Genomic DNA, 121,896 nt, shown 5'->3' on the forward strand with positions numbered 1-121,896 from the left:
CCCAGTGATACAATCACATCACACCGAGTTCAGATATCTCTACTAATGTCAGTGACTGCCCAGTGATACATCACATCCAACCGAGTTCACATATCTCTACCAGTGACTACCCAGTGGTACAATCACATCACACTGAGTTCAGATATCTCTACTAATGTCATTGACTGCCCAGTGATACAATCACAGCACACCGAGTTCAGATATCTCTTCTAATGTCATTGACTGCCCAGTGATACAATCACATCACACCCAGTTCAGATATCTCTACTAATGTCAGTGACTGCCCAGTGATACATCACATCCAACCGAGTTCAGATATCTCTACCAGTGACTACCCAGTGGCACAATCACATCACAACGAGTTCAGATATCTCTACTAATGTCAGTGACTGCCCAGTGATACAATCACATCACACCGAGTTCAGATATCTCTACTAATGCCAGTGACTGCCCAGTGATACAATCACATCACTCCGAGTTCAGATATCTCTACCAGTGACTACCCAGTGGTACAATCACATAACACCGAGTTCAGATATCTCTTCTAATGTCAGTGACTGCCCAGTGATACAATCACATCACACCAAGGTTCAGATATCTCTACTAATGTCAGTGACTGCCCAGTGACATATACGATCACATCACACCGAGTTCAGATATCTCTAATAATGTCAGTGACTGCCCAGTGATACAATCACATCACACTGGGTCTTAATTACAACTTGTTGAAGTCTACTCACCGGGTCGCCCATCATGCCTGACATTCCTGTTCTTCCTGGAGGTCCAGTGGAACCCTAAAAGAAGAAAGATTAAAGCCTCTATTCGAAACCTCTTTTAGAATCACAGAGCACTTATCCGTTAGCTATTAACAAGATTTACCGAAGGAAGCTGATGGAGCAAAGTACACGGATTGATTTAATAACACTTCTTTCTTAGACTGGATATCAAAAGACAGCAGAAATTGTAATTTAAAACAAGGTGGAAGTTGCAATCAATAGAGCTATAACATTGCAAGGAATATGCAAATAAAAACATTTATTATTATTATAATTATTACTATTATTATTAATATTATCAAATTCAAGTAACATGAGCACATCATCGACTTTAACAGGGAGCTAATAATAACTCATTGCTAGCTTTTAGAGTATCACAACAAACAGCAGGCATAAAACAAATTTAAGATTGCCAAACTTCCTCAACTGTTTCCAAACTATCTTTATGTTTTCATTTAATGATTTACTTAAACTTTACAACAATTACAAAAAGTACCGATCACTGTGCTGTTTCCTTTACTCTAAAGGTTATCCTTCTAACAAGTTTCAGAGTCGTATTTCCAGCAGATTCCGAAAGTGGTTATCTTAAAAACATATTCTAACTGTTCTGATTGGTTATACTCTGACATTTTATGTGTGTGTGTGTGGGGGGGGGGGGGAAGGTGCGCTTTCCAACAATAAAACTGAGCAAATAATTATGCAAATAAGTAAAACACTCACAGTTGATCCTTTAGTACCATTAATCCCACCAAATCCCTGCAGTCCATTAAATCCTGGAGCCCCTCTTACTCCAGGAATACCAGGTAAGCCAGGGTAACCGGCCAATCCAGGTTCACCTTTAAGTCCTGCTATTCCAGGAATACCAGGTTCACCCTGTTTAAATATTAAAAAAAGTTGGCAATCCATGGAGTTGCAGATCTCATCTCTTCTATGATGGAATGGATCTACATTGAACTTTGACCTTGACCCTCAACAACTACATCAGTACTATTTTAAAAAATTTCCAATTATTCTCTACATATTTTGTGGTTTAATGACTTTTTCTAAATACTGACAAGCAGAGCATGGGCTAAAACTTTTTCTTGGGTGTTTGAACTTTGACCTATGATGTCACTTATCACCCAGGCATGAGTTTACCGTACATGGTCAGGAACCTACCCACCAAGTTTGAACGTGATCGGACTTACGATCTCGGAGGTGTTCATGACATACTTTTTGCACCATTTACACAAGTTTTACCCTTTATCTAACTTTACCTTTGACCCTGACCCTAAATCTGTCTTATTTCAAAATCTGCCTCATCATTCTCTACATATCATGTGGTTTAATGCCTTTTTCCAACATGTTGGCATTCAGAAACTGCCTTAAAACCAATTGTTAGATATCTCGACCTTTGACCCTCTGACATACAAAATTATCAAAACCCCAGGCACAAATTCACATGGTCAAGCACCTACCCACCAAGTTTGAACTTGATTGGATTTACGGTCTAGGAGGAGCTCAAGACAACTTAAGCAAATTTTACCTTTGAACTCAATTGACCTTTGACCTCAACCCTAAACATTCCTACATCTGTCCTATTTAAAATATGTCTCATCACTTCTACACATCGTGTGGGTTAAATGATTTTTTCCCCTACATGTTGACAAGCAGAGAATGACTTAAAAACCAACATTTAGGTTTCTTGACCTTTGACCTCTGATCTATGACATCATCAATTATGCAGACACAAGTTTAGATGGTCAGGAATCTACCCAAGAAGTTTGAATAAAATAGAGTATAGGAGGAGGCTGCGACACCCTTTATTTGCTCACTCAAACACACACTCACTCACAAACTGACTCACTCACACACTTCCTCACATTCCTGATGTGGGTGAAATACAATAACTCATCTCCCTATACATTACATGAATGGAGATGAGATAGCAAATGAAATTAAGCAATATTACACAAAGTCAGCAAAACAGGAAGTATTTTAAATATAAAATATCTTTTAGATATATGTATCATATGAAAATGTTATTTCAGTCATCTGCTGACTATTTTGAAAAAATTTTCATCAACCCTCACATACTAATACTTAACACTCAAAGATCACTAAACATTAACATAAACCATATTTTCCCGTAACTCATTTTTTTGTCCAGATACTTTAGAACTGTGTTCTAGGTCCCTGCATGGTATTTAAAACATTTTGCTAGGTGACCCCAGTTTTTCTTCGCAATTCTCCAATGGCAGATGTTTGTATGATTAAGGGTGCTTAGTTGCAAAAAGGATGTTTTGAAGTTTAGAAAATAATTAATGCTCAGGATTTTGTTCAACTTTTCCCACAAATATCGGCAAATTTGTTTGTCCTTCCAAACCGTTGGCGACCTTCCAAAAGTTTTTGGCAACCCTAAACAGGGTTGCGACCCCCACTTGAAACACCACGGTTCCAGGGAATACAAATTAAAAGGTAATTATAAACTCCCACTCTATGCTCTGTTGGTGGTTGGAACACACTGTTGAATATCTAAGCCCTGTCTCAAAAACATGACCTTGAATTTTTGGGAAGAATGACCAGTCAGAAAAACGAACTCAATTGTTTTTTTTTCATGTTCACAAGGTTTCCACATTTCCAGCTCTGGCGATATCAGATGACCTTTGACCTGTATGAAAGACAGTACTGTTCTCTGTACTCACTGAGATGAATCCATATCCCAAGTATTTAAAGTTATGAGTTATAAAATGGTGTTTACATTTCCAGAGGTGTCACAGGTTTGCACACAGGCACACACACCATCCCCATGATCGCCTAGATTCCTTTTTTTGGGCAAAGAATGAAGAATTACTATTTGTATGAACCATTTTTTAAATAAATGGCTATAAATACAACTATTGGTTTAACATAATGATTCTTTTAGCAGATAGAATATCACTGCTACATTTTGTTCACATACTTCTCTGAATGACCCAATAGAAGCTTTGAAAAGCGGTAACTCACCTTTATTGATAAACCAGATCTGCCTGGAGCACCAGTAAAGCCTGCATATCCCTTGAAAAAAATAATGAAAAAAAAAAACAAATGAAAAATGTCTCTACATAACTTTTTCCCTACAGCAAACAGGTGTTGCTAAGAGACATTTTTTTTTTCAAAATGGACGTCATGTTAAAATGAAACAGGTGCATACTAATATTCCTTAATTTGTCCATTACCATGGTTCTGTATTAGTGGAGTGTTAGTATGTATGCATAAGTGGAGTGTTAGCTCAGTGGTTAACGCCGGTGCCTTTCAATCATTTATGTCCCGAGTTCGAGTCACTCCAAGATTAATGTATGTCTTCCAGTTACAGAGTTGTTGACAATTGACAATTCATAATCATAGATGTTAAATATGAATCTAAGAGACTGACTTCGATCAGCTTGCGGCTTTGATAGGCCAATGATGGCTTCTTCGCGAGTTCCTGCTTGCAGGAGGATCTAAATTACATACAATACCATACATTAAACAGAAAAAACAGACATACAGGTAGATACATCACACTGGCGATGGCTCCATTGGGTTGGAGATCAAAAAGATCTACATGAAGTAAGTCTAAAATGTTTTCCTTTTATTATTTTTTTTTATATGGCATTAGGAGAGAAGAGTATAACAAATTTAAGACTTTTTAGTAGATTGGTAAAAGCCTCAAGTGCAGCTTTAATGCCATTCATTAATTAAATGCAAGATATTGATTGATTTTAAGAAAGCAATGAAGCCCATGAATTTTTAGTATTACTCACTGGTAGGCCAGGTAGTCCTGCAGAACCATTAGCTCCGGGCACTCCCCTGTCTCCAACAATGCCGGGCTTACCACGAAACCCTCTCCCTCCTCGATTACCCTCAAAAAGTAAAAAATGCACAAAAGACATTAATGATCCAAATATAATTTTTCTAGGATATATTGAAATAAAAAGCATTAAGTTAGGGACTTGAGCTAGATACTAATTTATGTTAAAGGAGTAGCTCAGGTTTTTCATAATAATAATAATCATAATACTAGGTGATCCTACAAAAGCAACACTTCATCAAAGCATATACTTCTGACAAAATGAACTAACCACAAGTCCTCCAAAGTTTAAACAGTACAAAACATGGCTGTGACCCCTGGAATGGGGAAATGGGGGGGGGGGGAGAGAGATTTGATGTTAGTTTTCAAAGGTAATTTTCTCTAAACTTGTAACTCATCTTAGAATATGCTTCAGAGAAGGTTGTTTTACAGATTCCTTGTTGGACAAGAATAATTATCTACCAATGTGTCCATATATTCCACACATTTTACGAGGTATAATCATACCATTAAATAACAATCGCCTTCTGGCAGAACTTACCCGTTCCCCCTGTGGCCCACTTTCTCCTCTGGGTCCACGTTCACCTTCTTTACCCTGCAACAGACAAGAATAGCAACATCGATTGTAATACTCGATTGACATAACCTGGAGTGTTAGCTCAGTGGTTAACGCCGGTGCCAATCATAAGGTCCCGAGTTCGAGTCACTCCAAAATTAATGTATGTCGTCCAGTTACCGAGTTGTTGACAATTGACAATTCATAACCATGGACGTTAAATATGAATCTAAGAGACTGACTTCGGTCAGCTTGCGGCTTTGATAAGCCAATGATGGCTTCTTCGCGAGTTCCTGCTTGCAGGAGGATCTAAAATACAGTAAAATACATACATACATTTGCAATGATATCAATTACACTGTTTGTGACCAAAACCAAGCGAGAGACATAGAAAGCCTGTACCACCTGCATTATTTCTTGAGTCACACACCCACTTTCTGATACTCTTGCCATTAACAGCACAGTCCTCTTGCAAGTTATGGAACAAGATTTATCACACCTCAAGGGGGCGGGCCTGCCTCATTTCTCAACGAAATCTTATTTCACCCAGCTGTTCAGATTGTCTGCCATCCAGCAAGATAAGCAAACACCTTCCATTTCCTGTGATCCACAGATAAATTAATTAATTGCTCAGACACAAACTTCGCACGTGTCTGTTTCCATTGTTGATTATACGTCTCTTTTCGAACAGGACATACCCCTTTAACACTTGCTATAAGTAGATGGAAATTGCCAAATCATGATTGTAAGAAATTTTTAAAAATTGTGTTGTTGTTGGGAAAAGGTCATCGACTGCATACACCCTTAAATTACCTTTGCTAAAAAAGGGGGGAGGGGGTTAAAAAGCGAGTAGAGGCCCAATTGTATGGAAATATTTATTTTTTCGTTTACCTGACGACCCCTGCGACCCATACTTCCTGGTTGACCTCGGTCACCTTCGTCTCCCTTCTCACCGGTCTCACCTCTATCACCAGCTGAACCTGAATTTCCGGTCATACCCTGCAAAATTAATTAAGCTTGATCAATGCCTCACTGCTATGACTGTTCTAATTTTCTAATGTTATGTAGTGAATCACTTGATTGGTAGAGGACACCAGATTGGTTATTAATACAGATCAAAGAAAACAATTATGCTAATATGTTCTAGACAAAATGTTAAGTAACCTGTAACGAATAGCATGCTAAAAGGATGGACGTTAGTTACAACATGTCAATGGATAACAAGGTGCCACCCAGATCATGTATATTCAACATATACATTTGTCCTTATTTCGACTTTACCTAACAATTATTACCAATGGGTGATCAATTTCGTTTGAACGCAAAGCTTAAGTTATTAAATCTGTTATAATCGTCTCTTATGCTAATACTTACAGCGAGCCCAATGATTCCTACCACGCCCTTTATACCCTTCTCACCATGAACACCTTCTTCACCTTTCTCTCCCTTTGGTCCAATAATGCCATTCCTACCCTGAGAAAGAGACAAAATGAATGAATGACATACAGCTATACAGTTAAACATTAGCTATACAGTTAAACATTAGTCAAGAGAAGCTTATACCACAACAAATCAATTGAATGTGTGGCATACAGCTGTACAGTTAAAGGGAGTGAAGACTTGCGCACAAAGAAACATCTGATGCCGGTAATCTGACCTAGTTTCGAATGAGGTGTAACAGAAGTGTTAGACACCACCATAGACCCCAGAAAATACACACACAGCTAGCTATCGTCGGTAATTAGACACAAGTGTAGTCAATACATACAGCTGCGGTCAATACCCACAACACAGTGAACATAGCAGCAGTGGACATCCCAGCTGGGGGTTGTTATGCAACTCCCTGATATCAGTTCCAGATAACAAGGTATCATGTTTCATTACTGTCTGCATTTTGTAGCGACAAGAAGAAAACTTTACTTGCAAGCAACGGAAAGTTACCCTTTTCAGAGGGAGACAGATGGTTTGGGGCGAGTCTTCAATACCTTTATAATTAGTCACGTGAAGCCTCCATCAGCAGTATTCTTGTAATCAACAGGAGTATTTAATCTAAAGTGTGCAATTCAACTAAGCTACAAATATTGAACTATTGTACTTACAAGCTTTCTTGGAATCTTGCCAACACTTTTTGCAAATCCTGACAAAGATTATCCAAATGAACCTACAAGTCTTGTATTGTGGTTACTGTAATTTTTTGCCAAATTATGAACAAAGGCTTCGCAATAAATTGTCACCTCTAAAAGGATTACATTAACAAGGTTATAACAAGTCAGTTTGCTGAACTATTCATGCTATTTTGAAATGTACCCATTTTGCTTTCTGCATTTAATTCATTATCAATTTTTCCATCTATATTTACATCATTCATGCTAATCTGTCGGGACAAGCCATTATTGGGCAGAGCAAATCATATTCTTGGACATGGTTGTCATGGGATCAAGCTAGGAACTTCTCAAATAATACCAATTATACACTGCTCTGATGCCATGAAACTGAGGATGTTAATCTTTAATATTAAGCATGATAAAACATTGTTGTTCCTTTTCTTAGTTTCACATGAACAAAAAGAGCATATGTATTAAAGAGAGTCACATATTAACAATGTTGATGTATTTCATTTCACTGTACATAGATTATTACCTAGTAGCCAACCAACAGCAAGGCCAATAAGTCGATTGAAAATTATTGGGCTCTGCTTGTCTATAGATACCTGTTCTTCCCTTAAGTCAAGCCCTAATGAAGTTTACATTTGTACTGTAAAATTTGCATCCAGTAGGAATCTCCAGAACAATTAAGAACACAAATCACTGACAAATATTATCTTTTGTAAACTTTTCAGATGAAAGACAAGGCTACTGAAGTTAAGATGGACTGGGTTGTTGTTATACACTGACCGGTGCACCAGGCGGACCTTCTACGCCTATTTCACCACGTTCTCCTTGTAGTCCTCGTTCTCCTGGGTCACCTTGGTTACCATCAGTTCCATTCCTCCCCTGAAAACAAGCAAGGACACATACACCATTAGAAACGAAATGAGTCATTTACATTTGGCATCTTGAGTCACGCAGGCACACATTTCAAAGTCCTGCACCATCTTGAGACAATAAAGCAAGGAGGTAATCCATCGAGTTGCAATTCTGCTCGAGTTTGTTGTAATAATATGGATTTGGAACCTGTACAACATCATCAACATCATCATCATGAACAATATCACCTGCGCATTATGTTTACAAGTGTTTCACAGTCTTTCACCAGTTAAGGGATTACACTTTTTCTCAAAAGATTTTGTAACATAGAATCATATTTTATCACTGACTTTGTGCTGTAATTGATTTCCTCTCAATCATTGAGATACAACACCACAAAACCCAGAATGCCAAAAATGGCATTGTGTAACACAAACAATCAGGTATTGCTTCACACATTTCAAAATAACTTTAATTATGATCATGGGTAGTATCCTAAAAATACTTTAATTAATTTTTATGTGTCACTGGGTTAAGAAATTTAAGCTGAATAATTGCTACCGGTCGCTTAAATACCTAAAACTGGGCTATCACTCTTACTTAACAAAGAGATTTGTTTTACACTTACAGGAAATCCTGGAAATCCAGGAGGACCAACTGCTCCTTGATCTCCTGGCTCTCCCTGAATATGAAATAGATAATTAATATTAGTCATGAACAATCAACTTCTAGACGATGAACATAAGTCACAGACAATCATCTTCTGGACAATGAACATAAGTCACACACAATCATCTTCTTGGCAATGAACATAAGTCACACACAATCATCTTCAAGAGAGTGAAAGTAAGTCACAAACAATCATCTTCTTGGCAATGAACATAAGTCACACACAATCATCTTCTTGGCAATGAACATAAGTCACACACAATCATCTTCTTGGCAATGAACATAAGTCACACACAATCATCTTCTTGGCAATGAACATAAGTCACACACAATCATCTTCTTGGCAATGAACATAAGTCACAAACAATCATCTTCTTGGCAATGAACATAAGTCACACACAATCATCTTCTTGGCAATGAACATAAGTCGCACACAATCATCATCTTGGCAATGAACATAAGTCACACACATTCATCTTCTTGGCAATGAACATAAGTTACAAACAATCATCTTCTTGACAATGAACATAAGTTACAAACAATCATCTTCAAGACAGTGAATGTAAGTCACAAACAATCATCTTCTTGGCAATGAACATAAGTCACACACAATCATCTTCTTGGCAATGAACATAAGTCACACACAATCATCTTCTTGGCCTTGAACTTAAGTCACACACATTCATCTTCTTGGCAATGAACATAAGTCACACACAATCATCTTCTTGGCAATGAACATAAGTCACACACAATCATCTTCTTGGCCTTGAACTTAAGTCACACACAATCATCTTCTTGGCAATGAACATAAGTCACAAACAATCATCTTCTTGGCAATGAACATAAGTCACACACAATCATCTTCTTGGCAATGAACATAAGTCACACACAATCATCATCTTAGCAATGAACATAAGTCACACACAATCATCTTCTTGGCAATGAACATAAGTCACACACAATCATCTTCTTGGCAATGAACATAAGTTACAAACAATCATCTTCTTGGCAATGAACATAAGTTACAAACAATCATCTTCAAGACAGTGAATGTAAGTCACAAACATTCATCTTCTTGGCAATGAACATAAGTCACACACATTCATCTTCTTGACAATGAACATAAGTTACAAACAATCATCTTCAAGACAGTGAATGTAAGTCACAAACAATCATCTTCTTGGCAATGAACATAAGTCACACACAATCATCTTCTTGGCAATGAACATAAGTCACACACAATCATCTTCTTGGCCTTGAACTTAAGTCACACACATTCATCTTCTTGGCAATGAACATAAGTCACACACAATCATCTTCTTGGCAATGAACATAAGTCACACACAATCATCTTCTTGGCCTTGAACTTAAGTCACACACAATCATCTTCTTGGCAATGAACATAAGTCACACACAATCATCTTCTTGGCAATGAACAAAAGTCACACACAATCATCTTCAAGACAATGAACATAAGTCACACACAATCATCTTCTTGGCAATGAACATAAGTCACACACAATCATCTTCTTGGCCTTGAACTTAAGTCACACACATTCATCTTCTTGGCAATGAACATAAGTCACACACAATCATCTTCTTGGCAATGAACATAAGTCACACACAATCATCTTCTTGGCCTTGAACTTAAGTCACACACAATCATCTTCTTGGCAATGAACATAAGTCACACACAATCATCTTCTTGGCAATGAACATAAGTCACACACAATCATCTTCTTGGCAATGAACATAAGTCACACACAATCATCATCTTAGCAATGAACATAAGTCACACACAATCATCTTCTTGGCAATGAACATAAGTCACACACAATCATCTTCTTGGCAATGAACATAAGTTACAAACAATAATCTTCTTGACAATGAACATAAGTTACAAACAATCATCTTCAAGACAGTGAATGTAAGTCACAAACAATCATCTTCTTGGCAATGAACATAAGTCACACACATTCATCTTCTTGGCAATGAACATAAGTCACACACAATCATCTTCTTGGCAATGAACATAAGTCACAAACAATCGTCTTCTTGGCAATGAACATAAGTCACACACAATCATCTTCTTGGCAATGAACATAAGTCACACACAATCATCTTCTTGGCAATGAACATAAGTCACACACAATCATCTTCTTGGCAATGAACATAAGTCACAAACAATCATCTTCTTGGCAATGAACATAAGTCACACACAATCATCTTCTTGACAATGAACATAAGTCACACACAATCATCATCTTGGCAATGAACATAAGTCACACACATTCATCTTCTTGGCAATGAACATAAGTTACAAACAATCATCTTTTTGACAATGAACATAAGTTACAAACAATCATCTTCAAGACAGTGAATGTAAGTCACAAACAATCATCTTCTTGGCAATGAACATAAGTCACACACAATCATCTTCTTGGCAATGAACATAAGTCACACACAATCATCTTCTTGGCAATGAACATAAGTCACAAACAATCATCTTCTTGGCAATGAACATAAGTCACACACAATCATCTTCTTGGCAATGAACAAAAGTCACACACAATCATCTTCAAGACAATGAACATAAGTCACACACAATCATCTTCTTGGCAATGAACATAAGTCACACACAATCATCTTCTTGGCAATGAACATAAGTCACACACAATCATCATCTTGGCAATGAACATAAGTCACACACATTCATCTTCTTGGCAATGAACATAAGTTACAAACAATCATCTTTTTGACAATGAACATAAGTTACAAACAATCATCTTCAAGACAGTGAATGTAAGTCACAAACAATCATCTTCTTGGCAATGAACATAAGTCACACACAATCATCTTCTTGGCAATGAACATAAGTCACACACAATCATCTTCTTGGCAATGAACATAAGTCACACACAATCATCTTCTTGGCAATGAACATAAGTCACACACAATCATCTTCTTGGCAATGAACAAAAGTCACACACAATCATCTTCAAGACAATGAACATAAGTCACACACAATCATCTTCTTGGCAATGAACATAAGTCACACACAATCATCTTCTTGGCAATGAACATAAGTCACACACAATCATCCTTGACAATGAACATAAGTCACACACAATCATCTTCTTGGCAATGAACATAAGTCACACACAATCATCTTCTTGGCAATGGACATAAGTCACAAACAATCATCTTCTTGACAATGAACATAAGTCACACACAATCATCTTCTTGACAATGAACATAAGTCACAAAAAATTGTCTTCTTGACAATAAGAGCCATATGCATGCTACAGTTTGTGTTCATCTTGCAAGCATGCAGCAATGATTCAACACATACAGCAATTAACATTTTCAGAGTTTCAATCCTTTTCTCCCTTTGAAATTGCCACTGTATGATCTCTATGATGTTTGTCCTCAAAAATTAAATTTCTTCTCACATTTTACAGCCACGAATGATTTTTTTCAGAATGTACATTTCACCTAATTCAGATATTGCATTGCTGGTTGACTTACTATACCATATAGTCACCACATTGAATGTGGTCAGGGTGAACTGTTGACCTAAACATGTTAACTGCTTGGCTAAACTAAACCATGTAGTCACCATGCTGACTATGCTTGGGTTCCAGATGAACAGCTCATCAAAATGAAACGTTACATGATGCTGGACTAACAGTCATGAAATTCAACATGGTCGGGATGAAGTTTTTATATAAATGGCACTGCTTGTAACATGGTCGTTATTCAATGTAGGTCCCTGCTAAAGGGCAGAATTAAGAGAGTTATAGGATGGGTCCAGAGAGTAAAATAGACAAACATCAAGATTTGACATGTTGACGGTTTGTTCAGGTAATAAAGTGTAATGCTCTTGAGACTAGACTAACATATTAAAAAGAGACATATTATACAACTAGAAACCATTATATATATATATATATATATTACTATATCAAGTGCATTGTTAACTATATCCTACACTAGGACAGAAGTTACACTCACAAGCGGTCCCCTTAGTCCACGCATCCCCATAAATCCAGACCGACCCCATTCTCCAGGTGGGCCCGGTTCTCCAGGCACTCCTCTTGGTCCTTGAGGACCCTGAAGTCAAATCAAAGAAAATTTCCATCATTGAAAACGGGGAAACATTAGTTCCATTGGAGTTCGAGTCACTCCAAGATTAATGTATGTCGTCCAGTAACAGAGTTGTTGACAATTGACAATTAATAATCATGGACGTTAAATATGAATCTAAGAGACTGACTTCGGTCAGCTTGCGGCTTTGATAAGCCAATGAAGCTTCTTTGCAAATTTCTGCTTGCAGGAGGATCTAAAATTCATACAATACATACATACATACATACATTTATGCCTTACAAGAGAAGTCACATATCAGACAGAAAAACTGCACTAAAATGTGTTGAAACTTGATAATGATTGAAGGATAATAACGGGTCAGCAGAAATTGACTGAACCTATAAATGAATTCTATTTATCCCGAGTCAGAGTGACACGATGACTCAATCAATAATTTGTATACTGTGACATGTGGACGGGAAAGAAACTTAGACAAGTTTTGACAAATCATTCTAAATATTAACGGTCAAAACAATAACCAGTACTATGTTTGAGTGGATAAAGGCAGTGGTATTAGAAGTAATGAAACCTAGCATCTGAGCGGTCGTGGGTTCAAGCCTTGGCCGGCTAAATTGGGATGGTTTATTCATCCACCAGGAGATATCCATGGTTCAGCTCCCAACTATAATGGACTTCCAAACTGCTGTAATGAACTGTCAATTGACTTGGAAGTCTATTCAAGTAATAAGGCACTCCTCTTCTCCTACATGCAGATGTGGCTACTTAAAGTAACCGCCTTCTAGGGCAATAATATTGCTTGACCAAATCTGATCATATTTTCCACAGGGATATAGGTCGCAACAATAACCCAGAAATCTGACAATGTGTGCTATGTGTTATAGGTCACAACAACTAGAATAAATGTTACTATACATTTGAAATGTCATTGCTCAGTCACAACAATATGCTTTGTCATACTTTAAATATTGACATTACAGTTTTAACATTTCATGTCATATACTGAAAAACTCATTTTCACTTACCCGTTCGCCCCGCGGTCCCATAACTCCCAAATTGCCTGGTGGACCCTACACAAATTAAAGTGAAAATTCTCTCATAGGAAAAGCCACTATTAAACGTGACCAATAAACACACACAGCTTTAGCAACACAGACATGTTGATAGGATAAGAGGCCAGCTGATTGGATGATGAAAAACAAGATCTATTGGAATACTGAGGATGCAAAACTCAACAGATCGAAAGTTTTTAATAATAGTCAGAACGGAGTGTAAAGATTTGTTATAGATGATCAGATCATACTTCCTGCCATGTTTACAAGCTTGATATTTTTCATAATTTTTATCAAGACCAGGCACCAAGTTTTACTCTTTCTCTCCCCCACCTCTCTCTCTCTCTCTCTTAGAACAATGCAAATAATCAGAAACCGAGGAATTACATTTCTGACGAAGACATTCATTTTGATGAGTAAATATATTGATTACATTAAATTTCTTTATATTTAGTAACAGCAGTAACCAAACATTAAAAGCACACCAAAAATGTTTAGCATGTTTCCTTCTTTTGACTTCATCATGACTTTGTTTCCATGGGAACTCTCATAGTTTTTATAGTTTAATTCTCATAGGACTGCACATACAACAAATTATACATATTGTGATCTCTCTCATCCTCCCAGAATCCCACATTCTCCTTATTTGTGTAGATTCATTTCTATGGATCCACGATGTCTCAAACTTCCTCCCTGCACAATCTGTGACTGCCTTCTCTATCTTATGACTTTCAGTCTAGGACCCCCGTCACACATACATTTTTTCAGACATAACCATGGTCCGACCATGGTACGGTTTGCGTGTGACGGCTCTCTACTATGGTCTGACGATCGTCCAACCATCGTCCTCTAAAGATGGTAATAAGCATCGTTAGCCCCAAGTTAACCATGGTCCGACCATCGTTAGCAAGAAGAACCATGCGTGTGACCACAATTGCGTTGTCCGACTTTGCATTTTTTTTAGCGTTAAAACTGGCATCATCTACTACTTACAACTAAAAAACCTGCGAAACATCGTCAAAACCGTGAACCTTGACATACCCAATGCAACTGCGCATGATAGCTTTGCAAAAGCATAGTTAACTCACTGATGCATGTGTCCACGAATAACGATCGTCTGAATATAGTACAAAGTCCTGTGACCGCTACCGTAGTTAGTTTGATATGGTCGGACTATAGTTAAGAAACGATGGTCGGAAGATGCAATTTTAAATGTGTGACAATGGTCTAGATTAATTTCCCCTAGTCTAGAAGACACTTGTGTTTTGAGACTTTACTACCACTGTATCTCTACCTGGGGTCCAGGTATGCCAGGGAGGCCCTCTCTTCCTGATGGCCCTCGGACACCCATACGCCCTCGTACATTGCTTGGACGCCCTGGCTGTCCTTTTTCTCCCTGCGAATAAGAGAGAAGACAGTCAGCGTTCAATGTTAGAGAAAGCAAAAAATAAAGACACTATAGAGTTAAAAGGAGAACAATGTAACTATTGGTTATTCTCTAATTTACAATTGCTGGGTGACCACACCTGCTGTTAATTGTCAGTATCAGCATAAGCTGTGTTCACCTTTTTGTTTTAAACTTTCAACAAAACTCCTCTGTGACATTTTATTAAACTTTAGATTTCTTGATGTTGTGCCCAATTTGTCAGGGTCACTGACATCATGTGTATGGGTTGTGCTTATTTAATTAAGTAAATTAAATTGGCAGGCAATTAATTAACTAGAACAAGAATGAAGAACTTACATCTGGTCCTGGTTCTCCGTCATCCCCCACTGGCCCTCTTATTCCACGCTTACCCTGAGGAATAAGAAAGGAACCACACCAAGAAAAATTTGTCGCAGGTAAGAAATACATAATTTGTTAATTTGTTTACTTCGTAATATTAGTACTCATTAAGGGGCATGTATAATTAACCATCTATAAGATTCACCAATGGTATTTATTTAGTAAAAATTTGTTTACAAGTTTCACATTCTGGCAACTGGTCACCTGAAATGACCACTACCAGCAACAGCTGCCTTGACCTCCTACATACCAAGAATGAACTTCAAGCAAGCATGGACATGGTGAGTTACAGTGCGCTTGCCCACCATTAGGATCGCATACACACACATGCACGCACACATACCAATACAAATGCATGGACAGACATACAAATGCACATACCAATACAAATGCATGCATATACCATACAAATGCATGGACAGACATACAAATGCACATACCAATACAAATGCATGCATATACCATACAAATGCATGGACAGACATACAAATGCATGGACAGACATACAAATGCACATACCAATACAAATGCATGCATATACCATACAAATGCATGGACAGACATACAAATGCACATACCAATACAAATGCATGCATATACCATACAAATGCATGGACAGACATACAAATGCACAAACTCATACAAGTGATATCAATGTCTCATCTATCCCCTTTTTGCCCTCAGCAAGGAGTCATACAAAAATACCACAGCACTTATGTTAATCACATATGAGAGAAAGAACGTGATAAACAGTGAGTTAAATTATGCCAAGATGTGCAAGATTTGTCCAGAAAACAATGACTACTTCACTGGCATAATCATTTGATGCATGTCTGACACACATTCATAAAGCGCATCTCATTTGATAGTGCTACAGTCTGCTTTCAAACCCGATTACAGAACAGCTTCTCTGAGAAGCGATACCAGAACATTTTGTTCTAAAAATAACATTGTTTTTATATACATTGATTACTTCCTACTTTCCCATGGTGATCTGATCTTATCAAACAAATTGGAACTTAAGGAGATTATTTTGATAGACCATATGATCTCCGATCCGGGCCGAGAGAAAGTATGAGATTATCCAAAATCGGAGACACTCATTCACGGAATATAATTTCATTATTTGAAGGTCCACTTAACCTTCCGACTCACCCTGTTGCCTTTTTCACCTTTGGTGCCTGGCTTGCCTCTGCCTCCACGTTTGCCCTGCGGACAGAAATATCACCAAAACCGTGGTCTGACAGCCAGCTCGTTATCAAACTTGATAAGGAAGAGACTCTCGGGGCACATTCTTTGTATGTTCAGTTGATGCTTATGTCATGGCTACAACTATCCCCTGAGGTGTTCAAGTTGTGTGCAGGAAAAGAGATAACTTAATTGGTCCAATGTAGAACCACTATACCCCCTGAGGTGCTCAAGCAGCAGTAACTGAAATCACTTAATTGGCCAAGTGAAGACTCACTCCTGCTTGCTAGCTAGCTTATAGCAAGCATCTTGAGAACAAGCACAGGTCCCACAACACTAACACTTAGTCCTGGAGAAGGGGCATAAATTCTTAGCAAGATATTCAAATGTTGTCCCTCCCAGCCTCCAAGTTACCTGCCATATTCTACTGGACTGTACCACTTGAGAATGTACTGTTACATGGAGCCTCACGCAGTTTGCATCAGAATATTCTTTTGCCCATCATTAAGTCTATCTTCTCGAGAGGCTTAATACTGATAAAGTTTGCATTTGGGAATACATTGGTTGTAGTCCAGAAGCACAATATCAACTTGTCCAGCCCATTACACAAGGTAGCAATAATTTATAATGAAGTCTACCTATGTAAAGGTTTCCTCCAAAAACCTATATAAGAAATAGTTATACTAACATGGCATTTCACTATTGTTATACACACATACACACGAATAGCTCTGTGTTTACATTCAGACTGAGGACACCATTTTTTTGTCCATTGTTTAAATCCATGTACCCATAACAATAGAATTCTTGCGAGGACGTGCGGATTCTTTAGAAATCACATCTAAGGACCTGGAATTCATTTGTTCAAGTTGTCAGTCAGAATACAAACAAACGCACACACACAAGAACGAGATTACTGATGCACGAGGAGTAGAATGGTGACCTACCTGTGGACCAGTTGGTCCCCTCAAGCCTCTGATTCCAACTTCTCCTGGTTGACCTGGTATACCTGGAGCACCTGGCTCACCCTTGGGGCCAATGGGGGCCGCTCCCATCTAATTTAAAAAGAAAAGTTCAAAGAATGTGGAAAGTAACTTCACACGAAAATGAACAAGGTAAATATCCACCTCATCCATTTCAAGATACCGGTGCTGTGGCCGAGTGGATAAAGGCGGTAGCATTTGAAGCAATGCGGCTTAGCAAATCTGGAGGTTCCAGGTTCGATACCCGGCCGGGACATAGTAAGGTGGGTGTTTCATCCAAGAGCAATCTACCATTTTTCTCATCTGAAATGACATTCTAAATTGAAAAGATTCAAAATTTGAGTTAAAATGTTGAATTGGGAGCCACCTGACGTTTCAGTCGTAATCCATAAGCTCTCGTGGGTTTCTCCAACATTTGTGGTCGCTTAAGCGTCGTAAGAAAACTGCTAATGACTAAGAAAGACTGGTATTTACTGGTTCTAAGAGCAAGATGTATCCTCTTGTATTAAGTTGATTTCTTGGCCGTCATCCAATAAAACAAGAAAGTAGTTCCTTAAAATGATGGGCACATGACACCACATTTCCTGATTCGATGAATTGGCCAGGTGAGCACTGAAAGATTATTAGGGATGTCTTCATGTATTGGAATCTCTATAAATCCCATATAACCTGTAAATAAAATGTTTATAGACAATACCTCAGGATCATTATCATAATTTTTAAACTCCACTGGCCACTGTGATAAAGGAAACATTTATTTATACATGGATGTAATATCACCAGTAAATACTTACATCACCTTTTCTTCCTTGTTCTCCTTTAGGTCCAGGGGGTCCAGCTGGACCTCTCTCACCGGGTGGTCCTTGTTCTCCGGGCTCTCCGGGGGGTCCAGTGGTAATGTTCTAGGAAAGACAAGACGTCGGCTGAGAATCACCTTATTAACAGGGTCATCGTAACTAGTAGCAACAAAACTACTTCCCAAATTCACATTTGCTGCAGCCGTTTCTAATTTCTTGGCTTCGTAAGGCAATATTCTTTTTGCATATTCTACGAGATTTAGCCACGAAGGTCTGATCTTAGACCAGGGCTTCTCGGTAGGTGGATACCGGGCCATATCCAGCCCCGAGGAAAGCTCAATCCAGTCTACAGAAAGAAAATACTCTTGCACTGAAAGTCACACTAGGCACGCAACCAACTTTATCATCACTTCAGGCTTCAAAGTCACACTACATATAAAGTAAACTGACATACACGTTGAATACGTGCAAACGGATTGGGTTCTAATCTCTGCTTGTGGAAAAACCCTGAAAAGAGGATCTTGGAGGGAAGGGGGGGGGGAGTCGGGAGTGGAGAACCAGGCCGTCTAATTGGCCTCTACCGATACTCACGGCATAAACGCTGTGCATTCCTTGCAGCAGAAAAATGACGGTCTCTTCGTCATCGTTCATCAGGAGAAGCTCGATGAAATCATCCGGTAGTCCAGGAAAACCATGGATGAGGATCGGATGCCTGGTCTGAAACAAGCAGCAATATGAAAGTCATTGAGTGTCTGTGAAGAGTTAAATGTCAGTCAGTCTGATATCTGTGGAAATTCAGTAAATCGCTACAATTCAATACCTGATATTAGGACTTATCTTTTCTATGTTCCTGGAAGCTGCTATCAGAGAGTGTCATGGCTTTGTAAATGTAGGAGAAGGGGGAGGGGAGGGGAGGGGCAATTGTGATGCCAGGAAGTTCGGTAGTGTGGCCAACATGTCAATTAACTATCCAGTGAGCACTTCCGCAAATCTTTAGAAACCACTTTACTTTGTAATTAAATTGTGGATTTCTATGGAGTTTATTACTTCATGTATAAACACATAGATTCAACAGAACATAAATTGTAAATAACATAAATTTTATATACACAAGGTGCAAGGAAGTGCACACAAACCCGACAGGTGCTTGAAGATGTGCACTCCCGTATGCAATACACAAAAACACATCAAGAAATATGAACAACTACGAAGACTAGCAGAAAAGAGACAGCTAGGTTTAAACCACAAAGTAGATCAATTTGGATATGTCTGCTGTGTCTGTTAGGATCATTCATGTCTAATTCCTCATGGTTTTGCTTTCATGGAATCATTCTTGTTTATCCTCATAGTCTCTATGGTAATATTTTCTGGGGTATAATACAGACACACCCAATTACCTCCCGTGTTGTAAAACGTACATGTACCTATAAAATAAAGCCCTGGGAATGTTTCTATCAAAATTAATATAAACCAGTCTTCCCTATTGTGTGCCCCATGTCTATTTAGCCTGACCACCATTTTGTTTTGAAACCTTTTCAATTACAAAACATTTTCCCTGGTCATCATCAAGGTCTTCCAAATTTGTTTACGTAATTGCTAAAGATGTGTCTATAAACAGATATGTTTGTGTTCTGTCAAAACTTAATAAACTTAGATAAGAAAAAGAGGATGGGAGGGAGAATTATTCTACCAGCGAACCGATCTTCACATTTCTCATGAAATAAATTTGCAACACGCTGTCAGATGTGCTGCTACCGAGTTAACCCTGCTAACCCTTCACTTCCAAAGTGTTCAAAAGTACATAATTTACAACCTCACACAGACAGTGGTGGGAACTCACAAAATTCCAACTAGGGGTACAAATATAGCTAATCTGTCACAAACTATCAAACAAGGAAGAATCTGATTAGGGGCAACAGTTGGTAAGGTGTCACGTTGGTAATAACTTTCAGGTTCAAAATTAATGTTTTTCATATCTACAAATTACCCTGAAGGAGACATATATTAGTAGTTAAGGAAATTTGATAGTATCACCCTACAAGTCCTTCTCAATATAGAGAAACTAATTATTAAGACTGTAAAAGCTATTATAAGGCCTTCCATCAATTTTCAGGGTTAATTTCTTCTTCTTTTTTTTTTTTTTTTTGGAGGGGGGGGGGGGGTTGGAGTAGTTGAAAGAATGGTTTAGTTGTTGACTGAGCTTTTGCTTAACAATTACAATTGATGTTGCATCAATATCAAACTTCACATAGGGCAGTGCAAATAGGACCTTCATATCATCAGGCAATATTTTATGATGTATTTACAAACTACATTTAAGCACGTTAGTAACAGTGGACTCGTAATAAAATGTGATAAATTCGATAATCGAAATGTCATCATCATTCTGGAAGAAAATCAGATAAGATCCAGACGTCGTCGTAGTTCTGTAGTTTGTGATTATTGTTCGTGATTATATATTTGTGACCTGCGTGATAGTGACCCATGTGACAGGCTCATTTTTGATGACTTTAGGCAGATTTTGCTGAGCTGATATATGTTATACCTAGCATTTAATATCAAATAGATCCAAATGTTGAAAATATTAGGTTTGCTTTGTTACTGTCACACTGCATTTATTGAGGATTGCCTCATTAATTATTTCCCTCATTTTGGTTTCAATTTACAACCCTGAAAGCAGAAGCTCTAGAGGGTAGAGAAAAGCATTCCATACCGGAGGAGCGTAAGGAGGTACACAGGGGTAGAAGTCATCGCAGTTGATGTCTGACTTATCGCCTGGCACGAAATACATATGCTGAATAAGACCCTATGGAAAAGAAGAGAAAAACACAGTTTCAAAATTGGTAAACATTTTAATGTTCAAACAAAAATAATTGCTAAGTTTTATTATTATTATTATTAGTATATGGGAACTGATGATGGAGGGGTACGCATTTTCTAAATAGCTAGGGTTGAAGCTTGGAAATATAATGAAGGTTGAATAAAATGTCCAGCACAGTAGACCTACTAGTAGTTGGTATGCTAAGGCAAGGAATATAACAAGGGTACGGTGGGGGGGGGGGGGTGGTTCTCCTCCCTAATGAACATTGCTCAGAGCATTTATAGCCAACCACTGCTTTCTGTTGATGAGGTGTTAATTGTTACTCTTAATTAATGTAAGAGCAACAACATGCAACATCATGCTCATAGCATCAATCCTCCAACCTAACTTCTTTCTTTCTTGAAAATAAATTTCATCGTAAAAAAAATGTCTGCTAACATGGAAATTATCACAGGCTCCTTTCTTTACTTTTTACCATCATTGTTATTTAAAAAATCAACAAAGCTTGGGGAAATTTGGTGACAATGTCCTTCACCCCATTTTATATAAAGTATGGTTCAATATATAGTATATAAATGAAAAGAATGCTGCCATAGCAATGTTGAAAAGCATGTATGACATTTGACCAAGAAATTCCAAGACTTACTTTGGTTAAGATATTTATGAGCAACCAACTTACATTATCTCCTGTCTCCTCACAACATATGCACCCTTGTTCTTCCGTGTCTAGAGTGACCTGGTGACCTTTGACCTGGTGACCTTTGATACTGACCCTCCCCCCATTGATGACTGCTCACCTCCAGTCAACCTACCCTCCTCCTCATCCTACCACCCAAATTTGACCCCAAGAGCACTAGACTGTGATGACAATATCGTCTTACATCATAGGGCTCCACGCCCTGCAGACCTTCCATGGGGCCTCCGATCTTCAGATAACCGCTAGATTTTAACTGTAATTTTTTATCGAATGACATGGTGCCGATGTGTTTGCAATCTGAGTACAGAGTGATATGAGATGCGTTGACTGCTACCCTCAATTTGTGCCAGTTATTGTCACCGAATTCTTCGGAATAAAATCTGAAATAGAAACACAGGCGGTTATCACAAGATACTGCGTCTCCGGGGAACGAGACCTGATAATGTTTTGATTGGTAATAACCTGTCTTTTATTACTGGATTAACCTACATGTAACCTAAGATGGCCGTCTACTACATATAGCTCATGGGTTCAAAGGTCATCACTTCTGGACCCAAATATTAGCACGCAATAAAATCTGCTGACTTAAGATTTTACATCCCAAAGTACATTTCTGTGGGTTCTCTCTCTCTCCATATTATTCATAAATATTTAGGGACGTATCTTCACTTAACAAGATTTTGCTGTTACCCAGAGCAATTGCTTTGAGGGTGGGCAGTGAAAACCACATTGAAATTGGAGCAGGAGTGACCCTTGCTTGACATTTTAACATCTCTGTAGGCAAATACTGATGATATTTAAGTGATTCTGGTTTCAATATATCATAACTTAGCTTAATACACCAGTGTTCATATTTTTATAATTTGACACTGGGATGTTGGTTAAAAATATCAAATGTGACAAACAGTACCTGGCATGAAGAACATCACCAGAAATGACAAATGATGTTTGTGATTCCATGCCACCCATCCAAAATGAGAATATTTATTGTAACACTACTGCACAAGATTTTGGAGTGTTTGACCCTAATTTCTGACTTGAAGTGATCAGCAAGTGATCTTGCACTGATGCAGGCCTAAACACACAGAGTTCCTCAGTAACAAAATGGAGACAAGATCAAGACCATGTTTCCACACACACACACACATATGAGCAACCAGGGGCACCGAAAATTCCAATACATATTTTCTAAAACAGCTACTCCTCATTTGTCAATTATGAGTCATATCTTATTTCTCTGCTTTTGTCTATTAATATTTCTTTTGGAGTAAACATGGACTTTCTTTATTATATATTCATATATATACATAATTGAAATCGTGGTGAGTCGGAAAAGCAAGAACAGTGAAAAAACTTCCAGCCTCCACCGGGATTCGAACCCGGCCTCCCGCTTTAGATGCAGACACCCTAACCACTAGGCTATGGATGCTGATTGTATGTCCAGAGCTTTGAAACCGGTAAGGAAGGTCATAATTCCACTGTAGGCGTTTGTCACCTGTATCAAAAAATACTAGTTCTGTTTTGGTGACATATTTGCCTTACTCTAGAGATCAAACATGATGCTAACCAACTCGAAAATCATTTGTGATTCCTAAAGCTGGATCTCGAAAGAGATACTTTGAACAGACTTTGATATGTATATATAGCATTTACTCCCTTGGCTTTAGCCAGTTGAGCCAACAATACTAACTACACAAACAAATCCGATGCCCTGTACAGCTGCCTTTCTGTACCTCCTACCTTGCTTCTCCATCCGGGAGTAGCAACTATACCTTCTCCAATTCCCTGAGCTGCTCTCGATCTGACTCGAAGCTGGGTAAAAGTATCAAAACAAATCGTAGAACATCCGACTCCCTGTTCTTCACGAACACCAACTTATTAAATTACTATCCAACAAAAGCGAGTTAATACGAGCTGAATTTAGTTGCCACCTTCCTAATTTTTTATCATTCAGTTTGGATTCGATAATAAAACCCACTCATTTGACCCTCTCACTTGGGTACAAATATTGTTAGACTAGAAGAGTTGGAGGTATGACGTCCTGCTGAGCTACCATAGTCTCTCAATCAACCGGTAGTAGAAGGTATTAAGTATTGTGGTCATTACGCAGCAATCGGATTCAATCATTCTACGAAGAGATGATGGGAACCACGACTATCCCAGGGTGCAGTTCTGATATATCAGTTTAGAGATGCCAGAGATGGTTTCCCTGGATGCTATAGCGTTACCCTAAAACTCTGGATTTTCTCCAAAATACCAGACTGTGTTTTTTATCTTCCGTGATCATCCAAATTTTGATATCATTCCAACAAATTTAAAATAAATATAGAGGGAAAAGATTTTTTTATTTTATTTATTTTTTAAAATTTTTTTATTGTCGTTCCAGCTACTCCAATTTGACTACAGGAAAAGCAAATTGTCATTTTAAGTAAGTTCTGGTTTAACATTGAGATTTTTTGTATTATTTTTATATATAGGAGTATTTTAACTTCAAAATTGGATATCATTTTGCATGTTTGTACCCCTTCAAATTAGTCAATTTCTCCAACAAAGAGGAGGAAGCCCTCAACAAAGACCCCTTCCCCTAGGTAAAATAAACCACATGGATACTGAGTTTGCAAGTATCCATGCATCAGGTTGGTTTCATACTTTCTGAGGAAGAAAATAAACCGTATGGCCAGTTGGCTCTGTGATTCCTTCCCATACAATGTCCTCAAAATTCAGTATATAAACTACATGGGACTAATGTAGAGCAGGTGAGATAAATTTGTCCAAGAATTAAGTAAGAACCAGAAATGATCAGAGATTTCCAGCTCTTATTTGTATAGCACCCCCTTTGTGGGCATTAACCATTTCATTCCCAGGTAGGATTTGACAGTTACAGAATTTTTACACCAAAAATATTTCAATATCCAGAATAAATAGTCCTTCCTATGTAAAACACATAGATGTGAGACACATAGATGAATGAATAAAGTGACTTTTTTATGTTAATGAATGAGGGTTTAATACATGACATTGTTTAAAACACTGCGAAATATTTTCACAAAGCAAGAGTCATCTAGTATAAATCACAGAGAAATTGGTCAATTTTGAGACCACTTGAGATAGCCTGTTGACCCCTTGAGCCAATGTTCGCACTATTTGAGATAACATGTTGACCCCTTGAATCTCCGAGGGTTAAAACTGATAAGAGTTTGAGAGGGTTTGAGTTCAGTTTAAAGCAAGACCAAAAAACTCTCTAAAGCAGACTAATTTCCTGGACGACTGTATGTTCTGTCGAAGCCTTATAGATCCCATTCAAGAATCTAAACTGTCAAACTGAATTTGACAAAACTATTGTCAACAAAAGAAATTCATAGCATTGGAGAATTCACAGATTAATTGTAGTTTGAATTTTGGAGTTGTCATCAAGTGACAAAGGTTTTCAGACTTTGACACCTGTTGACCTCATGTGACCTTTGACTTATACCAATTTCAAAAGGATTCTTGCACTCACCAAATTGGATCTACATATTATGTATGAAGTTCAAGAAAGATGTACTTCTTTAGTTATCACTTTTACAAGATTTTCTTACTCTGACATAAATGCTGACCGCAAATGACCTTTGACCTCCACCGATTTCAATAGGGTTCTTGCACTAGCTCACCAAACTGGCTCTGCATACCCATGTATGGAGTACAACAAAGTTTACAAAGTTTTCAGACTTTGACCTCTTTTGACCCCAAATAACCTTTCAACTTCACAGAAAACAAATTTTTGTCTTCAATAGGATGGATCCATATACCAAGAATGAAGTTAATCCACAATAAATTGCTTGGAGCTGCGGCATTTACAAGCATGTGTCACATACACACATTACACATACGCACACCAGTGTGTGCAGTAAAATTCAAGTTCAAGTGATGACGAGTGACCATTATTCCTTTCTCTATAATCTTTGGGAACAATACCGATGATGGACCCTCAAGAGCCACGACACATCACATCATAATGTACACTGTACACGACACGTTTAACCCAAGGACCAATGCAGCAGGCATTCATGCCAGCCTGATTGGACTGTTTCCAAGCCCCTTTGGCAAGCATATCTAACAAGCTATTAAACAGAAATAATTGACTTGGAAAAACATCAAAATGAACCCAAAAAGCAGGTAAGTGTGTTAACGTAGCCGGAAGCTGGAATTGTTGTACAATTCCCCATCTACTATACTTTACAAACCTAAAAGTTTTCAGCAGCGTGAAGAGATATATAGGCTGTATTGGATTACAAATAGATTAATGTTGTACAAAATGATATGTAAATTACTAGAACTGACCCATTTTACTGAGAAATTTACTTGCAATTGGGTAAGCTGACTAAAGTTCGCTGAAATGATCCGTCCGAGAAAGCAGCAGCTTTTTTGTTAACTCTTCCTCTAGTCTGCTGTATGAAACATACTGTTTCTCGGCGAGATGAGGATGGGATTGCATCTTGAAATATTTAGGCTGGACAAACAGCCTCTGAGAAGATCATGACCTATCATCCATAAAAGGTGAACCCCTATGGATACTAATTGCAGGAGACCAAGTGAAATTGGATTCACAAATTAAGTTTCCAAATAGTTTTATCTCACGGAAATGGCTAGGAGCACAGTTGTGATGACATAACCCATACGGTTACTGTTATGATATGCTCGAAGACAAATGGTAAAGTGGTTACATGTATATGTACTTCTGCTGATGATGATCTGCACTCTATGACCATAACCTGATTATCCTTTTTAAATAAATTCTGAAACATACTTCAATGTACGGTAAAAAATATTACATGACAAACATGGATATTTTCAGAGTAAGAACAGGCAGTTTTCTTGGATATTTTCAGAGTAAGAACAGGCAGTTTTCTTGCATACGTTCAGCTCTGATTTAAATGGGAATTAGAGGTCAATTGCAAATCTCTTGTAGGTGATCTTGTATGATGACAAAATTTGAACCAATAGGAACAATTTGAATCAAAGAAAAAATTGTAACTAAGAGTGCTGTCACAATAGATCTCGAGCAGGGTAATCTGATCCTTCGCTCGAGATTAACTTCCAAGCGTGACAGCTCTCAGGATCTGAACCCAAGATCTTAATCCTCCTTCTTGGGATGGAGGGAGGGGGAGGGGGGAGGGGGGAGGAGGGGATAGGACCTGGAGCTTAAGACCAAACTCTGTGGATTACAGTGACCCGAGACCATGTGGATGACATTTCACCTTTGACCTTCATAAGAGCTTTCGTTTTGGAGGTATACAGCTTGTTTACGAGGATTTAGGATTGACCTCTCTGGGTATCTAATGACTTTTGACCTGCACTCAATACTCTGGATTCACATACCATTGTTAAGTTCATCTAAACTCTACTTTTGCAGTTATTTATGCTACAAAATTCAGACTCTGACCTCTGTTGACCTCCACTAGGAACTACTCATTCTTTCACTAACCAATTATGGACGTACAAGCTAGGTACAATGTTCATCAAAACTTTACGTATGGAATATCATGTTAACAGCGTTTTTCAGTGTTTTGACCTCTGTTATAGACCAGGTGACCTTTGACCTCCATGAAAACCAATAGGGTTCGTGTCAAAATGGATCTATACACCAAGTATGGAATTAACCCATATCGTAAATTAATCCGTATTGTAACATTTTGAATAATATCATGTTAACACGCCACTCGAGCCATCATATACATGCATACAAACATTCATACACACACATACAGGTGTATAGAATCTATTTATCCTCGGCAAGGAACCAAACCAGCTGGTGAAAAAATGTTCATGATTGGTACAGTGTACCTTTTGCAGATGTAGCAATACTTCAACTGTACTCATATCTTTCAGCTAGTACTCTCCATACATTTACATAGCAATGAATTTCCATTAATATAGATCTAATCAAATGACTTAAGGTCAAGTAGTACCTCAGCCAATAAAATAAAGAAATGCACTTACTTAAATGATTTCAGACCTGATTTTTTGAAGCGAAATTGAGCGTTGAATGAAAATGGACTCAATGTGAATCGTAAACTAGTGCTGTTCTTATTATCCTCTATGGATAATAACTTCATTTCTCCATCGGTTGGAACTCCAGAAGTCTCAGGAAATTGGTATTTAACTTGCATCAAGAAAGTAAAACTTGTTGGAAATCTGCAAGCAAAAAATAGAACAACTTTTTATTGAAGGAATTGTCACAAATGATCTATCCTTGTCATGCCATGTCTCGGATTACTCAGAAAGCCAGTGGGAATCTCGGTGAGACACAGTTAGAACTGCTGTGCTGAAGTACCACTTCCAAACTTCCCTTTTTTTACCCAAATTTTCAAAAATTTCACATAAAGGAATTTTTCTGGTGATAGCCCGTCTCTGCGTTTAACCATCTTCGTGGCATTTAAGTCACCGACTTTTCCACTCCATCAATGTTGCACATTTTTCCCAAGAAAGTTAATTCAGTTCTGCATGTTCAGTACATTAACGCACAGATACCACAATACGTACAATCTGTGATGCTGCTGAGCGATGATCCCCCCCCCCCCTCCCCATCTGTGAGCTTCTCTTGACATTTGTGGTATTTGACATATTTTTCAAGTAATGAAATTGCTCCTCAATTACATATTTTCATCAGATTTGACAGCAGGAGGGGGAATGTTTTGACCAATCACCTGACAATTAAGGCAATGTACATAGCTTTAAGACTCCAAAAGTCCAAAACCAACAGGAATAATTACATGTTCCAAATGGGGACGTGCTGAGCAATTAGCCTTCCAGGCAATTTTGAGACACGAATGGACGGATGGATGGATGGACGGATGGATGGACGGATGGATGGATGGATGGATTCATGGATGGATGGATGGATTCATGGATGGATTCGTGGATGGATGGATGGATTCATGGATGGCTGGATGGATTCATACAAATATGTACAGATGAAGTGCAGTAGTTGGTCATTTTGTCATTGATCCTCACGACACTTAAGTTACTACTTTTCGCTTTCACCCCGACCCTTCCCTTCCCTTCCCCGACCCCTCCCCCACATTTCCAGATAATAATTTGTCCACTTCATAGTGAAATGATACGCAAAATAAGTAAATTGTGATACAAGTGTATTTATCAGTTTTTGTACATGCAGGGATCATAGTATTATACTTGAACCAAATTTCAGAGCTTTCAGACTCACTACAAGTAAGTTGAACACACAATTATCTCTGGCAATGCTCACCCTTTGACCTAACCAAGCAATTATTGAATACCAGCTTTATCATTGCATTGGGGTATATATAGGATAACCTGAGGTTGTATACAGATATACCACTCAACAATGTTACATTTCATCATACCCTAGCACTACTTATACCTCCAACTGTAACAATATCTTATCATCAGTTGCCAATCATGTCATAACAACAATTGTAACTGGACAAGTTGTCCTGACAACCAACCATCAACAAGCTAACTGATCGTGGCTGACAAACTTTTGATACATCTATAGGTGACCTTATACGCAAAGTTTACCACAATTAGAATCCTTGAGTTACTGAGTCCTACCATGGAGGTAAAACAGAGTGACTGCAGACCTGCTGATTCTGACCAGATGGTGCAGAGAACCAAGTTAGTGGCCTGAACTATTAAACCATACCATCTTCAAGACCACACAATTTCTGCAACATTTTGATTCACAGTGGCACACACATTCCTTTCCAGTTGTACACAGTCTATAAAGACCATGACCATCATTAAACAGTTTTTTTTTTTGGGGGGGGGGTGTTACTGAGACGGGGGAAGGAAACTTGGATGAGATGGGAAAGGGAACTTGGATGAGATTGGATAGGCAATGGATGAGATGAGAAAGGGAACTTGGAAGAGATAGGAAGGGAACTTGGATGAGATGGGAAGCATAGGCGTAGGAGGCGGGGGGGGCTGGGGGGGCTGCAGCCCCCCAACCAAATTTTTGGTGAAAATTCGGGCAATATGCTGAGAATTTTTCGGGCACCTACTGAAAGAAGAAGAATTTACAATGTGTTTTTTCAAATTTTTTGGCTGAAAATTCGGCAATATGCTGGGAATTTTTCGGGCACCTACTGAAAGAAGATTAATTTGCAGTGTGTTTTTCAAATTTTTTTGGTGAAAATTCGGCAATATGCTGAGAATGTTTCGGGCACCTACTGAAAGAAAATTAATTTGCAGTGTGTTTTTCAAATTTTTTTGGTGAAAATTCGGCAATATGCTGGGAATTTTTCGGGCACCTACTGAAAGAAGAATAATTTGCAGTGTGTTTTTCAATATTTTTTTGTAAAAATTTGGGCAATACGCTGGGAATTTTTCGGGCACCTACTGAAAGAAGAATAATTTGCAGTGTGTTTTCCATTTTTTTGGTGAAAATTCGGGCAATATGCTGAGAATTTTTTGGGCACCTACTGTAAAATGAATAATTTGCAGTGTGTTTTTCCCTTTTTTTGGTGAAAATTCAGGCAATATTCTGAGAATTTTTCGGGCACCTACTGAAAGAAGAATAATTTGCAATGTGTTTGTCAAAGGTTAAACTTATATTATTATCATCATTATTGTTGTACCGACTTCCCCAATAATTATAACCAATATTGAAGGGTAATAACACAGAATGAATTGAATGTTATTGGCATGTGATGTAATAACCGATGAATGCCTATATGATATGCACATATATTAACATGTTGAACATGCGCGGAGCGCGCCAAAAATTTTGGTTATATTTTTCAGGCAAGTCGTTACAGCCCCCCCAAATCAGATAAGGCTCCTACGCCTATGATGGGAAGGTGCAAAGTGGTAGAGAGAGAAAAAAAACACTCAGCAGTATGTGGCAAGATCAGACATTCACAAGAGGTAGTATTGGCAGAAAAGGTTAGTGTTGAAGGATGGAGGTGGGGGAAGGAAAGGTTGGGGATGTGTAGGGAAAGTATGGGGATGGAGATGGGGAAGGGAAGGAATGGGATGGGATGGGGGAAGGTAAAGGAAGGGATAATGGAACAGAAAAGGAGAAGACAAAGAAGGAACTTGGGATAAGATGGAGGAGCAACTTGGGCTGAGATGGGGAAGGGAACTTGCATGAGAAGGGGAAGGGAACTTGCATGAGGAGGGGGAAGGGAATGAAGGAGATGAGGAAAGGAATGGATGAGATGAGATGGGGAAGTGAACTTGGATGAGATTGGAAAGGAATGTGGATGAGATGAGGACAGAAATTGATGAGAAATGGGAAGGGATGGGTTGGGTGTAGAGTAGTAGAGAGGAGGAAACCTTGACATTTCTTCAAAATCAAATTACTGTACTTTAGAAAGTTTTTTTTCATTTGCCAGTGTTAGCGAAACTCTTGGTGACCGGACAACTCCCCCCTGGACGATTACCCCCCGGACAATTACCCCCCGGACAACTCCCCCCTGGACAATTACCCCCCGGACAATTCCCACCCAGACAATTCCCACCCTGGACAGTTCCCACCCCAGACAATTCCCCCCCGGACAATTCCCATCACGCACGACTTCCCCCCAGACAATTACCCCCGGTCAATAACCCTCCCGGACAATTTCCCCCCGGACTATTCTCCCCCCCCCCGGACAATTTCCCCCTGACAATAGCCCAAAGAAAATTGTCAATCGGGAGCATCCAATTGGGACGATTTTATAACGCTAAGTACCAATAAAAACTGTGCGTGTGAACGATATTATTTTATATTAGCATAACCAATAGGTCCAACTCACTTGAGAAAAAATATTCACAAAGTTTAAGATACGAACAACGCGTATCTTTGTGCGAGATTCTCGTGCATTAGTGATATATTTATATATTTCCGCATTTCTGTGTGTAAACCATGTCTGCCCTGTAGAGACTGACTTTTGCTTAATTTTTTCAACACAAAGGAGTGAGATATGGGTTTACTTTGGTCTACTTACATAGAGAATCTGAATAACCACTTTCGTCCTGTCACGCTACCAATGTAATAATTTTGCAATGTAGAAAACATACGAACACAGTTGAATTGAAAAGCTTAAATAGCAAAACGACTGTAGTTTAGGAGACAAAGTACCAAAACACTTTCTTGTTTCGGGTGCATTGTGTATACTATAGCTTAACTGACACAATGATAATATTTTGGGCGTCAATTTGGTAAATTTTTGGAAAAAGAGATTTGGTGCGCTTCGCGCGCACAAGCTGCATTGATGCTGTGAGAATTAATTACTCCTTGCACATGCATGTTAGCTAGATAACCTTAACATTTTCTGCGCACTTCGCGCGCACTTTAGCTGCATTTGTTTCCGGGTAGAGGCTTTTATTTGAATCTTTTTTATGCCTTGCCAGAGGCAACAGGAATTGTTACGATTGTCATCGAAACCAAAACTGAAATCTCCTGTTGCACACCACCAATTTTACTGGAATAATAGTCTTAACCCCGCCTACATCGGCTGTCAATCAATTGTCGAAATTTCCGAGGAAGGGGATTGTCCGGGGGGGGAAATTGTCCGGGGAGAAATTGTCCGGGGGGCAATTGTCATGGGTGGGAATTGTCCGGAGTGGGAATTGTCCGGGGGGCAATTGTCAGGGTTGGCAATTGTCCGGGTGGGAATTGTCCGGGGGGCAAATGTCAGGGTTGGGAATTGTCCGGGTGGGAATTGTCCGAGGGGGAATCGTCCGGGGGGTAATAGTCAGGGGGAAAATCGTCCAGGGGGGAATTGTCCGGGAACCAAACTCTTGGCACTAGGAAAAGGAAGAACACTCACTCAGAGCCGATGTATTGATCTGCATCAGCAGTGTAGACTCCATTTGAGTGGAACTGATAGAAGGAACATCCATCATTGTCCTCTAAGGCCTCTACATTCGGTGGTATGTCATTGTTCCTCAATGGCTCTATCAAATCAGAGTCTGTGAAAAGAGAAATACTACACTTATATTGGTACCTTCAGGCAATGTGTACATTTTATAGGCATTGAAGACTCGTCCCAAAACGTGCGCCGCGCTCTGAAAAGTTAACTTTCCTTTGCTTGCAAGTGAAGTTTTCTTCTTTTCGCTACAAAGTGCAGACAGTAATGAAACGTGAAACCTTGTTATCTTCTATCTTGACCTGAGATGTCCATCGCTGCTATGTACACTGTGTTGTGGGTTATTGACCGTAGCTGTATGTATTGACTGTACACTAGTGTCTAATTACCGACGGTAGCAAGCTGTGTGTGTATTTTCTAGGATCGATGGTGGTGTCTAACACTTCTGTTACACCTCATTGAAAACTAGGTCAGATTACCGGCATTAGACTTTTCTTTTTGCGCGAGTCTTCACACCCTTTAACTTGGCAACAGTCTGACCAAGCCATGTGATATATCACAATCAGTTATATCTTAAAAATTTTGAAATCCATGAGGTTACAATGATCTTAGTCAATAGGACTGCAGAAGACTGAAATAATAACAAACTGTCTTTTTTTCAATCACGTGTAATAATACCCACCCCTCCATTTGAACGGTGCAAATAAATGGTGCTCTCAGCACCTTCCAATTCTGTAAAGATGCAACCTCATGACAATATGTGTCAAATCGTTTTTAAATACCCCTCCCTGGGTGAATTATGGGAATGTTTGGACAAATGTCATGTAGATCCTAAAGAAATCAACTATAATTATTGTAAAGCAAAACCAGTAGTTGGCTCGCCCAATAATTAGGTCTATATATATTGTTTGGAAAAGCATATAAGTAATGTTGCAATTCTTCTTATGTCAAATTCCTGACATGAATAAAGTGCCAACGACTACTGTAAGGTCTGATTTATAATTACGGATCAGACTCCACGCTAGATATCTGTTCAGCAATAAAACGAGACAAGTTGATTTTAAACTTCCGCACGTTTACATTAGATCCTGAGCTCCGCAACACATCCCCATTCGTAATCGTCAAACAGGGAAGTTGATTTTTTGTTTCCTAGGAAAAAATTCGAAGCCATAGGCTGTGTGAAATACGGCACTGCTGCTAACGCCTACTACTGTATTGTAGATTATGCGCGCAGCAAACAAAAGCCAAAAGTTCATCGATCAGCTTGCTGGTCCCGGGTCAATCCTGATCTGCATTTTCTTCACAGGTTTAACATACTAAGAACTGCATAGGCTCTGATCCTCCCTCAAGTCCTGGTAGCTATCACAGGCTGCCCCCAGACCCCCTCCCCCCCCCCCAACACAAGGCACGACCTCACATGCAAACCATTAAGCTGTATTTGTCGTCCAAAGCATGCAGCCTCCGCAGTTCTTATCCCAATTTCCTCTTGCATAATTTGGAAGCCTGTATACAAAACATTCAATCAATCTTCATCAGAGAAACAAAAAATAAACACACACACAAAGCTTGTCCAGCTTGAGTTCCATTTGCAGTCATTTATTTTCTTTTGTGTACACATTAGCCATAGACATTCTTTGTGGTTACCCTTAATTCATAATAGATACATGTGTCAACAAGGTTACATACTGACCCCATACCCCACTTTCCCAATGTTTAAAGCTACTTTACAGTACCCTGTCTACAAAACCGCAAGTAATTAATCCCACCTGGTGCAACTATGTCCTTCACTGTGGGCTTCATTGATCCATGGTGGTACACTAATAGGGACATCCATTTGGAAAATTCCTTGCACTATGTAAACTGAAATGCAAGCTTGCATTATAGGCCTAAACCATAACAACTCCCTGGTTAAGCTGAATTGCATGAAGTAAATAACCCCAAAGGCATTCTGCCTATCTTTACAGCAAAGGGGGGATTTTTTTGGGGCATTTGTATTTGCACAGAATATCTTCAAAGATGGACTACATGATAAGCTGTTTTAGGAATATTTGGGTTTTAACTTTGTTTTCAACCACGTTTTATATATAACATCAGAACATTTATATAGTTTAAGCTTCATCAAACAATTTTCAACTTCGACTACTGTCGACATGCATTCATGAACAGTAAGGTTCTTGAACTAATTTTGACTATTTTGAATTTTGCATTTTAATATCCCAGTATAAAGTTCATCCAAGCTTTATATATAATTCAAACATGGGACTCCATGACAAGCAGCTTAAGGAATATTTTGTGTTTAACTTCTGCGCATATTTTTAAATAGTTTTGTAGCTTCAAAAGAATATCCCTAAAAGTTTTATTTTAAAGCAACGAGGGAAAGTATGCAAACATATTGATCAATGTTTGCATTTTGACAACTCAGGTGACAGGAATTTTTCCGTTTTTTGAAACACTTAAATGGCCTTGAAGGGCTTTTTCACATCATTGTCATAATGTGTGATTTCATAGATATAAGTTAAAGATTACAATTAATTTTAATTAACAGTGTAATTTTGGCACAGGAGTTTACAAAACCTATGATGAAAAAATAAAGTCACAAAGTGCCTTAAATTAAATTCTAAAGAATAGACAAAATTAGTAAGCTTTAATACAAGAATAACAACTAAAATACTGAGGTTATATACAAAATAATATGCACTTCTAAATACAATACTTACAGTACCATCTACTGTTGACAACTTTGTACCACACTATACAGGACAAACTTTCATGGAACTTTTCAGGTCCTAAAATAAGGTTGTTCCGAGAAAAAAATGGGGGGAGGCATTTATAGAATCATCACATGACCATTGTACCATCAAATAGTACACCTGCATTTGTGTTTTGAACTTTCACTACATTTGTCTTTACAACTAAGTGTCAGACCATCTTTAAAACTTTGCCCTGCTGATAGACTTTAAAAGGTAATCAGTATTATGGCCCCAAATGTTAACATGCTACAGTATATAGAAGTTTTCAACAGTGCACTTTCCTGGTGGTTCTGTATCTTCAAGTTACTTTCAAACATTGAGAAGCCTTAAAATATGACAATTTATTGAATCCTGTCTCAGTGAAGTTCGATACTTTGATGGTGGAAATAAAATGGTTGCTGTGCGCAGTTTGAACATGAGTGTTGACCATTATTGGACTTTCTGGCACACCGTTAAAAAGCACTGATATCAGTGCAGGTTGCATTTCTATAACATTTTCCAAATTTATTTTTCCAAAAAGCACATTATTTAAAACCCATACTACATTGTAACATTCAGATCACAACGACCATATTCTGGTGCGAAAGGATAAAGTGGCAATATTAGGTAATAACATGTGAAACCTCAGGTTACGTGCCATCAAAAGGTGAGACCTGTTGGTGTCATAAAATGCAAAGTGCCTCTTCACTGTGAGCACCTGTGAGCTTAGTTTATAGGCCGGAGGGAAGTGGTACCCCTAAGTGGTACCGTATTACTTAAATCTTACCAACCGCAAACAGAAGCTACAATTTCTGGGACTGCAATCCCTAGGTCTAAGTCATAACATCCTTTTGATTGAACAAAATAATAATGGTGATGACCAAATCATCAGACATTTCCCCAGATAGATTAAAACTCACAGGTGTGTTAGATACCATGAAAACTGCAGCAGAAAATCAGCCACATATATCCTTAACCTACACTTAATAAAAAGTTGAAAACTGTATATATATGCTCTGTGTCCACCTGTTTTGCCATCTCAGGACCAATTTATCTGGCTGCATGATCACTGAAAGGAGATATTCCATCACTGCTTGGCCAAATTGATTCCCCTCGAGAAGGGTTGTGACCCCACTCATTATACTGTGGGTACACTGCTGCCTCTGTGGCATCAGTTTCACCCTGCTGCACTCATGAACTTCTACTTTGAAGAGAACTGCCGCAGTACACTGTATCTGTACAATCTGCAGAGCTCTTACCATTACATTGGGTTAGTCTTTGGGTGGCCCTATGCATCTTCCACAAATTCTTTGATTCTTATTGCTATAATTTTACATTGATCTTTATCGATACTGGCTATACTTTCCCTTTTTTTTTTCTTTTTTTTTCTTTTCTTTTTACTTTTCATTTATTTTTATTTTTTTTCCCTCAAAATTTGCACAACATGCTTACTTGTCCCGACTGTCATCAATTTTTTATTCTCAATCATTATTTAATACGCTCAACGATTTCCCTGCCATTAAACCTGCAGCTGCTGATTGCATACATAACAATTATTGACCTATCAAGCACTGGATCCTCACAAAGGAGGCATGTGACACAATTGAAGAACACAAGTTATATCCAACAAAGTTACCATTTTATAGAAGGGGTCAAATTGCTTACCTACAAGCCTTAGCTACTATACTCTCACACAAATAGGCCCATCCCACGAACGCAGGCTTGCTTTACCCTTGATCGACCTATCGAGGGGAGGGCAAATTGCTCCACTCTTTTTCTGCATGGGAACGGGACTGGCCGAGCTTGATCGAGCCCCTCGTGAGAGGTGGGGTTAGGACAGCTTAGCCCGGGTAAACATTGACAAATTTAAATAAGCAATTACCTTGGGGTGTAATAGATACGATGGATTTTATCAGTTGTAGTTTCCGCTGCTGACATAAACTGTGTTGTATCTTCTAAAATTGGTTGTGTGTACAAAGGACCGACGCAGTTTAAATGAATTACGCAAGACATAGCTGAGTAGTACACAGTGTAGCTGCCCGCATATATCCGCATGCATACAGTATAAAGTTGCAGCTTCTTTCTTGAAGACATCCAGATAATCAGCAAAGCCCATTATTGTTATTAACGAGCAGAGTATGTGGTAGGACAACGAGGTATTTGCATTGCTTGGCATTTGGTGCGACGCAAGTATTATGTCGAAACTTGATGGGACATGCCGCAGGGTTTTCATTTCACATCATTCAGACTCTGGTCCGAAATAAAAAAAAAGACAATTAATTTGCAGTCATGGACAGAAATCGGACGCTATACTGATCACATTGAACACGCCCTTAAAACTATGCCGTTATTATGAACAGAAGAACAGTGTCTATAAAGTGATACTGAGAATATGTTTAGTACAAAATAGCAAAATATTTCCCACGAACATGGTTTGGACATTTCCCAAGGTTTCCCAATCATGCTGCTATGCCTTGAGCTAACTCATTGAAATGCGGGTTCAAATTGCAGGGCTTTTCTGCGGTTTTAATTTTAGCCCTACCTATGCATTCTTGAAGCAAGCCCGCATTCCAGGGAACGGCCTATAAGTTAACAACTATTTAACTACTGAATTATAGATCAATTTACATTCACTCTATCAGCCTAGATCTATGGGAAGTTACTCTATAATTCCATGTTCACGTTTTGCCTTTATATGATATGTGAATGTGGCCAGGATAGGGAAAAACTGTCATCTACCCTATGTCATCACAAAATGGGGTCATAGCAAGGTTACTATGCTGATACATGGCCAAACAGTGGTATATATAAATAGGTACTGAATGCATAGCCAGGTTTACCATTTCTGCTCCCCTGAAAGAGTTCATACACACTGTATGTCAAAGTGTAATTGCTCTACTTGGAATAGCAGAAATATCATGATACATTATTTCGGGCACTGGTATACTGTAGTTAGTGGAAACAGTGAAATGTCTTTTTAGGTCACTGTGTTGCTGCATGTAGGAGGACAATAACCTGTCTGTGCCATAATATCAGGGAGCTGAGATATATATAAACCATTGCAAAGTTCTTCTTGTTATTATGCTGTTGCAGGTAAAAATGTAGATTTACAACACTGGTGTTACCCTCCTCTTTTCATGTAATGAGACCTACAGCATATCACTGCAGTCACGTACCTGCCAGACTATACCACAGTTATCACCATCTCATTAATGATTCCTGCCAAAAAACCTTCTTTTGGGAATGGGTAGCTCCAACAGGGGCACTGCTGGGGTCACCATATAATACATAGAGCTAGGGAAACATTAATGGTTTTTATTACCAGGAAAACGAATTAATAATGGGTTGTTTTTAGCTCACTTGACAGATTCCATAGAGACATCTTTACAAACCAGATACCAGACCTTGATCAAGATTGTGCAATGATCCAGATCGAGAAATGATCACAGACAAGAGACAAGTCACTGATCGCAGCTTGTAAATAAACCAGTCATTTAACTTATTTGTGTTTAATATATTTCTGACAGTCAGTAGAGGAAAAGCCATAAATTGAACAGACAGACAGAATAAGATGGTGGATGAAAGCTTGCTGTTGCCATGGCGTGCATATGTCTTGCTGAAATGAGTTAAATCCAGAAAGGCTTACTGATTCCTTCCCACCTTCTCTTTCAGAACATTATTATTAAAGCTTCATAAAACATTTTGTAAACAACTTGTCAATTTGGAAATGATCAGCAAGGTTCTTGAAACTAATTTTGACCTACATATATCCAGTATGAAATTCATCTAAGATTTTTATATAATTTGGAATTATTTTGTTTACAAGGCTTTCTCTCTTTGAGCAGTCAAGAAAATATCATATCCACAGCACGGCAATAGGGTTCTTCATGGTCTACGGACATTAACAACAACATTGCACCTATTCACTCTAATAGGCATTAGAACTCATGTAACTTCCATCAACTATTGACCAGATTTTGAGAGAGATTATCACACACAACAAATGTACCGAATATGGAGGCATTGAAGATTCACCCAAAACCGCATGCCGCCCTCTGAAAAAGTTAACTTTCTGTTGTTTGCAAGTGAAGTTTTTTTCTTGTCGCTACAAAATGCAGACAGTAGTGAGACGTGATACGTTGTTATCTTATATCTCGACCTGAGATCAGGGAGTTCCATAACAACTCCCAGCTGATATGTCCCTCGCTGCTATGTACACTGTGTTGTGGGTTATTGACTGTAGCTGAATGTATTGACTATACACTAGTGTCTAATTACTGTAGCAAGCTGTGTGTGTATTTTCTGGGATCGATGGTGGTGTCTAACACTTCTGTTACAACTCATTCAAAACTAGTTAAGATTACCGGCATGAGACACTTCTTTGTGCACGAGTCTTCACTCCCTTTAAACTACTTGTATTCTCTAAGGTGGATCGAGCCATAAGCATTAAAGTATGCAGTTCAACAATTAATGCTCTACTCCTGTAGTGAGTTATCACCTAAATTACAATGTATCCAGAGTTCGACCTCTGCGTACTTCAAATGACGTACATCGCTATGTAACTAAAGCATCATCACGAAGACTGTGGAGTCCTCTTTTTATCAAAAGTCACCATCGACACAAAAAATCAAACAATCTGATTAACTCTCAGCCCAGTCCCCTTGCATCAAGACTGGAACCACACTATTACAGAAGTTTGTTCCCAAACAGTCGATAGATCTCTTTCAATGAATTGATTTGCCTAAACAGTCAATAAGTAACTGAGAATTGATGAATCGTGTTGCCTATATCTCGCAAAACAAGTCTATAAATATGGGCCACAGGGGGATGAAACCTTTAATACGTTGCACAGGTGTTGCCTTTCATTTTGGGATCGTTTACCTCCACAAATGTTGGGAGTGCACTTTCTTGTCACTAAAACAAATATCAGTACTAGCTTTTCAAAACATTAAAATGAGCAAAATTCTTGAGTGTTTCTAATTCTTCAAAATGTGTCTGAACTATGAACATGAGCCACCGAATCATGGAATATCAGCTTAAAGTGCTTGCGGTACTGAACTTGATGATTCAGGTCATAATCAGTAGTTGCCAGGATCACTTTGAAGATCTAAAATTGTCCGATCAAAACGAGTCAGATTCAGGTCGTCCATGTAGAGTCAAATAAATTAGAATCCTAACTCATATAAAATACCTGACTGCTAAAGATTCATTATTGTTGTGACATGGATTAATGTTAGAACTGGCCCCATGTGGGATTAGTTCTTGGTTATTCTTGAACAACATCACCGATAGCTTATCGCACCAAATCCTATTTGTTGCTAAAGCTACGGTATGTATTGCAAACAGATCTTTCCAGAAGCAAACATCTGGCATGTTCCCAAACAAGAATGCAGACAGGAAGCATGTATCCTCTCATGATATTTTCTGAAAAATGTCAATGGCAACGGTACGTTGCGTTACAACCACGAATATCAGGTAATTGTATCATAGACACAATTCCGACGGTTGACACCAATACCGTACAAATATTTCATACTTTAGATGTAGAAATTTCCAGAAGAAAACAATCTGACATGGTTCCATGCAAGGAACACAGAAACAGGAAATATATTAAATTTATGACTTTTTCAAGGTAAACCGTCAACTACTACACTCGATGATGACAGCTCCTGTTTGTGTTTTTACCAATTACTTCCCATTCCAGAATGTTCATGATATTAATGATTAAAACATCTTCACATTTACAATATATGTTTATATAAATATATATATATATATATACACTCCCAAAAATTTCATGAATGCCAGGATAATGCTTATTGCAAATAAATAGCACAATGCAAACACATGTACGATGCTAGTTTTTTTTGTCTGGAGGTGCAGAACATGTAGTGAATAATATTAGTTACTAGTCAACTAAATTAAAATCCTAACTCATATAAAATATGCGACTGCTAAAGATTCATTATTGGTGTGACATGGATTAATGTTTAGAACTGGCCCCATGTGGGATTAGTTCTTGGTTATTCTTGAACAACATCACCGACAGCTTATCGCACCAATTCCTATTGTTGCTAAAGCTACGGTATGTATTGCAAACAGATCTTTCCAGAAGCAAACATCTGGCATGTTCCCAACCAAAAATTCAGACAGGAAGCATATATCCTCTCATGATTTCTGAAAAATGCAGTGGCGTAGGAAGGTACTTTTGAGTGGGGGGACTGAAGACTGATGGCCTTTGGGGGGGTCTAAGGGGAGGGGGTGGAAATTTTTTGCATTTCCAGGTGGCCTCAGATGCAATTTGGTGCAATATAGCACACTTCAACCCACCCACTCCATTTTGTATATAACTTTGCATTTTCACCTGGCCTTAGATGCAATTTGGTGCTCCAAATGAGATTTTTTTCTCATTTGGAAATGAAAAAGGGGTTTTCTGACTTGCGAAGAGGGGGGGCTGAATGATACTTCCGCCTCTCCATATTTTTCACTGGGGGGGGCTGGTGCCCCCCACCCCCCCCGATTCCTACGCCCTTGGAAAAATGTCAATGACAACGGTTTGTTACGTTACAACAACGAATATCAGGTAATTGTATCATGGACACAATTGAAAAGGTTGACACCAATTCTGTACAAATATTACATACTATAGTTGTAGAAATTTCCAGAAGAAAACAATTTGACATGGTTCGGTGCAGGGAACACAGAAACAGGAAATCTATTAAATTTATGACTTTTTCAAGGTAGACCATCAACTGCATACTACACTCTACAATGACAACTTCTGTTTGTGTTTTTACCAATTACTTCCCATTCCAGAATTTTCGCGATATTGATGATTAAAACATCTTCACATTTACAATATATATATATGTTTACAGTCCCAAAAATGTCATGAATGCCAGGATAATGCTTATTGCAAATAAATAGCACAATGCAAACATGTGTGATGGCTAGTATTTTTTCTGGAGGTGCAGAACATGGTGAATGATAAATATTAGTAACTATTCCTTAAATGAAAACTTAACAATCTAAACATATGAAGATGGTTGAGGGATGGGTAGGGAAGTTTACCCCTTCCTCCTGCCTATCCCCTCCTCCCCCAACCCCACATCCCAACCCCCCTACAACAACTTTCAGACTGTCCTCCAACAAACTACACCCACTTAAAGAGATCAAAGCAGACTACATATGTATTGAGTAAACTTTTCCACAGAAACCCCTTAAAGAAATGCAGCTTGGTTTGGTATATAGATTAAAAGATAAAGACATTTTGCACAGCATGATCAGCAAATTGGCCTTGGAAATTAATGGGTCACACAAACTCCTGAAAGATAACAGTTTAATATATACTCATTGAGTTCATCCCATTGGTTGCAATTCATTGCATTATCTGAGCCATGTGCGCTATGATTCAGCTCTTTTCAGTCAGAATATGAATAAATTCCTTCGAAATCATCACAATTCTTCCACTGCTTATACAAGGGCTGAACTCTGGGGGAACTGAGCTGTCAGTAAGTACTGAACGAGACTATGTACTTTGACTGTAATGGTCTGTACAGGAATCTCTCGTGCACAAATGTAGATTTAATCAAGACAAGGTGGTGAGTTAATACCCATAAAGTAAAATCAACTCAGTTTAAATGCACTTTGTACAGTATAGTGGTCATCATGTGCCAACCTGAGAGTACACTTCCTCACTATGAATAAATTCAACCGTAAAGTTTGTGACTATAAAATTACATGGTGTGTGGACTTCCAAATCATAATTTGTTTGCCACAACTAGTATGACTCCAAGTAGATATTTCCCAAAGAAGACACCTGGCATGGTTCTATGAAAGAAGTGAGACAGGTAGAATCCTATATGTAAAGCCTTTTTTTACTTTGCCACAAATTTGGCATTAAAAATTTGACGACAATTCATTTTCGTGAGTATGTATACGGAAGCTAAGATATTGAAAATTTTACTTGACATCCAAACTGAATTCATAATATTAATACAAAATTTGGACAAAAACCATACAACTTAGTCTGGGCCAAAGAAACATGAGAATCTTTAACCGCAACGGCTAACAGCTAGCTATGGTCTATTTCTAGTTTCGGTGAGCACAGTCAACATGGCCAGCAGTCCGTCCACTGCTGTAGAAAGCACTGGTTATAACAGATTCAGGTTTTCTTTTTTACCCAATTCTGTTTCTCTCTTCAACCTGAAAGTTCGATAGGTTGTCTTGTGTTTAATTTTCTTGTTTTTTATTCTGGACTGGTTTGCATTTTTATATTTGTAAGTATTCAAGTATCTATGTGTGTATTGTATTGAGATGTATATTTATTTCAACTTTTCTGTGCTCTGTTTTTACTTATTTTTAACCGTATTCTATTTATAACTTTACTATTTGATATTTTATGTGTTTTGCTGCAGGGAGACAAATTTCCATATTCTTTCAGATGAAATAAATCTATCTATCTGGTCCGAGGTTTTTTAATCTTGACATTTGGGTGAATTTTGCCTGTTTTTGTAATTTAATGTGTAAGAAAATTTGGTGTTTGATAAGCTGTTCAAAAGCTTGGATACTAACAAATATATTACATTTTACCTAGAATAATTTGATAATTTCTTAACCCAAAATAATTCCCATGCTCCCCCTCAATACAAAAGAGAATTGCTTAATACTGCCGATTGTGCAATAAAGCCCAAAAATTTGCTGGATGCCGCATTGCTGTGTAAGTGGACTGAATAATGGTCCACTGAACTCTTAACATGTATGTATGATAGTCAGACCAACTCGTTCATGCTTGGGGAAAGTGATTTATCACATGTCAAAACCTTGCCATCCTAATGCTTCTTAAGGAAGGAAGTCAACCATAGCTGGAACCCATTACTTGCCTTTGTGCATTCTTCTTGGACTTGATAATCTTCACGACCATTCTCACTGAATACTTAATAAGCTACCATCGTCCTATGTACGTATACAGTCTTATCTAACCGATCGGAAACGATCGGAGAGTTGGATTGGCCAGTTTAAAGAGTTCCATAACGTTCTTTCCTGAATGTCCTTTGTGAGTAATCTATCTCATTTGTAAAAGGCTGGCAGAAGGGTTCTGTAGATAAACTTGGACGCCAGAAATGTAACCAAACACCAGCCCCCTGACGCTCTTTACTACCCTAGAACAAAGCAAGTCGAACCTATTGCGGGTCCATGGGTGGATCTTATCTATACCAGTTGCTGCATGGACAAGGTTTATTCTGACTAAGAAATTGATACTTTATATAAAGGCATTTGTACACATTTTTCAGTTGAATTTTTTTAAAGTTAAGAACTCTACCAAATCATACCGATTCCTTCTCTTTATTCATCTTTTCATGCAACCACAGCAGAGCATCATGGGTAATATTGACCTGACTCTAGGTGGACTGGTCAGATGATACCATGCATTCGGATACCTCAGGGTTGATTCCACATTTGTTATTTTGTAAATTTATGCATACAGTATAACGCAGGGTTGTCCAACCTTTTGCGGAGGAGGGCCACATGGAATGATTATTATGAAGGAGGGGGCCGCATGAACCCTATGCTCGATTTTTCGATTTTTTGCCCGAAGCCCAAGGCAACAAAGTGTGAGCACTGCGCGCGGAGCGCACTGATTTATTTTCCTTCCTGATAAAACAGATGAATAAAGTTCAGCCGCCCCCCCCCCCCTACGCTGAGAGAGTGTCACACAAACTGACCTGTATGCAATTTTTTGGACCCAGAAGGTTCGAATGATTGATTAAATATAGCTTCAAATTGTTATCAATAAATCTGCTCACTAAAATTTCGCACCGTATAGAGCATCTCTGGCGGGCCGGACGCAACCCTGCGGCGGGCCAGACTGTGGTCCGTGGGCCGTAGGTTGGACAACCCTGGTATAACGCCTATGCTGGTCCTGAGTGCCATAATTAAACAGTTTCAGCACATGTGCACAGTGTTCCCCTATACACTGGTTACCACACATTATTACTATTATCATTATTATCACTTTGAAACCATTTCCAAGTTAGCAATTTTGACCTTCCTTTTTTACACATATGTGCATTAATGATTAAAGATCACAAAAGATTATAAAAACAGCAATTTTTTTAACTTCTAGAGAGATGGACTGCAAAACCAAGACAGGTAGTTTCAGAGAACATATTTAAACCCTCATTATAAACTCATTTAAATGCTTAGAAAATGGATATACATCATCAACCTAAAAATAGCTCAAAACATAAACATAGACAATGTTACCATGGTAATTGGAAATCATCCCTGGGTACCTTCAAATGACTCTTTCAGACAAAAATGTTCTGCTATATATATATAATGGAGATATGACTTGGTTGGGGGTTATTTTTGAAATGACAAGTACAGTCTACAGTTTCTACAATTAAACCAAGTGACTTAGCGCAAGTACACTATAAGCCTCACTTAAATAACACTACCAGCAAAGTTCAACCAAAGTTTGATCTATCTATGTCGACCAGTCTGACACACCATTAAACAGCTATAAATAGCAAACAAAGGCCAAGACTGCAATATTTTTGCCAAAAGATGAAAAATATGTATGTATGTATGTATGTATATGTGATCTTCCCGCAAGCAGGAACTCGCGAAAGAAGCCATGGAGGCTTGTAGACTCGCAAGCTGACCGAAGCCAATCTCTCGGCACACATCCATTTTAACGTCCATGTCGGGAAGTTGTTATTGAACAACACCCTTGCCAGACGACACACATTGCTGTCGGCGGAGATTCGAACCGGGGATCTCATGACTGGGAGACGCCGGCGTTAACCACTAGGCTATACACTCCGCACTGTATATACAAAGTAAGATTTATACAAATATACAAATATACAAATATACAAATTATACAAATATACAAAGTAAGATTTACAAAATATTACTGAGTTAATCAAAATGTAAATTAAATGAAAAAAAAGTTATCATTGAAGGGTTTGGGATTCTTTAACCGTGCTACCAAATGCAGACAGGTTATGGCTCTTGTAGGAATTACTGTTATGAAACTTAAAAGGTACAGTATTATAATTTCTAATCTCAAGATCCTTTCTTTGCAGGATCATTTGTCTTTTGAGGCGTGCGTGTGCGATCACATGTGAGATTTGTCACTCTTGTTGACGATGGAATTTAAAAAAAATTCAGTCAATCTGACCCCATGTTTTAATTCTATGTATGTATTTTTGATCTTCCTGCAAGCAGGAACTCGCGAAGAAGCCTCCTTGGCTTATCAAAGCCACAAGTTGACCGAAGTCAGTCTCTTAGATTCATATTTTAACGTCCATGATTATAAATTGTCAACAACTCTGTAACTGGATGAGTTATTAATCTTGATTGACTCGAACTCGGGACCTTATGATTGAAAGGCACCGGTAAATTAACCACTGAACTAACACAAGTTCCCTAATTGTTGGTATAATCCTTGAAAGACCTGCACCAATGATCCCCCACCCTTAGCACCGGGATCACCTTGGATGCTGTTTCCACAAGGATTCACCTAGAGTTACTATCACATTTGATCCTCTCATAATCTTGTGTCCAAACCAAAAGTATATTTCACTCCACTCACTCAGGCGGAGTGTATAGCCTAGTGGTTAACGCCGGCGTCTCCCAGTCATGAGATCCCCGGTTCGATTCCCCGCCGACAGCAATGTGTGTCGTCTGGCAAGGGTGTTGTTCAATAACAACTACCCGACATGGACGTTAATTGGATGTGTGCCGAGAGATTGGCTTCGGTCAGCTTGCGAGTCTATAAGCCTCCATGGCTTCTTTCGCGAGTTCCTGCTTGCGGGAAGATCACATATACATACATACATACATACATGTGTGATTTACTTTCACACTGGACCCTCTGCGAGCGATCAAAATGCAAGTACGCGATAAAACAATGGGTGATTTAGTTCACCGATCTGAATCCTCTAATAAACAGGAAGAGCTACAAAGAACAGTTAAGATATACTTAAGAAAGTGTAGTCAGATAACAAGGTGCACATGCATGGCAAGGAAACATCATCATGTCATTATGATCTTGGGTCAACATCATCCACCAAGCTTTTACACTTGTTATGTTGCCCCCCCCCCCCCCCCTGGATGGCATAAGATCTCGAGAACTGACCCCAAGTGTGCCAGCTACAGCTTAAACAGTCATTACAAAATTTATCCCGGATCAGAGAATCAGATTCCCAGCTGGAGATATATAGAGAACTAAGAGTCATTGTTGTTCATTTTTTATCTTCTACGACCTTCTGACTATATAGTGAGATCTTTTTTAGGATTCTGTATTGTATGACTCCCTGCATATAATTACACACAATTTACCCTACTTAGGCATTATTCAACATGGGATAATTTTGTCAACCATATATCTTGTGTTACATACTTCGGTCTGACTTTGGTCAGCTGACAACGGTCAGAAACTGACTTCGGTCAGAGACAGACTTACAGTAGGTCAGCTTGTGGCTTTGATAAGCCAATGATGGCTTCTTCGCAAGTTCCTGCTTGCAGGAAGATCAAAAATACATACATAGAATTAAAACATGGGGTCAGATTGACTGAATTTTTTTTAAATTCCATCGTCAACAAGAGTGACAAATCTCACATGTGATCGCACACGCACGCCTCAAAAGACAAATGATCCTGCAAAGGAGGATCTAAAATACATACATACACACATACAGGCAAGACCAACAGTGCTCAGAATACTTTTCTCTTTAAAGAGTTATTTTTATCTGATACAGGAATAGCTAGCTCTTCAAGACTAGAATCCTCTAGCCATATATATGATTAGGTCATATTTAGACAAGGAAACACTTAGTTCTTGAAGCTACAATTTGTCTTGGTTACAATGATAGCCATCCATAACAACCCACACCTGCATGTATTCCAAATAAACCACACAGGCCTGCCAATACCTGAATCAGCATGTCTTTCAAATAATTATTGCCTTCCAAATCAGTCATCAATCTCTGCTATGACCTTTGACCCTACCCTTCCTTCTGCCTGTAGCCCAGTACTTTATAAGCAAGCAGGTGCACCTGTTACTATATTCCCTACTGTAGCTAATCTCCAACACAGTCAATCACAATTGTTCTTTGGGGTCTACACATGTATGTAAAAGTCTGGAGTGTAATACCTTTGGCAGTAATTAAACTACTCATATATTCTTTAATACTTAATATGAATGGGAGGAAACCACAGCTTCCATCACCCTGATAACGGTACTAAGGCATTTAGCCACACAAATCTAAGTCTCATCTAAGGTGGAAATGCTTAGTAAAACAGAGATCAGAAAATTGCCACAGAATAGCGATAGTATGAGCTATATGAGCTATTTAAAGAACCGTAACGTTAGGATCAAATTACTGTGCCGTCTGCATTATTTCCCAGTTACCAGCTTGGACTAATTAAACTCTGCACAAAGAAAATTCCCACCACTTGAAAGCCAAGAACAATAAAAAGAAACAGCCCTTAATGCACTGTTATCTGCGGTAAGAAGTTACACTTTTACACTGGCATGTAATTGAACTCTTTACTGTTCAATGTATGTACTGTCATACTCACAAGTGGGTGATTCTATAGTTAATTGTGAACTACTGTAAGAGTGCTCTTCTTTGAGCTAAAAGGATTAAAATGAAATCATTCTCTTTCACTGCAGGATCCTGATAAAATAAACCACAGAAAAGCCGTACTATATTATAATATTCTGATGACTGGATACAAAATACAGGCGGCAGACATTGAACTTTTGTAATTGTATGTTAGACCTATAGCTATAGACCTACATTTTCAACTTCAAATCAAACACAAAATATTGCATTCATTTAAAGTTGTGCAACTAGACCTTTTCAAATTATAATAAATGGTTAAAAACTTGTCCAATTAGGACTTAGCCAAATGTCTGTCATAGCATATATAGAACCCATATTTGAAGAATATCTTTAGTTTCACTGTACATTGGCACAGTGGCGAAGTCAGAGGGGGGCCTGGGGGCAATGCCCCCCCAAATCTGCATTTTGCTACAGTCTTGCCCCCCCTCCCAAATGAAATCCAGTGATGTATTCAAAATACTTCTTTTTTACATTTTTTCGAGTTCTAATCACAAGTATTCATACCTCAGGGCTCATGTTCATACTTCATATAAGGTCAGAACTTGGTACAGTAATCAGACCCAGATATTACACATTTTGGGCCTTCATGATACCCACATACGGAGACCGTGATCAATATAGTCCTACAGAATAAGCGCCAATGATTTGGCCGACGAGGTGCCCATTACATTTCTTGGTAAATCCTACCATCAACCATCACGGGGTTGCCCCCTTCAGAAAAATCTTGCCCCCCTAACAATAGAATGCTGGCTACGCCACTGCATTGGCAAGGTCAGAATGTCATATTTAGTTACAACACAATACAGTCTGATATTGCTCAAGATATGGATTTAATTCAATTGAGTGAATGTGATGTCATCAACATTTTATCAGGCTTTGCCAAAATGAGATGAATTATACTTTTTGCAAAGTCAAAACCACTGAAGCTAAGTAAAATTGCCATACCTTTGTATGCATATAAATTGTATTGTGTTATTCTTGTAAATGGGTGAAATATTGCATGAAGGTGCCTCAGAAATGAGTCAGAATACAAAATTTACGCCTTCTACTTTCTCTTCAACAATTTGAGCCATTTTCAGAGAGGCATGTAGATAAAAAAATGCATATTAAAAAACGTGACTTCAGTTGACTAAGTTCAAATCAGACAAATATAGTATGAGTCCATCAGTGCAGTACTATGCAAAGTTAGGGAAAATGTGAAGTTACCATATGTAGATATACCATTACCAATTATAGTCAAAGTAAACCTAGGCGTACACCATACAAATTACAATGCAACTCCAATATGTGACCATATATTTCTTTTTCTTCTCTTTGGTACCTGGATGTGAATATAAAATGCAAAAGTGTTTCACTTTCAACCCTATATATCTTTTTCACTTTCGTCTAACTTAAAGAACTAATTAGTTAGGCCTTTTACTAACCTTACTGTAACTAATTAGGCTACCTCATTTTAGGATACTGTACATCAACCAATCTTAGGCCTATGTCATTTTAACCTAGAAAACGATGGAGCCGAACGAGGTTATGTTTTGTCAACGAATCGCCTAACGTAGGCATACGTTGGCCTAGGCCCTAGTCTAATTTAGGCATAACGTTAACTAAGCCAACATAGTCATTCTAGTACTACATGGGCCTGGGCCTACAGTAGACTATGCCTAACGGCTTCACCCCCAAGTTTACTGCCCTAACTGATCAGAGCGGATAGATTACAGGTATCATAGGTCTTTGTTATGCTGATGATCATCGCTGCATTTAGCTCACCTGTAGAAGAAGTGACTATTTGCGCATAGGCACCTCCATAAAATCCTGGACAACCACGGTTGTAAGACTGTGATGGTCGGTAACTAACACCCAGTCTCCCAACGAAAGTATTCCACTTGTTTCCGGTGAGTGTCAAAACAAGAAATACAAACAACCACCGATGCATTTTGAATACTCCTCTTTTCAAGCAGATTTTTCTAATTGGCTTGTCTTCAGATTCGACATTATCCTGCCGTAAATTGCCTCAAGATAACGAGGGACAAGACATTGACCATTTCGAGAAGCAGAAGTACAAACTTCGCAAAATTTAATGCTAGCTCCTAGGCTATAGTTTTAGTTCTTCAGGCTAATCTCTCATGACCTTCTCAGTATACATCCTGTGTAACGTGGAATTTATTGGTAATTGTCCAATTGATCTTCTTGACGTACTAAATGGCAGAACCTTCGCACACTAGCATTGCTTAAATTTCATTTGTAGTGCCTGGGAGTGACGTCACATGATCGCAAACTTTTTAACCAACCAGCTACGCGAAAAAGAAGCTTCCTGCCAACATGAATATGCATCTCTCCGCCCAGCAGCATTCGCGTGCGTCTTCTACGAAAACCCCTATATAGGACACGAGAACTAAACACTTACCTTTGTGTTAGAAGTTACATCAATTCTTTGGTGCGAATTGGTTACAGCCTAATTCCTACAAGTTAAGGCTTCATAATTCTATCTCTCTCAAACAAGTACATTCAAGGGCGTAGGAACCGGGGGGGGCTGGGGGGGCGCCAGCCCCCCAGTGAAAAATGTGGAGGGGCGGAAGTATCATTCCGCCCCCCCGGTTCGCAGGTCAGAAAACCCCTTTTTCATTTCCAAATGAGAAAAAAAAATCTCATTTGGAGCACCAAATTGCATCTAAGGCCAGTTGAAAATACAAAATTAAGTTTACAAAATGGAGTGGGTGTTGAAGTGTGCTATATTGCACCAAATTGCATCTGAGGCCACCTGGAAATGCAAAAAATTCCAAAGGGGAGGGGGACACCCCCTCCCCTTAGACCCCTCCCCCAGACCGGCCATCAGTCTTCAGCCCCCCCCCCCACTCAAAAGTACCTTCCTACGCCACTGAGTACATTTGTATATTAATTCAGAGTGTATGACGTTTCGATCCTAGCAAGATCTGCTCCAAAGATGTTATAAGCCTATAGAAAGATCCTGCTGTGATCAAAACGCCAGGCCCTCACACTTTCATAGATTTACCGTCACTGGCTTTTGTAGTAGATGAGCAGTTGCTTTTTGAAGGTGATATGCAAGACTCGAGAAAGATGCAGTACTAATATACTGATGATAATCAGTCAAATTAGCTGTAAGAGTGTTACGTGTGCACAATATTAACCTAGAAAATATCGGTTCGTACGGTATGACCCGTCATGCTTTGCTTTCCACGTGTCTAATTTGTGGTGCAGCACATACCGTGCTCACCTATTCAGGCCTAATTGTTGCCACTACAATACATTTCTGTTTGAGCCAGACAACTGTGGCTGCATGATACCATGGAGGTAAAGCATGGAGGTAAAACCTCCATGATGATACCATGGAGCTAGCTACGGAGTGCCAAATGTATCAAAAATGTCCAAAACTATATAAGCATGTCCAAAATAATATAAGCATGTCCAAAAAATATAAGCATGTCCAAAAAAATATAAGCATGTCCAAATTTATATAAACATATCGAAACTAATATAAGTATGTCCAAAAATAATATGATCATGCCCAAAATAATATGAGAGTGTCGAAAAATTATATGAACATGTCGAATGTAACTGCTAACTTCAACTTTTTAGTGAACATTTTGGCATCTGAATTCACGCCATCTGTTGCAAAATATCCAAAAAAATATAAGCATGTCCAAATTTATATAAACATGTCGAAACCAATATGAGTATGTCCAAAAATAATGAGAGCATGTCCAAAATGATGTAAGAGTGTCGAAAGACTATAAGAGCATGTCCAAAATATAAAAAAGTGTCGAAAAATAATACAAAAGTCTAGAGCGTAACTGCTCGATTCAACTTTGTAATGAACAGTCAGGCGTTTGAATTTTACGCCATATGTTCCAAATATCAAACTTTTTATTTTGGTATGCTGAAAACAAAAACACCATATCCAGCGTAACTTAAGACGATATACAGTTCATCCATTACCGTATTAGTGTGTGTGTTAATATTTTAATGATATTTCGATCAAGAACGATTTTATTTTCGAGGAAATATTAGTTGAGTTGTTTCGTAGCGCGAGTGATCAACCTGGCCCCAAGGTGCTGTAACTATCAGTGAGTTTAATACGAAGAACCACTGTGTCCAACATTCCACGCGGTTTAATCAATAATATGTAGTTGGCGAGTTCTTCCCACGTTTCCATCTTGAAATTTAGTTAAAAGGTGAGAGTGAAGATTAAACGTTGAATACCCCTAACCTAGGCTTATTTTTTTTTTAATTCTGGGCTAGTGTCCGACTTCGCCTGGTAACCGTAATTAAGTGTCACAATTTTCCGTTAAAAAATAACACAGTATACTAGTTCATTTTCACTGTCAACGTACGCATGTGTGATAACTACTGTGCTTTGTTAGCGCTTGTGCATGTTGTACGTACTTTCGCACGTGAACTTCTTTGCCTTCGCAACAATATATGAATAATCTCAGCACCTCTAGGCAGGGCGAAACCACTCACATTACGTAGGGATGTAAAAAGGAAAAATGTTAGGTGATGGTCTTGTTTTTACATATTTTGAATTATTTGCGTCACAAAAACAGAAGAATGTTTCAATAATATATTGTCATAATGATAACCATTGTGTCAGTTGATACAAATTACCTCTAAAGAAGGTATTGTAAGCTAATTTTTTTCGACATACCAATATAAAAGTTCGATATTTGAAACATTTGGCGTGACTTCAAACGCCAAAATGTTCATAACAAAGTTGAAGTTAGCAGTTACACTCGAGACTTCTATATTATTATTCGACACTCTCATATAATTTTGGGCGTGCTCATATTATATTTGGACATACTTATATGTGTTTGGACATGCTCTTATTATTTTTGGACATACTCATATTAGTTTCGACATGTTTATATAAATTTGGACATGCTCATATAAGTTTGGACATGCTTATATTTTATATGGATATTTTGCAACATATGGCGTAACTTAAAACGCCAAAATGTTCAAAACAAAATTGAATTAGGCAGTTACATTTGTCCCTCTTGTATTATTTTTCGACATTCTTTTAATATGTTGGACATGCTCATATAGTCTTTCGACACTCTCATATTATTTTGGACATGCTCTTATTATTTTTGGACATACTCATATTAGTTTCGACATGTTTATATAAATTTGGACATGCTTATATTATTTTGGACATGCTTATATTGCTTTGGACATTTTTGAAACGTATGGCATGCCGTAGCTAGCTCCATGATGATACGAACTGTAACGGTTCAACTTTTTACCCTTAATTAGACAGTATATAGTGTACTGTTTCAAAAATCTTATCGAAAACCTTAGTCACTCAGAGAGGTGCCAGATATTGAGGGGGTGATGAGGGATCCAAGGCCGTTAAAGGTGTCGTAGCACATTTAATCATTCAATTGACTGCGACTTACACGCATTACGTCGTCACTTTCAAGGCCCGCTACAGCATAGATAAACAATTTTCAACTGGCATATACCCACCACCGTGATAGAGCTGAGGGGAAATTGCAAGGGGAGGGGTGGGGAGGAAGCAGGGGGAAACAGCACCGGTATAGAAAAATAAAAATAGTATAATAATAATAGTTAATCAAGCCAAGTTTCCAAATAAGGGCGGGTGTTGCGGGAAGGTCTAATGCAGGTGACCTTGCAACATGGAGGTTTGTCTCGCCTTGATAGGATAAACAGAAAATGGCGGTAGCATAACAAAGTGTTACGTAAGAAGCCAAATTGCTACACTCCCATGAGAAAAGGTGTATGTAGCAGGTTAAATTTGTGTGCACAGTATCTCAATAAAGTAACAATTTTATGATCAAAAAGATTGACAAAATATCACGGAATTGCTAATGTTTTACAGGCTGGCTTTTATAATCACTGTAAAGTCAGAATGTTGTGTATTTCAGTCACGGTTGGCAGCCCTCTTAGAGTTTTAATCAGAAGCTACCCCTCATACTGCTGCTGCTGTAGATGATGTTCTACTACATTTAATCGTTCCATTGACTTACACACTATAGTTCGTTAGATAAAAGTTTTCAACTGGCATATCCTACCCACCACATGATAGTCTTGCTAAGACCTTAGTATGACCAGGGAGTTGTTATGGACTTCCTGGTATGACAGCCTAGTGTACCTTTCTTTTTCACAAAGCTATTTTCCCGTATCTATTTGCTGTACTGCCCGGAGAACGCCCACGGCAACGCTTTAGATTGATACTAGGACAGATCATCGGGCGTGTAACATCACACAGTGGGCAAGCACATTCGTTGAAGGCAGAAACGGACTCTGAGGCATGTACAATTGCACACGACAAAAATAGTATTACAAACGACTCGGCCAGGACTAATTTCCATATGATATCTGACTGGGCTTGGCCTGTCATGGTACCAGCAAAATCCATATCATGACCGTTTAGATTATGAGCTACAAAGGGAGCAAGTTAAGCATACTGAATCCCAACCCTCCATCTGCTCGCTCGGGGTAATATCGGCATGCTAACCAAGTGATTTTGAAATGGTATACATCACCTTCAATCCTAGTTATTTCATATACCATCTGTACTATGATTCAAGTTCCTTCACATTATAACCGGAAGTACGATGATGCTGATTAAAAAATATGACAAAACAAACACTGAAGTAGGTCAGTTTACGTCTTTTTTTCTGACATAACTGTAATTGTTTTATGGTATCTTTATACATTCTTGTCTATGTGATGACCTATTTGTTTGTTCCGGTTGCACTATACGCGTCGGTGTTTGCTGCAGGTCGTGTGAACCGCGTCGATCGAATGCAAGACACTGCATTGTCATAATGGCATTACAAAGGTGGAATTTTTTATACGGGCCTAGGATCCCAATTCCATTTCCTCCCTTCGCAAACTGTATCTGCAGGAAGCGGAAACGTTTCGATTTATGCTCTTTCACATGAAGGCAGAAAACCAATGATGCTGACTGCAAATATGCGAAAACAAGAACTGAATTAGGTCATCTTAAGTCCTGTCTTTGTAGCATGGTACGAGCACTATTTCTCCCATTGCCACTTGGGGTGGTGGCGCTAGAGTGAAAAGAAGACAATAAGGCAACTGTTTTATCCTGTAATGTGACATTTCCATAGTTCAACGCACAAGTCCAGTTGAGCATCAAAAAAAATGTGTGTGTAAAATTAACTGAACGAGACAAGGCGGTACACAGGCGATATAAGCCATTGTCTTCTATGTGTGTTGAGTCGAGTCCTAATCAAAACTTTGAACCTCACCACATCGTTTTAAGAAATTAAGTTAAAATAATTTCCTTTTCAATTTCCAACTTTTACTGTTTTTCTTGGTTTATACTATTTTTTTCGTTAGACGAAAATGGGTGGTGACGTCAAGGAATTACCCAGTACTGTCTAAAACATTGCCAAGACCTCCTTTGCCGTTATGAAGTTTCAAAATAAAGAGGGGGGGGGGGTCTTTTTTACAGTTTAATAAGTATCTCAGACCATTTACCCGCTTAATTAAGGAGAAACAAACCTAGATAAGTGATGACGTGGCATCACAACCGTATTTGCATGTATTGAGGGATGTAATTACTTTAAAATCCACCTGTTCATCAGATGAATATAGATTATTTGGTCTTCATGGTTTGTATATTTTGGAACATTCATGATAATTGTGAAATACTTCTCAACTGTTCTCTCATGGGAAAGATGCAGGATATCCAGGGGGGGGCACGGGGTACGTTTCCCCTCCCCTCTTAAATCAAAATTACAGTATGAAATTTTTCCCTAAGAAACGAGGGCGGTATTGAAGAACTTAGCACGCATAGACCACTGAACTAAAATAACGTCACTTTACTTCAATGGCATAGGCCTGATTCATTCTTCAAGATGTGTCACAGGGGTTCTACTCGTAATTTAATATACAATTTTGAGAAGTCGAATGGGAACTTTATTTCAGAATACCTCAAAAGACGTGTGTTTCTTATACGTCTTCTGTCGTGCAAACAGTTATTTTCGTTATAGATATATTTCCATTTTTTGTTTTTATTTCAGGCCAACTTACGTGACCCCTATGCCAAAGCTTCAGTACATGGACTATGTAAAGGGGGGGGGGAGGGGAGGTTAACAATTTCTGTATCAAACACAACATATTTTAACATTTAAAGACATGTTGACAACTACCTATAGTACCAAGTATAATTTTAGTGTTACTTTGATAATTTATTGTAACTTTGCCAAACAGTGCAGGCCCTATGATTTTAGTAATATATAGTAACCTTTCCGAGAAATTAAGTCCTGCCGTCGCCTGGCCAAACAATGATGTATTCGGCTGGAGCACAACGTTTCCATATGTTGGTAATAGTAATAACCGATTAGTAACTGCCGACTTTGTAATCCGCGGGCCCCTTCACAATTTTGCAGGGTCGGTAAAAGTGGCTCAATAGTTTTCCCTTTCGGGAAACCAAAAATCCGTCTTTCTTCCAAATGGCTTACTCTTTAAATAATACACGTTGAAAAATATAAACCTTGTGCTAAACAAATGTGCCGACCTCGTCAGAGTACGAATCCTCACCAAGATCATTCGCGTTCTTGTGAGCTATACGTATAGGAATGTCTGCCCGAGTGTATTGGCAACTAATGAACAGCCGTTAATATGAAGCAAACATTTCTTACGATTCCTAGTTTCATACGTACGGAAGCGTAGAAGAGACATGTCAATTGGCGTTTTGATGAGATGCAACAATTTGGCAAACACACCAAATTAAAAATTAAACTGGTGCATTATCTCGTCAAAATGGCTAATTTCTGAAATATAACGTTTTGACTACACCATACCAACTCATCAAAATAACAAAATGTGAAAGTTGACGTAAAATTTCAAGAATTAAAAAATTGACGTTTTGGCGAGATGTATTAACTCGAAAAAAAGGACAAGAATCTGAATGTTGACGTTTTGACGAGATGCAATTAACTCATCAAACTGACAAACAAGAGGGCAATCCATGGAGTTGCAGATCCCATCTCCGCCATGACGGAAGTCATCGATCTCAATTGACTTTTGTCCTCGACTCCAACTGTACATCAAAATCTGCATTATTTTCAAATTCGTCTCACCATTCTCTACATATCGTGTGGTTAATGCCTTTCCCCTACATTTTCACGAACAGAACATGGCTAAAGATCAGTCTAGTAATCACAAATGATTCGAGTTGGTTAGCATCATGAATGATCTCTAAAAGTAAGGCAAAATATGTCACCAAAACAGAACTATATGAAATGTTCGATATAGGTGAAGAATGCCTACAGTGGAATTATGACCTTCCTTACCGATTTGAAACCTCTGGACAATAGCGTCCATATAGTGTCAAAGTGTCGCCATGGTAATAAACCGCCCAACCGTGCTAGGAAGAAATAAGGTCACTCGGGTAACACCATGTTGTAAGTTACTGGTATATACATATATTATATATATATATATATATATCATATATCATATATATCGACCCTAACCGCTAGGCTATGGGCGCTGATTGTATGTTCAGAGCTTCGAAACCGGCAAGGAAGGTCGCAATTCCACTGTATGGGCGTTTGTCTCCTGTATCGAATCGAACAATACTAGTTCTGTTTCGGTCACATACTTGCCTTACTCTAGAGATCAAACATGATGCTAACCAACTCAAAATCATTTGTGATTCCTAAAGCCGGATCTCGAAAGAGATACTTTGAACAGACTCTGCTAAATGAACATATATAATTAGATTGTAGGAAGTTGGAAAATATATATATACCAGTATCAATCCCGCATTGCTGCACATTGATCCAGGGACATCCGCTTCCAACAATCTAGGCAGCTATTTGGTCTAAATGGAGCTCCTACCAGGGAATCAGGAATGGCTTATCGAGGTGTTCGCTTCTGTAAATGACAATGTCGTGGATACTTTATATACGGGTATAGGCAGGTGTATAGTGTTTACCATTGCGATGGTCGTTTCCTCACAACAATGGATGTGCTTGCCGTTCGAAGACTTCTATAGGCCAAATAAATGCAGCACAGGATGAGGCAGTTTTCAATTTTTGAATCTCACTTTGTGATTTATGGTATGTTCAATAAGTTAAAGTTAGGCTTTTATCCTAACACTACATGGTTGATTTAATGTAGGAATGTAGTTAGTAAGAATCCTCTGTTTACATTGAAAACTAGGCATCTTTGTACGCCGTTCATTCTCATTGTTGCTTATAATCAAAGCAACCTTTCTTGCAATTTAATTGGAACTAATAAAAAACTTGAAGTATGTATTCTTGTAGTATTATTTACTTATAGCAGATAATGTTATTATCTTGCCGATTAGATGGTACTTGTCGCACACTTTCCTGTAACATTTTCAACAGTTTACACCAAAGGCGTAGGAACCGGGGGGCTGGGGGCGCCAGCCCCCCCCCCCCCCAGTGAAAAATATGGAGGGGCGGAAGTATCATTCCGCCCAAGGGCGGCGGAAGCACTTTTAATCTGGGGGGGGGGCACCGACATCAAAGGGCACTTTGAAGAAATTCGATTGGACTGATGCAGCCTTATATTTAGTACCCTTGATAACTCTTATTGTAATAACTTATTTGCGTATACACATCACTCCATCAACGTCCCGCCCCCCCCCTCCCCTCAAGGAAAATATGCATACTAGCACTGCAATATCCAATGTGCAAATTGGGAAACAAGGAACAAGTTTTCTTTTGAGACAAAATGAGGTGAAATCATGCTAGTTGCTAATGTAGGAATCTTCCGAATTAGAATTTATTTCTTGTTAATATCTTAATTAACCAATTTTTTCCATTCGAAATAGCTTTGAGTTTGACCAACAGAAATTCATTAAAAGTCAAGGGCGTAGCCAGGATTTGCAAAGTTGTATGCACGACTATCTGAGCGGAGCGCCACCATTGGTTGGCGCGGAGCGTACAAGAAAACTTTTGGTTTTGCAAACCCCTCAGACGGCCGGAAACGGCCCTTCCCGAGTGTTCATTCTGGTTCCCTGGCCTCTTGCTAACTTGAGACACCTCAATTTTTATGTAGAAAAAGGGCACATTTTTAACCTGAGAAAAAGTGGGGGGGGCACGTGCCCCCTGTGCCCCCGGTTCCGCCGCCCTTGATTCCACCCCCCCCCCCACTTCGCAAGTCAGAAAACCACTTTTTCATTTCCAAATGAGAAAAAAATCTCATTTGGAGCACCAAATTGCATCTAAGGCCAGGTGAAAGTGCAAAATTATATACAAAATGGAGTGTGTGGGTTGAAGTGTGCTATATTGCACCAAACTGTACCTGAGGCCACCTGGAAATGCAAAAAAATCCTAAGGGGAGGGGGAACCCCCTCCCCTTAGACACCTCCCCCAGGCCGGCCATCAGTCTTCAGCCCCCCTGTCAAAAGTAAATTCCAACGCCACTGGTTTACACTGAATTTGATGAAAAATATATAATTACGGCCAGTGGTCAGGGTAGGTCCATGGCCTCAGGCACACCTATATCACCGAGACCCGCTTTTAAACCTTCATTTTACTCATAACTCCTTTTTATTAAAATGAAACTACAATGTTCTTAATCCCATATATTTCGGGACCCCTTATTGACTCCAGCCCTGAGGATGAAGAAGCTTGATCCCTTCTCATCAAGCCAGACTTGATTAGACAGCAATATTCTATTGTCTTGTCATTTTGCTTAGTTGAGAAGGGCCTACTATAGTAGACATTAGGCCAACTCATGCAAAGCTTAATTGTTGTATGCAATGTGGTACATAATATTAATATACGATACACCGCACCTGTTGTTGTTGATGGGGTAATTTCTGCGTGTTGACGTTTGACATAGAAAGAAACTCGCCATGTCTTTTTCTTCCTGTAAACATGAGGGAAGTGGCATATTGTTAGAAACAGATCTGTGTAGCTATTAACTCTTAGCATACATAAACTTAATCATGTCAATGATGAAGTTCCTAATATAAATCTCAAAATCTGTAGCAGATATTCAGATGTGTCGAATATAACTTCCTGCGACCCGTTGGGTTTGCAAAAAACCTTTTTATATTGGAAGAACGCTTTTATCCTACTATAGGTCATCTAAAACAATGAAAAATCAGTGAAATGAAAGAGACGGAGAGAACTGAAATCTATTTTGGCAACTTTGTATATAAGAACTGCTTGTAATTGAGTCACCTACAAGAGCTCGGTACAATTTAGCGCGTTCGAGTAGAGGCTATATCCGACCAATATAAGGATACTATATATTCATGTAATTCACCAAGACATGCAAGTATAATCATAGAAATCATATAACTCTCACAGCATGATGTTTCGTCTAAGAGTGGGGTGTTTGCTTCAAACTAGCCTATACGTGAATAGGCTAATCCAATATGTCCCATCTATTAGCGCAGATAATAGGATCAATAGCACAAGTGTGTATAGTCGATCGATCGATGTGTGGTCGATAGCACAATTCCACGAGACAGGGCGAAGGCCTAGTAGTCAGCCGACAGAGACCGCATAGCGTCGGATGTACCTGCATAGATCTGGTTCAATGGCACACATGATGTTTCAGCTAAGAGTGAGGTGTTTGCTCCAAACTAGCCGACATGAATAGGCTAATCCAATATGTCGCAACTAGTATTAGAGCACAAGGGCGTAGGAACCGGGGGGCTGGGGGGCGCCAGCTCCCCCAGTGAAAAATATGGTGGGGCGGAAGTATCATTCCGCCCCCCCCCCGCTTCGCAAGTCAGAAAACCCCTTTTTCATTTCCAAATGAGAAAGAAATCTCATTTGGAGCACCAAATTGCATCTAAGGCCAGGTGAAAATGCAAAATTATTTTCAAATGGAGTGGGTGATGAAGTGTGCTATATTGCACCATATTGCATCTGAGGCCACCTGGAAATGAAAAAAAATCCAAAGGGGGAGGGGGACACCCCCTCCTTTTAGACCCCTCCCCCAGACCGGCCATCAGTCTTCAGCCCCCCCCCCCCCACTCAAAAGTACCTTCCTACGCCACTGTTAGCGCATATAATCGGATCACCTAGACACTGTCAGCGATATAGCATTCACAATCCACCCAAGCCTTCTCTACCCATACATCTGTCTCTATACTGCTGCCACATTCCTATCATACACAGCCAACATCACTTTACTAGATCTGACTATTTCACTGGATTAAAAGTTTTAATAAACAAAAGCTTGTTCACTCGTGCAAAAGATGACCCAGTTTACTCTCACCAATAGTAAAATATACTTTCATATCTACTCTAATGTGACAAGTAGGATATTTCAACATAACAGATCTGTGGACAATGCGCAAGTATAAACTTTCAATCTTCTTATTTCTGCCATAACGTACTATTTTCATGACGGGAGTATGCTATAGGTGCCAAGGGCGGCGGAAGCACTTTTAATATGGGGGGGGGGGCACCGACAACAAAGGGCACTTTGCAGAAATTTGATTGGACAGATGCAGCCTTATATTTAGTACCCTTTATAACTCTTATTTTATTATCATTTTTGCGTATACACATCACTCCATCAACGTCCCCCCCCCACCAGCAAGGAAAATATGCATACTAGCACTGCAATATCCAATGTGCAAATTGGGAAACAAGGAACAAGTTTTCTTTTGAGACAAAATGAGGTGAAATCATGCTAGTTGCTAATGTAGGAATGTTCCAAATTAGCGTTTAGTTCTTGTTAATATCTAACAAATTTTTTTCCATTCGCAATAGCTTTGAGTATGACCCACAGAAATTAATTAAAAAGTCAGCGGCGTAGCCTGGATTTGCAAAGTTGTATGCACGACTATCTGAGCGGAGCGCCACCATCGGTTGGCGCGGAGCGTGCAAGAAAATTTTTGGTTTTACAAACCCCTCAGATGGCCGGAAACGGCCCTTCCCGAGTGTTCATTCTGGTTCCCTGGCCTCTTGCTAACTTGAGACACCTCAAATTTATGTAGAAAAAAGGGCACATTTTTAACCTGAGGAAAAGTGGGAGGCACGTGCCCCCTGTGCCCCCCGGTTCCGCCGCCCTTGATAGGTGCACTCATATTTATGTCAACCCGCAGGTTGGATACAAGAAATCACTGTGATTCCCAAGCGCCTATCTCTTGCATAAATGCCATATATAGATGTAGCCTATACGTATAGGCCTAGCCTACATGAAATAAAATGATATAGTCTAGTGAATACTTTAGCTTCTTAATCATTCATGGCCGGGAGGAGGAAATGTTACAAGGATCAGAAGGGAATGCCTGTTCTCTTTTCTTTCTTTCTTGCTTGTTTGCTGTCTTCTTTCGAAACTTTCATCCTCCGACCGCTGATGAATTTCTCATATCTTTTTTTTCCCTTTTGATTACAGGCAAACTAGGCTCTCATTGATATCTTGCCTTAAATCAAGAAAATAAGAAGAAAGAGAGATTGAATTGAGTCAACTTCCCAAAAACAATGGAAAGAAGATGGAAGGCGTGTTAGAATGTGAAATTGACGAAGCTGAGAGCAACCACGATAAAAACAATCGGCCGAAAATTCATACTTTAAAATTTTTTCTTTACAACCACCGTGGTCTGATCGCAGCATTTTGTGCATGTATTTGCGCAGCGCTTCAAAACGTCCTTGTAAAGTTTCTCCAAGATGATATCCCCGTAACTGAGGTCCTCTTCGCACGCTACATGATACAGGGTACCTTATCTTTTATATGTGCATTACCGGTCAAAGTTTCTTTTCGTCCCAGCTCTAGCAGAGAATTGACTCTTTTAATCATACGAGGCATTTTCGGAACAATAGGTGTTGGTTGTCAATATTTCGCCGTTTACAAAATGGCGGCGGGAATGATGACAGCTATAACACACAGCTCACCGATTTTTGTTGGAATTCTCGCGTGGATCATTTTTCGGGAGAAATTTTACCTCTGTGACGTCATCCTCATGGCAACGGATATCATCGGAGTTGTGATGATTGCGCAACCGCCCTTTCTATTCCCTAACGAGACATTTGATGAGGAAAAACAAACGGAGCTTTTAGGTGTTGCCTTATCAGTTATTGCTATGCTAATATCAGCCTTCATGCATATCACAGTACGTGCTTTAGGACGAATGGGGACTAATTCACTGAAAATTGTGTTGTATTATTCTCTGTTTGGTATCGTTTTACCACCGTTGTTAGGTTTAGTAATACAGGACTGGTTGATCCCACCGTGTGGTTGGGTACGTTTCGTAGTCGTCGGTTTGGGCCTGTTAAACTTTGGAGCCCAGTCGTTGATATCATACGCACTGTCTGCGTCGAAACAAACTTACTATGTTACAATAGTGTTCTCGTTACAGATACCCTTAACAGTTATTCTTGAATTAGTTTTACTAGCCTACATCCCTAGCTGGGCCAGCTCAGTTGGCACCGTTATTATTCTTGTATGTGGATTTGGAGTCGTGTTTCGAGAGAGGGCGGTACTGAAAAGACAATTAGAGAACCGTGATCCGGAACGGATGGCTGATGAAAAAAGTAATAAGTTTGAACTTCAGCAATGACAAATATTGCCAGGTGGTTTATTTCAGTTTTGTAATTTATATGCGGGAAGCATCAGGACCTATGTAAGCATTGAAAGTGTGTGTATGCGTGTATATATATATATATATATATATATATATATATATATATATATATATATATATATATATATATACATACATTTATATATATATATATATATATATATATATACATACATTTATATATATATATATATATATATATACATACATTTATATATATATATATATATATATATATATATATATTTATATATATATATATATATATATATATATATATATATATATATATATATATATATATATATATATATATATATATATATATGCCGCATGGTTGATTTATCGAGAGTCATTGTTAACCAACTACCATACGGTGTTCGTGAGATCTTTGCTCTTATAAATATACGGGTATTCATACATTGACAATTTGGTCTGCCGTTCGTTACAACAATGAATGAGCCCAACGTTAGAAGAAAGACGTCCGAATACAAGCTACTGCAAGACTGAATTTGGATCAGATTTCAACTTAGGAACCACACTGTGTGATGCCGTCTATGGTACGTTGAGTTATAAAAGCATCTTTGGCTATTTATTCTACCCACGGCATATATATTTACACCAGGAAGGTAGTTAGTGAAACCTTACGAAGACAACTTTGTAGCCCGTTCACTATCGTTGAACAAATGTGTTTCTGCAAAACCATATTAATGGAATCTTACAAGACTGAACGTTGAATTATACTGATGAAACGAAGGAGAAACAAACATGAAACATATGTACTTTATGGAGTTTGCACATACGGCCAACTCGATATTTGATCTTTCAACGTAACATATGGAAATGCGCATCTGGAACTTCTAGTTTCCATATGTCATATTCCATTGTTGTCATTTATACACTTAAAAAGTGTTGGGTCCCGTTGACAAGTTACAAAATTTTACTCTGCATGGCCCGCAATCAATTTCGTCCCCAATGGTGGCATAAATATTAACAGATCTTATGTATATCAGATGATAGAATTTATACCAGTCCAAACTATTGATGTAAGGTAGAAAAAAAGTGCACAAGAGCGATAAAGATCTCTCTGTGTGTCTCCCTCTCGTGTTGGTGTTTCATTTTTCTTCTCCCCTCCCCCCACTTTTTTCCCTTATATTCCGATTACTGAATTCTCACTTCCATTGTTTTTGCATTTCTTTATAAATTAGACGACCATCATTGACACCTTGTGAGAAATCAAATAAAGAAGAATTGAATCGATTGCAGAATCCCACAAACCGCCGGGAAGGAATATGGAAGAGGTGATAGAGCCAACTGTGAGCAATCATAAAACCGATTGGAGGAGGATTCGTACTTTGAAGAAAAAACTGTTTTATCATCGTGGTCTGATCGCAGCATTCTTGGCCTGTCTTTGCACAGCGCTTCAAAACGTCCTTGTAAAGTTTCTCCAGGATGACATCCCCGTAACTGAGGTCCTCTTCGCACGCTACATGATACAGGGTACCTTATCTTTTATATGTGCATTACCGGTCAAAGTTTCTTTTCGTCCCAGCTCTACCAAAGAATTGACTCTTTTAATCATACGGGCCGTTTTCGGGACAATAGCGGTAGGTTGTCAATATTTCGCCGTTTACAAAATGGCGGCGGGAATGATGACAGCTATAACACACAGCTCGCCGATTTTTGTTGGAATTCTCGCGTGGATCATTTTTCGGGAGAAATTTTACCTCTGTGACGTCATCCTCATGGCAACGGATATCATCGGAGTTGTGATGATTGCGCAACCGCCCTTTCTATTCCCTAACGAGACATTTGATGAGGAAAAACAAACGGAGCTTTTAGGTGTTGCCTTATCAGTTATTGCTATGCTAATATCAGCCTTCATGCATATCACAGTACGTGCTTTAGGGCGAATGGGGACTAATTCACTGAAAATTGTGTTGTATTATTCTCTGTTTGGTATAGTTTCATCTTCGTTGTTTGGTTTAGTAATACAGGACTGGTTGATCCCACCGTGTGGTTTGGTACGTGTCGTAGTCGTCGGTGTGGGCCTGTTAAACTTTGGAGCCCAGTCGTTGATATCATACGCACTGTCTGCGAGGGAGCAAACTTATTACATAGCAATAGTGTACTCGTTACAAGTACCCTTAACAGTTATTCTTGAATTAGTTTTACTAGCCTACATTCCTGGCTGGGCCAGCTCAGTTGGTACCGTTATTATTCTTGTATGTGGATTTGGAGTCGTGTTTCGAGAGAGGGCGGTACTGAATAGAAATGTAGAGAACCGAGTTCCGAAACCGCGCACCGACATAGAATTATAGTTAAGACATTATCGCCGCACGTATAATTGCAACATCAAGTTACAAGGACAATGAAATTCCAGGAAAGACTGTGAAATGAATAATGTTGAATTTTATTTCTGATTGATTAACCAATAAACAATACAATCACACCCCGCATACATTATCAAGCTCATAATAGCTGCTTTTCGCAAAATTTGCAGAATAAAAATAGCTAAATAACGGATTCAACAACACCTTTAGTGTGTACCTTTGTTTAGGTATTGGAGTTGACTGTTAAGTGCCATATATAGATCCATCATAATTGGTGGAAATAAGATTTTAAAATGTTATCAAATATCCGGGTCATATAAAACTCCCCCTATACTTTCATCGCATCTTCAAATATACACACAGCAACATCAAGAGGAGGAATTCAAGTGGCTGAAGATATCTTTATACTCTAAGAAACTTCGAACAAATATTAGCGTAGGCCTATATGTAAATTCCGGTCCATTGAAATATAAAATATAACTTGTCAATTGATAACAAATATTAACTTCAGAGCTGCCCAACGATATTACCCAGTATAAATGATGCCTTTTAAGACTGTTGAATAGTTATCAACATAATATGAACGAAACATAAAAAAGGTATATGTTACAAAATAGTAATGTAGCAGTGTGTATGTGCTATAGATTATCATTGCCCAATAATGATGGCATCCTACCACTGTTGCTGAGATATCGACGTCCGAAATAACATGAACAACAGGCCGCCCGCCAGCCTTCACCCCCCCCCCCCACTCCCTTCTCCCAATATTATCAATACCATATTAAGAGCAATATTGCGCCGATAACAGTTACACTTATGTCACGTATGTTTCTACTGTTGTTGCCACGAGATCGTCGTCATAAATAACAGATATGTTGGCCAAAAACCCTCTCCCTTGCTCCGCCTCGTTTGAGGTGAATTGTACCCATGCTTGATTGTCGTCAATAACAATCGACGTGGCGTCATTTCCACTGAATTCGTACACGACACTGGTGTCATCGGTGGGATCGAGACCAAATCCAACCCGCAACACGTCTTCATCTTCTTCAGTGTAAAAATCTTCAAATTCAATCAAAATCTGGAGACCGTATGTTGCATTTATTGTCCATGTTGACGTCAAATTCGCTGGATAGTTGAAAGGATAATTTGGTGTCTGGATGGCGACAGTAGAGTTTTCCGACAGAGGATCTGAAGTAGAAACGAAAAATGTAATTTACAATCTCTGGTCTACTGAATCGGCCACCGATAAGAGGCTGGGTGAAAGGTTTCTTAAATCCGTTAACTTGTTTCTCAGGATGTTGTCTTAAATTTGACATCAATTCAAACCCACGTTTAAACCTCGTGTAGCCGCACCCTACGACACTCACCCCATCCCATCTCCTTATTCTTTCTGCTGGTCAGTTATCTAGCTTTATTGCTCGCTGTGTTCAATCTGGACACGTTGTCTATTTTGCCTCCATCTTTAAGGACTCAACGTATAGTTGATTAAGTGTATTTCAGTTTGGTTCAATTGCCCACATGCACAAAGAATGAGCTGTTACAATTTCACCTTCATAATATCAACAGCTGTGTGAATTGGGTGGTTTCATTCAGTGTTTGACTAGAATTGAAATGTGACACACTGTTTGTATCCCATGTAGTTTCAAATGTGATTTGTGTTCATCCTCTGAATTCATCTTTTTTTCCCCAAGAGATGCGGTACACAAATGAAATGTTTCTGGTGTTTTTATTTCTTTGTCTCTCTTTTTGCATCTCTAGTTATAACAGTAATCGTTTGCTAGTCTTTACGTACCACATCCTTGCTCATCGTAACCACATTGACAATCCCACAATGCATTGCAAATATCTGCCGGCGATAATATGACGTCAGTTTCTGGACATGTCGCAACATCTGCAATAAGAAATTAAAAAAAATTCTCATGACTTGTACGCTTCAAGGTGACAGTCCGTGATAGGATATGCTTATATAGTGAATCTTACAAAGCATACAACTCGTAACAATCGGTCAGCATGCGTCGGGCCGTCTAACTAATATTGATATTCTCATATGATTGTCAGTCTCTTCTACGTTAACACTGAATATTTGTTATTGACCCAAGCCACCCTTTGCATAGACCTAAGACTATAACCCAATAAATTAACTCTCATCATAATAAGTCGCCATTGGTATTGCTCCTTTAGAGAAAACAAATATCATTTTTGAGATATAAGCACAGGTTATAAGTTCCTTCCTTTTATGTAAGAGCTTGCATCAACACAAAGCGTGAACTTTTCTTTTCCTGATTATGGTCTCCGAAATGGGCTGAATTCATATGTCTGCAATACGACCTCGTCAATATTTCTAAACTGTACAGGCAATAAACATGACACTACTTGAACATTATGCGAACAAATCCAATTTCTTTTTAAAAACTCACCGTCTGGATCAAGAACATACACTCCCATCGACCACCCCCTAAAGTTAATGGAACGATCCGTCGAGAAATGACAGCATAACGATTCATTTGTAATCAAGAATGGACGAGGCAAGTCAAAGCCAGTAAATTCTCTGTAATATTCTGTTTCACAAAAACCGCCTCCACCGATTCGAAGGAAATCAAATCCATATTCCATTTCGTGGACGTTGAAGTCGATCAGAAATACCTGTCCATCGGCCGCTGTAAAGGTCCACGTCTCCTCCAGATTTTCGGCATATTTGGAGGGGAATCTAGGGGACGTGGCAGTCAGAAATGCGCCTCCTGGTAGCTCACCTATGGGGTTCATAATATCACAAATTTGAGTCCTAATCGTAAAATAAAGCGTAAAATGGGCGATTCGTAACTTCAAGCAGCCCTACTTACTTTCATTATACTTTAATCATCAAGCAGATGTAATCCACTTTATATTTTACCCCCCCCCCTTTTAAGTGATACCCTACAACGCCCGTATGATATACAGCCAGGAGTTCTGAGTTGGAGGCGCACCGAATAATTTTCAATGATGGGCAAAAAACCCGAGTCCTTTATTTTGTTAAACTTTTGTAAAAATGGTGATGGCACAGATGGAGGAGGGGACTCTACTTTGTATAGGAGGGGGAGGGTGGGTGAGGGGAGGGGAGATGGAGGAGGGGGAACACGTCACCTTGTGTCTCGGCCTGGCCACCGGCTGTTATAATACTTTCAAAGTTACCCTCGGTTCGAATTTACCTTTCATTCTTTACATGTTACTATCCAGAGGGGCAGGGGGGGGGGGGGGACACGTCACCTCGTGTCCCGGCCTGGCCACGGGCTGTTATAATACTTTCAAAGTTTCGATTACACTCGTTTCGATTTTACCTTTAATTCTTTGTATGTTACTCTCCAATACGTATTACATTAGACCTACTATTCAGCAACCTTACTTCTAAACTTAGCTTCCATTAAAATGCTATCCTTCTTTTAATGGTTACTTCCTCAAAATTACCCTTCAGTGTTACTGACCCAAAAAGGTAAACTTACTCTCTCTTTCTTTTAATTATAGCTTACTTTAGATATTAACCTTATTCTTTCCTGGAGATTCTGAGATTTCAAAATGATTCCAAGACATTTATGATGTTTACATAAATCAATAATGTTTTTTAAGTATATTGGATATTGTCGTATGAGGAAAGCGCTGAAGTTTACCTGGATCATTCTATAGCTTATTTGGGAAAATTGTATCCTGTTATTTTAAATTGTCAATTTCAGATAAAGACGACAAACAAACTGACCACAATCCTCTTCATCTGCGCCATCATCACACTGCCACAACGTGTTACACTTAGTGGAAGGCGGGAGAATCTTTCCGTCGCCGCAAATAACAGCATCTGTATAGTGAATGCATATATAGTTAGAATGTACAATAGTTAAAATGTACATAGTGACAATAACAGCATCTGTATAATGAATGCATAGTTATAATGTACAATAGAATGTACATAGTGACAATTACATCATATGTACATTAAATACATAGTTAGAATGTGCAATAGTTACAATGTACATAGTGACAATAACAGCATCTGTAGTGAATGCACAGTTAGAATGTACAATAGTTACAATGTACGTAGTGACAATAACAGCATCTGTAGTGAATACATAGTTAGAATGTACAATAGTTACAATGTACGTAGCGACAATAACAGCATCTGTAGTGAAAGTTAGAATGTACAATAGTTTTGTGAATAAGCGGATGAACATTCATAGCCTATCTTTCTCCATTCCATATTTCCTTTAGTTTTGTTAATAACCGAATGAACGTTCATAGCCTTTTATACTTCTTTCCATATTTATTTTAATTTTGTTAACAACCGGATGAACATTCTTGAAAAAAGTAAACATCTAAAAGGTGATCCAACAAACTAGAAATTAAGTTTTCGCGCTTGTATTTGCAAAACGGAAGATGGTAAAGAGGAAATTCAACAAAATGATTGAAATTTAATTATCATCATGAAACTAATTTGTATAATTACCCGTGACGTCAACAGCGGTCAGCGTCATTGAGAAACCAGCTTTGTTTTTATTGTCATCGGTCTGAAATGTGATCCAAACTTGGTTCGTTTCCGCAAGGAAGGCTTCTGGTACGTCACGTCCGGTAAAAGTCGCCAATGAAGTAGATTCCGTTGGGTATGAACCTTGACCTAGCTCTAATACATCAAAGTCCGTCTCTAGCTCAAACGGTGAAGTAAAGGAGACATCCAATATAAGCCCCGCCTCTGCGGTAACAATCCAGACCTCGGAAAAGTTGTTTGGGTAGGGTAACCCATCTGTGTAGTTAGGAGAGGCTATAGATACACCGTCAAATCTTACCATTGGTGCTTTAAAAAAAATGAAAGAACACGTCATGAAAAAATGAAAATCAAAATGAAAGTGTTTGCATTTCGTTAAAGGGTGTGAAGAGTCACGCAAAAAGAAACGTCTAACGCCGGTAATCTGACCTAGTTTCGAATGAGGTGTAAAAGAGGTGTTAGACACCACCATCGATCCCAGAAAATACACACACAGCTTGCTACCGTCGGTAATTAGACACTAGTGTACAGTCAGTACATACAGCTGCGGTCAATACCCACAGCACAGTGTACAAACGATGCAGCGATGGACATCTCAGGTCCAGCTAAAATAACAAGGTATTACGTTTCATTACTGTCTGCATTTTGTAGCGACCAGAGAAATACTTCACTTGCAAGTAACGGAAAGTTAACTTTTTAAGGATGTCGGCACGCTGTTTGGGGTGAGTCTTCAATGCCTTTAATGAAATGACACAAATATCCTATCTTTACTTTGTTTAATGAGGTTTGTGAGGAATATTTGTGAATGCATTAACCAAAACATCAAAAGGAGTCTTTAACTCACCTTGCTCACATAGATCACCATAGAAGAACTCGGGACAATTGCATTCAAATTCTCTTGTCGGGATGTCGATACAAGTTCCGCCATTTTGACAAGGGTTTTCATTGCATGCTGGGACTTTAAAAGAAACAAACATCATTACACAACGTAAGATGTCCGCATCCTCTGTTTTATACATCCAGTGTGAGATCAACTTTCTGATTGTCTAACTTTAAGATCAGTTTTACATTGTAGTAACTGTTCACTCAGACAGGGGCTGGGGGGGGGGTAGGAAGCTTCCTAAAAGTGGGGAGCACAACATCAGAGGGGCATGCACTTTCTCATTCCACAACCACCACTCGTTATGCTATAAACCGATACACACCGGCCATATCACTTAAATATATATGATGTGTTAGTATGCTATCAATACTATTTATTGAGATTGTTTATGTTAAACCGTGATACAAAAAGATATGGGATGCCATTTTAAAAATAGCATGTACAGACTAAACATAAATAATTAAAATTAAATATTAAAATTAAAAATGGCTTAAGATATCCAAAAGACAGTTCTTCATAAAAAAGAGGCACATTTTATTTGCCAGTAGGGCACATTTGCTATTTTGGAAAAAGTGGGGGGGGGGGGGAACGTACCCCAGTGCCCCCCCCCCCGAATCCGACCCCCTGCACTTAGATACACAGTATACACATTGTGTAAGCAAGCTAGGCTATATATCAAGACGTGCGGATTTACCCAACGCCCCCGCCCCACAAACCCTGCGCCCCCCCCCCCCCTCGGCCCTCCAGTTTCTCCGGTACCCAATACTCACTGTCCCCTTCATTGTATATATTATATGATATACACTTACCAACATCAGCACAGGTTCGTCCCATGTATTCCTCAGGACACACGCATAGCTGAAATCCAAACAGTTGAATACAAGTGGCCCCATTTAGGCAAGGATTTTCTTGACATGGCATCAGTCTCGGACTACCTGCATAGTAACATAGGAGTATGAAAATATTTCTTGTAGAAGGGAGAGAAATTATATGAACCTTGTTAAAAGGTAGTCATGAATTTTCTGCCTGCTTCGGTCATACATAAAAACCGTATACAACCACAAGACATGTTTCAATACTTCTATCCTTCTTTGCTTTAACCCTCCTTTCCCTTGCCCCCCCCCCCCCCCCCCGCCCGCGAATATTTTTTCCCCGGGCCAAACTGAACTGACAATGAAATTATTTCCTCGATTCTGATTGGCTCTTAGCGAGCAAGTGATATACTTAAGTATTCAACATGGATCCCTCCATACTCTGTCGATATCAGAATGATCAACACGAACAAATTCAAGATATTCACATTAGCAACTTTCCAGAACTTTTGGTAGGTATATATATATATGAACGAAAGTATATAGTGTTCTTAACACAATGAAGCAACTATTCCCAACTTCTGCGCCCATTATATATAGGCAGTCCTCGATCGTTTGTTTACTCCCTTGACTCCGCTCTACACAACACATGTAATGTAGCCTATTGTACTGTGTATAGCATACAACAGTGGCGGAGAAACAGGGGGTTGGGGGTTTTAACCCCCACTTTTTGAAGAGGGGGGGTTGGCCCACACAATCAACCCCCCTAGTTTTTGCCAGTAATGTTCTGTTATAGCCTATGTTATATGCTCCAAATGGCATAATAAATCAAATTATTAAATTTGAAATTGTTAAAGTCATTTCAACCTTTTACCTGGTAGGCTACATCAACAATTAACGACCGAAAACCGAGTTAGAATTGACCCACACATTATTTCTAGCCCCTTTCCCCCACCTTGCGCATTGGAACTTGTAGCTCATAGCGCTAACTTCACCCCACAACAGACATACACAAAATAACGTTTTGTTGCTGTTGAATAGCTTTGGAACTGTATACACTTGCCAACTTCAACGAGGTGAAGGAGGAAAAAGAAAAAGAAGAAAGAGAGAAAAGGAGAAAAGGATGGAGTAGAAAATACGGCAAGAAAACGGGAAGAGAAAGAGGCACAGTGACAAAATTATTCGAATTTGTAAAGCAAACAGCAGATATCACATATCAGTGAGCATGAAAATGGCGTTCCACGATAAACAGCCTCCAAACCATGGGCGCAGATCCTGGTGAGGACAGCGGGACGCGTCCCCACCAACTTTTTCAGTAGTGGGGACATGATATACCGTGTCCCCACCAATTTGTCTTGACCAATAGCTGCATTCAAGTTCCCCTGTATTGAACATTGGCGCAGTTTGATCCAGCATTGTGCAAATGACATGCAGCAGTTCTCATTTTATTGTATTTTATCCACAGTTGTTAAATATAGGACGGAAATCGCATTTGCGGCAGTCTATATTTGTTTTCTGGGAGAGGACCCCAGACCCATCGTATATACAAAAGTCTACTTGGATTATTTGTCCCCTGATTTTCTTTCTGCAGATGCCCATGTATTTCTCCAAACTAAATTTCTAAGCCATGGGATCTAAATCTTAAGGAGGTTTAGGAGCATCATTAGGTCTGGGAAGTGTTATTTCCGGCGATCTGGGACGTATATTTGCCCAAAAAAATTGTACGCTACGCGCGAACCCATGGTCGCGCTCCGCTTAGATAGAGTCATAGAACAGACACGCGTCCCCACCATTATCCAAGACTGATCTGCGCCCATGCTCAAAACTGTCGATGTGTGTAGTGTTCGGTTTCGGAAATATCTGGTATATATTTTTTTCCTTCAACGAAATTTTTTAGTAACCGTCTGAATTTTCGAAAATTCCCTAACCAACATTCTTCATCATACATCATCATACTCGTGCAATTTTCACCCGTCTGTTAGGGGTTGAAGGAGGTTTTTTTAATATCGGTTGTCCATAGATGATATTTTGTGCCATATTATGGGTATGTTTTGAAGTGAATTTATTCACGAGAATTGTGAATTTTCAAATTCTGAACAGTTGGGCTGACGGATATTGTGGGCCGCGATGAAGAATCACCTACAAAAGCAATGATCCACAGGATATGTGATGAAGTCGAACATGATGTGTGACTGGTGACAATCTTCAAAAAGGTTATAGATGAGAAAAAAAGTATTTGGAAAAAACTTGGTTCTCAGGCAAAAGTCATATGGTTGGTCAGTTTCAAGTGCCATTTCCGGTGATCTGGGGGTACCAAAACCAGAAATTTGCTTGTACGCTGCGCGCCAACCAAAGGTGGCGCTCCGCTTAGATAGTAATGCGCACCGGGCGCGCATTACTATCTAATGCGGGTTAGAAAATCCTGCATATGCCCCTGGTTAAATACAGCTTTTCAAGGCCTGGGCAGTGCCATTTACTGCAATTTGGAAGGCAATTTTTGCCAAAAAATTCTTGTGCACTTCGCCCCAACTTATGGTGGCGCTCCACTTAGATAGTGAGCCAGCAGTTATGACTTTTTATTTCATCAATGGCCTGCAACCCCCCCCCCCCCCACTTCTGACAAGAAATCTCCGCCACTGGCATACAACACAATAAAACACAGTGCATTTGTAATTGTATACATGTAGCCAATGTATGTATGTATGTATGTATGTATGTATGTATGTATGTATGTATGTATGTATGTATGTATGTATGTATGTATGTATGTATGTATGTATGTATGTATGTATGTATGTATGTATGTATGTATGTATGTATGTATGTATGTATGTATGTATGTATGTATGTATGTATGTATGTATGTATGTATGTATGTATGTATGTATGTATGTATGTATGTATGTATGTATGTATGTATGTATGTATGTATGTATGTATGTATGTATGTATGTATGTATGTATGTATGTATGTATGTATGTATGTATGTATGTATGTATGTATGTATGTGTGTGTGTGTGTGTGTGTGTGTGTGTGTGGGTGTGCGTTTGTTTTGCTATCTGACCGAGGACTTGAACAAAAGAATTTCAGGTCCTCGGTTGTTATTTCTAAAGAATCACCACGTCCTCGGAAGAATTCTATTGTATGGGGTATTGTTAAGGTTAGGGTACGTGGATTTGAACAATGGAAAATACAATGGGGTCCTCGGTCTGAATGAAACACAAACATGTGTGTGTGTGTGTGTGTGTATGTATGTATGTATGTGTGTATGTGTGTATGTATGTATGTATGTATGTATGTATGTATGTATGTATGTATGTATGTATGTATGTATGTATGTATGTATGTATGTATGTATGTATGTATGTATGTATGTATGTATGTATGTATGTATGTATGTATGTATGTATGTATGTATGTATGTATGTATGTATGTATGTATATGTGATCTTCCCGCAAGCAGGAACTCGCGAAAGAAGCCATGGAGGCTTGTACACTCGCAAGCTGACCGAAGCCAATTTCTCGGCACACATCCATTTAACGTCCATGCCAGGAAGTTGTTATTGAACAACACCATTGACAGACGACACACATTGCTGTCGGCGGGGAATCGAACCGGGGATCTCATGACTGGGAGACGCCGGCGTTAACCACTAGGCTATACACTCCGCCATAAACTAGGCTATACACTCCGCCATCATGAACCATGATAGGCCTAGTCGAATATGCAGTGCCCATGAAGACGGCGAGCGAGTCTGTGCCAGCCAGTGAGTGTACACAAAAAAAGCATTTGACGATATTTCTGTGTCTTTTGACTTGTTCGCTGTTTGACGTGCTCGCTGAGAGCCAATCAGAATCGAGGAAATAATTTCAGTGTCAGTTCAGTTTGGCCCGGGGAAAAAATATTCGCCCTAATACACGCACCCTCGTCCGCGCCCACATCCATGCAAATGTCCACGCAGCTCACATAAATAAAATGCACGTACAAACCAAAACACAAGAAACATGTTAGTAAACATACTTAGGCCTTATTTTTCGTTATAGGCTTGAATCAAACAAATGACAATTTAAGTGTTGCAAAAAATATATCAACGGAACTTTCATACTGTGAAATTTGCAAATTGAATAATACTTCAATTCATTTAAAGGTACACTAAACAAATGCATTTCATTGACTTTTATTATGAGCAAAACAATTTGTGATCTTCTAAATACAACTAAAGGGAAAGTTATATATATCAAAAATAGTCTATCCTTGCTAACAAATTGCAATTTTCTTGCGATAGGAATTAATTTCTTAAAACTTTCATCTGCTTCAATGCAATAACTTCATCTTGTTTATATGGAAGTATGTTTTCGACAACATATTAAATTTCGTTCTCGACTAGTACATTATTCTGAAGGTAATCCGCCAACTTTCCCCTCTCCTTTCTCAAAATTTGACTGAACGATAGCTTTCCATATGGGGTTGAGTGATGGAAGGTTCACATACATGACCTGGGTCGGTGCATGGAGTCAACACCGTCCTAATTAGACAATTGTCTAATTAGACAATTGCTCGTCTCATGTTGTGGGACGAGCGGGGGAAGGGGGGGGGGACGTAAAAATCACTGTTAATAGTGTCCTGCATTCAGCAAACCCATCAACTGCATGCATTATCCTTGGCCTATGTGATATACAATGTATACTTGTGATTATAATGTCCACAGACATATGTAGCTAATTGATGCCATTTTCGAGACACAAGTATTAAAAATCTTTTCTTCACCCACAAGATTGAAGACTTTAGCCATAGTCTAAATATGACGTCACCGAACCATTTTTTTTTTTATGGTTTATGGTTGCAATGCTTATTTTTCTGTAATTAAATATCCTGGCACCGGTTTCAGTGTCTATATGCTTTCTGAAATTCACCTTGAAAAATACGAAGAAGAAAATAGAAAAATTAAAATGTTTCACCACTTACAGCAAGGCGTGTATGGCCAAGGGGGGGGGCGAAGGGGGCAGCTGCCCCCCCCCCCTTGAGCATTTTTTAAATTTTTTTTTAAATGTTTTCATGATATCGCTAGTATTTTCAAAAGAGAAAATGCTAAGATGCAACTTACAAGGCCTGGGAAGTGCCATTTCCAGCGATCTGGGAGGCATTTTCAGCCAAAATTTTCTTGTACGCTTCGTGCCAATTTATGGTGGCGCTACGCTTAGATAGTTTGCAATGCCGAATCTACAGTTTGCCCCTTCCTAGGCGAATTCCTGTCTACGGGCCTGCTTACAGCGAGCGGTACTATTTGGCATCAATTATTTACACATCGGCATGTATTTTAAACTATAGGTTATCTCACACACGTACATTTTGTCCGAGATGTTTCGGGGAGCCGTTCATCACAAAAATATATGATATAAGCGGAAGACTATGAATTGGTTTCCTTCGTCATTAAATTTTACCCCATTCGCCTGGAAATAGATGTTCATGCAACAGGACAACGTGACAATACCTTTCCATTACAACTTAATTTAAATGGATGTCTGACTTCGACAGCAAACTACAGCAGGTAATATCTGAATTTTGTACTCACCACTGCAGTAACAAATAAAAGTTAGCAAAATAATAAGTCGAGTCAAAGTTTCCATGTTTCAAAACTTGTTTGTTGAACTTAAATGATCGATAAACGACAGAGCTGTCGAACTTACTTTCAACTAGTTGTATAAGTGAAGCTTTGCAACTGTACCTTAATGACTAAAGTGTATACTGTGTTCCTAAAAATCTATTTTTGCATGCAGCCTTGAACATGAAACGGCCCAGTCGTAACTATGCATACGTAGGTTGATTCAAGCATGCATTACATGTTTGGTTTAAAAGTTACAAAAGAAAACCCTGTTTCTATTACAGATTAGTATCAACTTAGCAAACAAAAATAAGCTATTATTCAGCTGCTTTTATGTAGCCTACAACAAATGCAAATAGTGTATACAATAATAAATTAAAGGTAACCAGTGTTGCTCTGAAATTTGTACTTACTGGAATTGTGAAATGATTCCCAAATCATTTTCCTACGCAGTTCTTACCTTCAATAAGACTTTCAGATAATAAGAAGTGTAACATTAGACACAGAGAAATATTTCTGCAAGAAATAATACGCTGCGGGTGGCAGTAACAGCAATGGAAAAGTACTATTTTCTGTCAACTTTCTTCGTATGTTTTGGGAGCAATAAAGATACTGATCTATAAGCAAATCATTTTATTTTGAATCAAAGAGAGGTAGAGAGAGAGAGTTAAATAAACATTGGCAATGTAAGAAGGAATTTACCCTTTTTAATTATGTTATTGTTTGTGATGAAATAGGATCACAAGGAGAGTTAAAAAAATCCAATTAAAAAGGTGTGAAGGCACCTGAAATAACAAAAGAAAAACGACCAGAGTCATGGTGGTGTACATAACACCCAGTACATATGGGGGGAAAGCAGTAATGCGGGAAACCATGGCGAACACCAACCCTCCCCTTTGTAAAAAACCATTAATGCATTCCGTGTATTTCGGTTACAGTGACAACCTTAATTCGCATAATAATTACATCGTATATAGCGCAGATCAGAAAACTTTATAACTATATGTAATTGTGCATTCAATATAAAGTACAACAAAGGTTTACACATAATGAAACGTAAAACACGGCAAGCAAAATATAAAGCCTGAAGGCATAAACTCTCAAAGAACTGTTCATATTAAAGGGATCGCATCCATTCGTAGGTCTCTCTTAGCTCAAAAAAAATATATATATAAACAAATATAGCCGTATGCACATTGTATAACGTAAATACTACAACTGCAGGCTGAGATTTCCAAACTTTTGTATTACCATACGCATAATAGGTGTTGCAACTGACCCGTATGTTGAGGAATTGTATTATTTATAGTACATATGTTGCATTAAACCAACGAGAAAGGTGAGATGAGGGAGCAACCGATGGCATCCACAAGATTCGAAAGATTTGGGTAGAGTGTACCCACCCCTTTGAAGTTGAACGTGTTGTTTTTTATTTTAAATTCCTTTGCTTATGTTTGCCGAAAACACTCCGGGAAGGTCTACCCCTAGTTCATTGTCAGCCCATCCTCTTGTTGTTAAGAATATTCCGTGTGTAAAAGTAAGAAGGCATGACGTTTCGATCCTAGCAGGATCTTCTTCAGAGGCTGAATATTCCGTAATGAACTTGGTTGGCATGTCCTTTGTGACTGACAGAAAAGCAAGGTGTACAAGCAGTAAGAATATTGTTCTTTCCTGTATGGCAGTGTGTTAGTGCTAAACATTGGCTCAAGTGTCGCACAAGGTAAAGGTGAAAAAAAAAATGTTTTTTTCAGGACGTTATAGTAATCTGAAAGTAATAAGTTTAGTCATAGAAAGGCTGCCTCTCACGAGCCAAATGGTATCGTAACAAAGGCCAGTGTTCTGGTGCCTATAGTTTACAACAATGTTTGTTCTGAGTAAGAATTTGGCACGAAGGGGATTGGTTCAATTGATTCCCCCTCAGTCCCCCCCCCCCCCCCTCAGAGCCCGATATGACTTAGTTGTCACTATTTGGTCTGTTGGAAAACTGTTGTTTAGGGATCTTTAAGCTCGCATCGTAAATAAGGGTATTTCCCTTTCATTATGATCACAATGATTCGAGTTGAGAAATTAAACATGTAAATGTCATGAGAATAATTTTGTCTTACTATTCATGTTACCTGGTTCGTAAACTGTAACAGATTTGCAAAATTTGGCTTAGAACGGAGTCAGCCTCCAGATCAAGGCAGAAGGTTTCGGATTTTTGTTAAAAGAGAAAAAAGTTGCAGTAAACAGAGAATACAAACAAATGAGAAACTATCATTGATTTCCTGCTTTAATTAACTCACATATGCGGAATAAAAAACACAATAGTATTAGTATAAGGTAGAGAACTATATTTCTTTGCTTTGATTAATCTATTCCACCTATCACACAACGAAGCACAACAATAGATTTAGAACAATAGTTTTATTCAGAACAATAGACCTAGAACAATAGTTATTTCAGAACAATAGATCCAGAATGAGGGACAACAAACGTTAGTTTGTGACAGTCTCTATGAAAACGTCTATCGTCCAGTCAAAAAATGAGTGTTAATGAAGAAAGGAATGAAACTACCATTACAGAAAGTCATCCCAATCACCTACAATCATATCAATATTTCGATTTCAAATATGTGACTCTTCAGTGGATATTAAGTAGAAACATACTATTAATGTATTTTTCATATAAACTATTTGTTAATATTTTTGCAGCATATTTACGTAGTTTAACGACAAGGTATCTGTCTCGGATTGCAATCTAACACACGGTCAAATCTCTGGAGTATCTTAACGATGACTGGCTTGATGGTCAGACTTTCTTCACAGTTACGACTCACAGCTCTGGACGGAAGGTCGGATGATGGCCGGAGATCTAGCTCGACGGTAGCAGGTTCGATGGTCAGCGCTGCAACTAGATGACTAGCGACTAGTTTGATGGTTAGAGGTAATGTTTGGGTGGTACCATACGTCATAGGTGTCTTCGACACTAACTTGTTTGATGTTCAGAGATGTGGCATGATGGTATATGTCTGGGTTGATACCTTCCATCCCAGTTGGCTTGATGGCTGAGTTCCCACAACATGGTGGGTATCTCGATAGCCAGGGGTCTGGCTCGATGTTAATTACCGTGATGGTCGGATGAATGGACAGAGTCTTTCCTAAATATGTTATAATTGATAGTCAGTGTTCCACCTAGAACATAAACTACATCTCCAGAACTTTGTCTCAATGTCTTCATGTTCAACCATAAATGTACAGTATCCGCAGGGGGGAACGGCCAGATATTCCATGAAATGAGCTCACTCCCTACACGACCAAAGCATCTACTCCAATGATTCCACATGATGCAAAAGATTTTCAGATCCGGAAGGACAGCAGGCTGCTGTTTTCCCTGATTTGTCAATGGACATGTCAGTTCTCATGAAAGACCACTTAATAGTCAAGATGTGGTCGTTCCATCAAGTGACCTCACCAAATTCGTCACCAAGAACCTGTTCGGCCAAGTTCTGAACGTCCTTTATCATCGCACTTATCGATTCTGTGAGGAAAGAAAAGAGAGACAATGAAATGCAAAATCTTGAAGACTGCTGTCTCTGAAAAAACAGAAGAAAGGGTCAAATTTTCACAAAATTAATGAAGTAGGGACAGTCTGATTTTATATGAATGGTAATCAATAATATCTTGGTTAAAAACTAAAAAAATTAGTTTAACAGAGAATGACACTACTGAAAATTCACAGATTATATTTCACCTCTTGTAGATTCCAATTGTGCATGTGAACAAAGCCCCATTGTTACAGTGACCAACACTGGGGAGACTGGGAGTATAAAAACTCTTTGAAAGACATAGCTTGTGTACAACTGAGGATGTGGTCTCGGCCATCTGCTTACTGCTCGATTGAATGCAAACTGACTCAACTCAACTGTCATGGACTACTTTTGGGTAAGTCGTCAAGCCCCATACTTTCCCCAACAGCGGCACAAGACCTAAAGCTGTCCCAGTCTTGATCAGTCATAGTCATGATCCCATGTACAATCCCCGCCTAGCTGCAGGGTTTTCATGTTATGGCGTCAGAGGATAAGCGGGTCTCGGTCATTCGGCTGTTTGACACTTGGTTCACAGTCAACAACACTATAAGCATATACTCTTGGGAAAAAGGACCTTTGTAGCAAGGCTGGAAGTACTGTAAGTTTCAAAGGGGGCAATGCAACTTCAGGGAAGGTAAGAAATTGGCTTCAATGTTCATTGAATGGCTGGGCAGTTTTGCAGCTCTCCAAAAGGCACCAAAGCAAAAATTTTGGAAAACGTGAAAAGTCACCCAGACACCTTTTTTCAGAGTGAGAAAAAACATGTTAGAGAAAATAACAAAAACTAGAAACAAATAATTTATAAGATTGGTGTTTGCAGATTCATATATCTAGATCAAACCAACAGCTTTCTCAGCAGCTACTTACTAGCTGCTTTAAGGCACAAACACTGCTGGTGTTTCATACCATTATTGAGCCTTTGGTTTAGTTTGTTAATGATCAAGATAATTATAAGGGCACCAACGGTTACTTGATTTAGAGTTTAATACCACAGTCGTTGCCATCTGTAATGGATGAGGTTTTAAGGGTATTACGCCACGTGGTAAGAGCGAATTAATGCCTGTGTCCTGGTGCTGTCGAATAATTCAAGCCCTGCTTATACAGTATGCACGATACCTTCTAAATACCAAAGTTGAAATATCATCTATTGCACCTATTTTGTATATAAAGCTCCTTTATAAATAAATTGTTTTCAGAACAAAGGTCAGTCAAACTCGAGACAAGTCTTAGACTTACCAGCTTAGCTTTACCATTAAATACGAAAAAATAAAACTGATAATTCACCCGTTTTGGAACCCACTTGTCTTTTACTTTGCCAGGATGACAGAGTTGGTGTCGGCCCAGACAAACAGAGGAAAAGCAAACAACAATATAAAAAAATTATTAAACAAAGGAGTTATTATAATTGTTAACTTCACCTGCTTTGCCCTGAGGATCCAACAGATCCTGTTCCTTTGTTCTTTCTTCCTGTTTATCTTGCTTTGTGTTCTCTCTCTTGGGAATATCCTCTTCATCCTTCCCATCCTCCTTGTAGCCCCTGACTGTCCTCCTGTACGACTTGTATTTACTGATCAGACCCTCTTGCTTCAATGTCGCCTTGAAATTCAAAAACAAAATGCTACCTTATTGTCGATACGACACACCATAGTCATATGTTAAAGGTTAACTCTCACAATGTTGTCTTGTTTTAATGATTGAGTTACATATCTATACAAAAGAGTCCAGTTGTAGGTTAGGTTGCTGAATCAATTGAAAATCTCTCACTGCCTTCTGAAATGACTAGCTCATAGATAAGACACTTTCTTATTGTCTTCACCAGCCTAGGTAGCATTCCCTTCACACTTGTCATACTTTCACCACTGAACCAAAAAAGTCACAGCTCCACTCCTATCACCCCATCCCCCCCCCTCCCGCCCCTTTCCAACAACCAATCCATCTTCCTCAAACTGCTACATTAAAGTAACTTTCCCTGTTACTGGTTACTCAAGACTGTTACAAACCTTTAATATAAGAATCATATAGCTCACCATGAGTAGGTTTCTATCCTTTTCGGTCTCTCTTAGTTTTTTCTTGAGTCGATCCATCTCTGCATTAAAGTACACCTCCCTGCCCCCCTGACTGTTGCTGGCGTGTTCCTTCTCACGCTGCAGTTGTCTTTCCATTTGACGATAAGAGACGACTGTGGAGGAAGAAACTAACGTATGAAGCTATAATGCACGGCAGCAACAAAATTTGTTCACCTTCATAAAGAAAACCCCATAAAATGATAACGTTTTTAAAAATGGGCATGATGACGTTTTTAGATTAATTTGAACAACTTTGGCAAAGAGAAAATCCATGAGGACCAAAGCTTTCATCATCATGACAAACATTCCAGTTATCTCTCACCTCCAATTCCTGCCCCCCCACCCCCCCCATTTCCCTATCCCCCACCGTTGCCATCCACTATGTGTCTCTACCCAAGCAGGGTATACGAAACAAAGACTGTTTAACATAGATTTCTCTTCATTGAAAAGAAATATCAGATGAATTTAAAGGAAGTGCTTAGAGAAAGAAGAAATGTTTTCCCATCAAATTGATATTCAAGATAGAATTAAAGTATGAAGTTCTAACCAAATCACAAGACAGAAATCTTCAGAGCTCTTAACTCAACTGTTGTGACCTAGTTCGCTCTAGTCCTTAAGACCTTTAGTCGTACAAACCCCCCCCCCCTGCCTCCCACCCATCGCCCGATCCCCCGGCACATTGACCAATGGTTAATTGATGAGCCCTGACTAAACGACTATAACCTGGTAACGACTGATGCTCGTTTAGGTCACACGTAAAGTTTGTTCTCAAGATTGATTACATTTTTCTTGGAACAGGGCACTTTAAGTAGTGAACCAGTGCATGCTAGCAACTGCCAAATACACCTTCCATGTGTGTTTCTCTGACTGAAGAACACATAATGTAAGACTGGTAAAACCTTAATCAGTCACATTTATGTTTGTCCATATTACAACTCTTGAGTTAAATCATGTCACATTCAGTCATGCAATTAACAACCAACTTTATGCTGATCAGGTATAATCAAATTACTTGTGAATCAACCTGAACCATACCAGAAAAAAAAAATTACAAAAATTAAATTACAAAAAAATGTAATTAAAAATTAGTACCGGCTTTAGCATGCTCCCTCCTTGCCTCATTCAATCTCTTCTCCATCTCTTTAAGTTGCATCTGGTATTTTTCCTCCAAAGCTGCACACTTCTCATCTGATGCTTAAATCAAATGCAAGAACTTGAAGGTTGAAAATTGTTCAAAAAAAAATAAATAAATACAGATTCATATTCTCAAGAACAAGTGATGTAAATTACCGGCAATTAAGTAAAATGTTTCATTCCTGGCAAGTTCATGTTCGAGTAGACATGTATCTGTCTGTTACAAAATATAGCTCAATTTGAAGAGAGTACTGATATTAATGGATTTTTGTTGTTTGTATCTGTAAAAGTTGGGAGATTGCTTTTTTTATGACAAAACCATGACATTGAATTCTGGATGAGCAAACTAACCAACTTTGACCCAAACTCAAGATGCTAGCTTGTGTTACCTCTTTGATTAAAGCAACTTTTATTTGCCTCTATAGAGAAATTTCATGATATTAAAAAAAAAAAAATCGGCTAAATTGCACTGATGACGTCATTCACTCTGCTGTTGCCAGATGCAATATGTCACAAACTTTAAATTAAATTTTTTTAAACAAAATCATATCTTTCTGACACAAAATGCTACAAGGATGTGGTTTTGACTGAAATATACCAACAATTTCCAGCAATTTGTTTAAGTCGTCACCTTCAATCACTAGAATATCCGTTTGAAAGAATAATTATTCTGATTGTTTAAAACTGTTTGAGCCATTTTAAAAGTTTACCAGTTTCAGCATAGACTTCCATCTTTGAGAGATTTATCCTGAGTGAAGCATTTGTCTCGGTCAGGTCTCGTATTTCTTTGTGTCTGTGGTGTAGTTCCTCCTTGAGATTGGCGGATGCCTGACGAGACAAAAAAAAAACAAAGAGACTAAGACATGGTCTACTCTCTTGGCTCGTGTGTTTCATGTTTACAAGAATAAAGGGGGGTATGTATCGATTTTGGCGATATGCAGATCTTTTGGTCCAAACTATTTAATAAACTTGATGCCTCATGCCACTTTTCATAGAGTTTTGTTTGCAGACTCCACAGTGTGCCCTGAGTAGTTGTCTTTTTCTCTTTCCCTCACAATGCCTGATTGAATAGGTAAATATTACATATCAAGGACACTAGAACAGCATCAATATTTCATTAAAAAAAATAGCTCAATTTGATGTCACTCATTTTTTAATACCTGCAATCTTCTGTTGAAAACTAAAATAAAAATAAAAAACAAAAACTATTTAGCAAACTGCTTATCCACTAAAGACTCTGTTTAAGAGAATGTGTAAAAGTAAGTTGGCCTGATATTTGGATCCTAGCAGGATCTTCTTTAATGGCTGAATTGTCAGAGGCTGAATTCTCATCTTGTCATTCAGCCTCTGAAGAAGATCCTGCTAGGATCGAAATGTCAGGCCCTCTTACTTTCACATGAAAAGTAACATAGATATAATATAAGATACCTCTGATTCTTTATGAAGCTCAATCTCCAATTGTGAGTTACTTTCCTTCAGAGATTGGACTTCTTTCTCCACTGCAGAAAGAAACAAAAGAGGAAACGTGTGGACATAAATTAGTGTTTGGATTGCTTCATCTTTGAAACTATTCAACACAATTCATTAGAGATGAATTACAAACTGCTATAAACATCTATTAGATAGAACCACATCATCATCATCATCAAAATCTTGACAGCTGATTCATATAATAGTTGCTATTTAAAAATAGTTGTTGTAAAGACCATAAAATAAAAAAAAATCATAAAAAATATGAAAATATTAAAAAAATAAAATAGAAAACAGAAAATAGTTGCTATTTTTATTTAACTTTCTGTAAATTTGTATTTACTACTTTACAGTAAAATCTAACAGTAATGCTGTTCACTGGCCGGACTACTATTTTATTCTAGTTTATTTCTTTTCACCAGAAATACAAATATTTGCATTGTGGTTTCGATGATGTAATTAGATAAATCGATTAGGATTTTGCTATCTTCCCTTCTAGAGATATCATGCTTACAAGGCCTATGCAGATTGTTTTCTGTTCATTCACATGAAAGAATCATACAGTTCCACTTACTGGAACATCATCAATGTTACACTTCAATTCACGTTGCCAAATAACATACACCATGAAAGAAAACCATTTTATGTTACCTATGTGTGTAACAGATAATACTCCTATTTTAGATGCCATTGCTCATATTAACTCTCTCCTCTTACAAACTAAGCCAGTCAGAAACTTCCATAGCATGCCTTCGAAAAAGGATCCCTTTTAAAAGATGTCTGGCTTAACTCTGCTGTGAACTGAATTAATTTTTAGTTATGTCATTACTTAAACAAGATAATTTTCCATTATTATATATACAAAAGGAAAAACGAGTCATTACTGCCAGATGACATCTACAGTAGTAGTTTTTACTACATAAATCTACATAAATGAGAGCGTGGTGGCCAATTGGCTAAGACGTCGGACTCGCTCCACCCAGGGGTTAAATGGGTACCTGTGAGGTAACTTGTCATTGGGCGCAGTATATAACTGCTGCCGACTGGAGAGATTTACTCTGGGACAGGTTATCATTGACCAGGGGTAATATAACGTCTGTAAAGCGCTTGGAGACCTATCGCTGGTATAAAGCGCTATTTAAAAAGCAAATATTATTATTATTTTTAGTTATGACTCACATAATTGCATTGCCTCTGACACCCGTCTCTCTGTTTGTTGTGATTGCTCTCGCAGTTTCCCGGCCAAGTTGTCTCTCTCTTTGCGTAGATGATCCAATTCTGCTTGCAGTTCCTTCCAGGGTAGACTGCATAAAAGAGGTTTATTAATATTGTGTAACCTTTCCACCAACTTTTATTAGATATATAATGTGCACCATTCTTTTAACTAGGGTAGACTACACAATGAGTAATACATATTTTGCATATGTGTAAGCAATTTTGCAAATTTCTGTTTACCTTTTTTCTTCTATGCAAAGACAGATAATATATTCTATTTATTATATTCATTACTAAAACAATAAGTTCAAATCATTTAATCTTGGCAGTGCTACTTGGTAAACATCACACTTTAGACACCAACATCAAGCAGACAACATAAACATTTGTGAAAATTGAATATCAACAATGAAAATCAAATACTTTGTAAATTAATTTAATAATCTTACTTATCCTCAATCTGTGTCTCGTCTGTCTGCGATTCTGAATCTCGTGACTGACTCGACGACGATTTCCCCGAAGCTTTAGACATCGCGATCCTCCACGAGGATTCCTTACGGGCAAAGAGATCTGTTTCAGCAATGAAGGGAAACAATATCAAGAAATGACAAATAAATATCACAGTAACTATATGATACAAAAATAAAGTTAAAGTATGATTTAATATATTCATATTTAAATTTAAATTTGAATACCTTTCAGTAAATCTACTCTGCTGGTGGCAAATTTAATCCTCTGTTCTGCAGCCGCCAACTTCTTTAAAGCGCTCTGTATGTCCGTAAATCTTCCTGAGAAAAACTCTTGATTTCTGCCAAGATGAAAAAGTAGATAGAATGTGCAGCTCCAAAAGACTTTACAGAAAATTTCATTTTGTTTTTTAAGTGTGCAATGCAACTTGTGTACAGCACTCCCAATATAGAGAGATTTCATGAAGAAGAATAGAAATAATGTACGCACTTTAGTGAGATGATGCAAAATTCAGAGAAAAAACAATTACAAACCAATTCCCTCTACCATCCTTTCCTCTCAACTCTCTTTTACGAAACAATTCTTAAGTAGTGAAAACCTAATGATTCTATTATTATTTTACACTCATACACACTTTCATTTAAGTATTAATGCCATGCAAGAAGCAACTTTTCAACATGTTGGTCTTTTTTGCTCATTTTTTAAGTGAAATTTCACCTGTTAGTTAACTGAAATTCCATCACTATGGGATTATTATGATTGCTACATTTTAACGTCTATTGGAAGACTTTAACTCAGTTGCCATTTTAAGCTTCTTTAGCTATAGTCAAAACAACATAATTAAATCCAATCAAACATAGCCACATTAAAGTTGCCTTTTTATTTTTAAGGGATGGGGGGTTGGTGGGAGGGGGGCAGATATCATTTAACTCCTTTGTCACTCCAGAAATATGTGATAAATGACATGAACACTATTAGAGAAATTTCTTTGTTATTAACAGCTTGACTCACAGACATTTACATCTGAAACTTTTTCCTTGTTTTGTCTGATCAAAATAAACTTTCAAAATGACTTAGATGAAGGATAAAACAATTCCACAGATAATACCAGGAGAACTTTTTCCTACATTTGGCTTTCAAACAAACTTTTTCGCTCAAGACATCACAATGTTAACTGTAAACCGTCACACCACTTACTTGACTACCAGTTTCTTAATGTTCATCCCTGATTCCTCCCATGCGGTGAGATGCTGATCAAGTTGACCTGCGATGTACTCTGTAGACTCAAGTTCATGCGATCTTGCCTGTGTAAATAAGCAACAATTGGACATTTAATTAAAATTTGTGACAACAAGCAAGTCATGAGTAAGAATATAATTTGAAAAAGGTAAACAATATAAAACAGGACATTTCATCAAAACTCTTTCCAAAAGGGTATAAGATCATTTACAAGACTTTTACCTCCCACCCCATTAATCCCCCTCTTCTCCACCCCATTAAATTCCCTTTGACATTCACCTCTATCCCATCACCTCACCCTTGAGCATTACATGACTGATTTGTTTCTCGAGTTTAAATACAGCTTCTAAGTCTTCCCTCTCTGGCCCTTCCCTACCCACCCATAACACCCTTCCACCTCATCACCTTTTTCCTTGGGCCTTACTTGACTGATCTGTTTCTCTAGTTTTAATTCAGCTTCTCTGTCTGACCTATCTAGCCCATCATACCCCTCTCCCACCCATTACCCCACTCCTATCCCAACACCTACCCCCTTATCCTCACCCCATCACCCTCACCCCATCACCTTTCCCATCACCCTCACCCCATCACCTACCCTATTACCCTCACCTAATCACCCTCACCCTATCACCCTTGTGCCCTACTTGACCTTCTTCCTTGTGCCTTACTTGACTGATCTGTTTCTCTAGTTTCAATTCAGCTTCTCTGTCTGACCTATCTAGCCCATCATACCCCTCCCCCACCCATTACCCTCACCTCATCACCTACCCCATCACCTACCCCATTACCCTTACCCCATAACCCTCACTCCCACCCTATCACCCTCACCCCTTGTGCCTTACTTGACTGATCTGTTTCTCTAGTTTCAATTCAGCTTCTCTGTCTGACTTATCTAGCTCATCAAACCCCACCCCCACCCATTACCCTCACCTCATCACCTACCCCATCACCTACCCCATTACCCTTACCCCATAACCCTCACTCCCACCCTATCACCCTCACCCCTTGTGCCTTACTTGGCTGATCTGTTTCTCTAGTTTCAATTCAGCTTCTCTGTCTGACAGTCTGTGCTCTAGACTCTCAATTGTGCTTTGATTCTTCTGTAACTGGTTTTGCAAATCATTGACCTTTGAAAAGAGAGACAGTTTGTTTCTTAGAGAATAAAAAGATTGATTGCTTTGATAAGATTGTGAAATGATTCGGCTAAGGCCTTCAATTAATTTATCATTCTCCTTTTTCTTGTTTATCTTTAAGATCTCTAATTAACCTCAAAGAATTGTCAGAAACAGCATTAAACTGCACAAATTATTAAGCAAATTTTCTTTTTCACCTTGAATGTGTAGCCTTTCAGTTCTTTGTCAGTTACAAGTTCCTGTGATTTCTGTTGGACCAGCATTGCATATACCTTTTCTCTCCATCTGTTTGAAATGGAAAGAAGTAAAAAATACAGAAAATGCAGAGAATAGGATACAACTTAATACAATAGAACCTTATACCATCTCACAGTGGAAATGATGGTTTTCATGTCTCACCTTAAGAGTTCTTTGAAGAACACCTAGTCTTCAAGCCAGCTCATACTGACCTCCAGGAATGAATTCTTATCTCATACTCACCTCTAGGAATGAATTCTCATCTCATACTCACCTCTAGGAATGAATTCTCATCTCATACTCACCTCTAGGAATGAATTCTCATCTCATACTCACCTCTAGGAATGAATTCTCATCTCATACTCACCTCTAGGAATGAACTTTCATCACATACTCACTTTTGAAGTATGAATTTTCCATACACCTCAATTCTTAAATACATATTATCTATTAATACTAATCTTCTTACTATGAAAGTTCCACCTCACACTCACCTTTTCATCTAATAATAAAATTTAATACGAACTGTCAATCCTACCCATCCCATGCTCACTTTCTTAGTATGAACTTCTGACCTCGTACTCACTCTTGGACTATGCACATTCCACTTCCAACTCAATTCTTAAATACATTTTATTAAATACATTTTATTATTTTATACTAATCTTCACAGTATGAACTTTCCATATCATACTCTGTTTATATATATAGCAATTCATACTTACTTTGTCAGAATGGACATTCCTGTCTCATCTGGTGACTGAATAACTGTCTGACTCTAGAAACAAAAGATGACAGGAAAAATTAATATGGTTTTATAAATGTCCATTATTATTATTATTAAAAAAGGCTGTAATAATGGAAGGTAACTATGCAACAGCTGTTAAGATTTCATAAGAATACCAAAGCTTATTCCTTTTTTTTCTGTCCAATGTTTTTCAGCAGAAAAGCTGAAACCATGACTTGTGATATAAATATATTACCATATAATAGGTAGTATTCTGTACCTCCACTACATTCCATTATTATAATTACATCTGGAAATTACCTTAACAACCTCTGCTTCCTGTAGAGCCAGAATTTTCTGAGTTGAAGAAAGTCTAATCTTGACATATTGCTCTGTGGCTTTGAGAGATTCGACAACATCTTCCAGATCCTTCAAAGGAAAATAGACAGAAATACAGCTAAATGTGACATTATCTACAGATGACAAACAGAATAATTATAATAAGTATAATCATAAACAGTTCTTATATAACGCAACTTACAATAAAGTCTCGCCGCGCTGTACTTAACCCTGGTCATTGGTAACTTGTAACACCTACACACCAAAGTGTGCACAATTCAAACAATCTCTCCTGGGGCACCACAGCCACGTGTCCCCTGGGGGACTTCCCATAGGGTGCAGCCACAAACCGGCGCACGCAACTATATTTACAAGTCACCTCGCAAGTCCCCATTTATACACCTGGGTGAAGAGAGGCAATGGAGATAAAAGGCGTGCCCAAGGACACAACGCAATGATCTGGCCAGGGCTCGAACCTGTAATCCTTAGATCACAAGTCCACTGCCTTAACCACTTGACCACAACGCAAGAGAAATTCAAAATAGGTTAATAGGCAATAACGGGAGCTTACATATGAGAGCATGCAATAATGAGAGCTGACATGGAATCGTTGATCAGCAAGAGAGATTTATCGTCTCAAACCATATCATAACAAACACCCTCTTTTCATGTCATATAAAATCTGGGGTCCATCACATGCTCCGTATAAAGCAGCCTGAAGGGGACTTTTCTACTGTACTAAGAATCCAGTAAAACTTCCATTAATTTAATAAATATCAGATCATAACCAACCTCTCTACAGGATGAATCTTCACTTTACCTGAATTTTCTTTATCAGCTGTTGCTTCTCCGAATCCCATTCAGAGACGGTTTTGATAGATGGTCGAGATTCTTGGATGTAAACTCGCATCTGAGCAAGATCTCTGTTGGCTGTCGTCAGTGCTTCTTTCTGTTCCCTTCAGAAAACATCAAAATATTCAGTAATATTAAGTAATTAATGCAACTGGTAAAATTCAAATAACAATATGACAATACTCCACTATTGCCTATTAACCTCTCCAAAGCTCTTTACTTTTCATGACATTTCTTTCATATTTCAAAAATATGGCATATATACTTTCAAACTGATAATTAGTCTTCCAGTTAAATGACAATGTCAATCTTGGCCTAGCCATCCCCAACCCCCCCCCCCCCTCTCACTTGCTATGAAGGTATGGAAAAATTCTTTAAAAAAAATGTGGCACTCCCAGAGATAAGGAGCAAGCACATGTTGTGATTCAAAGCATAAATGGGCATTATGAGAAATATTACTCAGGTATATAAATGTAACCAGCTTCTTTGAGGATCTTGTAGGATTGAAGGCACAACTTTTGAAAAGTTTAACATTTCCCTTTGAAGTGTTGCTTTCCTTGATAGCACTGTTGTCTTTATGTATAAGATTGTCTCCTTAATGCATTAAAATCTTTGTTGCAGTATTTGACCTTACAACTAAAGAAAGATCTAAGCAGGTTAGTATTTTTTACTCCTCCTTTATTCAATGTTGGTCCACCAAAAGATCCTCAGAAATATCACATTTACTCTCAATAGGATACAATGTATATGTTATAGCATAGTTATATAATGGATGCAACTCCATCTAAAACGGCTGTCTGCAAACTTTTAGGCCGCTGAGCCAGGAGTTTCCAGGAGGACTGAGCCAAGACTCACTAGAACCCCACCCCCTCAGAACCGGTATTCAGAATGTATGATAAATGGTTTGTTTTGAATGTCGTCATTTTCCCGAAAACCATAGATGAATTTTCAGAAAGCTAAAAAAGTCCTGTGACACGCTGAAAATCTATTTGTGGCCCACTTCTGGTATGTACCTCATTCAACTTAAGTCGTTCAGCTTAACAATGCAAACTTTAGGTTAATTTTTTTTTAAATGATAAGCAGATAAATATTTTAGCAAAAATGAGTATTACAAACCTAATATCATTTGCATATTTCATGTCTAATTTTGTCTTTTCGTGGTCTGAATGTTTCAACTTCTCATTCGTCTCCTCCAGGTCTGATCGGAGCTTGTGTTTCTCTTCTTCTAGCTGGACTCTTAGCTCACCAGTCTTTTGTTTAATGGAATCACACTCAGCCTGGTGAAGGTCTTTCAATTCCTTTATCTGAATATGTATAAGGGATATAACAAAATATGTCATATGAAATGAAAAGGAAAGGAGACATTACTGTTGATGATGGGATGATTTTTCATTGGAGAAAGAGTCTGTCATAAACATCCAAAACCATGTACATCAGTGGTTCTCAAAGTGGTCCCTGCCGCCCCCAGGGGGGGGCATTGGGAAGTCTCAGGGGGGCACTACAGGGTACACAGGGAGTAGGGGGGTGTTGATACTGATTTGGGGGTCCCTGGCAATTACAACACATCACTGCAGCAATTAAGGGTACAATAAGGCATCCATGGGGTCTTGGAGCATAAACAATACATTTTGTGACCCATAATTATCCAAAAATGGTATTAGAAATTCAATAACTCCACCCCTACGTACAATTTCTTTCGCGTTTGGATTATATTGTAGAAGAAACATCTCTTGTATCTTATTAGCGCCACCATTTAGCCTGTCATTTGGGGTATTCCTTGAGCTGGTCACAGATATCGAAGTCAAGGGGAGGGGGTAGGGGGAGGGGGACATTGGAACAGTTCAAGATAGTCGAAGGGGCGGTCGTCCAAGAAAGTTTGAGAACCACTGATGTACATGTTTGCTGTCCTAGTATTAAGCAGACCTCGTCTAAGACAGTGGCATTTTCAACCACTTAGCATTCCTCACATGGCATCTACAAGATACACAAAATAAATATTTGGTGTCATTTTGAATGCTACTCACAGCAGGCTTTCTTGCATATATTCCATATTTATATTTGTTTTCTGAACAGACTTTTGGTTCCCAAAGGATATTTTCCTACACCATATTACTTCTTGTAAAGAGACTCAAGAAGGTTTGATGGCCAAAAAGTCATCTAAAACACTTGCTTGCTCAAAAGTCTATCACTTCTCACATGGCATCTACATCACACACAAATTAATGTAGAGCTTTGCTTCATGTTAATAGATTTCAAAGGTTTCTCACATAATCCATTTCACATATCTTCTAAACAATTATTAGCAACAGCTTTGCTTTCTGAAAGATATTTTCCTACTCCATGTCCCTCCCTGTCAAGGGTCTAAAGAAGAAGTGATACTATTGGTCAACAGCATAGCACTAATGTCTGATGACCTGTTTTGGAACGAAGGACCATATCTGCTTGTAAATAAATCTGAAAAAGTTGATCGATATGAGGAGCAAAAGGAAGACACTTCTTAGAGTGTTTACCTGTCGTTGATGTAACTGGTTCTGATGAGAAACTTCATCTTTCCGTCTTCTTACATCTTCTCTGCTTCTTGTTTCTGTTTCTTCCAGCTTGTCTTTCAGTCTCTCAACCTCTCTCTGGTATTTGGCTTCCAACTTTTCAGCTGTAGTTTTCAGTTCTGTTATTTCGGCTGCCTGACGACCGATCATCTCTGTCGTGTGCTTCAGATGAATCAGATTGGGGTCAGGTTGAGGTCCAGGTAGAGTGAATGAGGTCCCAGGATACGAACCGGGATGTGGACCATGGTGGACACCGGGATGATACAATTGGCCAGGATGAAGTTGAGGAGTAAATTGAGGTTGACGTTGATGGACATCTGATGGAGTGTTGATCTCTTTACATGAAGGAACATTTTGACTCTGTGAGCAGATAACAAGCATTCAATGGAATTCACTGTACTCAAATGTTATTGTCAACATACAGTAATTATATTATACATACTATGTAAAACCTACATTTTGGTCATTCTTTGTTAATTTGCTACATTTTTTCAGACAATCAAATATGCTGCTTGGACAACCAACATGCAAGACTCGGTTGTCTGAGGGATAACCACAAAAAAATACTTAAAAACTTTGCCCTGACATTTTTAATCCAATGGCATCCAACAGTCTATGTTAAAGGTACTTGGTTAAGTTGAAAAGTAAAGTTCTCTAGGTCTATAGACTTTGTATAGGTCTGACAAATAGGCAGGATCCAAGTCTTACTATTACAGTTCATTGTGTACAACACAGCTATGCATCATTGGGTTTGTGTAGAGATGTGTTTATCTTGCATAGCGTTTTATGCAATACCACATATATGTTACTGGGACAAGTGGCTTGTGAATTATGTCATGCAATGCTATGAAGTAATGTCCTGGCATAAAATACTACAATCAGTTGATAACTTACAACATAGTCACATAATGACAACAATGTCGACCCAAAACTCTTGCATGCCTAGACTTACAGTACTGTAGGTACTTCTGCCATGAAAACAGTAATATGTCTACAATGAATATTATGTTGTTTTGAAATGTGAGAGGCTGTTTCTTTAGGTGAGAAATGCATGTTGTAACACAAACACGAGAACTTAACAATATACCACTGTATATCAGCACGTTATGCTCTTTACTTGAATAGAGAACAGTACAGTAGATTTTAAGTGAACCAATAGGTAATCCTGACAGAACTTACATGAACAAAGACACTTTGATCAGCTGCTGAGGCTACCTCCTTCTCAGGAGTGCTACAAGAAGTGAAAGGAAACATAAGTTGAAATGAAGCAACCAGACTTCTATGATTCAAACCCTCATGAAGGAATGTATTGTCCGAGATTGAGAGAGTAGATAGATTCTTGGAAGATATTTTTGATGCAAATCAAAACGTTTTATTGATGATCATTGTATTATCAATATACCTGTATGATAAAGATGGTTTCTGCAATTCATTTACAGTCTAAATATGTCCAGTAGCTCAGGACTGCAAGATGCACTTAAAGGACAGGTACAGTAGTGTTTTGTACATGCACAAGGATGTGAAATTATCAGTTAGCTCATTATCACTTGCAAAAGTCATTCTTCCCAAGATTCCCAACTTTCCAAGTACACATCCTATACAGTACAAGTACAGTAGTTCAATTGTGCCTTGAAATTGTTGAAGGAGTTGAAATTTTCTGTGAAATGATACAAATTTTATACAAATGGACACAATAGTATCTCTACATATCTCCCAAACAAAGCAAGATTTTCCTGAGCTTCTGTATTTTGTGGAGTTGTTTATCATGAATGTCTCTATCATATAACATGTTAAGATGATGGATTGGCTTGCCTCTCTTTTAACGTGGTAAACTATCTTTTTTCTTACTTTTTTCTCATTAGATCATCTGAAGATCCTGATTCTCTGCCTCTTCTCTCTACAAAACCTGTATTCGTCTTTTGAGCCTTTTTATGACCTTCTGTGATTGGTGTAGTCTCCTTTGGATGATGGAATGAATTTGGAGTAACAAGTGTCTTCACAGTTGTTTTAGCTGAAGAGGAATAGTTGAACACTATTTTAAAAGCCTGGATATTCCACTGGCAGAAAATGTAAAGAATTATCTTAAAAGAGAAAAATATTCCACACTCTTACTGTAGTTGAAAACTCCATCTCAGTATCTTGAACCTAACTTGAGATACTGTTAAAATGAATGAAACCTACTTTGACTAGCCAAACCCTCCCTTACTCCAGAAAGTTGATCGTAGTATAACCATAGTCTGTAATTCATAATGAACAATGTTCTTCAACTTCTTCAAAAGTTTTACTTTCCTTTTATTATATTCTTGCTGATTTATTCTACAAACATTATACATTTGGTATGTTTGCTCTGCTGTAAATATTCTCTGTACTACAGGTTAGAATTTCATCAAAATGCAACTTTATGTAGAAATATATTCCTCCGTGGATAAATGATTTAAATATTATAAAGAAGAACATACCCTGTCACATCCATTAACAAAATATCACCAAAGTTGAAAAATTGATATCTTCATCATACAAAATTGACCTAAAGATGCAGAAAATTTCCCCAAGTTTGTTATACAATAAACTTAGAAACCACTGGAATATCCATGTACTGTAGCTCATGATAGCACTGAGGTAATGACCTGGCAATCTGGGTTGTCACAGTGAGAAGGGAAGGTTAAGCTACAGATCTAATAATGTACAATGGTAAGCCTTCTGTAAGACTTCAAATAAAATAATATGGAATAAACTTGGATATGCATAGATCTGCTCACAGGGGTGAAAATAAATGACCAGTCTTATATCCCTGAGTCATTTTTCACTTACTATAGTAGTGCCTTGAAAATCAATCATTTCTGGAGCTCTTTTATGCTCTCTTTTTAAGCATATATTATCAGCAAATGTAAATCAGATATACCTTTTTTGCTGTATGATAAATTATACATAACAGGGAGAGTAAATGATAGATCATGAGAAAACTTCACACAGCCCCTGGTTAACACTGTGAAAGGAGCCTCTTTGCCATGGTAATGGTGAAAAGGGACTCACCAATAGCTTCTGCCATAGAAAAATGGAAGTTTTCACAATTGGAAAGAGTGGATTCCCACACTTTTTGGAGCATTTGCCTAGTTCTTTATTCCAAAAGCTTAGGCTATATCCATAGTTTGAAAATATTACTGATTCCCAATATTTAGGCATAATAATGCAGTTCAATATTACTTGTGCAAAAGTGCTACATGTTTTCACACACCATTCACTATGTACAATGTGAGCAACTACAAGATGTTGACCAGATATTACCCAGGTGGAGTTGAGACCAGTTAGCGAGAAAGGAGGGGTATGCGTATGCACTCTAGGCCTATAGCATTTGTTGATTTAACAACTGATGTATTAAGGAATTAAGTGTAGAATCTGAAATTTGGCTGCATATTATTGACATCATGAATTCAAAATGATGAATCTCAGAAAGTTCTCATCTCCTCACTGTTAGTGCATGTGGTTAATGATTTTAGTAACACTACGATGACACGCAAAACTAGTTAAAGTTGCAATATTATGGGATTGTGACTGCGAGTGAGCTATTGTATACTGTACTGTATATAGGTTTACATTTGACCTAGCGTTTCACAGTGTAACGTTAGCGAGTGCCCTAAGGCTGATGTTAACGTTAGGCTATCTGCCAAGAGAGTCAGGCCCGTAAGTTCGTGAAAAGCCTACCGCAAAACGCAAACCTATAAAGACTATTTGATCTTACTCAAAAGGATTGAAGGTTAAATAAATACTGGATACTACTATAATCACTTGTGACTACTGACTACATACTCTCAATTGGTTTCGCGAAATCTGCAGGGGCTTTCAAACTTGCCGCCATTTTGGATTTTTCAGTTGACCATATTTGATGTTTGATGAAAAGCTAGGTAATCTGCCAAAGATATGCATGTGAATATCATGGGACGCCAACGTTGAGTGACCTGTCATAAGGCCTACTCATAGAAATTGAACTACTTCATTTTTTATTGGCCTGCTGTATATCTTTTTGGATTAGTGCAGGAAGGGGCGGGTGGTCGAGGACAAAAATCTGCAATAATGGTGGGCAGACAGTGGGCATGCGCAAAGGGGTAAGGCGGCGGGGGGGGGGGGGGGGGAGGTGCACCTTGGATCGTCAGTCATGGTATATCGTTTGCTTCAGTCAGGATAGAATTGGACCACTACTACTAGTGGCCCCCCTTTTTTCAACCTCACACAAAGTATTTGGGTGGGGGGGGGGGATAGGACCCCCAAATACTACATAGGAGACAACTCCAATGACCACAGGACAGACTCCCTCCATTGTAAGATCCTTCATAGCCTCTGGCTCTCCACTAAACCATTATCAGTCGGAGAAAGTTCAATTTATTAATATCTATTAGCAAAAACTTCCTTTAAGAGCTACTCATAAAGACCAAACTTAAATTCTACAAATGCCTCAGAATGCATCATTTGACTTTTGACTTTTTTATTTTATGTTTTTCTTCTTATGGTTTTCCCATACAACTCAGGTCATTACCTTAAGCAGCCTTCTGGGAAATTTGGGAGTTCATTATCATTTATTAGCACAATCTTGTGTTTAGAGCGAATTGTGGGAACCTAAATTACCATCTAAATATGCCACAGAATGCATCACTTGACGTTTAAAATCGAACGTTTGGGGGTAGGGGTAGGGGTGAGGGGGGTGGTGGATCCCCTACACAGAAGTTGGCAATAATACATGAAACAAATGTAAATAAGTAAATGTAAATTTTTCTTTTGTTTCTTTTTGGTTGGGAGTGTTCTACTTTGTGAAACCTTCTTTAGGTTTTATAGAAGACTTCCTTTCACACCTGAATTATACACATTGTTATATGTTATGTTTATTGTATTTCTATCAGTTGTGAGAAAGCAAATAAACTTGAGTTGAATTGAATTGAAATGAAAGTACTTTTTATCAAATGTAACCAAAGAGTAGTGGCTTTGAGCTGCGATAGTAGTCGACGTAATAATCACTACAAGTTGACTCTTTAAAATATTCCTAATCTGCTTTTGTAGTATACATATAATGAACTTTTTTTGCAACGTATTTCATCATTTTAATATATAGTTAATTTAACATCACATTTCTGTCAATATTCTTTAAATCAATATCTAATTAATATTTGATTCCACAGACAAATTATTTCTTTTTCGAATAATGGAATAGAATGGTAATCTTTCGGTTATCAAATAAATTAGTTGCTGTACGTATAGAACAAAATTTGCGATCACAATTATTTTCCAAGATACTTGAAATGAAACATCACGGAATGACGACACCTTTTGGTTGTCAGTGACCTTTGCTAGTTGGCGTTACTTAATTAATGAGTGAATGGTAAAGATTATGTCGCCAGCTCAACTGAATATGAAATGCTAAAATTAAATGACGAGGCATTAAATGATGAGGGGGTGTGACACACAAGCACATACAACATTAAACAAAGAAAAAACAATGAAAGTTTGACATGCGCTATTTCAGAAAGAAATTTCTTTTTCACTTTGTAATAGTGAAATAAAAATGCAAAGGCGTGAATTATAAATTGTCGAATAATATACAATTATAATAATTAATGTACAACCTAATACAATTTTGTTTGGTTCAGTTTACGTTCTCTCGTTGATATTCGCTTGACTTTAAGGAAATGTAAAATTGGAAAAATTTAGTTAAATGCTCATCTTCAATCATTAGTAATTACATAAAGTCAGTATTGCAAGGTATCGTCTATACATGTTTGTTCGGGGTTGTATATGAGTTTCCATCGTGGGTTATGAGGATTTTTTTTATCAGAAATTCAAGGGCAGATTCTGCAGGAATATTGATCTTGCTTATTACCAGTGCTAAATATAATTATGATATACAACAATCTTAATTTAATATGACGAAACGAGCATTAGAATTGTTGAATTGTTAACTTACATATTTGTAAAGGAATAACACTTTTTTTAAATACTCTAATTTCTATAGGGTTCACCGAAAGCCGTAAAGTAAATTGGATATTCATAAAATTCCGAAACATGCTCTTTTAATTTAATTTAAAATGAAATTTATTAATATTTAGCAAAAACACGGAATAAAATATATTGCCAGTTAAAATATACTACGAGAGTTATTAATTTTACTGTTAAGCAATATAAATAACTATATCTTATCGTTTGTATAGCTTTGTTAATTTTAATATCCCTTAAAATGAGAAATAAATTGAGGAAAAACGTTCAATAAATTTAAATTTAATAAAAAGCAACACAATTTTTTTTTTACAGTAATTGCTTAGGTGGCTAGGTAGGTGAGTGGATTGGTGCAGTAGTGACGGATGGAGCTGAAAGAATTCGTGCAATTTCACATCGTGAGGCCTTCTATTGTTGTAATACTTCAATAATAATTATGTTATAACTATAGTACACACATATATATACAAACTACGTGTTCAGTTTGTGTCAAATATATTTATTTTTTGCAGTAACATAACGATCTCTTGGTTCTTCTTCCCCCAACATTTCCAAAAATAGTAAAACACTCTCAGTTTTTTTTTTCCACTCATCCCCAATAAGTGATAGGTGATCATCATGCTATGATCATTTTGATACTTTAACCGCGTTTAAATATATTTAACTTATTTTTAAGATGAAACTAAATAACTGAAAATGTGATTTCCACAGCCAAAGTATTTTGTAACAGAACCTTCGCAAAACGTCATAACCTATTGCCAAACAAAAATGTACATCACACAGCAAAAACGAATGACATACATGTCACTGCCATGAGTAACGAATAAAATACTTCCCAATTCCTATATGTTAAGTATAGACAAGGCTCGGTCGGCTACATTTACCATGGAAAGTGTGGTAGGTCCACTCAGGTTGTTGGAGAATCTTTAGACAGATTTGCAAGATTTTATAGAAAGATATATAGTGCTTATTTCAGGGAGCGCTACAAATTGGTGGCGCGAGAAGTTACTATGGAAACACTCACCAGCCGCGTTAATCACGGGAGCGAGCTTCGTTGATTTAGTTAGCAGCACTTTGGAGCAAGACAAGGTCCTAACGTAAGATTTCATTATTTTTAATTGTGTGCATGTTATGTATTTTGGATAATAACATAACTTAACATAAACCATATACATGTCGGCTACATTAATGACCATTGACATCTGACCCTCTTTTTCATCATGCCACACTTTACTACCCCTCCTCCCACCCCCTCTGCCCGCACACCCCATTACCAAATGAATGAAATATTATAGACATACATGAGACATCAGAGGCGTCGGAAGCTATTTGGGATTGGTACGGCAGATCAGAGTGTGGCCATCTATCATAATTATCGGGGGGACGTTTGGTAGGTCAAACTACGCTACGCGCCACCATGGTTGGCGCGAAAATTTTGAAAAAATGCCTCCCAGATTGCAGGAAATGGCACTTCCCGGGCTTGAAAACAAGACCCCTGTCATGCCAGAGTAGTCACATTAGCCTACTTGCTTGTTTCATTTTGGTTCTTTATATTTTGCATTTGTACCGGCTCCGACGCCCCTGGACATAAAGTAATTACATTACGTCCTTAATTAACCCATTCATATTGTTAATACATAAGCAGTTCCCGCTTAACTCTGGCTGTACGGTCCATGGTTGGGTAACCATGTGGATTCATAAAATATATTTATTATATAGTGTGCCAATGCTTAGATACACTTTAAGTCAAAAACATATCTCATAATATGCATGGTATCCATCGCTAGCGTTGTATTAGTCTTGGCCAAGTCGTTTGTAATACTCTTTTTCTCGCGTGCAAACTGTACATGCCTCAGAGACCGTTTCTGCCTACCACGAATGTGCTTGCCATGCACTGTATTTTACATGCCCGAGGATCTGTCCGATACAATCTAAGGCGTTGCCGCTGGCGGTCTCTGGGCAGTACAGCAAATAGATACGGGAATAGCTTTGTGGAAAAGAAGGTTACATTAGGCTGTTCATACTAGGTTCTGAACAATGTATGAATGATAAATTCGTATCCAAGCTCGATCGAACCCTCCACGTCCGACATAGTGAAACATTTCCAGTAGCGTGGTTATGCTGGCGTTCGTTTCAGCATTTCCACTCACCGAATTAATTGTTTTTGACGGAAACGCTCCGATTTCGCCAAACATTCTAAAATCGAGAATGACAACATTGTTTACAATTCACCTTCTGCTCACCAACTATCAAGTCTGTTCTATTTCTTTTTATTTCTGGTTGTATAGTTGGCTCTGGTCATCCACCCGAAGAAATAATATCCAAAGCCCGCCCCTAGCAACACGCTCATAGTTAGCCAGCCATTATAAGTCATTACTATCAACATCAGGGCGTACGCAACCGCTAACTGTAGAACGTGTAGTATAGTCTGTAGGGCGTGTCCTGGATGGAGCAACGGAGGGCTGAAAGAGACAAATATATCTAATTATTTCACAAAGCTGTTTGAGTTTCAATACTGAAGTTACACTACGAAATATCATTCAGTTTGTAAACAAATAAACTCAAGTGTTCCAGAGCAGTAATTTTCTGTATGTCAAAATGCAAAATGAAATTAAAAATGCAGTATAAGGTGATTAGTTGAATATTGTAGGAATCTGAAGATGGCGGCCATTGGGTGGGATATCGTTTTTACTAGTTAAAAAAAGAAAGGTACACTACTGTTGATATTTGGTTTAGATAGCAAGTATATTGTGCGACGACCTTTGACAATACAGTTTTTGCGGCTGTATTTGCTGGGAACTATACGATTTTCAAATTACTGTGATAAATTAATCGTTGCAGACGTTTTCTCAAAGTAAAGCTACCCCTCACTGCATAGCTGACACTCTTATGTATGCATGCTCAAATCTTCCGTACCATGAACATGAACATCCAAGAGCCCAAAATTGGTATCGATATAACGACAAACTTTGATCATGAACACCGCAGGGAGGAAAGCTGAAAGTGTCTCAACTTTCTCTGGTCTTATAAGTTCAGTGGTTCAGTAATATAAGTTCAGTGGCTCAGTGGTTAACGCCGGTGCCTTTCAATCATAAGGTCCCGAGTTCGAGTCACTCCAAGATTAATGTATGTCGTCCAGTTGCAGAGTTGTTGACAATGGACAATCATGGACGTTAAATATGAATCTAAGATACAGTCTTCGGTCACCTTGCGGCTTTGATAAGCCAATGATGGCTTATTCGCGAGTTCCTGCTTGCAAGAGGATCTAAAATACATACATACATACACGCATACAAGACACTGCGGCCATTATATCATTATAACTATATCACCTTCTGGGTCACTATAAATGTACACAACTTCTTAAATCCCGTTCACAGAATCATACCTGTCATCATCTTTCTCTAGGATGTGAGATGTCTCTGTACTTTCTGCAGTCGTCTCTTCACCTTGTAAGTCAGCAATCAGTGACGCCTCCAACTTCGAACGAAGTACTTTTATCCATTCAAATAGGAATGCGATGAAGAACACGACTATACACGAACCTATGAGTCCTAAAAAAACAACGATAAGAGAACAGAAAGAAACAGTATGTGACAATGAGCCACTGTGATTATTTGGGAGTGACATCACACCATTGTGACAAAGCGAATTCATCCCTCCGTAACTATTTGAAAGTGATATGACTACACTGTGGTTATACAAGACTGATGTCGCGCCGCTGTGACTTTTGGAATGTGATATCATATCTCTGTGACCATTTGAAAGTGATATCGCGCAGCCGTGACTATTTGAAGGTGATATCACTACGCTGTGACTACAAGTGACTGTGCCACTGACAAGCCACTTTGACTTTTGGAATGTGATATCATATCTCTGTGACTATTTGAAAGTGATATCGCGTGGCTGTGATTAAGTGCAAGTGAGTACCTGCAATCTTTGAAGGATAAAGGTACGCAGAATTTAAGTCAAGTTGATGCGTCATAGTCCAAGTAAAAGGAACATTTTGAGTGCTATATAGTGATGTTTCTATAGCCTGTCCGTTTTGAAGATATTCAGCTTTAATATATATTTTATGCGTGGAATGCTCATTTAAGGCTAAACTGACAATGACGTCAGCTCCTCAGTACAGGCATAACTGTTTCTGCTTTTCACAGTTGTTCTGTCAAGTTTGATAATTGAACCAAAAAATGTTCCTTTTAACTTTATTAGAACAACAAAGCACCAATGGATAACATTCATAACATTCATTTGTCTTGGAAACTTTTTTAATGAATTGTAAACATGTAACATAATTAATGAACAAAAGTCGAAAACTTTTAGACCATGTTTACTAACAATAACATATAGCCTAAATTAATATATAGAGGTATGAACAAGATGAGATGGCGCCAGACTAGTACACTACAAAAATGACATTTTACCGAGTCTATCGAATGATTGCCATAGATAATTGTACTTTATGCATGTTAATATATTGTTGGATATTGTGTAGGCCTATCTACCATCATCTTTTAAACTATATCTCCCTTTTCTTGTTAAAACAATAAACATGCATAATTGGAATATTACGCAACTTATGAGGACAGAAACTAATTAATTTAAACTTACCAGCGATTGTTTCAACCTTCCAAGCTTTAATTAATATCGTTGTTTCGACGTCAAAAGTGAAGTACATCATGTCCTGTATGATGAGACATAAACAAAGACGTATCATGAATGGTTTCTTGAATACGTCCATGCATGGAAACATTTACGGAACTTTTAAAAGAGAGTTATTTAGGCCTATGAGGGGTGGATCGAGGGTTTTATAAAGAAGGAGTGTGGCCATGAGGTCATTGAAGGCGACTCCAATGTAGGGGTGTTTCGCGGGTCCTATACCCTAGAAGAAAGAAAAATTAAAGTTTAGACGTGAAAATGATCCATTCTGAAGCATGTTGGACATACACACATTGAAACAAAAATATAGTGTCTTCAAAAAGGTAATAAATAATTATGAAGTCAGTTTTTATACTTGCTCAAGTATCAACCTTGTCTATGCAGGGTAACAATGTATAGGCCTATATACTAAGGCCTACTTTCACGTAGAACAGGGTTGTCCAACCTTTTGCAGAGGAGGGCCGCATGGAATGATTATGATGAAGGAGGGGCCGCATGAACCCTACGCTCAATTTTTCGATTTTTGCCCGAAGCCCAAGGCAACAAGATATGCATGAGCACTGCGCGCGGAGCGCACTGATTTATTTTCCTTCCTGATAAAACATGAATAAAGTCCAGCCGGCCCCCCCCCTCCCTCCCAGAAGGTTCGAATGATTGATTATATAGCTTAAAATTGTTATCAATAAATCTGCTCACTAACATTTCGCACCGTAGAGCATCTCTGGCGGGCCGGACGCAACCATGCGGCGGGCCGGACTGTGGCCCGCGGGCCGTAGGTTGGACAACCCTGACGTAGAACATTTCTTAGCTACTTTAGTTCATCACCTGTATACAAGCAGGATTTATCATACATACGTTAATAATAGTAGTTAGTGTCTTTTTTCCTTAAGTTTAAATCTCTCCCAAACTAATACCGTTCTACGAATTGTAAGAAACACGTCTTCGTATCGATTCCTTTTTTTATCTCCTTTTTTTCTTTATATAACTTATTTGTGAGTAATGCTGCTTACCTTTTAGACTTTACTAAATAGGCCTTTATTTAGTTAAATCTCTCGCAAACTAATACCGTTCTACGAATTGCAAGAAAAAAAAGTCCTATTCATGATTCCTTTGTTCTTTCCTGTTTTCTTTCTTTAGCTTATTTTGGGAGTAATGCTGCTGACGTTTTAGACTTTACTAACAAGGCCTATATTTAGTTACGGAATTATTCCAAGTAAGTGACAAAATTGGAACAAATTCCGAAGACATTTGATCAAGATGGAGATAGCACGCAATGATATACGGTATCGGACCAGGTTCATTCACTGGACATGCAATTTGCATAGCCATCTTATCACAATTTATGTATCACTGGTGTAAATAAAGTCTTTGAGAAATAGGGGGGGGGGGGAGAGTTTAAGAAACTGTAAATATGTTGTTATGATGTTGTTGTAATTACTTGCACAGCCGCAAACAGGATGTTCACAAAAATAGGTTAGAATAAAAATAAAAATATAAATAGATTAGGAATAATCAGGAAAGACAATAATAAAGGTGACTACTAATTGCGCTCTTTTCCCGCAGATTTCAAGCCAAAAGATAACCCAATTGTTATTATATTATATTGTACTAAAGTTGACATTGTTTGGATAATCTCGAATTACTAAAAAATTATCTCTGACGTTGGACTTTGGTAAACATGCATATTGTACCATTCTTCTATATAGTGTTATTGTATATTTCAAATGATTGCATAATTACCAGCAAATGCAAGCTTAAAGTGGTTTTTAGCATGAGTTATACCTATACTAACGCTATGGACGTTTTCTCTCAGTCGCGTGTCCCTTCAGGACCACCGTAGATACAGCTATATTGACCCATGTTGATGTGTAGTATAGTGCTGAGTGTCTGACAGTTTACATTCACAAATGCATATTCCTATAGTTACATATACACAGACCGACATTTTGCATACATAATGTCCACATTTATGATTTTCGATTGCCAGGCTTCCAAGTTTACTAACGAAGAAACACAGTAGCTTCAACAGAACTAACCAATTATTTATAAACGTATAGTCATATGCAAGGGCGGCGGAACCGGGGGGGGGGGGGCACAGGGGGCACGTGTCCCCCCACTTTTCCTCAGGGTTAAAAATGTGCCCTTTTTCTACATAAAAATTGAGGTGTCTCAAGTTAGCAAGAGGCCAGGGAACCAGAATGAACACTCGGGAAGGGCCGTTTCCGGCCATCTGAGGGGTTTGTAAAACCAAAAATTTTCTTGTACGCTCCGCGCCAACCGATGGTGGCGCTCCGCTCAGAATGTCGTGCATACAACTTTGGATATTGCAGTGCTAGTATGCATTTTTTCCATGAAAGGGGGGGGGGGGGGCCGTTGATGGAGTGATGTGTATACGCGAAAAAGATAATACAATAAGAGTTATAAAGGTTACTAAATATAAGGCTACATCAGTCCAATTGAATTTCTGCAAAGTGCCCTTTGATGTCGGTGCCCCCCCCCCCCCAGATTAAAAGTGCTTCCGCCGCCCTTGGTCATATGTTCCTATTTACATACCGAGATTTGCATGTAGTTCAAATATTTGATCGCAGCTATTACGGCTAGGTCTTTCAAATAAAAGATTACAAAGTTATATTCAAATATAGAAAACTGTATGAGGTAACTCGACACAAGTTTTATCATATACCTATATGCCCATGCATATATACTCATCCTGCGTCCATGAACTTGTACCCCCCCCCCCCCCCACCCACCCCCTAATTGAGTGATAAAAGATCAAATTCGAATTTGTGAGACACAAAAGTATTGCTGTATTGTTTTAAACGGTTACCATTTGCTGTTTGGGAGCAGTCAACTGATTACACACACACATAGTCCTATATCGTCACATTGAGAGGTATCTAATCATGTGTATGAATATTGCTTGCACTGGCAGCTATATAGCACATAGAATACCACACAAGTGAAGATACAGCATTTGAGCAACGACTGTTTTGCCAATAGTTTAATACAATAGCGTACTTACCTCCATCGTTGTATGTCATAGTTTTCTTCTTAGCCCCGACGCGTCTCTTAATGTCATGTCTTCCAAGCTCCCATGAATCTGTAAGTTTTTGAAGTGGTTTAGGTTATGAAGTGGTAGGTGATAAATCACATAGACATTCAGTTGGCGTGATTTTCAAGTGCTATACGCAGATACTGCTATAGACTATACCAGTACATTTAAACTGCATGCATTGATGAATATCGGCTTCCATCCCTTCGTATATATTATAGCCTACTGACATAACAGTTGCAGCTATAGTTTTAGATGAAACTCTCTGAATAGCAATACGATCGAATCGTTATATTATTAAATGTCTGTTTATAGGCTTATCGTTCATTTAGGCCTGCCAAGTTAAAACATCAGTAAAAAGATGTAGGCTAGTTATATAATAATCAGTAAATTTTCCTACACATATAGAAAGTAAACAAACAACCAACGTATTCTTCATATTCTAGTTCGTTCCAAAATGGGCCGTTCTTGGTGGCCAGAAGCGTATCTTAACGTTACTTAAACAAATGTTTATACATATATATATATATATATGAATGATATGATATGACATGATAAGATATGATATAAAGACTAGCTTTCATTGAAATCCAACCAACCTAAACTGTCAATCTCAGTGCGAGCCTAAAAGATTTTCCTGTCATGCATGCATATTAATACTTTGATTGAGGGTCCCTGTTGCATGGTACGGGGTAGTAAACCAACTCAATCTGTCCTAAGCTGATGTGTTACAATACCGTAAGCCTCCATTAAAACTAAGCCTGCAATGTTGAAAACTCGTTGACTAATTTACCTTTACCTACATTAATCTGGGAATTATCCCAGGAACTAACTGACGCTTTATAGTAACTTTTCTATTGAAAGAACGAAGTTTTAACCCACTGTTTGAGCAGCCTAGGAAATCCTCAAAAGAACTAATTGCGAGCATCCGAAAACATTTGTAACGAAAATCAAACCCATTTGTAAAACGGATCATAAGGTTAAAACTGAAAATTTCCTCCTTGTTGATCCGAGTAGACAAGTATACTGAGTTTTTTAGTTTTCATTCCTTCTATATATAAACGAATCAAATAAAACTATATGCTAACTACAGTAACTTTCACATTCTACGCAGCCATGCAATACTATACGATCACGTCTTTCCGCCATGCTTTGAACCTTGACTTGATTCTACGCAGTTGCTTCAAAACTCTACCGCAACTCTGTCAAAATCAAGTCAAAAGAAACTTGGCTTTAGTATTGATGAAGAAGAACTTTCTTTCACCTACATGTAGATCAGTTGTGAGGTTACCACTTTGTGGAAGAAGAAACTTCGAAAATATTTTACAAAATCCAAGGTAAAAAGCTTCTGAACTTTGCGAGACAGTTTCTTAAAAAGGTAATGTTACAAGTGATGTGAATCCTCGGCGAAACATATGTTTGAAATCACAAACTGATCTACCCGTTTATAGCGTGAACTAAAAGGACACACTAAATGTTTGCTGTTCTCTTATAGCAAATAATATCAAGTGAGCACTTGTACAAATAATTACAGTCAACAATCCATTCCCACGACTTTTGGACTCACATTGACATTTACGTTAGTTGTAAAGCATTGCGATTAAAGGTATAATAGACTTTACTGGTTGTTAAACAATGTAAATCGAAGAAAGTTTTAAATCATTTCTGAATAGGTAGAAAGGGTCAGTGTAGTTTCATTTATGGTATATAAGCTGGATATTAAGCTTGTATGGTGTGAATTGATATAAGTTTGAAATAATAGGCGAGCACAAAACCGGAGACGGTGCACGCGTATAGACCCTATTTCTGAGAATTGAGTTAAATTGAAAATATATATAGGTTAAAAGAAATATAACTAACATGGAAGCTGACGTCATCATTAAATTTGTGGCGTTAGTGGAACATTCCAAACATGTAATAGGTCATGAACTCGTCTATAATGTTTATTACCGGACATTCGATTATATCATTCAGTGTGTTGAGAGATTAAAACCACAGTCAGTCATATACAGTGGTAGCCTATACCATTTCTGAAATCAAGTAAAACTACACAACAAGCTGACACAGAAAAGCTATCGTCATAGCAAGCTGGAGTAAACTGCTCATGGTATAGACTCTGCGGAGTCTGTTATGTGAATTCCGATCAGTCTACAACCTTCCGACACCGAGGACTTCGATCATGATTCGCTCACTCAAGATATCTACATAACACACTGCAAACGGCAACAGAGGAGTGGGAACAGACAGTGGGGAAGAATATATATATACGCGCAGATAATTATTTACAAATTATCCCCGAAATCAGCGTCTAACTCGTACCTTATGAACGCAATCTACACGTAATAATGCTCAATCGAGCCTGCTTGGGCTCGAAGGAACAAAAATGCGAGCAGACGAGGGCATATACCCCTAACACGTAGCCTCGAGACATCATCTACACGTAAAACACTCCCTTACGGCGACTGTATAGCTTCGACACGAGGAATATATGACGTAATCACTGCAATTGCCTATAGCAGATCGGTAATAGCTATTTATTGACCGTTGAAATGGTTACCCTAATTATAGTGTATCTATTTACAAATCATTATACATATCTACAAATTATCCCCGAAATCAGCGTCTAATTCGTCCCTTATGGACGCAATCTAAACGTAATAAAGCTCACTCGAGCCTGATGGGCTTGAAGGAATAAAATTGCGACGCGACGAAGTCATTTACCGCTTACACGAACCTTCGAGACATCATCTACACGTAATCGACACAAGGAATACATGACTTAATCACAGCAATTGCCTATAGACGATCGGTAATAGCTATTTATTGACCGTCAAAACGTGAAAACAATTTATACAATTAAGTATTGAGAATGAAACAGATTCAAATGCAAATCAAAATATTTTCTACGCGAAAAAAAAACAAGAAAAAGGAAAAGGTGTTGACGGGGAATCGAACCCGGGACCTCGCACACACAAAACGAGAGCCGTACCTCTAAACCAATAGGCCGCTTGTATATAAGCTAACATGGTAGCCAAGCCTACGTAGCTTCGACACGTCGGCTTCCAGCCAGTCGGTAGTAGCTATCGGCATACCTTCGACACGAGAAATAGATGACGTAATCACAGCAATTGCCTATAGCAGATCGGTACTAGCTATTTATTGACCGTGGAAATGGTTACCCTAGTGTATCTGTTTACAAATCATTATACATATCTACAAATTATCCCCGAAATCAGCGTCTAATTCGTCCCTTATGGACGCAATCTACACGTAATAATGCTCACTCGAGCCTGCTTGGGCTCGAAGGAACACAAATGCGACAAGACGAGGGCATATACCCCTAACACGTAGGCTCGAGACATCATCTACACGTAAAACACTCCCTTACGGCGACTGTATACCTTCGACACGAGGAATATATGACGTAATCACTGCAATTTCCTATAGCAGATCGGTAATAGCTATTTATTGTTTGTGGAAATGGTTTCCCTAGTGTATTTATTTAAAAATCATTATACATATTTACAAATTATCCCCGAAATCAGCGTCTAATTCGTCCCTTATGGACGCAATCTACACGTAATAATGCTCACTCGAGTCTGCTTGGTCTTGAAGGAATAAAAATGCGAGGCGACGGAGTCATTTACCGCTTACACGAAGCTTCGAGACATCATCTACACGTAAAGAACTCCATTGCGGCGACTGTATAGCTTCGACACGAGAAATAGATGACGTAATCACAGCAATTGCCTATAGCAGATCGGTAATAGCTATTTATTGACCTTAGAAATGGTTACCCTAGTGTATTATTTACAAATCATTATACATATTTACAAATTATCCCCGAAATCAGCGTCTAATTCACACAAATCGGACACAATCTACACGTAATAATGCTCACTCGAGCCTGCTTGGGCTTGTAGGAATAAAATTGCGAAGCGACGGAGTCATTTACCGCTTACACGAACCTTCGAGACATCATCTACGCGTAATCGACACAAGGAATACATGACTTTATCACAGCAATTGCCTATAGACGATCGGTAATAGCTATTTATTGACCGTCAAAACGTGAAAACAATTTATACAATTAAGTATTGAGAATGGAACAGATTCAAATGCAAATCAAAATATTTTCTACGCGAAAAAACAAGAAAAAGGAAAAGGTGTTGACAGGGGATCGAGCCCGGGACCTCGCACACACAAAACGAGAGCCGTACCTCTAAACCAATAGGCCGCTTGTATATAAGCTAACATGGTAGCCAAGCCTACGTCGCTTCGACACGTCGGCCTCCAGCCAGTCGGTAGTAGCTATCGGTATACCTTCGACACGAGAAATAGATGACGTAATCACAGCAATTGCCTATAGCAGATCGTTACTAGCTATTTATTGACCGTGGAAATGGTTACCCTAGTGTATCTGTTTACAAATCATTATACATATTTACAAATTATCCCCGAAATCAGCGTCTAATTCGTCCCTTATGGGCGCAATCTACACGTAATAATACTCACTCGAGCCTGCTTGGGCTCGAAGGAACAAAAATGCGACCAGACGAGGGCATATACCCCTAACACGTAGCCTCGAGATCTCATCTACACGTAAAACACTTCCTTTCGGCGACTGTATAGCTTCGACACGGGGAATATATGACGTAATCACTGCAATTGCCTATAGCAGATCGGTAATAGCTATTTATTGACCGTGGAAATGGTTACCCTAGTGTATTTATTTACAAATCATTATACATATTTACAAATTATCCCCGAAATCAGCGTCTAATTCGTCCCTTGTGGGCGCAATCTACACGTAATAATGCTCACTCGAGCCTGCTTGGGCTCGAAGGAACAAAAAAAAAAAGCTAACAGACGAGGGCATATACCCCTAGCACGTAGCCTCGAGACATCATCTACACGTAAAACACTCCCTTTCGGTGACTTTATAGCTTAGACACGGGGAATATATGACGTAATCACAGCAATTGAATTTTGAAAGTCTTTCACTGATGCTTGGAATTAAGGTCAAGTCCTCGGTACCGCTATTAACAATGAGCCCTCATAAACCATGAGTCATTGAAAGCAACGGCGTAGCAATTAATATGGTGCCCGGGCTAGGGATTAGATGGGGCGGGGTATTTTACTTATGCATGAGCTTCTTTTGAGGAGTGAGGATAGTTTACTTGACAATGCCAAACCATACATAATTAAACATTGTGTTTATCTTCAATGTATATACAATAGAAAGCCGATACTTAAGAAAGAAAAACAGACAAGAGCATCAATGACGCAGTATCTCAATACTGGAAGTTTTAATTTTGATTCCTAATTTCAAATCTTTGCTCTGTCTCTACAATTATCAATATCAATCATGGTACAACAAATATATAACTTGCATTTTTGCCACTAATAGTCTCTGCAGGTTACACTTTATCCTGCTAGTCTTGCCTTTAGCGCTCATTGCCTGTTAGTCGAAAGAACGACGTTGCAAGGTTTAGTAATGTCATAGAATATTTAAGAACTTGTTTTTTATGTGGTATCCTTCATCTTGGGTCAGTCTCTGTTGGACTTTTTGGTCATATAGTTTGACGTCAATCACAACGGCCAAATTAGAAGAGGCGAACAACTCGACCATATTCTTGATGCCTGCCTTGAGAGCTAGGCCTATTGACCTACTGTATGTTACTGAAGACTGTAGTGGTGACTACCATCAAAACTGTGTCCACTTCTAGATATCAAAACAACCCACGTTTTTCCATCTCAATTTTTCTGACATGAAGATTTCATGGATTTATGACTTGGAAAAAATAATGTAAAAGAAGATTACAAGTTTTTATATGCAAGTGATGGGTGGCCTCCTCCCCCCCCCCCCCCTAATAGCCACCTCAGTTCCTCTCCATTTTGTTATTTTATTTTAATTCTTTGTACAATTGATGTCAAACATTACAGGTTCAAAAGAAAGCTAAACATACTTCTTATAACCTTATACATCTTATATCCTTATAAATAAAACATAACCTTATACAATTTTTATAGTCTTATAAAAGTTGTGATGCTATGGCCGGCTCCTGTTTTATACGTACCCATCAAACAAACTTACCCTGGTCCTTCCTAGGAAAAGCTGTCTGAACACCAGTACAATGCTAATGTGGCTATCACTGAAAGCCTAATAGGCCTAGGCCTATAGCCTATATATATATATTTTTTAAATGCACTAGGCCTACAGTAAGTAGCCTTCAGAAATACAAGAACGTGTATACGTAATTATACAAAATACATGAAGGGCAATCAAACAAACTTATCGTGGCCCCTGCTCTGAAAAGCTACCTGAACACCAGTACTATCCTTAAATGGATGCTACAAAAACGAAGGCCTAATATAAATTAAATGCACTACGTAGAATTCAGCAGTACAGGCTGTGTATATGTAATTAGCATGCAATACACACCTCGCGTACCTAACTACAGTACAGAAAATTTGTCGCGAGGGTAGCCATTTTCGTATATAACATGTAGCTGTCATGAGTCATAGCCAATCTGCTACAAAACAGACTTGGGGGCGGGGCTTAACCATCAAAAACGGACCTTTTTACTAAAAGTAGGGGCGACAGCTCAGTGTTGTTTTAAGAAAGAAAAATCATTTAAACATCAAATAAAGCAAATAAAAGCCATAAAATGTCATATACAACTAGTAAAATTCTTATTAATACCTACCTGTAAACAACAAATGAAAGTTTAAAATGTTAATAAAATATATAATACATAGGACCCTACTTTAGACGATACCACTGTTGAAAGACAATTCTATTCTATTCTCTTTCATAAAACATAAGTTTTGGAGCGTGTGCAAAACAGGTCTGCCAAAGTGTGTTTTCGGCCCGAATTGGACATAAATCGGTGAAAAAGTCACAGAATGAGATACAATTCTGGAATAAAAAATAGTAACTTTTGTTGGTCTATATGATATATTCTTGCTCTGGAAATTCCAGAAAAAAAGAACTTTGTTTGAAGACGCTGAAAAATTTTTAAGAGAAGAGAGAGTCCCACTTACTGTTACAATATCTCTATACATGTAATGTATTGAGATAATAATACGGGAAGAGGTAATGAGATCCGATGTTCACATCTTATTCATAATGTTTAACTCGTCACTTTTGGAAGAACTATGTTAAGTGCACCGTTTATTTAACTTGTGTCCCGTAAGGCTCCAGGGCCCGGGCATACCCCCCCCCCCTTGAAATCACTTGCGTTATGTCCCTGACTGAAAGGGATGAACACAATATAATAATAAATTCAATGTTTCAGAAAAAATGTTTATTTTCGATTTAAACAAAACAAAAGTTTTTAAAAAGCCCAATTGAAAAGTGTATATGTATAATGCACAAAAACATAGTGAATGTTATAAAAGACAACGCAAATAAAATAATCATAATCATAACGTTAATAAGAACAATAATGCTTGGAATTACAAAACCGCTGATATCGCGGTATTAAGCAACCGATACAGAACAACAAACGATGACGAAATTCCTCGCTACTTTCTTCTTTATTTGCAACACATTTCACACGATACAATGGACATGACGATACAACGGACATCCGGTATACCGGAACAGGATTATCCAAAATAGTCAGAGGTAAGTGCCTAGGGTTACCTCCCCCACCCCCCCCCCAGGGCCAATGTAAACACAACGGATACAAACTTTCCTTTTACGGGTTGTGCCTTCAAATGAAACAAACGGGGAACAGGAATGTGGTGTTTAGAGCCCCTAGGAAAGTGACACTGCATACTTGTATAGATTGGGCCTAGGCAGACAAGAGACAAAAGCGACAGAAACACGACTGATGCGAAATCGGGTAAAAGAAGGAGTGTGACATTCCTATTTTAATGACCCCTCCCCCCACCCCCCCCCCCACTCCAATCTACTCGGTTCCCACGAACATGAAATGTGTCTTCAAAAAACTAGAATCATTGCACATTTCAAGAAAAACTTTATCCTATTTTTAAGATATTGTACAAGTTACTAAGCAATCCAAGAAATGAATGTTTCTCCCGTCCTGTAGGACTCAACTACTATATACGGGATATCAATCAAAGTTTTAACTTGATTAGGGGTTTACAGACGAATCAATTTGACAATGATTTAACAAAAGATCTAAACATCTTTTACAAATAACAATTTGTATCCAAGGTGATCCATGTCGTGAACACGTTCTTGGCAATTAAACTAAATCGATGTCACCAAGCCATTTGAGAGTAAATATATCTTCGCAGCTATATATAACACTGATAACTGAAGCCTTGCAATCTTGACGACTGGTCTCCCTTCCCTTTCGGGTCTTACCCCTCCCAAACCTTCCCCTCCCCTCCCCTGTCACGTTATGTCCAAATGTATTACCACGCGTCTATATATAAACTAAACCAGGCTATTCGAGAAGAACGCACGAGATTTACAATTACATAATATAAGTGAATTTCTGTTCAACCAAGTAGCACGTAGTTGAATTTACATGATTCAACCACGTACATGTGTAATATAAAAACTATAAACCTGTGCATTGTTTATTACTCTTCTCGTACCATATCCATTTGAATATTAACCATCTATGACACGGTTTATGCCGCTAATGATATTTCGTAGACCAAAATAAACACTACACGCTTTTTTTAGCGTTGTGTATAATTATGTACCATAAATACATGGCCACACTATAACATACTAATTGCTAAATGTATAGGCATATATTTAAACAGCTGTGTCAAAACATGTATAATTAACATTCAAGTTTTCCAGAGAGCCTACATACGATGTTTCTTTTTTTTTTATTGAAATAAAACAATAAAACAAATGTAATGGAATATGAATGATACAAGAAAACTTGTTTTATGAGATTTTTAAGAAATGGATACGTTATTGCAGGTGGTGCACTTTCTAAATTTGTTGCAAGTGAAAGAACAAACACATGATGTTTACGTTACATAAAATATCATGTTAGGCCTCAAACTAAAACAGCCCAATTTATCAACTTTATGGGATATTCTGGTGGTTAAGATTGACTACAGCTTTCCAAACAACGTTGTAAACGCGTACGTGATTAACACACCATGATAGCATGTATTAGACGCGAAGATAAATATATTTCTTATTTTAAATTATTTTAAATTTGGTGAGGTTCTACGAATCATGAGTGTAAATGGCAACTGCAGGGTGAGTGCCATCATCAAGGCGAATGAGCTGAAAACATAGTTGTATTCTTCTATAATGTACGCATCATTTATTTAAAACAGAAGATGACTTCTTTCAAGGGGCAAATAAACAATGTGATTATCAAGGGAAGGTAAGGCTTTTCAAGAACTTGCGTCATAATGACATCACAAACCATAGTTACTGTATGATCTATATCCGTGATTAATGAGTTATATCTTGCAAACATAAATGACTTTCAAACGACAATAGAATTGAAAAAAAATACTGAGATTTCAGCTAGCAAAAGTGGAATACGTTTGTCTTCAATCGGAATGTTCCTATTAAACGATGTGGTAGATATCTTACCTATATGCTTCCACTATCAAGACAAGTTGCTATACTTGAGAACGTGACATTGTGTGTACTTGTTAAAGCTGCGCTTCCATTCATTATGGTACAGTGTCTTTTATCGTTTAATACTTAACTTTCATAACAATACAGTTCATTACACTGAGTTATATAGCCATTAATCAACTATTGAACAAAACCATTTTTCTGAAGACTTCATGGCATTTTTAAAGCTTGATTAAAACTAAGATGAAAATGTTCCTAGACTATAAATATTTTAAAGATCAGGATGCCATCGCTAATTGGTCTTTAATCAATGATATTCAAATGGTGCAAAAAGCTATCAGGGAGGGCGTCCTTTACAATCTGAACAATTACAATCTTACTTTGGAGTAATACAATTACTCGACAAGGTTTTGGTAAATTGTCGAAACTTTTCGATCCAGCCATAAAACAATTTATTTAAGAATCGAAAGGATAATTTCCTGATATTTATGACGGTTGAACATGAGGTCACGTGAGCAGTGCTAGCAAATCATTGCTTTTCGCGGTATTCTAAACTACAGTGAGTGCGTACTAATGAATCATTAGTGCAATAGTACTTATCATTCATGAAGGCAAATCTTAAAGGAAAAAAATTGATAATGTTTTTTCCTTCAGTGCGTAGCTTCATTAATGTCCACAATAATGGACTTCCGCCACCCGAATGCAAAATAGCCTGCACCGGAACCAAGGACAATTGACATCGTCAGCCAAAGGTTAAAGGTCATAACAACTAACATAAGGCTGTAGCTGATGGCTGTTTGGAGGATGTGAAGAATCGTCTGCAGAAAGTGGCCACATGAAAAAAAGCTCGTTCTGTGAAAGATAAGGAAATTGAAGAAAGAAACATATTTTATGAAAAGATATCATATAAGATGTTTCTCTTAATAATTTGAACTTTAATTCTTTCTTAACTGAATTATTTTTTTTAGACAAAAACAATGATAATTTTTTTGGAACTTACGTTATACTTGAGTTGGATGGAATTGGTGAGCCTATCTACATTGGTACCATAAGTAAGGAATGATCAAGGAAATATGGGAATGAGCTAATGAAGGGCGACATAAGACAAGATGATGACTCAGACAAGAACGACATGAAGATGGCAATGAAAGAAAGACGAATGTTTGTTGGTTATAGAATTAACTAGGTTTATCCTTCTTGCATAATTGAGAGAAATCACGTTGCCTCTTGCAAAACAGGACAGGATTTCAAGATAATGGAGAATTCAATAGAGAAACACTTGCATGTATATAACACATCGACTCATATATGGGAATGGACAGCAATGTGACATTATCAGGGATATGTGTAGAGATCGATAGAACTCTGTGTCTAAGCAGGGAGTTGTTATGGAACATAACAACTCCGTAGTCTAAGCATGTAGTCATTACCCTGTTTGGGTAACACTTTTACACTTCCATGGTCTGAGTTAAATTACAGTAAGCCCAGCAAACCAGTATCTTCTTACAAAATTTATCTTGAGGCAGAGCTCATATCGTTTCGTCTTGTATCTAACGTTACGGGTATAACATTTCACTCAAGGATGTCAGTAAGGAGAGTCATAATTTATGATTTCTCGAATGCCACGTATAACGTGAATGATGTTTGTGTTAAGGTACAGGCTTAATCAAGATAGTAATGTAGGTTAGCCGATATAGAAGTTTCACAAGAATACTAGTTACAAGAAATATCAGGTGCGTATCCAGGGGGGGGCGTTAGGGGCGCGCGCCCCCCGGGTAAGGAAAAGAGGAGAGAAGAAAAGAGAAGAAAAAAGGGAAAAGGAGGGGGAAAAAAAGAAAAGGAGGAGAGGAAGGAAGGGAAAAGAACAAGAAAAAAGAGAGAAAAAGGGAAAAGGAGGGAGTAGAAGATAGCCAAGACCTCGGGAAGAGAAAGAGGAACAGTCATAGTTAAAGCGCTAATCCCTATTATATACACAGGGTAGCCAGTGACAGATCGAGGATTACGGAGGGGGTGTGCGCCCAACCCTACCCCTTACATCGACAACTCAATTTTAGACGTTTCCATTTTTCCTCTCTCACTAATGTATATAAATACTATATATGGTCTATCATAACGCGTGTGTGTGGGACGCCTTAAACAATTGTAGAATTGTGCTATATGGAACCAACTGTGGCTGGTCTTGAACTCGACCGAGTCGTCGGGGAACATTTCGGGAAGGGGGCGACCGACCCCCCCCCCCCCCCGAGCAAATTTTCTTTATGACATCGCTAGTAATTTCAAAATAGACAATGCTTAGATGCAACTTACAAGGCCTGGGAAGTGTCATTTCCAGCGATCTGGGAGGCATTTTCGGCCAAAATTTTTCTTGTACGCTTCGCGCCAACTCATGGTGGCGCTTCGCTTAGATAGTTTGCCTACAGGCAATTACTCGCTACACGCCTGTTCGAATTTGTAAAGCAAAGAGCAGATATAACATCATATCAGTGAGCATTGAAATGCATTTTCCACGATGAACAGCCTCAAAAACTGTCTATGTGTGTAGTCAAAGGCGTAGGAGCCCAATTGGATTTGGGGGCTGTAATGACTTGCCCGAAAAAAAAAGCCAAAA

At 38.4% G+C, this 121,896-nt stretch overlaps 4 protein-coding genes and 1 long non-coding RNA gene across 9 annotated transcripts in view; 1 reads left to right on the forward strand and 4 right to left on the reverse strand.

Annotated features, from left to right (window-relative positions):
* LOC139963931 (uncharacterized) overlaps positions 1 to 51,573 on the reverse strand; it is an 84,981-nt gene extending 33,408 nt beyond the window's left edge. For 2 of the 3 annotated variants that reach the window (XM_071965166.1, XM_071965165.1), the window contains exons 1-22: positions 51,157 to 51,573; positions 32,985 to 33,126; positions 28,189 to 28,383; positions 22,394 to 22,589; positions 21,405 to 21,497; positions 19,283 to 19,408; positions 18,689 to 18,796; positions 17,859 to 17,966; positions 16,879 to 16,932; positions 15,682 to 15,735; positions 15,232 to 15,333; positions 13,911 to 13,955; positions 12,793 to 12,891; positions 8,738 to 8,791; positions 8,038 to 8,136; positions 6,518 to 6,616; positions 6,035 to 6,142; positions 5,129 to 5,182; positions 4,541 to 4,639; positions 3,762 to 3,812; positions 1,497 to 1,649; positions 741 to 794 (exon numbers count right to left, since the gene is read on the reverse strand). In XM_071965166.1, coding sequence (XP_071821267.1) covers positions 741 to 794; positions 1,497 to 1,649; positions 3,762 to 3,812; positions 4,541 to 4,639; positions 5,129 to 5,182; positions 6,035 to 6,142; positions 6,518 to 6,616; positions 8,038 to 8,136; positions 8,738 to 8,791; positions 12,793 to 12,891; positions 13,911 to 13,955; positions 15,232 to 15,333; positions 15,682 to 15,735; positions 16,879 to 16,932; positions 17,859 to 17,966; positions 18,689 to 18,796; positions 19,283 to 19,408; positions 21,405 to 21,497; positions 22,394 to 22,589; positions 28,189 to 28,383; positions 32,985 to 33,126; positions 51,157 to 51,322 — 2,259 coding nt within the window. In that variant the 5' untranslated portion in view covers positions 51,323 to 51,573. Of the gene's footprint in view, positions 1 to 740; positions 795 to 1,496; positions 1,650 to 3,761; positions 3,813 to 4,540; positions 4,640 to 5,128; positions 5,183 to 6,034; positions 6,143 to 6,517; positions 6,617 to 8,037; positions 8,137 to 8,737; positions 8,792 to 12,792; positions 12,892 to 13,910; positions 13,956 to 15,231; positions 15,334 to 15,681; positions 15,736 to 16,878; positions 16,933 to 17,858; positions 17,967 to 18,688; positions 18,797 to 19,282; positions 19,409 to 21,404; positions 21,498 to 22,393; positions 22,590 to 28,188; positions 28,384 to 32,984; positions 33,144 to 51,156 lie in introns of all 3 variants that reach the window. The other variant, XM_071965168.1, reaches the window with a different exon arrangement.
* A 13,613-nt stretch (positions 51,574 to 65,186) lies between these two features.
* LOC139963938 (uncharacterized) lies at positions 65,187 to 67,380 on the forward strand. The gene is made up of 2 exons (XR_011791796.1): positions 65,187 to 65,490; positions 66,139 to 67,380. It is a non-coding gene; the product is annotated as an uncharacterized lncRNA (long non-coding RNA).
* Positions 67,381 to 67,531: 151 nt separating this feature from the next.
* Positions 67,532 to 79,188, reverse strand: LOC139963934 (tolloid-like protein 2). Its single transcript, XM_071965173.1, has 8 exons — positions 79,037 to 79,188; positions 73,460 to 73,585; positions 72,612 to 72,725; positions 71,732 to 72,076; positions 70,991 to 71,086; positions 69,681 to 70,013; positions 69,056 to 69,154; positions 67,532 to 68,451 (listed from the first exon to the last, which is right to left on the reverse strand). Exons 1-8 carry the CDS (start codon positions 79,089 to 79,091, stop codon positions 68,078 to 68,080), a joined length of 1,542 nt encoding a protein of 513 aa, XP_071821274.1. The 5' UTR covers positions 79,092 to 79,188; the 3' UTR covers positions 67,532 to 68,077.
* Positions 79,189 to 81,668: 2,480 nt separating this feature from the next.
* LOC139963933 (coiled-coil alpha-helical rod protein 1-like) lies at positions 81,669 to 99,944 on the reverse strand. Of its 3 annotated transcripts, XM_071965171.1 has the most exons (21): positions 99,094 to 99,215; positions 97,909 to 98,071; positions 97,240 to 97,291; positions 96,025 to 96,420; positions 94,631 to 94,818; positions 93,483 to 93,618; positions 92,645 to 92,752; positions 92,322 to 92,374; positions 91,557 to 91,644; positions 91,289 to 91,353; positions 90,651 to 90,696; positions 90,185 to 90,291; positions 89,215 to 89,327; positions 88,969 to 89,089; positions 88,484 to 88,608; positions 87,263 to 87,333; positions 86,545 to 86,662; positions 85,793 to 85,894; positions 84,662 to 84,813; positions 84,053 to 84,230; positions 81,669 to 82,585 (listed from the first exon to the last, which is right to left on the reverse strand). In XM_071965171.1, the coding sequence occupies exons 1-21, from the start codon at positions 99,164 to 99,166 to the stop codon at positions 82,506 to 82,508; spliced, it is 2,535 nt and encodes an 844-aa protein (XP_071821272.1). In that variant the 5' UTR covers positions 99,167 to 99,215; the 3' UTR covers positions 81,669 to 82,505. The 3 variants fall into 3 exon arrangements, with proteins under 3 accessions (XP_071821272.1, XP_071821273.1, XP_071821271.1); XM_071965172.1 differs by lacking the exons at positions 90,651 to 90,696; positions 99,094 to 99,215 and adding an exon at positions 99,868 to 99,944 and having other exon boundaries at positions 91,243 to 91,353; XM_071965170.1 differs by lacking the exon at positions 90,651 to 90,696 and having other exon boundaries at positions 91,243 to 91,353; positions 99,094 to 99,210.
* A 1,043-nt stretch (positions 99,945 to 100,987) lies between these two features.
* On the reverse strand, positions 100,988 to 111,190 carry LOC139964006 (protein SLC31A2-like). Its single transcript, XM_071965298.1, has 5 exons — positions 111,019 to 111,190; positions 109,721 to 109,798; positions 106,651 to 106,723; positions 105,428 to 105,593; positions 100,988 to 104,501 (listed from the first exon to the last, which is right to left on the reverse strand). The coding sequence occupies exons 2-5, from the start codon at positions 109,724 to 109,726 to the stop codon at positions 104,300 to 104,302; spliced, it is 447 nt and encodes a 148-aa protein (XP_071821399.1). The 5' UTR covers positions 109,727 to 109,798; positions 111,019 to 111,190; the 3' UTR covers positions 100,988 to 104,299.
* Between the last annotated feature and the right edge of the window lie 10,706 nt (positions 111,191 to 121,896).

The sequence above is a fragment of the Apostichopus japonicus genome, chromosome 22 (assembly GCF_037975245.1).
Source record: "Apostichopus japonicus isolate 1M-3 chromosome 22, ASM3797524v1, whole genome shotgun sequence".
Taxonomy (NCBI): domain Eukaryota; kingdom Metazoa; phylum Echinodermata; class Holothuroidea; order Aspidochirotida; family Stichopodidae; genus Apostichopus; species Apostichopus japonicus.

Coding starts and splice junctions, on each gene's coding strand:
- LOC139963934 (XM_071965173.1), bottom strand. CDS start 79,091: ATGGAAACTTTGACTCGACTTATTATTTTGCTAACTTTTATTTGTTAC. Junction 70,014..70,990: donor CGCAGATGAAGAGGATTGTG/GTCAGTTTGTTT, acceptor TGAACCCCATAG/GTGAGCTACCAGGAGGCGCA. Junction 68,452..69,055: donor TTACGATGAGCAAGGATGTG/GTACGTAAAGAC, acceptor TTTCTACTTCAG/ATCCTCTGTCGGAAAACTCT.
- LOC139964006 (XM_071965298.1), bottom strand. Junction 105,594..106,650: donor GAAGGTTGAAACAATCGCTG/GTAAGTTTAAAT, acceptor TTGTTTTTTTAG/GACTCATAGGTTCGTGTATA. Junction 104,502..105,427: donor CTAGAGAAAGATGATGACAG/GTATGATTCTGT, acceptor TGTCTCTTTCAG/CCCTCCGTTGCTCCATCCAG.
- LOC139963933 (XM_071965171.1), bottom strand. CDS start 99,166: ATGCTCCAAAAAGTGTGGGAATCCACTCTTTCCAATTGTGAAAACTTC. Junction 94,819..96,024: donor ACCAGTTACATCAACGACAG/GTAAACACTCTA, acceptor ATACATATTCAG/ATAAAGGAATTGAAAGACCT. Junction 90,697..91,288: donor GAGAGTCTAGAGCACAGACT/GTCAGACAGAGA, acceptor TGGGCTAGATAG/GTCAGACAGAGAAGCTGAAT.